Source organism: Saccostrea echinata, unplaced genomic scaffold (genome assembly GCF_033153115.1).
Source record: "Saccostrea echinata isolate AGI-Se365-2 ecotype Australia unplaced genomic scaffold, CSIRO_AGI_Sech_v1 ptg000009l, whole genome shotgun sequence".
Classification (NCBI taxonomy): Eukaryota; Metazoa; Mollusca; class Bivalvia; order Ostreida; family Ostreidae; genus Saccostrea; species Saccostrea echinata.
Genome location: NW_026889758.1, coordinates 33,019,183 through 33,163,361, shown reverse-complemented (window position 1 = coordinate 33,163,361; position 144,179 = coordinate 33,019,183). Strand labels below are relative to the sequence as shown.

At 32.8% G+C, this 144,179-nt stretch overlaps 3 protein-coding genes across 5 annotated transcripts; 2 read left to right on the top strand and 1 right to left on the bottom strand.

Annotated features, from left to right (window-relative positions):
- Positions 1 to 2,945: 2,945 nt before the first annotated feature.
- LOC133183604 (thioredoxin domain-containing protein 16-like) lies at positions 2,946 to 31,536 on the top strand. The gene is made up of 20 exons (XM_061318539.1): positions 2,946 to 3,156; positions 14,211 to 14,293; positions 17,896 to 18,050; positions 19,419 to 19,540; positions 19,643 to 19,733; positions 20,948 to 21,104; positions 21,389 to 21,552; positions 22,581 to 22,662; positions 23,236 to 23,431; positions 23,633 to 23,782; positions 24,148 to 24,376; positions 24,523 to 24,656; positions 24,763 to 24,847; positions 26,661 to 26,808; positions 27,048 to 27,208; positions 27,488 to 27,587; positions 27,728 to 27,827; positions 28,708 to 28,851; positions 29,432 to 29,511; positions 31,273 to 31,536. Exons 1-20 carry the CDS (start codon positions 2,985 to 2,987, stop codon positions 31,519 to 31,521), a joined length of 2,802 nt encoding a protein of 933 aa, XP_061174523.1. The 5' UTR covers positions 2,946 to 2,984; the 3' UTR covers positions 31,522 to 31,536.
- A 16,979-nt stretch (positions 31,537 to 48,515) lies between these two features.
- Positions 48,516 to 142,850, top strand: LOC133182233 (transient receptor potential cation channel subfamily M member 3-like). Of its 3 annotated transcripts, XM_061316990.1 has the most exons (28): positions 48,516 to 48,652; positions 61,356 to 61,472; positions 95,962 to 96,041; positions 96,281 to 96,446; positions 99,193 to 99,409; positions 100,215 to 100,339; positions 102,941 to 103,112; positions 109,358 to 109,541; positions 111,893 to 112,016; positions 117,590 to 117,659; positions 117,898 to 117,998; positions 118,520 to 118,654; positions 118,752 to 118,802; positions 119,017 to 119,148; positions 119,379 to 119,555; positions 119,730 to 119,827; positions 120,246 to 120,474; positions 120,636 to 120,809; positions 121,030 to 121,131; positions 121,717 to 121,911; positions 122,221 to 122,349; positions 136,086 to 136,334; positions 136,732 to 136,906; positions 137,138 to 137,264; positions 137,379 to 137,569; positions 137,990 to 138,122; positions 139,018 to 140,431; positions 140,734 to 142,850. In XM_061316990.1, exons 2-27 carry the CDS (start codon positions 61,374 to 61,376, stop codon positions 140,387 to 140,389), a joined length of 5,007 nt encoding a protein of 1,668 aa, XP_061172974.1. In that variant the 5' UTR covers positions 48,516 to 48,652; positions 61,356 to 61,373; the 3' UTR covers positions 140,390 to 140,431; positions 140,734 to 142,850. The 3 variants fall into 3 exon arrangements, with proteins under 3 accessions (XP_061172974.1, XP_061172973.1, XP_061172975.1); XM_061316989.1 differs by having other exon boundaries at positions 139,018 to 142,850; XM_061316991.1 differs by lacking the exon at positions 121,030 to 121,131 and having other exon boundaries at positions 139,018 to 142,850.
- Positions 126,897 to 127,916, bottom strand: LOC133182234 (growth hormone secretagogue receptor type 1-like). The gene has a single exon (XM_061316992.1). It carries the CDS (start codon positions 127,842 to 127,844, stop codon positions 126,897 to 126,899), a length of 948 nt encoding a protein of 315 aa, XP_061172976.1. The 5' UTR covers positions 127,845 to 127,916.
- Positions 142,851 to 144,179: the final 1,329 nt, after the last annotated feature.

Here is a 144,179-nt window from a genome sequence, read left to right as displayed (position 1 = left end):
ATTTCATAAAGAAGGAGAGATAAAAAACTTCAAAAACGAAGTAAAACTTGTCATGTGGTTTGTAGATGAGTAAAAAATATTTTCATAACACATGGAATTTTCATTGTACTAAATTAAATTTGTTTATATTAAATTATAAATTAAGAGATTACCTGTATACTTCCTGGTGGAATGAAAAAGGTGAAGATAACGAACAGTGATCGATCTAAAAAAAAAATCTACAAAAAAATACAAATCTATGAACACAGCATAAAACATAGACCCCCGGAAATCCCAGAGGTGGGATCAGGTGTCAAGGAGTGAGCTCGCCCTATTGACCAGTCACACCTGCCGTGAGCCCTATGTATTGATCAGGTAGACGGAATATCCGTAGTCAGTTTAAGTATAAAAAAAAGGTCTAACAATTGGTATGAAACAAGTCAGCCAAAAATACGACTCAATGAAAGGTTATATTTGCGAATAAGTTCATTATAAGTTCAACAAGTTCAACGAGGTTGTTGAAATCCCTGTAACATCAACTTATCTGTCAGTAATCTGCCTTGGTTTAAAAATTGATCATACTTAGAGCGAGCATGCTCTTGAGTATCGAATAAGTTGGGAGACATAAACACCATATGCAGGTGATAGAATATTACTACATGAATAAGGAAAGTTGACGTTAAAAAAGCCGAAGTCATCTCGTTTGTCATATTTAGTTGTTAATTGGCCATTATCGCCTATAGTCAGTAAAACATCCAAATATGAAACAGATGTGACAAAACCTGGGATGTCTTTAATTTCAAGTTCACTGGGATATATCGAGTCGACATATGAATGGAAGTAACTATTGTTAATTGATAAAACGCCATCGATATAGAGTCTATCCGAATGTCGAGTTGAAGGCAACAGCAAGTGTTTTTGTCTTCTCATGAAGAAGTTTTTGAATGAATTCTACTTCATGAAAATATAAAAACAGGTCGGCTTAAAATGGAGCACCATTTGTACCCATTGCAATTCCAACAGTGATTTTTAACAAAGTAATTTTGTTGATGACCAGTCACAATTAAGATATAAACAGTCATTCTACAAAACCATGACCAATTAAAAAATTTTCATGTCGCTTACAAATTTACCGTTGTAATATCTTAACTATAAATTTAAAGGTCGATTTCAACTCGAAGACTTAACAAACATACATGGTTTCGTGAATATTTACCGATATATATGCAGTTAAAGTTTTGATATGAACATAAGATAATGTTGAAAAACGCATTCCACTGCAAATCTTGGTGTCGCCTCATTTATTTACAAATTTCAACATGAAATGTTCAGCCGTAAAATTGTTCCGAATAGATTGCAATGAATGTTAAAAAAAAAGTTTTTTATCCTACATAAAAAGAAATCAAACCGCAAAGAAATGCATGGATCTCCTTTCATGCGAAATCATAGCATGTCGCTTAAAATCGATTAAGCTTAACTTCCGTAACGATTTTGTTTTAAATTTCACGCATAGAATGCAGATTTAAAAAAGAACTGAAACTTATCTGAAAGTGACCACGGAACTTTATATTATCGATTCTAGCTGCGAGTCAGCTATTTTAGACGGTTGCATTTTCGACATAACAAATTAAATGATTCATACTTTGTTTAATATCCTAAAAAAAAAAAACTTTAATTTTAACTATAATGAAGATAATTTTAACTTTTATTGCTGGGATTTAACTTCCGTAACGATATTTTTCCCGAAAATTTAATTTAAATTCGGATTCATGCGAGACTTCATGAATAAGACTTCATAGTTCTTTACTGAACATCAGAAACGAAAAATTGGTCAAATTCAACCTTATTTAAAAAATAATAAGGCTTGATCAAGCATTAACATTACCTTAAAATCAATGGTATCTTGAAATTGATGTAAAAAGTTAACGATACCAGATTTGTGGACAATTCTTTGTTTTCGAGTTCACTTTAGAGAATTACGGTATGATATTCATTTTGCTATTTGAAACTATTATTTTTTTCATGTATTATACTTTGAATTGGTCCATTTATCGTAGAATGACTGATAAAAATTTCCGAGTTCATTTTTTATTGAACTTAGAAATAGTTGTCTATGATATTAAAAAGCCTAGTTTTTTAATTTATCGTGAGTAATGGTTGTATAAAGTGTAGAAAAGTCGTATGTTTTGATGTAACTGACTCTTGAAAAAAATTGGTGATTTCTAAATTTTCTAAAAGTTCTTTGGAGTTTTTGAGAATCCCAGCACATCTGATTTACACCACTTCCAGAATATGCTGTAGCACAGTACGTCTGAAGTTTCTTACATCAGTAAAATATTTTTGTAAGGAGTAAAGGGGCCTGGGTCCATCTTCCGATGGATTCTCCTTCATTGGCTGTTTTCAGTTCTGTCCACTATGTACATGTACAGCCTCAGTTTGTCGACCAGAGTGAATCAAGTCCCAGCCCGAAACAACGCCGCTCTCCAATAGGATCATCATTACCATTATCTCAGTAACTGTCTTTCCACTTGTCTGACCTCCTTCACAGCTACATGGTCGCTACACAAACTTTCTGTCAGTCTCCTTTTTTCTGCTCTAAACAATTATCTTAACATGGACCCTCGGCCCTCCACAAAAATTCTACATCTCTCTAGTTTTCCATCGATGCAGTTGACATTAAAGTGGTATCGATTTTTTTAAAGAAAAAGTTTACTTAAAATAAAAACACCTTTTTAAGCATAGGTATTACTTTTTAAAAAGTATTTGCTTAAAACCGGTGTCTGTAGAAAAAAGCCAATCTTTGCATCGGGTTCGAAATTGCCTCTCAAAATGAAAGTAGTGACGTCAAAGTCCTGTAAGACGTGCAGCAACAACAGACGAGAGTCGCTTCAGTCGGAGAGGAAAATCCTAGTTTTACAACACTTCTGCGAATTGTTGTATATGAGGATTTATTGACAGCGTAAAAAAATTGGAATATTTCTTTTTGTTGAAATCCCTTAGTAAAAATGAGGATACGCAATAACTTTTTAACGGTACAGCTGTTGACATTAGTCTGTGAAAGCGTTGCTGTAGGTTTTACTGTCGATCAGTTTAATCATGCTAAATTAATAAAAAAGGAAGATCTTCCGGGATTTAAGCAAAGTAAAACAGTTAGCGTTTTATACTATTACAAGGAAGGTAAGTGTCAACAGTCTTGCTAGTTATATTTTTCGACTACGGTGAAGTCATTCTTGAGTTGACACAGGTGATTTAAAGATATCCCGATATGTGAATGAAAATCCATTTGAATGTTCTTTGTCATTGTATTTCTTAATGAATTTAACAGTCATGAGGTTATGAAATTTTGAATTTAAAACTAAAAACTAAAATTCAGATATAGTTAATCTGATAAATTGTTATACATACATTTTTTAAAGTAATCTTTATATGCATGAAATAAGGTAGTTTTTAAAGTAATTCAGCCAAAAAATAAATATGAAATAGTATCCTGTTTGTTTAATTGAAAGTGGGTGTTGGAGTAAATGCTTTTAAATCTTTAAAATATTTATATTTCTTCTTAAGCTTATTTGGCAGATTTAATATAATTATTTGAAATCAAAAGTGAAAGCCATGTGTGGACATCTTTACTTCTTGGTTGTAATTTGGTCGCCCAACCATATATGTCTGTGAAAATAATTAATGGGGAAATGCGTTTATTTATCAGCAATGCATTTTGTTAAGCCATTAAGCACTTTACCAGTTTTCCATTAATTTAAAACTGTATGCAATTTCTATTATGATAATATTAGAAACATGAGTATTTATACTCAGATTTCCTTGAGAGAGTTCAGAGGTGTTTTTCATCTCTATCTGTCCAACCATCCATCTTTGATACTTTCTTCATTCCCAATTATCTACAAATAGAGGTCACCAATGTTAACCAGTGATTGCATTTGTGGATGTATGTACCAGACTTGCTTGAGGTGCTGCCTGTGACTTTATTTACTGGATGATGGTAAGTAAGGAGAATAAGTTATGATTTCCAACATTGACAAGACTTGTTACAGCTTGGAATGGATATGGCTAATCAAGCTGCTGCAGATATCAGTTATCTAGATACATCTAGATATATGCTATTAAATGAGAAAGTTATTGGAGCAGGTCAATATATCCAAATTGATATTATGACCAATTTTGCATTGGTGATGCAGGTGCTATGATTTTTAGCTCACCTAACTCAGTGGCTCAATTTCAACAAAAAATGGTGCAAAGAATGCTATGTGCAGCTCAATAGCTAGGTTCACATTATGCATAAAATGGCCCTGTAGATAAATTAATTTATTGGCTAACACCTTATGTCCCATTTTTAACATCAATATATAGTAGAAGCCTGGTGTTTCCATTTCCTATCATAAAGTTTCCTGTAAGTGTCCAGGCATTAGAAAATGGGCTGGGAAATTGAATTTTCTTGAATTTTGAAGAAAAGGGTATTTGTGTACCGTACCTTCAGGAGAGAATTAAAATATGAGTACACCCCTCGATCCAAAAAATAAAAAAAAATGATTTATAATTTTCAAAAACATTTCTTTCTTTAAAGTGAACCTTGCTCTTTAAGGACATTGGCAAGGTTCCTGGTTATTGTATAGAATTTTTCAAGAACTTTTGAGTAGGTTTAAATGTACTAAATAGGCTATATTCTGAATCGTTTTACCTACTGATCCAGCATTCTTTTTTAGATTTTGTCAAATTAGTGTTTTTACAATTCTTAATGCATTTCCTATGTAAAATGTTGATAAAAGGGACCTACATAGTTTTTCACCATAATATTTCTTCAAAACCCATTTATTTCATACAGTTTTTGTATTATATACATTATTGTAACTTCATTTCCTATGACTTCTAGATATTTTGGTTGAAAATGTATATATAGAAAAAAGACATGGATATACCGGCACCGATCATCATTTTTGAGTTGCGTCCCTTAACGGCTAAAATTGGTCAAGTGACTGCAGCTTGTTGATTGTTTTTATCATGTAATTGACCGAATTGATTGAAATACATTGTCATAAAAATATTGGCATGGATTTATTTTTAACTTTTATTCGTAATTACTAAATGCTGATTCCTTCACACGACCTAAGAACTGTTCTCAGTAGGCATGGTCTACCTATACCTTTCAGCATATGTCACATCTTTGCCCTTCCCAGCATACTGAGCATAACTATGGTACAGTGCAGGAAACTAATTTTGTTACAGCATCGATGCTGATTTGAATGCTTCCTTTGCTTGCTGATTTGAATGCTTCCTTTGCTTGCTGATTTAATGCTAGTAATCCTTATCTTGATGCTGTTTTATAATTAGGTCAATGCTACCGGAAGTAGCATCATGCTACCGGAAGTAGATAATGAATTTCAGCATTGCCGTTTAAAGCAATAAAAGTGCCTTTTACAATTATTTGATCATAATATCTCACTGTGTATCAATAATGTGAATACTTTAACCAATATTCTTTCTTTCTTTTTTAATTTTTTACTGAATTAAAACTCATTGATTTTCTGATGCTAGTAGGATAATGCTGATTTTATGTAGGTCAATGCTGGTTTTATCCTTTGCTTGCTGATACTGATCCTGGTAATGCTGTTTTTTAAATGCTGATGCTGATGCTAGCTCGATCCTGATGCTACTAATGCTTATACTGATGCTGGTTTATGTAACAAAATTAGTTCCCTGCACTGTAAATGACGACCTGTTTGCTCTTTGTCTCTGAATACAATGTACAACAAAGCCATTACTACTTTTCTTTCTTGCTGTATAGAAGATTCTACCCGTTGAAGGAAGTACACTTGCTTTTGTTTACCTCTATAACATACGCTTTACTGGTTTTCACCGCTTAGAGAATTCTACACGGGAGATCACTCTCAATCACTATTTTACAAGTGAAAAAACCCATGTATTAAACCTTTTTTCTCCGGAAAGCCCTGACTTGCCAATTTCCTTAAGTGAAAGGGTTAGGCTATGGTCCTTTCCAGTGGGAGATAATAAATGAAAGGCAGAATAGTGGGTCTTTTAAAAGTATTCTTCTCAAGAACCAGTGTCTGTTTCTGTGTCAGAAAAGCAATTGGAAAATTGAAATTAGCCCAATAAGGTTCATATGTGTTCAAATCATGGCCCCTTTGGCTAGAGTGGAGCTAAAATAAGTATTCAAAAATTTTTATTGGAGTACTTAGGACATAAAAAAGTAGCTGGGCATTGCTAAGTCATTTTGATTTGCAACCATTGCCATAGCTGATTATTTGATTTTTTTTCAATTTGTGGACACCGGCCAATGCAAACTTATTTTGGATGGCAGGATTTTTAGAGTTATTAAAGGGGGAGTTTCGATAAGGCCGCTTATCGGCCCAATTATTTTCATAAAAATAAATTTCGTTTTATTTTTTCAAAATTGGTTTAGAATTCAAGATATATATGTTAATTTTTAGCTCTACTGGTCAGAGACCAGAAGAGCTTATGCGATAGTAAGGTGTCCGTCGTCCGTCCGTCTGTCTGTCTGTCTGTCTGTCTGTCTGTCTGTCCGTCTGTCTGTAAACAATTTTTCAAAACGCTACTCCTCCTACAGTTTTGGTCCGATTTCAATATAACTTGGCACACAAGTAGACTACACTAAGATACATAATTTAGTGCATCGGTTTTTGATTTCGATGGACGGTGTTGCCATGGTTACTAAAAATAGAAATTTCTGTGAAATTCCTTTAAAACGCTACTCCTCCTACAGTTTTGGTCCGATTTCAATATAACTTGGCACACAAGTAGACTACACTAAGATACATAATTTAGTGCATCGGTTTTTGATTTCGATAGACGGTGTTGCCATGGTTACTAAAATAGAAATTTCTGTGAAATTCCTTTAAAACGCTACTCCTCCTACAGTTTTGGTCCGATTTCAATATAACTTGGCACACAAGTAGACTACACTAAGATACATAATTTAGTGCATCGGTTTTTGATTTCGATGGACGGTGTTGCCATGGTTACTAAAAATAGAAATTTCTGTGAAATTCCTTTAAAACGCTACTCCTCCTACAGTTTTGGTCCGATTTCAATATAACTTGGCACACAAGTAGACTACACTAAGATACATAATTTAGTGCATCGGTTTTTGATTTCGATAGACGGTGTTGCCATGGTTACTAAAATAGAAATTTCTGTGAAATTCCTTTAAAACGCTACTCCTCCTACAGTTTTGGTCCGATTTCAATATAACTTGGCACACAAGTAGACTACACTAAGATACATAATTTAGTGCATCGGTTTTTGATTTCGATGGACGGTGTTGCCATGGTTACTAAAAATAGAAATTTCTGTGAAATTCCTTTAAAACGCTACTCCTCCTACAGTTTTGGTCCGATTTCAATATAACTTGGCACACAAGTAGACTACACTAAGATACATAATTTAGTGCATCGGTTTTTGATTTCGATGGACGGTGTTGCCATGGTTACTAAAAATAGAAATTTCTGTGAAATTCCTTTAAAACGCTACTCCTCCTACAGTTTTGGTCCGATTTCAATATAACTTGGCACACAAGTAGACTACACTAAGATACATAATTTAGTGCATCGGTTTTTGATTTCGATAGACGGTGTTGCCATGGTTACTAAAAATAGAAATTTCTGTGAAATTCCTTTAAAACGCTACTCCTCCTACAGTTTTGGTCCGATTTCAATATAACTTGGCACACAAGTAGACTACACTAAGATACATAATTTAGTGCATCGGTTTTTGATTTCGATGGACGGTGTTGCCATGGTTACTAAAAATAGAAATTTCTGTGAAATTCCTTTAAAACGCTACTCCTCCTACAGTTTTGGTCCGATTTCAATATAACTTGGCACACAAGTAGACTACACTAAGATACATAATTTAGTGCATCGGTTTTTGATTTCGATGGACGGTGTTGCCATGGTTACTAAAAATAGAAATTTCTGTGAAATTCCTTTAAAACGCTACTCCTCCTACAGTTTTGGTCCGATTTCAATATAACTTGGCACACAAGTAGACTACACTAAGATACATAATTTAGTGCATCGGTTTTTGATTTCGATGGACGGTGTTGCCATGGTTACTAAAAATAGAAATTTCTGTGAAATTCTTTTAAAACGCTACTCCTCCTACAGTTTTGGTCCGATTTCAATATAACTTGGCACACAAGTAGACTACACTAAGATACATAATTTAGTGCATCGGTTTTTGATTTCGATAGACGGTGTTGCCATGGTTACTAAAAATAGAAATTTCTGTGAAATTCCTTTAAAACGCTACTCCTCCTACAGTTTTGGTCCGATTTCAATATAACTTGGCACACAAGTAGACTACACTAAGATACATAATTTAGTGCATCGGTTTTTGATTTCGATGGACGGTGTTGCCATGGTTACTAAAAATAGAAATTTCTGTGAAATTCCTTTAAAACGCTACTCCTCCTACAGTTTTGGTCCGTTTTCAATATAACTTGGCACACAAGTAGACTACACTAAGATACATAATTTAGTGCATCGGTTTTTGATTTCGATGGACGGTGTTGCCATGGTTACTAAAAATAGAAATTTCTGTGAAATTCCTTTAAAACGCTACTCCTCCTAAAGTTTTGGTCCGATTTCAATATAACTTGGCACACAAGTAGACTACACTAAGATACATAATTTAGTGCATCGGTTTTTGATTTCGATAGACGGTGTTGCCATGGTTACTAAAAATAGAAATTTCTGTGAAATTCCTTTAAAACGCTACTCCTCCTACAGTTTTGGTCCGATTTCAATATAACTTGGCACACAAGTAGACTACACTAAGATACATAATTTATTGCATCGGTTTTTGATTTCGATGGACGGTGTTGCCATGGTTACTAAAAATAGAAATTTCTGTGAAATTCCTTTAAAACGCTACTCCTCCTACAGTTTTGGTCCGATTTCAATATAACTTGGCACACAAGTAGACTACACTAAGATACATAATTTAGTGCATCGGTTTTTGATTTCGATGGACGGTGTTGCCATGGTTACTAAAAATAGAAATTCTGTGAAATTCCTTTAAAACGCTACTCCTCCTACAGTTTTGGTCCGATTTCAATATAACTTGGCACACAAGTAGACTACACTAAGATACATAATTTATTGCATCGGTTTTTGATTTCGATGGACGGTGTTGCCATGGTTACTAAAAATAGAAATTTCTGTGAAATTCCTTTAAAACGCTACTCCTCCTACAGTTTTGGTCCGTTTTCAATATAACTTGGCACACAAGTACACTACACTAACTTAAAGATGCATAATTTATTGCATCGGTTTTTGAATTCAATGGACGGTGTTGCCATGGTTACTAAAAATAGAAATTTCTGTGAAATTCCTTTAAAACACTACTCCTGCTACAGTTTTAGTCTGCTTCTAATATAATTAGGCATACAAGAAGACTATACTAAGATACATAATTTATTGCATTGGTTTTTGAATTCGATGAACAGTGTTGCCATGGTTACTTAAAATAGAAATTTCTGTGAAATTCCTTTAAAACGTTACTCCTCCTACAATTTTGGTCTGATTTCAATCTAATTTGGCACACAGTTAGAATACACTACGATACATAATATGTATTTCTGTTTTTTTTATTTGGGTGAATGGTGTTGTCATGGTTACCGGTACTAAAAATAGAAATTTCCGTGAAATACTTTCAAAACGCTACTACTCCTAGTTTTCATTTGATTTCAATATAACTTGTCACAAAAGTAGATTACATTAAGATACATAATTCTATTTATTGTTGCATGTTGCAATTTTTCAAATCCAAGTGCTACTTTTCTTTTGTTATACAAACAGACCAGTAGAGCTACAGTCTCATCAGAGACTTCTGGTTGTTATTTATATTTCAAGAGTTTATATGAGATGAATTCACGCCGTAGTTGGCACATTCTTAGATGTACCCTCAAATGCTTTAACATTAGGCTAATGGGAAAATATAAGAGGGTGGCATTTATAAATCGATGGTTAGAATATGAAGTGCATGAGGGACACTCACCTAGTTTTGTTCAGTACATAGATATACTCTGCACACTAATATCTTAAAATATGATAAGTGTCGCGTGTGCACTTCATATCCAAAAATTGAAAATTGTCTAAAATTTGCATATCTAAAATTAGAAGCTCCTGGTTACTTGATCTGACGCCGTGTTAAAATACAAAGCCAAAAGTAGCATATTTTTTCTAAACCAAAGAGAACTCTCGAAAATATTGACATAAGAAAACATAATCGTATCCTATCGTTATTTCCATACTTATTTCGTATAACGTTAACATCATATATTTAGCTCACCTACACGAAGTTGGGAGAGCTTTTATAATACCATCGTTATAGGCGAATAGGTTATTAAAAGTTTTTAATCAATTTTTTCAAATCATCAGAGTCGCCTGATATAGTGTGTTTTTCATGTCATCTGTCGGGTTTCAGATGCTGCATTTTCAGTTAAAAGAATGTCCAGGTTAATGTTTTTAAAGCAGCTAGGTTAATGTTTATGGAACAGTGCAGCTATAAGCACTTGTTGAGAGGACGTGCTTCATGATGCATCTTCGGATGCACACTGTCAGACTTGCTTCAGATGCTAGATCTGACTTACATTTTCTTGATGAATGCTCAGGGTATATATTTTGGAGCATGTCTCATTTTCATGTAACTATAATCCCTATCTTGAAGAAATATGCACCGATGATGCATTTAGGGTTACACATTACCAGAAATGTAACAGATGCCGGATCTTACATTTTTCAATGACTGACTGAACTAAAGAGAAGTTTAAGAATCAGTCCATTCATTAACGTTCTTTATCATGGATATGGTTATAGCCATTCCTTTGAATAGAATCGCTTCAATCTGTTAGAGAAGGTTCGCATATATTTTCGTATGGTCTACATGTAGGGAACGTAGATTACTTTTAAGACTGGATGTTGATTTGTACGTTTCTGCAGGATATGATTTAACACATACATTTGGTATTTACAAATGTATTTTAAATTGCGACTATGGTCTTGCAAATAAAATAGTGAGTAGAGTTGATGAAACAACATACGTATCAAAAGGAGGTTGGGAAGCGCGAGGAATTACATGTAGGTCCTCGCTTGCCTGGATTGTCTCATTTTTGCTGAAAACATAATGCACCTCTTTATATGCGTAAATACTTTTAAGTTTAAAAATGAATAGTTTAAGTTCAAGAATGAATAGAAGACATGCACTCAATGTATTTTAGTTTTATTTTTTATCATTTGGCTATTTATTCACGCATTCTGTAAGCACTGCATTAGCAATAATAGTCCACTATCGGCACAGCAAGTATAACCTGGTTTCCATTAAAAATTGAAAATGCCCTATTTGAAAAGTCATTGAAGCGGAAGAAAATGCAAACTTGATCTATAACTCAAGTTTAACACATATACCATAACAAAAATCAGCTCAATACATGCAATTTTTTTTTTTAGAAAAACAAAACAAACAAAACAAACAAAAAAAAACGCCGACCCCCCCCCCTTTTTTGAATTTGTAATATTCCGTCATAAATCAATGAAGCAGAATTTAACGAAATTCAAACTTGAATTTCAAATTCTGTTTCTCTTCAGGATACACTATAAATACCAAAACCAGCTCAATATCTGCAAGCGTTTAGAGAAAAGTGCGAAAAACCAAGTGGAACAGACTGACAAATAGACAGCTAGACGGACGGACAAACAGTCGGACAGACGACAAGGAAACCTATAGACCCCTCCGGCTTCACCGGTATGGGACTAATAATTACTATCTTGATAAAATATTTGACTGGTAGTAATACGCTTGGTATTATTAAATACAATGTACATTGCAGTATGATTCTTTTAAATATACTTTAAAAATATAAATAGCTGCATTTTTTAATCGTACCGAATTCTGAAATCTGTTAACTTCAAGACTTTTTTTAAAATTCAATTTAAAGATATTACAGTACATTTTATTAATACTATATATTTAGTACAATAACTTTAGTTGATAAAAAATGTGTTGCAAACAGTGTCAAACACCTGTCAATGACAGTTTAATTTTATCTATCTCTTGTCTATATATCTTTACATTTGCTTTTCTACGTACGGGAAAATGTTATATATTGGTTATTAAGTCTAAGTATAAACTGTCGATTAATTCATTTTTTGAAAATTCCTGTCTTTATTATTCATATACGTTTTATATGTTACATTCATCCTCTTTGAAAGATAAGTTACAATTAAAACACAAGAAAAATCTTGCACCTTAAAACGCATTCAAATAAAATAAATATCATTAATTTTCTGTAAAGAAAAATATTGAAATTGGTTATTTGATGTCTTTATTCACATTTGTAATATTTCATTTATGATTTTGACGATAAATAAACTCCATTACCCCCTTTAAATATGATCCCTCCAACAATACAGGGAAGAGGGTATACTTAAATTTTTAATTATCACGTGACCAGATAATGTGCAGTATAATTTTTTTTCATATTTTTAGGAAGATAACACTTTAATCTACAACATATCACAATTTCATTATATTTCTTGAGGGGCCGAAAAACAGCCTTATTGAAACTCCCCCTTTGTACTATATAGTAAAGTAATCAAAAACTGACCTTGGACAATACCCCTAAGAAACATGAATCCCTCAGAAAATGATAAGGAGAGTCATAAATTTTAAGGACTAATTGACTAAGGAAGTAACTTTTCCTATGTGACCCCCTTGGGGCTGAGGTAGGGCCACAGTATTGGGTCAAAATTTTTCATGGAAATATAGAAGGAAAGTAATCTTTTGAAAACAATCTTCTGAAGAACAGTTGGGCCAAAGTGACTCATTTGAGCATTGTGGTCCTTGGGCCTCTTGTTTGAGAGTTTTAAAGTGTGGATGCATACTTCCTGAATGAGTGATGAGCTTTTTAAAAAATACATTCCAATGTGACTATTTTGCAAAAAATATTTTACAAAATTAGTTTTGCTAGGTTTTGAATAAATCTTTATTTCAAAAAAATTTAGACTTCAATCTCTATGAAGTTAAACTTTGTTATCTCAAACTCTGCCATCTCAAATACCATGGATATGTTAAAGTGAATTAAAAGTCTCAACCACTTATTGTTCATATATTTTAACCCTGATATCTTGCATTCAGATATATCAAAGTTTTATTCTTGGTCCCATTGGGTTCCAGATGACAAGGTCTGACTGTAGTAAGGTAAATAATACATACAGTGACATTTGTTGTTACAAGTTGTTACAGTAATAAACATATGTTGAGGAAGCATATAGGTACAGGTACTGATACATTGATTATTTGATCTTTTGATCTGTTAGCCATAGATGTACAAAGAGAGCTTCCCAGCATTTATACTTTTCAAAGTATGATTGAATGATGATAGCAACACCTTGCTACTATTGCTTGAAAATTAATGATATGACATACATGTACTTATAATGCAGTACATTGAAAAATGAAAGAAAATGGACAGTCAAAAGATTAATAACTTGTATTGTTATACCTTTAAAAGTAGTTTCCTACATAAATTTATGCTAAAAAAGTTTAACATTTCCAATGTTTTTCTAAATGGTCTACAAAAAAATCAATGTTTGACTGCTCAGTGAGATATTTGGACCTGTCCATGAGATATTGAGACATTGGACTGCTATGAAGATTTTTACGTCACACTGTAGGCAGGATCAGCTATATCTTATCAATTATCACAAACATGATCCAAGCCAGCGCAAGATACGACAAAAAAAATGTAAAAGGCATAACAAAAAAATTATTGATTGTGTTCTCAGGCAAAATGCATTTTGTTGACCCCTCGAACCAAACTGTTTGCCTTTGGCATAATGTTTTCAGGCAAAAACATTAATTCTCTGAACAAAATACATGTTGCCTTCGAACCCTGTCAATGAATGTATACTAGTGCATAGATCATGTATATTTGACCTTAACAACATCAAAGGCTCATAAGAAGACCTGCTTTTGTTTTTGTTTTGTTTTGTTTTTTTTTAAGACTAAAAGCAGAAGTCTCTGACAAGCTTGTAGCTCTTTTGGTTTGTACTTATAACAAAGGAAGAGAAAAGTACCACTTGGACTTGAAACTATGGCAACAACAATAAATAGAATAAATAGAGATATACATTTGTAAATGATATACAAAAATATTTACATCTTTTTTTTATTTATTTCAGATAATCCCAGACACAGAAGTTTCTATCGTGAATATGATAAATCTGCTGAATATTTAGGACTGTATGACTTAAAGCTAGGAGTGGTAAGATGTAATAAGAAATACTTTCTCACCAAGCTTTAATTGTTACTTGAGCTTACATCATGAAGTAATAGTTACAGTGTAAAAATAAAGGTAAACTCTTTGACTTACAATTATTGTGCTGATATATCAAAGCTATGTAGTAAATCATTAACTTGAATTTACCATCATATTGATTTATTACTCATAATTTCATTCTTTGAAAATACAGTAAACCTCATTAACTCAAACTCAATGGTGCTAAGGGAAAAAAAATTTAGATATCCAAGGGTCAAGATATTGAGGTTGAAAAATACTTAAAGAAAAAAAATTTAAATTAATGAATAAAAATAAATAAGAAAGAAAGAAATTCAAAGAAAAAGTGGTTTGGAATTCAAACTCACTTTGAGTCTTTGATATATCTATGAAATTCAAGATCATGCTAAGTTCAGCTGTTGTTCATATTTTCTACAGAGAGTGAAATCAGGAAATTTGTCAAGTTAATTCTGGGAAGACAAACAAAAAAAAATTTAATTATAATGGTACTTCTGTCAGTAAGAATGTGATTGGTTGTTTCTAAAGCTCACTTAAATATTGTGAGAGAGTAAATTGAGGAAAGTGGACATTTATTAACTATATAAAGTAGTATTAATAACAGTAGCTTTTACACAGTCAATTCCTGAGTAACCATGTAAAGAGATGAACTTCCTGGGTCTTTGTCTTCAGTTCAGCTGTCTACCAGAATTTACATACCTTGGTGTGCCTTTGAATTCCTGTTATGGATGTAAATCTAATTCATAAATTATAATCTATTAAATTACTATAAAGTATATTTGATTATTTCCAGCATCAAAAAAGTACTTGAGAAAACATGAAGTACTAAGAACCAGGAAGAAGACAATTTTAAGACATGGAATATTATATTAGGTAGATTTTCATATTAAAGACACAAGTTAAAATTCCTTATATATCTTAAACATTTATCTAATAACTTATTTTATCATGAACACCTACCATGTGTAAGGATAGGGTAAAGCAGCTCAGTGGTAAGTGGTCTTGGGTTTGAGTCCTAGTCTTACCAACACTTTTCCCCACCTGTTACACCTGTTATATTTGGTGCCCAACATCAAACCCTTGGGTGATTTAGAAGAGCCTCAATGAGGTTTCCAGTTAGAAAATCTCAAGAAAAAGGAGGGGAAGAGTGTAAACAGGAATTGGTACATCAGCCAAGTACATGTAGTTCAGTGATAGAGTAGCAGCAGAGCTAGCGAGAAATCTTGGTTTGAGTTAGGGATGCACAATTTTATCAGTCTACCAGTGTTTCTTGATTTTTTTATTATGTAATAGGTATTGTGATATGGATTCTAAAATACTGGTGTATTTTATACATGATTATAAATTCAAGAAATTTTTCATTTTTTTTGTTAAAACTTTGGAATTACAATTACCTAAAGCACAAAGAGCATTGTAAAACAGTAAAACAATGGCATTCTAGCATCCAGACATGCTTTAAAATTATTACAACCAAACACTCTTCATAAAGCGTATAATCAATAATGCTTGGATATCTCAATAGTGGTATCAACAGCACATGTCATACATTGTAAGGCGCACCTGATGCACACTTAAAATCAATGTTATGAATGTTAACTGAATTCCATCTGATATTAAGCTTGATTTAAGCTCATAGTATGTAATTGCAATATTGTAAGTTGTTTCTTTAACCCGTTTACATGTACAAGGGTTAAATGTTAAATGCCCAGTAGTTCAATGCTAGAGCACCTGCATGGTTAGCAGGAATTCCAGTGTCCAAGTCCTGGTCTTGCCAACATCTTTACCTGTCTCCAATACAATATACATGTACATGTATAAGCTATGAAGGATACTTTTGGTCAGTTTCACACTGTGCCACTTAAAAAATTCAAATACATATTACTGTACAATGTCCAGGAGTTCTTCACATCAGAGACCTACATCATAGGCTTCCTCTAATCAGATACTTGGAATAGACATTAACTTTTATTCCTACTTCCCACTGGGCATAAAAATAGACACCAAAACCTGTTTGCCCAATTAAGATTTTGATTTGCCAGAATCCAGTGAAGTGCCATTTAACTGAAATAAATGTTTATAAATTTTGTGTACATTATTTGATGGGAAAATGAACAGAAAACTAACTGTGTCTTCCATCTCCCCCTTTTTTTTGGCTGTGGTTTTCATTGCCTGCATGGACACCACTTACACTTGACAACTGTTACCACCTATTGCTGGAGACGTACTGGGGTTTCTAGGATCAGAAACATTTACATGTGTATCAAAGATGTCTTTATATCAGATATGTCATGTATCAAAGACTTCTTTGTATAGAGAGATACAGAGTGAACTAGTACAGTCAGACCTTGTTATCTTGAACTTGATGGACCAAGAAAAAACTTTGAGATATCCAAGGATTCAAGACATCCAGGGGAAGTACTTAAAGAATAAGGGGTCGGGACTTCCAAATCACTTCAACATATCCAGGGAACTCAAGATATCAGTGTTCGAGATACCGAAGTTCAACTGTATATGAATTTATACTTTTTATGGAGACCAGCACATAATAAATGTCTCAAGCTTCTTTATTTCAAAGGAATAAATTGAGACTTCTTTATATCTTTTGCATGTTTACATTCTACAATTCATACCAATGATATGAGACATACAGATTTTTATGACGTCGAGCTCTTGGAGCTCGAACGTCATCTAGCGATCGGCCAAGTGAAATCGCCAAGGGATGTACGCGACCGAATGTGTCAGTGGATGCATCCGCAATAGAAAATAGCAATAGCTATAAACCAATTTCTTTTAAAACGCTCACAATGAATAATTATAGCTTGAAAATGAAATTGCATCAATTGTATCTACAATTAATTCTTTTACAAAACAACGATATTATGTTTTATTTTCACACAATAAAAACGTGATGGTTGTTGCGGATGAATTTCTACAGAAAGGTGCGTCGAATGACATGAATAACATTTTGGAACGATAACCGTGGAACACAAACAACCCAACAGGCGGTAAAATAATTTACAAAATTACATAAACACGAATACTATAAGACTGAAAAGATTGAATTTGTAAATCTTAGCTTTACTTTTACAATCTTCTGACCAACTTTATCCTAAAAACCGATGATGTTGACCAGTATTACTGTATTTCTCTATTTCCTCCATTTCCCAGTATACCGTATACCACACCCGATCGTAACTCGATCGTAATTGTAACAGAACAGTCTTGGTTGTAGTTTAGATGCAATCACTAATACAACGCTTTGACATTGGCAATTAGAAAAAATATTATATAAATTTATGAAATCCTTCATAGTTCTCCAACTGACTGAAAAGAATTTAGCATGAAACATGTTCGACGGTGTCTGGTCAATTCGAACCCTGCTCCATTCGGACCATGACATAAGGCCCCAGACTGTAATTGTGATATTTTGTTTAAAACTATTTTTTTTTATTATTTCTCCTGAGTCACTCACTTGACTTATTGCTATCTTCAAATTCAAAATGATCTTTTGAAATTGTTTTTCTTCTTCGACGTCATTGAAGCCTTTCAGGCTTTTGATTTTTCTTTCCTAGGTAAATTGTAAAGATCCAGCAAACTTTGATGTTGACAGATGTACAGAAGGTGGGACAGAAGCATCTGTTTACACATATAGTAATGGAAACGAACTGTTGGCCCTGGAAATTGAAACCATGTTTGATGTTAATTCAATGATGTCAAATATATTACAGTAGGTTTGAACTTCTATTATCTATTCAGATGCTAACCAGATTAAATTTTTACCATGTTTACATTAATAGATTCTGAATGTAAATAGTTTTGAGTACCTCTATTCATTAAGGCATCAATCTGCAGGTGCCCAATATAGTGACAAGTATGTCCATTTGTCACTCCTTTTGTCCATCTAATACTTGTCTGCAATATACTGTAAACCTACATTAATAACTGCACTAAAAATTTAGCACAATCTTCTTCTTAAACTGGTTAGTGTAATCATAAAATAGTGCATTTGAGTCTTATGACTGTCAGTTATAAGTTAAAATCATGTATTAGCATGTACATTAATAAGTAGACATGAAGCAATGTAAGGGGAACTGAAATATGACTAGCACTAAAATAGGTACATTTACAGTATTTTATCTCCCCTTAGCATAGTCTGGATTATGCTTACCCTAAAAGGGTCTTTCAGTAAAGGGTATGCAGTGATGGAACAAAATCAAAGATTAATGTCAGAACAGATTTTTTTGTGGAAACTCTATGCAAAAAGTTCCCATATAATGTCAGTCCTTTACAAATCATTTTACCAGACATGTGACTTTTACATTTATGATAAAGTATCAAAGTAAAACTCTGAGTAGTCTATTAATTATCATAACTCCTCATTCAAATAATGATTATACATACTTCATAACATACTACATAATTCAGATCTGAACCTGCACTGAGGAATCTCTGTTTAGTCAATTGCAAGTACCTGTACAGTCAAACCTGTATTAAGTGACCTATCAAGGGAAATGTCAAAAAGTTCACATATGGCAGGTAGCCTCTTAATTAAGGGAGTCATATTTTTTAAGCAGTGTTGTAAGTACATGTACATGTTTAACAACTTATACTTGTTTTCCAATTGTTCTACACATTAGTTTTGAAGTATTTTCTAGCTTATTGTTAGCTAAAATATACTTCATAACACTCTGATTACACTTTTGTACAAATATTTCGGGCGGGTTATTAACTAATGCACATTTTATTAGATTTGTTTGTGAAAAGTAGAGCTAGAAGTTGCTGATTTTTGGGGCTTAAACCACTGTAGAAGGGAAAGTGACAGTCAAAATGCATGATGCATTAAGAAGGGAGTTACTGAATGCATGTAAAATTATAATGAATGGAAAGTTCTTGAAGGAAATTTAATGGTCACAAAATATATGATAGAAAGTCTCTTGATCAATTGGTGGCTATGGCAGGTTTGACTGTATGTCTAAAGTGGGAAAATTTTAAAAAGACCTGACCTAGAACCAAATAGTGGAAAACATCTAATATAATAGTCTTTCCTGATAGTAGCTTATATTTAATTGAATTAAAATGTTTTTAATTTTAAAAGACTTGCTCTACTTCGAGAAGTTCCAATACTACAATCCCAAGAAGAGAGGGAGAACTTTATAAACAAACACAAAGGAACACGTGATATTGTCTTCTCATTCCAGAAAGCCATTGGAACATATGGTTAGAAATCATTTTTTAAAAGCCTATTTGAAAACTGATGTAAATATTTCTGGTTGAACTGTTTGTAAGCTACCCCATATTTGACTAAATATCTATTTTCAGAACATAGAATTTTCATGGAAGTGGCCTATGCATTCCATCACAAATTTCAGTTTGCTATAAGTACAGCCACAAAAGCAGTGACAGGACTTGTGTAAGTCTTATGTGTAATTCTGAAGTTTGTATATCTTTAAGGAGTTCAATACTAGGAGTTTGACTTGAGAAAAAGAATTTTGATGAGTAGTCGACTATCGTTCAACTAAAGCCCTGGATTATTGGACTAGGCACAGGGGCCTGAAAGAGCCATAGCGCATTTGATAGGCATTTTCGCCTACTGTAGTAGTGATTTCTCAAATACATTTTTTAGCCAATATTTTGTTATACAATCTTAGTTTATACATTAGTGAACTCAAATTACACCATAGTAGTATTTAAATATTAATAGTTCCCTTATACAATTAATATGGAAATTATTCAGTTTGTATGGATTATATAGTAAATATTAAGGTAGCTACCTAAACTATGACAAACTGTTGCCAAAGACCACCCTTAACCAGAAAAACAACTTCTGAATAATTTTTTGGGGGTATGACTGCACCTTATTACATTTAGATTTTGGGTTAAAGATGGTCTTAATATTGAAAATGATAAAAATATATTTTCAATTTTCTTTATCATATTTCGAAAAATTTACTAATCTGAGGCCTGTTCAACAGAGCGAACATCCGCGAGCGCTCGCGAACATTTCTGTTGGAGGGATAAGGAAATTTAGCGAGCGCTCGCGGACGTTCGCTCTGTTGAACAGGCCTCTGGCTAAAATTTATCATTTGGACATCAATGACTTTGTGGTGCATTGGTATAATCGCTGGACTGAAAATCTCATGATTCTGAGATCGAGACTAGTATTTTCCATTCATGTGCTTTTTTAAATTTTTTTTTTTGAATTGAACAGGAATGTCAATAAATAGAAACGAGTGATTTCCTTTTAAATTCTCGAGTCAGCCGTGTCGTCGGCAAGGCAGCTATGGCTCTTTGTATTGTTAAAAAAAATCCCAGAAAAAAATACTAGATGTGTTTTTTAGTAGAAGGTGGAAATTTTATTTCAGGTATTATTTTTTTATTTGGATAAAAAACTTCAGACTCCTGTGGACTAGGCTATCCAAGAGAATCTGATACATGTATCCTTAGTTATTATACAAGTATAATTTTGTCAAATTTTAATTCATTTGCATTTATAGACAGATTCTGTTACTTAATTCTATTGAAGCAAATGTTTCTTTATTGGTAATAATTATTAAAACTGTTAATTGAAACATGAGATTTTAAGTGTTTTGTTAAGAAAAATAATTATATTTTGTTTCCTTTCAGACCCTCCCCAGAAACATTAGATGATGCAAGAGTTTGGTTCTTGATGTGTAGTCAGGTTACCAACAAAGAAGATGACTGCTTTATCAAGTTTTATGATGATAAGATGGATTTGTCTTCCCTTGCCAGTTTTATGAGAAGACTTGACACACCACCAAATGTTGGTCAAATACCTCTTCTGAATGTTCCAACAAATAATCTTTTCATGTTACTGAAAATCTTATTTAAACTTGCAAGATTTTTTTTTAATGGGCATGGCTCTTTCATTTGACCATATAAACTTAATCATCCAGTCAACCATATATTTGAAAAGTAAATCTTACAGGCGTGGATTTCATAAAAAAGTTTTACTGATCTCATTAAATTAAAGACAAATTTATCATTTGAATAAAATTTGAAGAAAAAATAGATACATGTAGCATAGCCTGAGTGTGTAAATTTCAGTTTGACATCCCTGGTGATGGCACCACTCATCCATACACCCCTGACCTGGGTCTCCATTTGGTGTACCTGTTCTACCGGGAATCTACCAAGGATACGGTTGATGAGCTGATCCGCTTGATTGGGAATCAGTTTCATGGAACAGCTGCCTTCATTACCATTAACGTGTAAGTGTAGCAAGTTGGCACAAAGTAATGAATTCTAGGTGTCCTTTAATCTATCCTTTTTAAAACGTCCCTCGGCAGTGATATTCAGTATAACAAAGTTTATGAGGATCTCTGTTTTAAAGAATTCTCTCCTTTAAAAATAAGTTGATAACGCCTGCCATTTTGCTACGCAAAATTTGAAGGAAAAATTGAATTTTCAAAAAACTTGGTTGTAAAGAATTCTTATTTATATAGAAGTGAAAAATTCTCTTCCATTGTTATTATTTCTTTTTTTTTTTGAGAATTTCTTTCTTTATAGCCAAATCTAATCAGAGTGATTTTTTAAAATCATTATATGTTCTTTATTTCATTTGAACGAAGCTCTTCGTAATGATGCAGAGTATAAATAAACAATTTTTTAGGGAAGATACACTTACCATAATATATAAAAAATCTAGATATTTTAATCGAACTACATCAACAAACTTCATAATACAGATATGATAAAACCTCATTCAAAAGGAATAAAAGCTGGTAGATTCCTTATTCTTAATATGCATTTAACCTTCCTTAAATAACAAAATCTGATTATCTTAAGGAATTCCTTATCCCTAATGAGGATTATATGGATTTTTTGCTCATAAGAAACTAAAACTTTGTGTTTCAAGGAACTCCTTGTTTCTAATAAGAATTATTTTCTTTTAAGGAACTAAATGTAGGTATCCCAAGGAATTCCTAATACCCAGTGTATTAAAGATAAATGGACTCTTGCTTATAAGAACTAAAATTTGGTGTTCCAATGAATTCCTTACTCCAAATTAGGATACATTGTACCTTCTCAAAAGGAACTAAAACTGATTATAATAAGGAATTCCTGATTAGCAGATTTTACCACGGTACTTTGTGTTTGAATGTATTTGTAGACAGTTCTTATTAATGATTTTGAAGGTAATTCCTTCTTTAAACTATTTTGAGATGCTGCATTACAGTTTAGTAATCACAATTTAGATTTTGGTAAATTTTTGTTAACTCAATTTTTGTCATTTAAGGGAGACCACTCTTCCTGAGGTTGTTGGATTAGATGCTTTTCCACCAAGTACACCAGAAGTTGCTGTGCAATTAAAATCGGAGGTGAAAAAATTTCCTATTAATTTTTCCTTTTAAAAAACAGACTTTTGAGATACTTTAATTATTTTTTATCTTAAACGAATAACTTCCTTGGTACCTATAAAACTCACAAGGTAGACAATGCCACCATCTCAATTTTTTCTAGTTCAATCACATCAATTATGTTACATGTAATTGCCTGTGCTTTTAACAGTATAGGTAGAACAACAATATATGAGAGAATAAAAGTACAGTGAAAACTGTTAAAGCTGACATCTGTGCAATCTGTTTCACTGTGAATTCCTACCCTTGCATAAATCTCAATTTACTTTTTTCTATGTTCTTTACACTGTGTAATCTAACACCCTGTCTATTCCAACACAAAATTTGTCTCCCAGTGGATGTCAGATTAGACGGTTACACTGTACCTGTGTTACCTCCTCACAAACCCTCAGGTATTCACATTTTTGTAGGCTTCACATAAAATCATTGGAGTTCAGAGTCTATGAATGTATGAAGAGTATAACAATTTTACATAGAAAGAATTCATTTTCTCAAAAACGGAGAACAGATAACATCAAACGTGTTCTATTTCAGAAAAATCTGGTTCACATGACCGAGGCCTGGTCACTAGATAGTGCATTTGAGTTTTTTGCCAGTAGACTACATGAATATGAGGTCAGACCAAAGGAGCAGGATAGACAGGGTGTTAGTGATGTGACGGGGAGGGACATGGAGGGTCAAACGTATCCTGAGGGGGAGGTGGAGGAAAAGGACAGATACAGTGAGGAAAGTATGTAGATAAAAAATTGCGATGTTTGCAGGCCCCCTAAAAGCTCTGAATTAGTTGACAATTTGCCAGTACTAACTTTTAAGAGATTTCTTCCGTTGATCCCTGTAATTAGCATATTTTCATTTTAATTTTATATTGTTTGAAGATATTTTTATACTCTGACAAACATATTTTTTAAAAGCTGATTCTCATGTTTTTTAGTTGAGACTGAAGACGACCAAGTAGCAGAGGCAATACAAAGAGCCAGGAGAATTCAGATAGACTTAGAGCTGGCAGAAAGACTAACTGACAAAACATTTTCTACCACCATCAAGGAGAGGGACATTGTCTTCACTCTCTTTTTTCTGCCATGTAAGTGCATTCAATCTTCTGTTGGAACAGAAACATCTCAAAATGAACACACCATTAGAAAGTTTGTTTGAATTGTTGATTTGTTTGACTCATGGTTTCGCTTTGACAATCTAGAAGGTTTAAAAATTTGTAATAAAATTAAATTGGTGCAAATATACCATTGTGAAAGTGGTAGAATATGGAGAATAAAATTGTAAAGAGAATACTCGATAAAGTTCCTTGGTAAAGAGAGTAGACAGCTAGATCACATTTTACATGTAGGTGGGGCAACATTAAGGGAAATATTAAAAATACAAAATTAGGCAGGATTTGGTAAATATATTTTATTTTATTGATTATTACAAGCTGATTTTACTTTCTGACAGTTGATCACAGAAGTTTGGCATTTTTGCGAGCATATGGAGAAGCTGCGAGAAAATTTGAGAATCAAACAGATAGACCATTTACTTTTGTCAACTGTCATGACTGGACAGATGTATGTGCTAAAGAAAACATAACTCATTACCCAATACTGAAAATCTACAGACAAGGGAAATTCCTCAAAGACTATGACAGCATGCTGAGCATTGAAGATGTTGTGAATGCTTATAAATTGTAAGTATTGGTAGCTTCAGATTATTTTTAAATTCAATTTTTTTTTTAATTGACAGTTTTTTTTTGTTTTTTTTTTAATAATTTGTTAATTATCTGAATCTTTATACAGTTGTACATGAAAACTGCTTATGGGTGATTTTTAACAGCTTGAAACAAGAGAAACCTGTTTCTCTAGCTGATAAAGAAGAAATTGAGAAATTCTTCAATGGGGTCCTTCCAGATGGATCCAACATCACAGGGAGTGTGTCTGTAGTAGCCCTCTTTGCTGATCAGAAAAAAGGTTTCTTACTTGGTTTGTTGATGAAATTGGAAATTTGTATTTTTAATTTGATGTAATTTTTTTGGCAGCATTTATTGTTTTAAATGTGTTTTTTGTGATTTTCTAGGTGTACAGACTTTTGAGGAAATGGCCAGGAGCTTGGGAGATAAATTTACTTTTGGAATTAACAGTAATGGACAAGGGAAAGATTTGTAAGTAGTCAGTAACCCCTGGATGGAAAGAAAACCACATGATATGTTATGCTTTATTAAATGTAATGTACTGTAATGGAGTTTAAATTTGCAGGTGTATAATTTCGCTTATTTTTAGCTCACCTGAGCTGAAAGCTCAAGGGAGCTTTTCTGATCACTCATTGTCCGTCATCCATCACATTTTCACATTTTCAACTTCTTCTCAAGAACCACTGGGCCAATTTTAACCAAACTTGCTACAAAGCATCCATGCACAGTTTTGCATAGCGCGTAATTCTACAAGTTGTACACAACGTGTAGATTCATATGTACTCGTAGTAAAGAACGTGTAACTTCTTAATCTCATATTATAGAATATATATTTTTCAGGCGGTGTTTGATGTGATTTTGAGAGTTTATTACGTACATCTATGTATCTTTATTAATCAAAGTCATAGAATTAATTGATAAAAATGGATTGTAAAGTGACTTGTTGAAATGATGTTTTACACGTACTGCTACACGTACAGTTTGTTTAACAGAACACGATGTTAGTTACACGTACTTGTAAAAACACTTCTAGGTTTACACGTAGATGCACACGGTCAAATGCTTAACCTCTCTATTATTAAAATGAAGGGCCAAGCACCCTTCCAAGGGGAGATAATCAAGAAAAGAGAAAAATAGGGTGGGGTCATTAAAAAATCTTCTTCTCAAGAACCACTGCCAGAAAAGCTGAAACTTATGTAGAAGCATCCTTGGGTAGTGTAGATTTTAAATTGTTCAAATCATGACCCCTGGGGGTAGGGCAGGGCCACAATAGGGAATCCAAGTCTTACATTGAAATATTTAGTAAAAAATCTTTAGAAATCTTCTTCTCAAGAACCAAGAACCACTAGGCCAGAAAAGCTGAAACTTAAATGGAAGCATGCTGGGGTAGTGTAGATTCTAAATTGATTAAATCAAGACCCCTGGGGGTAGGGCAGGGCCACAATAGGGAATCCAAGTCTTACATTGAAATATTTAGTAAAAAATCTTTAAAAATCTTCTTCTCAAAAACCACTGGGCCAGAAAAGCTGAAACTTATGTGGAAGCATCCTGGGGTAGTGTAGATTCTAAATTGTTTGAAACATGACCCCTGGGAGTAGGGCGGGGCCACAACAGGGAATCCAATTTTCACATTGAATTATATAGGAACAATCTTTGAAAATCTTCTTCTCAAGAACCACTGGGCCAGAAAAGCTGAAACTTATGTGGAACCATCCTGGAGTAGTGTAGATTCTAAATTGTTTAAATCATGACCCCAGGGGTAGGGTGGGGCCACAATAGGGAATCCAAGTTTTTCATTGAAATATGTAGAAAAAATCTTTAAAAATCTTCTCAAGAACCACTGGGCCAGAAAAGCTGAAACTTAAGTGGAACCATCCTGGGGTAGTGTAGATTCTAAATTGTTCAAATCATGACCCCCAGGGGTAGGGTGGGGCCACAATAAGTACTACAAGCGGGGAAATCAGGTGAAAAACAGCAAGGCCAAAGTTACTCAGGTGTATTGTGGCCCATGGGCCTCTTGTTTTTCCTTCAGCACCTAATTGTTGGTGGGTGAATTTACACAAATGACAATATAAATTATTTTTCAATGGTATATAATGTATTTTTAATGTTGAACTTATTCACCATTTCTTGCATTTGCAATTTTATGGAAATATAGTTAAAACCAAAAGTTATTCACAACCCCCAACCTCCATGCAGTATAGAGGACAGTGATTATCTTTTAAGTTTATATAAAAATGCAGTATTTTTGATATATGACTGTAAATCTATTTTATCATCACAGTGCAAAGAAATATGGCTGTAGTGACCTCCCTTGTGTGGTTATCCTCAGGAGGAATGACCTTGTCCAGCCCTATGTCACCTACAGAGGAGATCTAGCCTCTACTGAGGAGCTGTTCAAATTCATGGAAAAATCCCTTACTCCTTCACTGGTAAATGAATTTCAAAGAAGATAGGGCATGCTGCATACTATTTTCTCTTTGTGGCTTTCAAGAAGCCACATTTTTTTCACTGTGTTAATTCTCATTCACACATTCATGTATTTACTGAAACTTCCTTTTATGAAAATATGTAAACTATACAGAGCCTAGCGGTGTTTAAACAAACATTCATGATTCTAATTTGAAAGCAGTCTCTATGAGTCCTTAACATGTATTATATCTTTCTTTAGGCTGAATTGACACCCTCCATCTTTCCCAGACTATACAAGCAGAACAAGCCATTTGTGATCAGCTTTGTAGATGACACGGAATCATCCAAACAGCTGTTAGAACCCATTCAGAGCCTTGTTAAAGCTGGCACTTACCCAGATGTCATTTTTTGTTTATTGCAGTGAGTGAACATTTTTCAAATTCATTAGCATAAATAATAATAAAACTTTTAGTTTTTCAAAATCCTAAGGAAGTTGATCTTTTCTGTATAATTTTGAAAGAAAATGTACATGATATGTAAGTAATATAGGATATGTAGATATTTATATTTCTAAAAATTAACTTTTCAACATCTGATGTAAGCAATGGTTTTACATGGATATGATTACATGTACATAAATCTTTAATTTTGAAGCATCAGCTTAATGCATAACTCAATGACTATACATATTTTTGGCAGATCTGGTGATATCAATAGCTTTGGGAGGCAGATTTTACAGACCTATCAAAATTCCACCTCTTCCTCTGTACCAGCTTTGTCTTATGCACATCTTAAAGAGGTCAGTTACATTAAAAGATGTATTTAAATCTTTCTTTAATATCTGGATTTCAATTAGGATAATTTCACCTGATGTTTACTGTTAAAGTTTTATTTGCACAAGACCAATGATATTAATACAGATGTATTATTTCTTATTAGGGGAAAGTGTACAATTACTTAGACAAATCCTTTACAAAGGAGCAGATAGAGGCCTGGCTGAAAGACATCCAGACCCAGAGCATTGACGATAAAACACTGTGTATGTCACCTAAGGCTCTTACAACACTTCCATATTCAATTACCCAATGGCTAAGTGAAATTTTACTGCTGTAAAATATAATGTTTTACAATATCATTTAAATGAACTCTTCACCTTTACCCATCCTCCTTGTGTCTGATGGCATATAGGGCCTCAAATTGATTAAAGGATAATATAAACATTACCCACTTATTGTTTTTTAATGAAATTAAAATTCTTCAATATTATAAAGTATGTACCCATTGACTGATTTTTAAATGGAATATATAACAAGGATTTCAATTAGTGTTGTACTGATAATCAGAAAACATCGATTGTCGACAAGAAATGCTACCGATTCTGATGATCGATTATAATTTTTCATAATCAATCATCGGAAACATACCTCTAATACAATACATTCCAGAATTATACATTTCTGGTTTAAAATTTATTTCTTCTTAATGAAAGAAAATGGCATCTGCATCTGATACTAGCCAACTAGCATGAAGCAGAGGTGATTAAGAACCGAGAGGTGCATATATAAAAAGTGTAAAAAAAGCAAAACAACAAAGAAAATAATATATTATCTATTTTATATATTCATGTTAAAAAAATTATATGAAATACTTGTAATAGTCTGTTTTTTTTATATACAAAACTATGACAACCGATTATAATCAGTAAAATCGCATCAAAAGCAGTAACCGATTCCAACCGATGATCGATTATGAAAATTAACCGATGTCCCATCACTAATTTCAATCTTTGATTTGTTTGAAGCAATCATAATTTCAGTTATCATTTTTATAAATTTGATCTTAGGAAATCAGTATTGTCTTTTAATGAAAAAAAATTACTTTAACATTTATTTTTAAAATTTTTAACCCTAATATTTTAGTTTTGCTGAAGGATGGCATGTTTAAACCAAGGCTACAAGGCTATCATTTCCTTGAATTCATAAAGGAAAGTGAAGAAGAGAAGAAAAGAAGTCGAGCCAGAAAAGAGGATCCAGATGTACTGACTGCAAATGTACATGGAATAGGTAAGATCAAGAAAAGGAATCCAGACAGGCTTGCCTGTAAACACAGAATAGGTAAGACAACAAGGAATCCAGACATGCTGGCTGCAAACAAACATGGAATAGGTAACTAAAAAGGAATCCAGACAGCAGGTTACCAAGTTACATGGAATAGTAAGACCAACAAAAGGAATCTAGATAGGCTGGCTGCTTACAAACAGAGAGTAGGTTAGACAAAAAAGGGACACAGACAGGCTGGCTGCAAACATACATGGAGTAAGTAAGACTAAAAAGGGGATCCAGACAGGCTGGCCATCAACAAACACGGAATAGGTAAGACCAAAATAGATCCAGACATGCTAGCTTCCAGTGCACATCGAATGGTTAAGACCAAATAAGAGATCCAGATTTGCTGATTGCCAGCACACATGGAAAAGGTCAGACAAAGCCATCCAGGTGTCTGTTTTTACATCAGAATTTGAATTTTCATTCCCCATGGATCAATAAGTATTAAAAAAATGTTACCTTTACTTGTTTTATTATCATCTTTAATAGCATTATGTCAGTTTCTGAGCTTGTCTTATGTGTGGCATTTTATTGATAGGATTTGACAGTGAGGGAAATGAAGTAGATCCAAGAAAAAATGAAGACAATAAGAGGGAGGAAACAGTGGATGACTCAGAGGTTTGCACAGAGACCTTCTATTATTAGCTCACCTGGCTCAAGTGAGCTTTTCTGATCAAAATTTGTCTGTTGTTGTTGTTGTTGTTATCTTTGTCATAAACTGTTCACATTTTCATCTTCTTCTCAAAAACCACCGGGCCTATTTCAACTAAACTTGACTCAGAGTACTCTTGAGTAAATGGGATTCATGTTTGATTAAATAAGGGCTATATCTTCTTCCAAGGGGAGATAATAAAGAAATATTGAAAATTGGGTGGGGTCATTTAAAAATTTTCTTCTCAAGAACTACTGGGCCAGAAAAGATGAAACTTGCATGAAAGCTTCCTGACATAAAGTAGATTCAAGGATTGGCCACTATGGGTGATAAAAGTTTTACATGGGAATAGATTGGAAAAATCTTTAAAAATATTTTTTAAAGGATGGCAAAGCAATGATCATTCATATTTACCTATATGGAAAACTCCTCAGATTCAATGTTTAGATTCAAGTTTGTTCAAATCATGACCCCTGGGGATAGGAAGGGGCCACAGTGGTAGTCAAAATTTTACATAGGAATACAGTCAAACCTGTTTTAAGAGGCCACCTTTGGGAAATTTGGAAACTGGCCACTTAAGACAGGTGGTCTCTTATTCCAGTTTCCCCTTGAAATAGCCAGTCAGTCAATAAATGAACAACATTTAACATTACAGTTAAAATATTTAATAATCAGAGAATAAAACAGAGACATTAGTCTCCGTTTATTCCAGTTAAAATATATAGGAAAAATGGTCGGGGGGACCTGAAAGTGGCCGCTGACCACGAGTGGCCGTTGATTTCGAGTGGCCGCTAAGACATTTTTAACTGTACATAGGAAAAATCTTTAAAAATCTTTTTCCCAGGAACAGCAAAGCCATGATTAGTTATATTTATGTAAAAGAATCCTCAGATAGTGTAGATTGAAGTTTGTTCAAATCATGACCCCCCAAGGGTAGGCTGGGGCCACAATGGGCAATCAAAGTTTTGCATAGGAATACATAGGAAATATCTTTAAATATCTTTTTCTCAAGAACAGCAAACCCATGATGAGTCATATTGATATGGAAGCATCCTCAGGTAGTGTAGATTTACACTTGTTCAAATCATGTCCCCAGGGGGTAGGGTGGGACCAGAATTGGTGGTCAAAGTTTTACTTGTGAATATATAGGAAATCAATCTTTTAAAATTTTCTATTCATGAACAGCAAAGCAATGATTAGCCATATAAATGTAGAAGCATCTTCAGGCATTGTAGATTGAAAATTAGTCAAATCATATTCCCCTACGGTGGGATGGGCCACAATATATGATCTAAGAATACATGTGTATAGGGAAAATAATCTGCTGATGAAGAACAGAAAGGCCAAAGTTCAGTGATAGGGATAAGAAAAAGGCTTAATGCAACTTTCTCTAGACAAGGATTTTTTTCAGCGGAATATCTTCAACTTCATGCGCATTAATGTCAAATTACGGAATTAACCAATTGGAAAACATTTAACTGTTTGATAAGATACTGAAGAATTGCATCAGAATGAAAATGGCATTCTTCTCATTTGGAATTTGCGACCGTTAATGCTGATTTAATGGTCATAAACATCCATTTTACCGGCTCCTCTTACATGTTGCTGGTAAAATTCATTTTGTGACCGTTAAATAGGCATTTTTAAGGATTGCAAATACCAAATGAGAAAAAATTGTTATTCCCTAATTCCTCATAGTTACAAAGCTTCTGGTAATGTTATTTTAGATAAGGAGAGAGCTGATTGAACTTCAGAAATCACGGCTTTATCATCATGCAGAAGGGAAACACAAACCCCCACACAGGAAGTCTGACGACCACTCAGATACCTCCAAATACACATCTGAGGCTCTACATGTACCTCATACCTCAGAGGCTGGAGGGTCTGGATATCCAGCTCCAGAGGACACTAAACCCACCTCTGATGGATCCACCGCTAGTCCTTCAAAGAAGACAATCATCCATGATGATCTATGATGAGTGTATGCTGATTCATAGCAATACTTGTTTAATAATTTTGGGTGTGGTAGCTTGCATATATATATATATACTATGTATAAAAGCAATCCCATATTTTAAGTTATTTGTTCAAAAAAGGTATACTTTAACAATCTTTTGTAGGGTTGTAATGAATAAAGTAAGCACTTTTTGTTTTTTAAATCAAAACACAAATTTGTCAAGTTAATGCTTAATATTTCTTTAGTCATGTAGAGAATTATTTTTGTCTTCTTTTTTTCCAACAGGAAGTAATTTTTTTTAAGATATTCATGTAATATATTGTATTTTTTTTCAACTTTAATAATTTTTATGTTTCTGTATATGAAGTTGTTATTCATGAAAAATATATATAGTTAGTATATATTTGTAATAATATATGAAATGCAGACTTTCTAATTAGTATATGGTCTGTAATTTAACAATGAACATAAAAGATTTTCATGGAAATTAGTAGGAGAAAGTAAAATAATACCAGTATAGAATAAAATGCTTTATCACATGTTTAGTCCTTTATATAGTGGATATAGCTCATAGGATCTCGTTTTCATATCCACGGTTGTGACATCACAGTGGCTGTTGCATGGATTTTATCAAGTCAAAGTATTATGGATTTACATCTATAAAACAGTATAAAACATGAAATAGCTATGTGTAAAACATGTGACAAAAAGAAACTCCCATGATTTGTGGTTGGATATGATTTTTATATGAGGAGTTGTGTGTTTTTATCCCCTTACAAAGGCTCAGGGATAAAAACACACAACTTGTTGGATAAAAAATCCAACCACAAACCAAGGGGGATCCTATATTTATAATATATTTGATATAGAGTAGTACATATTATTTTTTCATCTTTAGTTATTTTTGAAATTGCTCAAAAGAATTCATATTCTTTTATATATTTTTTTTTTCTTGGTAGGCTATGAGCCAGCTAACAGTAAAAATAAGCAATTAAGAATGTATTGTACATGAATTGTTTTAAATCGATAAATGTGGAACTTAGTGGATCCAAGCAGAAGTTTGGGGTATGTAAGAGGGCTGTTTGGAAATTATTGAGACATTTATGGTTACTCCATAAAGGAAAGAAAGAAATGAAAATTTGTAAATATTTTTAAAAAAACTAATGTGCAAAATTTCTAATTAATAGGCTAATTAGATAATTCCTTGTGAAATTATAAACTTGCATATGTCTTGATCTTGAGCAGCATCTATATGGCATGATAACTTCACCCAGCCATAGATTTTTCTTGTTAAAACGATTGGGAAGCATTAATTCCTCTTTCTCTGTCATCACTTGTAATGTTCTAGAAATCAATCTCTCTCTATTCTGAAAGGATTCTTTAAAAAAACAAAATGAAATGAAATTTGTGTTGTTTCTACCTCAATGTAAAATTAAATGGAAGTGTAATATACAGGTTGACTTGAATTTTGCATTGCGGGTCAACATTATTTATAACTTATAACTGATGGTCATCCAGGGCCTTTGTTTTTACTCTGAATTATTTGTAAGAAAAAACTATACCAATGAAAAAACAATTGTTATTGTTTAAGCAGGTAGTTTTTTTTTATGATTTCCATATTTCTGCTCGAAATTCTAACAAACTTGCACAAAATGAAGTCAAAATAAAACTGAAAAATTATATAACATAATTTGAATTATTATTTGGTTTTACTATGGGTGCATCAGTAGTTTGAGTGTGGTTGTTACATTTTTTCAATGTGTGTTCTTTGTGACTGCGTCGGGTACCCCTACCATTGACACATTAATATACCATTGAAAAGAAGAAATAAAACATTTGTAATATATTTATTGCTTTTTATTAATTCTTAGTGTGTGTCAAACACATATGCCAATTTTATCAAAAGGCGTTGATTAGAAAGAAGAATAAACACAATGTCTCAATAATTTCCAAACAGCCTTCAAAAGGTGCAAGATTTCAAATTTGAGATTCATTTTATTATATAGCTATAATCATTGACATCTACTTATTCTAGATGTTCAGCTTCTTAGTATATATAGTAAATATATATATGATATGTACAAGTAGTTTTCTTTCAACCATAATGATACATGAATATATATTTTTTGCAACATTTCTGGTACATGTATTATACATGCATAGAGTGACAGAAGTTAGTGCCATAGATCAAAACAAATCTTTTTACTGCAAAACATTTTTCGATTGTGTTTTTTTTTTAAAGATATATTTTTGTTACATCTGTTTTCTGTTTAATATTATATATTATTTACTAATTATGATACAAATATTGTTTATAAAATGCATACTTCGTCTTTTTTTACCATTTGCATTTTTCTTTTTCTTTTCTTTTCTTTTTTTTTTTTTGGGGGGGGGTCACTATGCTTTTTTTTTTTATTTATAAAACTATCTATTTAGCTTACCTGAAGCACATCCTCAAGAGATTATCAGGTTTCATTCCATTTTTTAGCTGTTATGTCATCTTCCTGTAAACCTTTTACAATTTCGATTTTTTTTTAAACTTGGACCAATTCCAACCAAACTTGCCAAAAGTCATCCTTAGGTGTTCAAATGAAGGGCCAGTTCCTTCACTGGGGGATGGAAGGAGGTTAAGAAATACAGATAGTAAAAATAGGATATGATCATTTAAAAGTCTTCTTCAGAATTTCTGAACCAGGATATTTTGGGACTTTGGTGGGAGCTTCCTTATTTGATGTGTAGATATACATTTGTTCAAATCTTGAACACAGGGAATAGGATGATGCTTCTAATTTTTACATTTGAATTTTCAGTAAAAAAAATCTTTAAAGAATTTCATGTAAAGAACAGCAGAGATGCATTTTGTCAAATTAATGTGATATTGTAAAAATTAAATATATCATCATGCATGTAGGTTTATGTAGATCAAAATCTTATGAAGTCTTTAGTGAAACAAAAAGCTTAGCAATATAATATTTATATATTAATTAATCTTCGAACATCCTTATGCAGTGTGCTTTTCAATTTGTTGAGGTAATGGTACCAACACCATGGTAATACGTGTATGTAGGGTGGAGCCATAATAGGAATTTATTTTTTATTTTAATGAATGGTGTTGCTATGGTTACTAAAAATAGAAATTTAGAAATCTTTTTGTGAATGGTGGTGTCTTGGTTACAAAAAATGGATTTTTCTTTTAATTTCTTTCAAAATGCTATTCTCCTCCTACAGTTTTGTTTTCTGGTTTCAAAAAATCTTTTTACTCAAGCAAACTACACTAAGATACTTAATTCTGTGTATTGTTTTTTTGACTTAGAGTTGCCATGGTTACTAAAAATAGGAATTTCTGTGAAATCCTTTCTAAAGGTTATTCCTACTACACTTTTAGTTTGATTTTAAACTTGCCTCAAACAGAGACTAAACCAAGTCATTATTCTATTTATTGTTGTTGCCGTAGTTTCAAGTCAAAGTGGCTGCCTTTCTCATACTTTGTTATTAAGTACAAACCAGTAGAGCTACAGTCTTGTCAGAGACTTCTGTTTTACAAAATTGTCCTCTGAAAAACAACTAGTATGCAATGTCAATTTAATATGCAATTGGTCATTTCAAATTTGTAAAAGTCATACATGTAGCCTCCCCATCTCTTTAATTAGCCAGTCTGTAAGGTCCAATGATTCAAACAGAAGTGGATTTCCTTGAGAAATAAGACTATAAGTTGTTAATTGTTAATATGCAAGCATCTGCATATCTTTTTCAACTAAATCTATTGAATGTATGACCTTTTAGGCATAGTTTTGGCCCAGAATAATGAGTTTCATTTTTGTGGGAATTCCATGCTCAGAAAAAGGTGTCTCGTGTGAGCAACGTAGCCCATGGACCTGTTGTGTTTGTTTTCAGGATTCATTTGGCTTCTAGTTTAGGGCCTGAATCAGAGCCTATCATTATTTAACATGCTTTTTATATACTCTCAGTATATATATTTTACTGAGCAGCTGGGCTCTAAATGCATCCAATAGTTGAACATAAAATTGCTTTCTGTCTTTTGCTTTCTGTATGTTCAAACTATTACCAGTATATTTTTGTTGATGTTGATATATTATTTTAACTAATTGCTGATATGGTTAGTTTGTTCCCAGAAATCAACAATTAAATTGTATTTAATGGTTTTTTTTTTCTAATAGTCAAATACTAAAGCTCTTATTGAATCAAATGGAACAAAAGTATGTACATGTTGAACACAGAGAATCTGATTTTCCAGCATTATCTTGTACTCCTAGTCAAATGCAATTATGTGAATTCTATTTTTCTCTATATAAAAACAATCCAAGTTGCATTTCATTAAGTTCTATAGCAGCAATTTTGTAAGGTTTTTGTTTACATTTTTCAGTTACAAATAAAAAAAAATCTCAAAAATACTAGATAATGATTATTTTGACTAAAAATTTTGTGATCCAGCTGGAGATTGTGTATTTATGTAACAGAAATATGAAGGCATTATACATTGAACAAATATATATATATATAGAGAGAGAGGGGGGGGGGAGAGAGAGAGAGAGAGATAGATATATAGCTTTTCAAATAATCAGTATTTAAGATTAATTCCTTTTTTTGCATTACTGTGTAATTTTGGATTGGGGTATTATGATAAAAATTTCTTGTTCTTTTATTTTAATAACTTATTTATTTGCAATAAAATACAATTTGGAAATCAGAATATGTTTTAGGTGGGTCTTGATGGTTTGCTGAAAATTTGATTATAATAAATTGTATAAGAAGTTAAGAGATAAAAAGAACTTTAAGTTGAGGAAGGGGCTGATGTAGTAATATTGGTTATAAACTGGTTATCCAACTGCAGGTGCTTGCAATAACCAGTGCTAAGCAAACACGCATATATGTACACACACCAGACCCGTCGGAAGCAATTTGACTTGGAGAGGGGGGGGACAACCAAACATTTTCTTTTTGGGGGGGGGGGGGCAAAAATTCCTTTACGAGCTAAAAAAGGTCATCAGACCTTATTATGGAGGGTATAGTATATTATGTATTATGTATCGGCAAAGGTATTCCCGTGCCCCCCCCCCCTTCCCCCCGGTTCCTATGGCCATGCACACATAGAAAAAATATTATATATGTTTACTGTCTTGAAGTGTCAGTTTTGTTATGAAAAGAATAGGTAAAAGCTGCGTTCATGGTGTGTTTACATGTAGAACTCCAAATTAATAATATACATGTGGTAAATAATGAAAGATTCATGAAGAAATTAATTATGTCACAAAATAACATGACAGTTCATTAAGAGAAAGGAAAATAAATTCAATTTTATAGAGGAAAATTTAAATCAGTAAGGAATAATTAAGTCCTTTGTTGAATAAATGATGTCTAGATTCATATAACCTTTGCTCACATTTAAACAATTGCGGTGTTTTCTATGTTAATTTGGCATTTCTAAAATTATTACATAAGAGAGCTAAGGTAGTATCTATATTAAACATAGTAACACACACATGATATGCAAGCACGTACATATAAGTGTTGGGGGGGGATTATTGACACCCCCCCCCCCTAAGAAAAACTTCCTCAAAAAACGCTAGGCGAAAAAAAGGAAAAAGCTCAAACTCGAAAAACCGCAAAGGAAAGAAAGATCTCAGCGATACTGCAACAGAAGGCTTGACGTCAAACAACTTTTCAATAACATTTTCCAAACTACATCAGCAGCAAAAGACTCTTCTCGGAAAGCTGAAGGGGAGGGGTATACTAACTAAGACTAATTCCAAGTCATATTGTGACCATATTGTCCTTTTTGATAGATTTCTATTGTCATTTCTCATAGATTTTATTTATCAAATTAACTCCATCTGTGTAATACATGTATGACTATCCGCTCACGACAGATTAAAGTTACTGTTTTATAAAGTTTTTACGTAACGTAAATTTGTAAAGATGTGATCCATCAAAATTTTTGAAAATTTTTTAATTAAAAAAAAAAAAGTTAATTTTAATTCAAATATGACTGATAATTTTCACAAATTACAACTATTTTAAGAGCGTAATTTAGTAATTACAATAGAATTCGCATCAACGTATTGAAAAAACAAAACAAACAAAAACAGACAAAAAACACCATTTTATTAACTTGTACGCACTGTCATTATGTCTTCAAGAAACCAATTCAATCTTTATATCCAAACACCGTTAACTGTATTGAACAAATAGATGCATTGTGATCTTAATCATGTTGTAAATTTTGTATTTACCTTCACCCAGTTCATCAAAATGTACAACATGATAACATCATCTTCAAGGCTTCAAGCTTATAATCCAAAAATTGTTATATCTGCAAACGAAACAAAATATATTTCAAGTCGTACATTAGTTTTACAGAATTTTTAAATGGAGGTAGGGGTGGGTAGGTTTAATGGATTTGCCACATCTGCAAATTTGGCATTTAGGAGGCAAAATGAAAACAAGAACTAATTCCGAGTTTACACTTTCTAATTCACTTGTGGTCAGTGACTTCGACTAAAATTCTAATTTTTTCTATCGGAAAAAAATAATGTTACCACTAGTGGAGAGATGGAACGCCTTAGCTGCCTTATTGGAGAATATTCAATATATGCTGATACATGTATTTTAACATAATATGCTGATATTTTAACATTATATGCTGATACTTTGTCGTTATATGCTGACAGTTTGTCATTATATGCTCATCAGCATATAATGTCAAAGTATCGGCATATAACGATGAAGGTCAAAGTATCAGCATATAATGTCAAAGTATCAGCGGATAATTTTAAAGTATCAGCATATAATGTTGAAATATCAGCATATAATGACAACATATCAGCATATAATGACAACGTATCGGCTTATAATATTAAAGTATCATGTATAATGAATGTTCTCCACATAAGGCAGCTGAGGCGTTCCATAGGAGAGGAAGGTGGGTCCATTATGGGGTGCCTCAGTGTGACATGTAACCTTTTCCAGCTTTCTGTAAAACAATGATAAAGGAGTCTTGCGTGTTTTATGTATGTTTGATGAGGATGGATTCAGCTGGGAGTAGGGGGTCTGGTTGATCACGACCCCCCCCCCCCCCCTCCGAGTTGACAAAAGAATCCCCATGAACTGTGTGCCTCTCACAAGACATAAGGGAATGTTATGTATTTTGGAGATCCGACCAGCCCACATCGATCGAATGTCTTCCTATCAGGAAAGATTGGAGCAGGATTTTTCTTTTCTTCTAAATGCCCCCGAAGATGGGGACATATGTTTTTGTCCTATCTGCCTCAGACTCGGAGAATACTTTAATATTTTATTTTGGCTTTAAGATTTTTAATTAAAAACATATCTTTCTGTCCACTAAAATCTCGTGTAATCTTGATATTCGATCGTCACATAAAAAGAAATGATTGTCATAAAATCACTCGTGGTCCCATTTTTGTGCATTGATCGAAGTCCCTCTACGTGAGAATAATTACATCCATTACGAGTTCTTGCGATTTTTATACCATTTTAATTGTATGGTCGATCATCTGGTAACAGAAGTGTGTGTTTTCAGTCAAATCGTAAATTCTTTTGTATATATCAAAAGTAAATTGTATCCGCTAGGTCCCCATTCACTTAAAAAGATACAGTTCTACACTACTCCCTAAATATTTAGAACCCACTTTTTTGAAAAAAGAGTACAAAATAATTCTGCACAATCTGGTCTTTTTGAAGGAAATGTCATGCATAAACAAAATGCCATCTAGAAAATATAAAGAGCTCGGGTTAACCAAACTCCTTATTAATTAAGGAACGGTATAAACCCAACAGTATAATGAGAACGATAATAAAGATGTGTGGTTTGCGTAATGTAGAGCTTCAGTGCAAAGGAAAATTCTTCATAGAAGATTATAAAGGTAAGCCTGCTCATTTTGAAAAGAGGTCTACAGTAGGTGAGGTGGGATGCCATATCGGCGGGGGGGGGGGGGGGGGTAGACAACGGAGAGCATTCGGGGATCATGGCATAGATTGTACCGCTTTATATAATAGGGATGTTTAAGAATAAGGGGAAAATGCACCAAGCAATGGTACAGTCATTGTCAAATATGATTCAGACAATATACTGTGCGTTCCAGAGCAAAGCAAAACTTCCCCCAAATAGCAAAAAAACAAAACAAAACAAACAAACAACACAAAACTGGATGAATTGCTATATAGCAAGATCAAATCTAAAATCAGAAACGACAACGTTAATGTACGATGGTATGCCATCAAATAGGTATAGCCACGATTTATACGATTTTTTTCAAAAGCAAAACCAAAAGTCTCAATTTCAATTCTCAATTCTCTTCGTGCCCGCTAACACATTAGACCCCCATTACATTGCTGTCATCTGCCTCTGTCTCTGGCTGCTACCCTTGCTTGCATCCAGCTTTTCCACCCCAGCTGTAACAGTCCCTGTTCTGTAGTTTTCCCCCACGCTGTTCTTGGTCGCCCTACTTTCCTCCCTCCTTCTAGATGCCACGTCAGTGCAGATTTACAATGTCCGGTGTTCTCCATTCTCAGTACATGGCCAATCCACTTCGGTAGAGTCTATTACCTAACCAGTCAGGCAGTTCGGGAAAATAAATACACTTCGACATCCTAGTTTGTATTGTTTCACTTGCTCTTGCCGGTTTTGTTAGCTCACCTGAGCTGAAAGCTCAAATGAGCTTTTCTGATCGCATTTTGTCCGGCATGTCTGCATGTCTGTAAACTTATCATGTTTTCGACTTGTCTTCTTCGCAAGAATCAATGGGCCAATGTTAACCACACTTGTTACGAAGCTTCCTTGGATGAAGGGGATTTAAGATTGTACAAATGAAGGGACATATCCCTTTTCAAGGGGAGATAATTAAGAATTAGTGAAAAATTGAACGGCATCTTTTAAAAGACTTCTCAAGAACCACGAGGTCAGAAAGGATGAAACATATATGAATGCTTCATTACATAGTGTAGATTTAAGTTTAATCAAATCATGACCCTCGAGGGTAGAGTGGAACCACAATGGGCCCTCAAAGTTTTACGTAAGAGCATTTGATAAAATTCTTTTAAAATCTTCTTTTCAAGAACAGCGATGCCATGATTAGTCATATTTATATGGAAGCATCCTCAGATAGTGTAGAGTAAAATTTGTTCAGATCATGAACCCCGGAGGTAGCGTGGGGCGGCAATGGGCAATCAAAGTTTTACATGAAATGTATTGAGAAAACGAACAGTATTCAAGCTCAAACGTCCATTAAACATTACAAATTTTGGATCAGAGCAAAAACGGACCTCTAAAACATCAGAGGTGGGATCAGGTGCCATGGAGGAGTGAGCATCCCTTGCCGACCGGTCACACCCGCCGTGTGCTCCTTGTCATGATCGGGAAATAACGGAAAAATCCGTCGACAATCAAGTGTGTAAATAATGGCCTAACAATTAGTATGAAAAACATCAGTCAGCATTTGTCTTAATGATAAATTGTATTTGCTGACAAGGTCATTGTATCGACCATAGAACGTACGAAATGATGACTTTAAACGAGACTGCTGATATTCTTGTTTCATCAACTTGTTTGTCAATAACTTACCTCGTTTTATAAATTTTATACGTAGAGCATGCTCTTGCGTATCGAATCAACTGAGAGATATAAACCCCGTATGCAGGTGATGAAGGTATATTGCTGCATAAGTAAGAGAAGTTGACGATTGAAAAGTTAAAGTCATCACGTTTGTAATAAAGCTAGGTTGTTAGATTACCATTAATGTCTTTTTCTAGTAAAATAGGAATATAGAAAACAAAAAATTAAAAATCTTCTTGTCAGGAACAGCAAAGCCATGAATAGTTACATATTAAATCAGCAATGAATGAGAAATGACCACATTGCTATAGAAATATATAACTATGACAAAGGTGAAGACAAGGAACAGTGATTGATATCGGGAAAAAACAACCCATACAAATATAGGAACAGGGCATCAAACACAGATTCCCGGAAATTCCAAGGTGGGAACAGGTGCCTAGGAGGAGTATGCTTCCCCTGTCGACGGTAACAACTGTCGGGAGCCATAAATATTGATCAGGTAGACGGAATATTCCGCAGTCAAATTTAGTACAAAAAAAGGCCTAACAATGGGTTTGAAAAACGTAAGCCAAAATACGACCCATGTATTCTTGCTCGAAACCTATATACAGAATTGTTAATATCGGCTGAGATTGGGCTGGGCTGGATATTTGGATTGACGCTTTTCTCGAATGAATGCGTCAGTTCAAATATTCAGCTAAACCGAATCTCAGCCAAGATAAACAGAAATAAAGGTTCTCTACAACAATTAACAGTTTTGTTCAAAAATCTTAGTTCTATGCCCCCGTTTTCATGAGATCTGCACAAAAAATGTAAATGAACTCCTAAAAGATTGCAAGAAAGTAAAGGGACATCTGGTTTCGGGTCAATACCTTTGAGAGGTCAAATTCCTAGTTCAAAAACAATGGAAAACGACCAAAAATTCTGGGATACAATGATACATCCCACAGTACCGAAACTGACGCAGGACACAGCCCAAGAATAGCATGGTCATTTTTTTTAAATGTCCACTTTAGTCCTATCAACAGAGGGGCGCATGTAATGTATTGATACTTTTTTATAACCTTTATTGGTTTTATACAATAATTCTTCTCCACATACTATATATTTATAATCTTAGGTTGTGCACAACACCTGTGAAATTAATCTATAACATGAGGTGTTCTGAACAATAAATTATTGACAAACAAGTTGATGAAACAAGAATATCAGCAGTCTCGTTTAAAGTCATCATTTCGTAAGTTCTAAGGTCGATACAATGACCTTGTCAGCAAATACAGTCTATCATTAAGTCAAATGCTGACTGACTTTTATCATACTATTTGTTAGGCCATTATTTACACACTGAATTGTCGACGGATTTTTCCGTTATTTCCCGATCATGACAAGGAGCACACGGCGGGTGTGACCGGTCGGCAGGGGATGCTCACTCCTCCATGGCACCTGGTCCCACCTCTGAAGTTTTAGAGGTCCGTGTTTACTCTGCTCTTATTTTGTAATGTTTAATGGACTTTTGAGCTCGAATACCGTTCGTTATCTCCACGTATATCATTATAAACTATTCTGGAAAAAATAGAGACTTTTGATAGCTATTGGAATGATTGGTAGCCTACATCTAGCCTTGCGACGGTGCATATTGTCGTCATGTACATGCATATTGTCGTTGGCGACAATATGTACCTACCATCACTGTACATATTTTCGTTCATCGGTACATAGTTTTGTGAATGTAGTTGGTGTGTAAATCACACAGACGTGTATCTTAGGTTACTTCATGCAGCGCAATTGTGACAGTGTATATTGTCGTCCTATACATATTGTCGCTGGCTACATTGTGTACCTCCCATACATGTAACTGCACATATTGTCATCCGTCGGTATATATTGTAGCAGGATGTATATATTGTCGCCGTTGACAAGATTTGCATTCCCTTATTGTACATTTTGAAATGATGATGATGATGATAATGACGAGGACAGTTAAGGAGGCTAGGTTGCACAAATCTAAAAAAAAAACAAAAAAACAAAACAAAAAAAAAACAAACAAACAAACAAACAAAAAAAAAAAAACAAAAAAAAAAAAACCACTTGTACCCAATGCACTAAAAGTTTTAAACAATTTCAAATAATTTCTATGGAAGCAGGTGTAATGAAAAGACTTTTAAACTATAGAAGCTCATGGGCCACAACGCCTGAGACACTTTGGCTCTGCTGTTCTGCATAATATTTTTTTTCCAATATACATGCATTCGTATTAAAAACAAATTGATCGCCTTTTGTGAACCCACCCTAGACACAGGGTCGTGATTTGAACAAAAATGAATATTCTTTTCAAGAACCCCTGGGCCAGAAAATATGAAACTTAGGAAGTTTACTGAGGTAGTCTAGGATTAATATTGTTCATATAATGGTCCTTAATGGTGGGGTGGGTTCACAATAGGGTTTACATAGGGTAACATCTTTAAAACTACTCTTAAGAAGAACAGCAAAGCCAGGACAAATCATATGACAGTGGAAGCATCCTCTGATAGAGAAGATTGTAAAAGTTTTTTTTTCTTATGTATTTCAATGTAAAATTTTGATCCTCTATTGTAGCCCACTCTTCCCTCGGGAATTATGATCTGAACAATTTACTGTCTACACTACCTAAGGAAGCTTCCTTATAAATTTCAGCTTTTTTGGCCGAGTGGTTTTTGAGAACATTTTAAAGATGTTTTCCTATATATTTCAAAAAACTTTAATCCCCTGTTATGACCCCATCCTAACCCCTGGTGTCTTGATCTGAGCAATTTACTTTCTAGACTAGAAGAAAGCTTTCTTCTAAATTTCATCATTCCTGGTCAAGTAGTTCTTCAGATTTTAAAATATTTCTCCTATACACTTTAACATAAAACTTTGATTCACTATTGTGGTCCAAACCTACCCCCAGGGACATGAACAATTTAGAATCAACATTAAAATCAATACTACTTTAGGAAGCTTTCACCTAAATGTCATCTTTTCTGGTCCAGTGGTTCTTTAGAAGAAGATTGTAAAAGAATTTTCTTATATATTTCAATGGTTAATTTTGATTCCCTATTGTGGCCGAATCCTTCCCCAGGTGCCATGACTTGAACAATTTAAAAAGTGCACTACCTAAGGTAGCTTCCACATATGTTTCAGTTTTTCTGGCGCAGTGGTTCTTGAGAAGAAGAATTTTTAATTACCCTACCCTATTTTTGCCTTTTCTTTATTATCTCCTTTTGGAAAGGGCCTAAGCTATTTAATTCTACAATTTGGGATATTTACCCAACGAGGGAGGCCTTGTTCCAGCTTTGGTTAAAATTTGCCCAGTGGTTTTTGAGAAGTTGAAAATGTGAAAAGTTGCCAGACGGACAGACAGCTGGACGGACGTCAGACAATGGGGGGTCAAAAAAGCTTATTTGAGCTTTCAGCTCATGTGAGCTTAAATGTGGACCCCCAACCACAGTTACAACGGTACATGTATAGGAATAAAACAAAAATATTATCTAGATAATTGCTACTACTGAATACACAAAGTAACATCCCAATATATGTAATTAAAAAAGAGTATTCTAATTTATTAGTTAAATAAAATTGTATATCATAGTCGTGTACACCGATCCTGGACACAATTTTCTGACCAAAAAGTTTTCTCCCTGCAGTATTGCGAGTAATGCTGTCTGTCTCTCTGTCTCCATCCGTGTGTGCGTATGTTTATTTGTCAATCTCTCTCTCTCTCTCTGTTCACGACCCTAGTAAATATTCGTCAAAACAATATATCGATGACGATATGTGCCGATGCTTGCCTGTATATACATTTATAACTTTGTCGCCCATTATGCAGGAGGAAAATCGGCACATATTGTCGCGATGGACGACAAAATGTGCAGTGAGGTCAGGTACATATTGTCGCCGACGACAATATGTAGAGAACAACAATATGTACCGTCACAAGCCTACACCCCGAATGTGTTTAATTTGTCTACATGTGAGTTAACTTTTATTAATGAATGGGTCACCTGAGTCACTCAGATGAACTATTGCTATATATCTGTTTTTGTCCGTCTTAGTCAAGATGTTGGTTCAGGCATTCAAGAGAGGAAGCTGAAAATGTTCAAACTTCACGACGACGCACGACGGACGATAAACGGCGAAAGTTTCTAATTTAATGTCGCAAATGGCATAGATTTCCCTTGTTTTATGACAAAAAGATGAGAACAGTCGATTCATTAATTTGAACATTCTACCTAATAAAAATACACCGGGATCTGCTTAAAAATGTAACGCGTTATACATACGTAAAATATGGTTAATTTGCGCTTTAAAATATCACATTTCGCATTAAAATCTGTTAGAATATATTTTGTGACTAGAGTCGGGTAGATCTATGTTAAAGCTATTAATTATAACATCTCCCATATTACAAGCATTATTTTAGGAATGACTCTAATTCTTGACCAAATTATTCGAGTATAACCTGGTTTGGGTCAGTTTACGCTTTATAATCCGCGAAGCGGATTATAAAACAGCGTAAACTGACCCAAACCAGGTTATACTCGAATAATTTGGCCAAGAATTAGAGTCATTCCTTATAATTTAATTCTAAAATCATTAAACAACTGTGGGTGTAAAATTTCGTTGCTTTTTATTAGTTCAAATTTGCCGCTCAATAACACAACCCTAGTAAAGGAAGTGATGGGAAGCAAGGGGAGGTAAAAACTGATACATAGTCCTAGCAGCCATGTTTTTTGTTTGCATGTGGTAAGATCCGAGTTACTGTTTGAAGCTAAAGGTACATTTATTAAATCTGGAATTTTCCATGAATCCCGAGGACTGGAAATGAGAGCATTGCATGGATACAGACGATTCAGCTGGTTGTCAGGGGGGTGTGTCCCCATACCAAACCAGGTTATACAGAAATAATTTGTGTTCCTTTTTGGATATTAACCAATCAGAGGCTAGAATACAAACAAAATTAAATTATATTGAAATAACCGATGGGTTAACAGGTCTGGTACGTAAAATCAAAATGACAACAACATCGCGCGCAACGTCACTATATATATAGTTTAAATAATATTAATGCATTGATAACGATCAGATTAATTTCACACTAAATAAAGGAAAAATATAGGGGATATGATATTACATTAATCACTGTAATAATGTACTTATTGATAGGTCAAACAAACAAAAAATTACAAGACACATAAAGGCAATTGTATGTCCCAGAAGGACTATTGTGTTGACCTCTGATCACCCTATTTCTCTTGTTTAGGGCAACATATCTTTATTGTCATTCTGTGGATCCTTTACAGTATTGTATTATACGCAGGTGACCGTTAAGGTCCTTGGGCCTCTCGTTTAGAGATCAGGGCCCCATTTCACAAAAGAACTTACGGCTAGGACCAAAATTTAGTTTTGTAAATAACTTTCTAATTTACATTTATTTGAAGAAGGTTTTAATCTTTTAAAAAAGAAATTTAGAAATATTTTAATATTTTTATGCAAGCAGTTTTTAACAGAATCATATTTTGCAAGATTTTACAATCAACTTAACTAGTTGGTCTTAGTCGTAAATTCTTTTGTAAAACGGGTCCCTGATATTTGGACACAAGTTTAAGATATTTTTTAGCATTTTAAGAAAATTGAATAATATAAAATTTTCTTAAAATGCCCAAAATATCTGAAACTCTCTGGTTAATTCTTTTCATTCTGAAATATTACAATTCCTGTATCATTTCAATTTGTCTGTTAAAGTTTTCTAAAAGGAGACAGGCGAACAAGGCGAGCGAAATGCCTATAGCTTCAAACGTGTAAAAAATAATAAAAATCAAATGAAATTTGTGAACTAAGTATTTGAATTAAAGTTCTAATTATTGAAAGGCATGACGTGGCAAACAAATTAAACTTTTCTGCGGAAAAATTCTCTCAGCAAAAATTATTCTATGGTTAAATAAAAAATAAGAATTTCTTGGGAATTGAACCCAAACCATATAAAAAGTCTGAATATTAGTTTCTGTTCCTAGAGACTGACAATCTATCCACTACACCAAACAGCTTATAGCAGGTAGTGCATTAAAATCTGGCTTGTTATACCCTCGAATAACTGGACTTCCAACTATTTCTCGTAAAGATACGAATTTAGTGTATCTTCAAGGTGGAGTGGATCCTTGCTCCCTGTTTTTGTTAAACAAAAATGTATATTTTTAAACATATTTTGAAGATGTACTTAAAAAAAAAGGACCTGTCTAATTAAACAGAAAAATTTTATTTTGTATGAAGAAATTATCATTTTTATCCTATCTGATGTGTGCATGCTATTTCATATATCAAATAAACTCTGCAGTATGACTTAGTAAAGTATGCATTAATGTTAACGAAAATATATCAAAGAAATTGTGTTATAACTGAAAATTAATTTTCACTTCTTTATTTGTAAAACTATAGACATTTATTCTCGAATTTTTCACCCATCATTTTTTGAATTATTAACATTCTCCGGGGAACCTTGAAGTGTATAGCATGTTTATGCCGTTCACAAAGCTAATGAATAAACTCCATTTTTACACCATAGTGTATATAGATATATCAATAACAATAGTTTTAGTAACAAACGGATCTCCTTTATAAATAGTATCACAAATATTTGTAATATCTCAGTTTCAAACACACGATAATGATAAATCATGTTTGCTTCCACACCCTTCTTATTGAGCCCTGAGTGATAATCTATTTTGATACTTTCTGAGCCAAAAAAAATGGGAGGTTTCATACATGGATAAGGGCTGTGTTTCCTAGAATAAAATTAAAAAAAAAATTGAATGTGAGGAATAATTTGGTATATCTGTTCTGAACTATCTTAATAATGCACATACGAGATATGATTAATTAAGTTCTATAGGTTGCATGTGTGAATGCGCGTACACGTATTACCTTCTGAGAAGAATAAGATATCACTGAAATTCTCTGATTAAGCTGAAATTGCCCCCCCCCCCCATTCAATTCTTATTGTCGCAGCAATTTCATTCAAAAGTTTAAACTGAATGCAAAGAAATCTGAAGGGATTGAAGAAAATCACATACGGATTTTTTAAAAATATAAATTGCATATGTAGCAAACCCTTCTAAAATTCGTGGGAATACCCTTGCGGCTGTGACCACCCTCCACATCCCCCAAGTCAAGGACATATTCATGATATTGTATCATCGGTATCATGTGAATCAGTGGAAATTTATGCGTGGTTATCTTGTATACAGAGAATTGGAAATTTGCCCTATTTGCTTTTTCCCATTTTTTCTTTCTTTTTATATATATATTTTTAAAAAATATTACATCCGTTTTCCGCTCAAAAACTACTTGAACATTTCAGGGGCAGACAATGCAAGGAGGATGAGAACGATCACGTGACCTTCACCTTTTGCAGAGAAAACGTGGAAGAAACTGGTAGAAAGTGTAAAACTAAAAAGCTGGATATCGATGGCGGCAATCTTGGGGGAAATTTATGAGTACGATTTCTGTCAAAGACAATACATTTTAAGTGAGATTTTATGTGGTAAGTACCAGTATTAAATATTTTTCATTCATGAATCGGATCTTTTTTCTACGTTGTAACGTATTATTGTTCATTTAAAAGTCATGTGATGGTCATTTTTTGTTGCCCTGCCTCTTTGTCATACTAAAACATTAAATATTTATCATTAGCACATTGACACGATCAGCGACTACTTCTAATTAACGCCCAGTTAATGAGATTCAAGTTGTTCTTTGTTTTAATTTCCTGCTCGACTGCATTGTTAACAACTGTGCATTACGTTGTCCATGTGTTTGCTTAAAATATTTTAAAGAAGCTTGACCGATGAAAGACTGGAAATTATGTAAGCTTTTAAAGAAAGTTGTTTTATTTCATTATTGATAATTTTCTGTCAGTTGAATTATTTATCTTATTTATCATGTGTATACAGGTATGTAGACTTGGATTCTTTTGACATAACTATTCCAGCCCATCTATTACTTGTATTTAAGATGACCCCCCCCCCCTTTCCGATTTTCAAAATTTGCTGGAAGTGGCTTACACTCTAGGATTAAATCATTATAAAGTATCTTCATGTATGCATTGTATATATAGAATTAAAGTCTTAATCCTAGTATAATGTGTGATATTTCAATTGTAAATTTTTAACCAAATTGTAAAAAAAACAAAAACAAACAAACAAAAAAACCACCAACCAATATTTCTGGCAGATAAGATGTCACTCTAAGTAAAATATACAGCCACCCCCTTCTCTTTTTTTAAATTGTTCAGACAGATAAGCTTCTGCAATGACATTAAATCCCTGTTGAAAATATACAGAAAGATGTTTATTACTTATGAAAAATCCCAGTACTACATTTTTACTGAAATGTGCCAAAATATGAACAAAATACATGTGTTTAAGAGACTGAAAATAGCAGCTTTACAGTTTGATAAAACAAACAAAGGTCTCTTTTCCAAAATCAATAAGAAAACCATGATCTTTCATGGGTGTAAAGGTAATCCATGACACTTTGAGGGTCCAATGTTAATTAATGTCCCATTAGCATAAGCATGATGCACTCAATGCCCATCCCAATCTTTCAATTGTTTGTAAATAATTGAATAATTTTACCATATAATTAGACACTTATCATTTAATAGTACATGAAATTAATGAATAATATATAAGCAAAAAGGTTCTGTTGGTATTTTTGATTCAGGTGGGTTATATTTTTCCTTCTACGTCTTTTATTAAAAATTTGTCTACTCTTTTAATCTGATAAACAATAATTTTTTGTTATAGAAATATTTTTCTTTTCTAATGGTTATGTTCACAATTAAGAACTGCATGGATTAAAATTTGAATGTTCTTGTTCAATTTCAAAGATTCAGTCAAGATTAATGAATTAATCCATCATGTGTGTATTTGAATATCATAGCCCTTGTATCTTGAACTAGGAAATCAGTGTTTGATCTGAAAAAAAAAATGTATGTTTTTATCAGACCTTGGTCTTTTTAGGCTCTCATGTAGACTGTATATATGTGAATTTGGTAGGAATCAATTCAAATCATTGGTTACTTCATTCTTTCATTTTTTTTTTTTACTCCTGAGTAATGTGTGGCGTACGTGTGGTGAAGGCCAGAGAGAGAGAGTTGTGGTAATGGTGGTGGGGGTTATATTATGATTATTACTAGAAGTCCTTTGATCTCTCTGAAAACCAGAGTCTATGACTTTTTGAAATATCTGTAAATTGTTAAATGGACAAAAATATGAAACAGATACAGTAAAGTTTCATTATCTTGAACTCAGTGGGACAGAGAACAAAGTTCGAGATTCTTAGAATTCGAGATATTGAGAGGGGAAAATACTTATGAAAGAAAAAGTGCTAGGAACTTCCAAATCAGTTAGACTTATCCATTTTATTCAAGACATTGATATTCTAGATACTGCATGAAGTTCAGTTGTACTGGCCATAAAGGTAACATAATATGTTGAGGGGGTAAGTTATAGGTCAAGGTTGCATTGATTAAAAAAAATGCATGTAGACAACAAATTTGTAATGCAGGGCATGAAAAAAGCCCATACTTGATTCAAACATTGCCACTGACAGGATAGTATATAACAAAGATGACCAGATTACAAGGTCCCTAGAGCAAGGTCAAGGTCACAGGTTCTATAACACTTGTCAGGGCAATAACTCTGTAAACTCAAAAATTGTGAAGGTTGCTTAAAAGACGAACAGAGAGTATCATGAAATGACTGAACAATCATGAAATTTTTCAAGACTATGGAGTTTCCATCTGCTTGGGTTTCAGTGTTTTCTACAAGGATTATTAGTTTAGTTATAGAATATTTGATGCTGTGATGTATGTCAGAAGGAATGTTTAATATGAAGCCATAGTTTGTTATTGAATAATAACTAGGCACCTACAGATAAAAGGCTAGAAATTACTAAGCAACTTTAAGCCTTGTATGGTTTATACAACCAGGAACTAAAGTTGTTTTGTTTATTGTACTCTATTTTTAACATATTTAAAAACACACATTAGCTCTTTTCTATGAAAATTATGCATGGCAAAATCTTCCAGAAGCTGTTATGTCAGTGGGGTATGTTATCTTACAGTGTATACTTCTAGAGGTTGGTAAGTATATTACTCCAAATATTTGGCATGGAGAGATTTCTATTTTAGAATATATTTTGTAATTTATGTGTACATATTTAGCTTCATAGCGGCCACAAAAGGAATTCATTTTGAGTAAGAGGGGATGAAAATCGTGACTGCTTGTCAAGGTTTGTCTATATGTGATGTAGAAAAGTGTTGCAGCAAAACTGAAATATGCATATCACCAAAGGTATTTAGTGAATGATATGTATGTATCCTACCTTATACCTGAGTTGGAGATTTTTTTTACAAGATAATGTACAAAACACCAGGAGAAAAACCTGTTTGAACTGGTCGCATAGATTTCTTTATTAAGTAATTTGAGCCAAATGAGATATTGACCCCCTCTTTGTACTTGTGACTGGGACACAGGTAGAGAATAATGAGTTAACAAGGAGGAATTTTGCGTGGGGCATCAGTGAAAATATAGGTGTGTTGAACTTTAACCTTTACTTAGGACAGGTGGGTAGAGAGAGAATTTTGGTCTTTAAAAGTTGGACAGCATGCAGGTGTTAATTTTTCAATAGCAGTGGAGAATATAGTTTGTAAGATTTTGTGTTTGAGTTATAGGGAATTATTTGTCAATACTTATTGATTTAAGGATATCAAACCCAGGCCCTTTAAGTTACATGAAATTTTTCAAATTGGTGATTTTCTGAGACGGAAAGTTCACATCATCTAGACTTTGATTCAGGTAATGAGATTGCTTACACTTTTTAGTTTTAGAAACCTTATTGTGCATTTAAATTAAGAATGTAAAATCAACAGCCTGTGACCTGTTTGACTGGTTAAAAAGGTTATTGATCTGTGTACCTGTACAGTGTACCTTGCTGTGGGTAAACTTTTTGAACTCGAAATCAAATTGAAAGTAGACTAGATGGGCATGCCTACTGTCCTACTGTATGTCAATGTCAAAGGAATTGTATACCCACTAACATGAATGAAATGGATTAATCTCTATTGATTTCTGGTAACAGCTTAGAAAGGCACTGTTGATTGCTTGACAATTCTCTCTACTTGTTATTTGTATTGAAATAAATTCTGTCTGTACATTTGCATTTTTGAAATGCATTAAATGATCACAATCTCAGAAACAGCTTTATTAAGGTATCCCATATCATCTTATCTATTATGAATGTTTATAGATGCAACATCAGTGTTTTCAATAAGGTTTTGAATAGAAGGAAATAAATTTGAAGTAGTGGATAGCCCCCCCCCCTACCCCCACCCCCCTCGCTTGACCAAAAACGGAAATAAGCATTTTTGAATAATTTTTTTTGTGCCTTTTAGGCCAACAAAAGTACCTATGGCATGTTAAAAGTCTGTCACTATCAATTTTAATGATAAAGCCATTTAGAAAATAATTTTTATTCTTACCTTGATTTGTTAGATGTACTTTAGAGAGAGGTTTTTTTCTGAAAACTTGATGTTTTTAAAAACATATAGACAACCTTTCATACTGAAAATACCGGTACTACTACAAAAAGACCTTCTTAAATGTGAACAATAATTGTATTTCAATTAAAAGATTTAAAACAAATAAACAAGAAACAGGTTTCCTATTTTTCATTTTGAGGAAATTCTGGTAGCTTGTAAGAATTACTATGTCTCTCGACTACAAAAAATCAGACTTTTACTCCTAAGGTCTTATTTAAATTATATCAGTCTAGATATAAATATTTGCTATTGTGTTTGATATTTTAATCTTGACCTGGCTTGAAGACTGGCTGTGGATATTAAAAAAAACATGTTTATTTTCCTCTTTGACATTGTAAGCTGTAGATACCTGATACTGGTGCCTATGAAGCCAGCAGTTCTTAATATAACCATGTGCCAATCTGTGCCATTTCCTCTAAAGCTAAATTGATACTCACGATTTTCGAGTTGTGAATTTTATAGGTGGTTGAAATTAACTATTTAAATAATTATGTACTCTTTTAATACTCTTACAAGTTGTATGCAACAATCTGGATCACATCAACTTCTATGAAAAAAAGGGAACGCAAGGGAAGTTACTCTAGATAATATAGATAGTTATTATAAAACCTGCCAATTCGGATTTCAGGTGCCAACCCCAGCAAAAATGAACATTTTTTATCGAACATCAAGCTAAAATCCAAAACAGAAAATTTTATTTTAAAGTACTTTTTTTCAGAAGTAATAAGTGGGGTGGTTTAGATTTGTTAACCTGTCATTTGAATCTTCAAAACCTTGCATTTTATACCTATATAGTAATTTAAAAGTATGTTTTGGTGTTTTCATACATGTTAACTCTACCACTTTAGAAATATTCTAGAATCTGGATGAAAATTTTTGACTCCATTATAAAAGTAAAAAAGGGAATTGGTATTCATTTTATACTACTGGTATTTTGCAACTCTACTTTCGCTCGTGGCTGTTGTGGGAAGTACAAATCTTGTTTTAAAGGAATACAGACTGGTTTTAGATCTAAATTGTCTTATGACATCATTTTCTCTGTTTGGCAGCTAAATGAACAATGACAATTATTGCTTCCAGGCTATACTAACAAAGATCACTCTTCAAAAGGTTATAAGCAACCACTGAAAGCTTTTGAGATGAGCATGAAAACAAAAAAAATTACATGGTACTTTGCAATATTTATATATTTATTAAATGTTGTTTGAAGACAAACCACAATGTAAGCACAAGAGTGAGAATTCAAGACCATGAAAGGGTAATACTGATCTTACTCAATGCATTTCACTCATTTGCATTGTTATTCTTGCTTCCATGTGTTGTCACTTCCTTACATTGTGGACTCACTCTCCCTAGATGTAACTCTAAGTGAGTTATAGTGAAAGTTTCTATGCCTTTGCATGCTTAATCCTACTTGTTGTCAATCTTGCTCCCATATGTGTTGTCTTTTCATAAGCAGACTACTTAGAATCTCCCTTAACCCCATTATTCAGTATCTTTTGAAGATACTGTCCTTTCTAATCCTAATGTGCCTTTTGCAGAATCTTCAAAGGCTTTGATGTTAATGAAGATAAGATGATAATAGGCTTTGATAAGAAGAAGGTAGTCTACTGCAATTTGTTCCCATTTAATTGAAGAATTAATTTGTATTGCACATGTAGCATAGCATGACTCGTTGGATAAAGGGAATCATAAAAATTATGAATTTATTTCTTGTTGTACTGATTTATTGATTTTCATTGACTCGATCTGGAACTTTTGTCCCAAATAAATGAATCAATTGTTCTGTAAATTCAATTATTGATCTTGAAATGATTGATAAATAAATTGGTTTGGTTTCACTTTTGTCTTTTGTTTTGTCAAACCTTATTTGTAAAACTTTAATTGCTATAACTTCTCATAATGCCCATATAAAATCAGGATTTTCCTCTGGTAACCATTATAATTGTATACAATAACAGTGACATCAAAGTTTAAGAGATATTATTTAAAGGTGCTTGGACACAGATTTGAAGTTAATATTTTCTCAAATTTTCAGTATAATATCATGACTTATATGTTTTTATAGCATTTCACATGGAAATAAAATAAAAAAAACTTATTTTATCTGGAAATTATTAAAACTACAAATTTTGGGAGGCATTTGATTGACACATCTATGTACTTTCACAAAGTAAACTTTTTCCTTAATACTTAAGAAAAATTGAAATTTTGTTGTGCATTAATGAAAAATATTAAACTATAATCCAGAAAAAGAGCAGAAATATGAGAAGGCAAAACCAACTCACCAGTATTGTCAGTCCGTGCTCAGTGATGTGTGCAGAGTTTAACAAATTGAACACACCCGTGAAGTGTAAATTGTTTTTGTAAACAGGGCACAAGCTCTGTTATTGTTAATGTCTACATTTTACCAGATGTGTTCAGTTTGTTAAATTTGTAAAACTCTGCACACGGATTGACAATACTGGTGAGTTGGTTTTGCTTTCTTGTATTTCTGGATTATAGTTTGAATATGTTTCATTAATACACAACAGAAATTTTACTTTTCTTAAGTATTAAGGATAAAGTTTGCTTTATGAAAGTGCTAGGATGTATCAATCAAACACGTCCCGAAATTTGTAGTTTCAATAATTTCCAGATAAAATAAGTTTTTTATTTTATTTCCGTTTGAAATGCTATAGCAACATATAAGTCATGATATTATACTGAAAACTTGAGAAAATATTAACTTCAAATCTGTGTCCAAGCACCTTTCAAGATTAATCACAAAATTGAAAGTGATTCCCAATGCTAATTTTATTATGCCCCCTCTCTTTTACCTTAGTCCACCCTAGAGACCTTCATCCCTCATGTCCAAAGCAGGGGATGGGATGGGGATCTTATCAACCTGTTTGCATGATGAATAAGCCCTCTTTCAAAATTCTGAAAATTTTGTTCCATTAATATTGATTAGGTTGTTCATGCTTTGTATCTTTTTGAAAGTGTATTGTATCCTTTAAAATCTTAATTCTTGGGCAATTAAAAAACAAAGTGATTATATGGAGTATAGACTCTTCTATCAAATAACCAGATTTGTATTCCTCTGATTGAGGTACATGTAGTCTTTTATGCCAGGAGAATTTTGTTGAATATCCCAGAATCAGATCTGAATTAAAACAAATTGCTTGCCTGAGCCTTAAATTCTGTGTGGATTACTACATTATTGATGATACCCTACCTCCTCTGTTCTGCACAAGCCTTTCTAGATCCTGCTAATCGTAGCCTGTCCTTTCTATTTTAGCCATTGTAATCCTTGTACATGGTATTTCTGAGTTTCCTTGTTATGTTAACTCTGAGGGCTACAATGCAGAGCCTTACACTCTGTTACTCTGTTGATTGTGTGTCCAGTCCACCTCCATTTTTACTTTTATTTTAGTAAATGGGGCCTGTTGTTGCCCAAATTTCTCAGTCTTTATAATTCCCTTGCCTACTGATTTTGAGAATTCAAAAACCAATAGGAAAGTGTAAGACATGGTGTAAACTTGAGGTGTCCTAATAATTTCTTGTTTTCAATAGGAAACAAGATGTGTTTGTGAAACACTGATGCCCCTGTATGGCAACTTATAGCAAAGGTTAAACTTTCTCAAATGCAAATAAAATATATTGGTACCCAAAGTAAGGTCTTGTCTCGAGGAATAAACCTGTGAAATATGAAAGTCCTAGCAGCAACCATTGAATAGATATTGAAAAGGTTAATGTTTTTTTCAGAAGTATGTCAAACATCAAGGTCAAGGTCAAATGGTCAGAATTAATAGTGCCCAAGGAAAGGCCTTCTCCAAAGAAATACACAGGTGAAATGTGAAAGCCGAAGCACCAATTGTTCAAAAGTTATCGCCAAGGTTAAAGTTTTCCAAAAGTAGGTCAAATGCCAAGGTCAAGGACAAAGGGTAAAAGCTGTTGGTTTCTAAAGAAAGGTCTTGTCACAAGGATTACATATGTGAAGTTGTGTAAGCCCTAGCACCAAATGTTCAAAAGTTATGGCCAAGATTAAAGTTTTCCAAAAGTAGATCAAACTCCAAGGTCAAGGTCAAAGGGTCAAAGTTGTTGGTTTCCAAAGAAAGGTCTTGTCACAAGGATTACATATGTGAAGTATGAAAGCCCTAGCACCAAACGTTCAAAAGTTGTGGCCAAGGTTAAAGTTTTCCAAAAGTAGATCAAACTCCAAGGTCAAGGTCAAAGGGTCAAAGTTGTTGGTATCCAAAGGAAGATCTTGTCACAAGGATTACATATGTGAAGTATGAAAGCCCTAGCACCAATTGTTCAAAAGTTATGGCCAAGGTTAAAGTTTGGTAAAATTTTGCAAAACTGGGTCAAACTCCAAGGTCAAGGTCAAATATGGTGTTACCAAAGAAAGGTCGTGTCCCAAGGAATACACATGTGTTATATGAAAGCCATAGCTCCAATCAATCAAAAGTTATGGGCAAGGTTAAATTTTTTTGCGGACAAACAGACTAAAAGACAAACAGATGGATGGACAGGGCAAAAGCTATATACCCCCAAATCTTTGGTAAGAGGGCATAAAAACTTTTTTTGAGATGGTAGGGCAAAATTCACTATGCCTCTTTACTTCTGATCACTTTTTGGACAAAATTAATTGTCATAGTTATAAAAAGTGATGAAACCTTTCTATATTACATCAAATATAAACCTGATTTTCCAGATTCCATGCCACATGGCTGAAGTTTATCATAAATCCTTCCTAAGGCTGGAGATTTCAAGAAATGTTCCCCTGAAGATGAGTTGTAGGGGAAAAAATCATTAAAGATATGAACCACTGTATCAATACATGCTCTACATCAAAAAAAGTAACTATATAATCTTTAATGTGCTACAATGAGCATTGGGATTGGTCCTCCAGTGTCTAAAGATTATGGGGGAGGGGTCACCTCACCAAGAAATATGCACAAAAGACCTTTTTTTTGCTTTGATAATTAAGGGTGCAATTTTTTTGGCCTTTCTTCCCTCTTTTTCTTTTGTTACCTTTTCTTGACTTGATGCCTAGATTGTGTGCAGCCTATTAAGTGCAACCTATATCATCTTTAATAAGTTTTGGAAGTCTGGGAAAATGCTTTCAAGAAACACCAATGCTTGTCACATGTATTTGAGGATCTATGACATCAGACAGAATAAATCAGAACTTTGTATTTTAAGGTGTAATGACCCTCTGCTCTAAACTTCACAAATTTTGTTAAACTTCCCAACATTGATTTTCATCAACAACTATAGCATTAGATTCAAATGGAATGAACTGGTGCTTATTTTTTCAGAAATGAGAATGGGAGGAGCAATAATTTATTATCAGAACATAAATTTAAAAATACTAATGTATATGAAAATAATGATTAGTCCCATATTAAATTCATGTAAGAAAACAATAAAGTGTGCTGCTTCCTAAATCAGAATATCACAATGTAAGAAAATAATACATCCATCAGCAAGAGTTATCTTTCTTAAATTTTTTTTTCTATGAAAAATATGTAATACTAATAAAAATTCTACATTTGGTACAAAAATGATACATTAATGCATTTTTAAAAGTCTTTATAAAAAGATTGGACTGCAAGGATTAAAAATCTGGATGTAAATTTTTTATTTTATTTTTTTTTTTTCATTACAGCGTAATAAAACATTATGAAAAATATAGGCAAAAGGAAATAAAAGTCAATGTTTCTGTCTTATTGGGGGTCTGAATGAATTGACTACTCAAAGGTCTCAACTGGTCATGTAGCCTAGTTGTAGGGCATTAGCTTCCTGATTGGAAGGCCCAGGTTTGATTCTTGTTTGCCACACCACTTCAAACTTAAGAGGTAAACCTAGGAAGTGACTGTTCTTTTGCCAAGCGCCCAGCATTAGAAGTGAAAGTCATGGGTCTTTCAGATGAGACCTTAAAAACCCATGTTATGGTAGGCATTGGCACAATAAAGAACCCTCATTGCTCAGTGACCCTGACTGAGTGCTGAGTAAATGTATAAATTTGAAGCCCTTTACCAGGATACTGTGATGTCTCTATGTGAGTGAAAAATTCTTGAATGGGACGTTAAACAACATGCAATCAACCAATCAGTCAATCAAAGGTCTCCATTACTATAAACTTCGGTAAGATAAACTCTAGGTGTTTTTTACTTGGAAAGTTATCTCTCTTATCAGTTGGTTGGTCCCCCTTAACAACCGATAGAATACAACTTCCCCTTATGATCTATCCTTATATGCTATATCTTACCCAGGGGTCCAGCGAGGGGATTTGTGGCCATTTTGCATTCTTATATGCTATGGCTGTGCAAAGGATATACTATATTGATAATGTAATACTGTGTAACAGGTATTTCAATTGTGGTTGTCCAATTATTGTAGAACACATTTCTTTGTAGTTCAGTAAAAAGTACAAAAATGAAATTTTAAAATGTTCAGATCCGTACTAACATGTGAATTCTGAGTCCTGTCAGTTAGATTTTTGCACTTCATGACCGAAGAATCAAGTTTGACCTGGGTCAGTCTAATGAACTATTTATAATACTCCATAATTAATTCAATAACCTGGAAAACTATCATTGCTGTAATGTTTTATTAATTTTGCAGAGTATAGTGTTATTTGTATTTCTCATTAATAGTCAATATTGATGAATATTACTTCTGCGCAATTTCATGTTACACCTATACTACAAAGGCTGTAAAATACATTGTCCCAGGTCACATCAATCTTCAGTTTTAAATTGATTAATTCCATGCTGGTGTTTGATGTGTGGGATGATCTCCTCCTTGAAACTCTACTGTGTAAAACTGTACATTCCAGAAAATTAATGAAATCAATAATGTACAGTGTATTACCCAAAAACTGATAATACTGCATGCATGCTTCAATTGAGTCTATGAAGATATACAGATAAATGACAGTCATATTGTTTTATCTAGTACATACCACATATAACAAAATTACAAGAAAAAAAACCAAGATGTGGGGCAGTCTTGGAGAACAGAGTAGTTGGCTTGATTTCCATTGGGAGGAATTGTCCTATAAAACTTGTGGGTTGATCTCTCAGGAAATTTGGAATATTTAATTATCTTGCAGACATTTGGTGACTGCATTATATTGTCTTATTTGGTGATGATTAGCAGACGAATTAGGAAGTTATGTAGATCTGTAAGTTAGTTTGTGTTAATTATTTTGACATTTGCTTCATGCAATTTTTGTAGTCATTGGATGAATATATTGTCTGTAAGATGTAAACTGCCTGTAGTACTTATTCATGCTTTTCATGTTATATGAACTCTAGCTATCTTACTCTTTCTTGTGAGGCAATGATTTATTTGAAATTTTGGAATTGTTGAGTCCTCTAGTTGACCAACCCATTCCAAATGTTTTACATAGCTTTTATCTAATTCTTCTTATCGTGTTTAGTTTCCTTTGTAAAGCCCAGTAAAGAAGACTGCAATTGTTTTATATGAGTTCACTAAGAATATTGATGTTGCATGAATTTTTGATGACATAGTAAACTTTTAAAACATGGCTTAAATTTAATTTTAAAATAAAATGGCCTTGAACATTTTTGGCTCACTGTTACCAGTCATTGAAACCATGTGACATTGGTATGAGAGAACAATTTAAATGTATGATGATTTTTTTGTCATACTAGTGCATTTTGTGAGGGATATAGGTTCTAGTACACATTGTACTTAATTTTTTTCTTTTTATATTGAAAAAGATTTTAAAGATTCGGAAGTGTTCCTCCATGACTTAAAAGTTCATCAAAAACTGACAACTGTTTTCAAGATCTTACATACAGTACTAAATTTGTATTTAAACCAAAGGTCCTCATTTTTTAGTTTACTTGTCAATCGTATCTATAGGCACAGGTTAGTGGTACCAGGAAGTGATCGAAATTACGCAAGATAAAAATACATGTAAACCCAAATTTTTCCTTATGTTTCTACTTGCATATTATTATTATTAATTTTTTTGATGGCTAAGTCTACAGCTGATACCCTTTGAGCTTTTTTTATTTAAGAAATAGAGTTGTTTGATTAAAATTACTTGAAAATCAGATGAAATAATTTTTATTAAATGGTAATCATGGTGTGAAATTCAGAAGAAAAAAAAACTGCAGCTGGAGTTACTCCCCTTTCCACACTGTTTTCGTAGCAATTGCATGTTTATTACAGTTTCAGGAGACTGTTTGATTACATGAGAATATCATCCTAATTAGATAGTAAATTAACTTGACACTAATAGTTGTCATATATTTGTTTTCCCTTCCAGACATTCTGCATCACTGGTACCAAGGAAAATGTATCGTTGGATGTTTTAACAAACATAAAAAAAGTTACAAATGCAATATGAATGCTGTACATTAAACTTTTGATAATATACAAGAAAAATGTTCTGGATAGTTTTGTTGTAAATGAATGTTTCTTATTTGATTTATTAATTTAATTACAGCACTTGGCAGTGGTTGACTATTATGCAAGTTTATGTACACAACAGATACAGTGTCACTGTGTACATCATATAAGATTATTGTTATTCTGGGAGGAAGTGATAAGTTCATTATTTGAGGTAAGGTAACTACAATAAAATGTAAAAGTTTAGATATTTTTTTATTGGTAGATATGGTAGTGGGGAGAGATGGAGTTCCGCAGGCGACTGGCTGCCCTTAGAGTCAGCAGGGGTGGTGACCAAGAGGAGAGTGAGTCCTTGTCCCTGGGGAGACAAATCAGTAACCCAGTAAGTAACCAGTTAGCTCCCCCTGATATTCAAATGTACCATGTGTTTCAATATCAACAATTTTGTCCTCAATCTGTTAGAGTGTAGATTCATTTTGGACATGTAAGGTAGTACAAAAGACCTGTGAAATTACTTTTTTTCCCACTCTGATGTCAATAATCAATGATCTTTTTAAGAAACAAATATAAACTATGGCAGATATTTACCCTATTCTGTAAAAAATTGGAGACATCCCATATCATGGACATTCTTGAGCCTTCTTTACTTAGAATGTGTTTATGTCCTCGACATTCAATTTAAATCTCTGTTATTCATAAAATATAACTTTTGACTCATTCATTGTAAAGACCTGATATTTGGACATAATGTATAAGGAATATCCATGCTTTATGTACCTTAAAGGTCAAGGTCATATTTAGAGGTAAAAGGTAAATATTATGCCATCATCTTCTGATTCTTTTAATCTAATTATTTTTGCACTGAAATTTTTTTAATCTACAAAAATATTTCCGAACTATGGATGTTCTATTTTTACATCACAGTGTACTCAAATATACTCTTATCAGTATATTTTACAGAATTATAGTAACAGAAAGGTTACCTTTATAAACAGCTTCACACACATTTGTAATATATATCAAATGGTAATCTTTAAACAATGTGCATTCTAAATGTTGAATGTCTGATTCCACCCTTTTCTTATAGGGGTGTGATGGGCTATATATTAAAAACTATGTGGATGAAAATTGTGAGGCTGAATTTCTTTTACATTACACATAAAGAGATGTTTTGCATCTTAGAACAAAGTTTTGTAGTTTTAAAAAAAAATTTAATTTGAAGAAAATTTTGGCCTATCTGTTTTGTACTACCTTAACTAGAACATTTTGTCAGATGAGAACTCTTAAATAGATTAGAATGATAATTCGTCTTTAATTGGATTGTTCGTGTTAGACCATTTACCACTCCAAACATAATGTGTGAAGTGCCATGAAAATCAATGAAACATTTTAGAGGCGAAACAAAAAAATTGTTAAATCATTCAAATCTCTGAAGAAATCTATATTTTATATTGATAGAACAGAGGACTTTCAATATTCTGAAGATTGATTATCTATTTAGCATCTCATTCTCCATTAGAAATTAAATTGACTCTTTCATCACTCCAAGTTTCCCAGATTGAAAATTTGAGGAGAAACACATTGCATCTAACTCAGCAAGATCAAGGTATCTACGAAGAGTTTTGTCTCTTTACATGTATTTTTAACTAAGGGTGTGTGTATAAGTGGCATTAATGGTATTAGTTTGATTTCACCTGCTTCACTAATCAGCAACTTTGTCTGCAATCCAGGTCAAATGAGGTTGGCATTCTGTAGAACTGCCAAAATTCCTTTTTTTATGGAGTATGATAAAGTATGATTAATAATATTATAATCTTGATTATGAATGATTAGTCCTCATTCCTTCACGTAGATGGTATTATCTGAAACAAATATAAAGATAGAATCTTGTTAGCAGTATAGGCATACTATATTATTACTTATCCAACATGTGTTGGGATTACCTGCCGATAGTCTCAGTACATCTGTGATTATGATGTGTTAGTGCACCAACCTTCTCTCCATATCTCTGTATTAACATCTGAAGAGGGTTATAGATTCTTTATTCTGAGACACTGGACATGAAATTTTTTTGGGATAGTGTTTTACAGGCACCAATACATGTAAGTCATATGTGAATTTTTTTCTCAAGTACTCAAAGCCTAACTTCAGTACTTATTTGTTGTTTGTATTTATAGGTCAAGGACATTCTGTAAATGAAATAATTCTATAATTGTCTCAGGTGTGTCTGACATATTAATATTTGAATAGTACTGATCACACTGATAACATTTTCAGATGTTTTTAATTTTCAAGTTTTCCTTAATAAACAATAAAAGTACACTTGCTAGTTGTTCTTTTTTTTTTTCTAATGGTACTATTTTCTACACAGAATTTATATCTCTAATGTAAGATTATCTAATAGAAGTGATGAGCAGTAAGCAGAAAATATATAACTATTATGTGATGGTCAGTATATAGGTATTGTAATAATTTAGAGCCTGTCTGTTTTAAATGTTAATAATTCTAACACATATATATGAGTGATTTTTTTCCATGTCACCTTCCTTTTGTGCTGTATTTTATTGTAAGTTCAAGTACATCTAGTTGTCACTTTCCTATATGACAGCCCTCAGAGGGTCCCCCATCTCTCTCTCTCTCTATACATACATATATATATATATATATATATATATATATATATATATATATATATATATATATATATATATATATATATATAATTTAATTTTGTTTGTATTCTAGCCTCTGATTGGTTAATATCCAAAAAGGAACACAAATTATTTCTGTATAACCTGGTTTGGTATGGGGACACCCCCCCCCCCCCCCCCCCCCCCCCCGACAACCAGCTGAATCATCTGTATCCATACAGTCCTCTCATTTCCAGTTCTCGGGATTCGTGGAAAATTCCAGATTTAATAAATGTACCTTTAACTTCAAACAATAATTCGATCTTACCACATGTAAACAAGCTGCTAGGCCTATGTATCAGTTTTTACATCCCCTCGCTTCCCATCACTTCCGTTACTTCCGTTACTACGGTTGTATTATTGAGCGGCAAATTTGAACTAATAAAAAGCAAAGAAATTTTACACCCATAGTTATTTAATGATTTTAAAATTAAATTATAAGGAATGACTCTAATTCTTGGCCAAATTATTCGAGTATAACCTGGTTTGGGTCAGTTTACGCTGTTTTATAATCCGCTTCGCAGATTATAAAGCGTAAACTGACCCAAACCAGGTTATACTCGAATAATTTGGCCAAGAATTAGAGTCATTCCTCAATATATATATATATATATATATATATATATATATATATATATATATATATATATATATATATATATATATATATATATATATACACAGTCATACTTATATTAAGGGACCTATCAAGGCTTAATATATTTTTTACAAGTGAAATTTACCTTCTACTTCTTTCATCTTACAAAATCAACATTTTTATTCATTTCAGGGTAGGTTTTTATACCCTTCATTTTCAATATTCAAAGAATGTGCAGAAATTCAATATTTATATACTTTACACAGACTTTTCTTTGTATGTCAATCGCTTCTCAAGATATCTTTTTGAATCTAATGTATCAATTATTTCTTTATACAAAATACATTTTGATGAACTTTCACTATAACTTTGAGTACAACATGGTGTTTTAACAGTAAGTTACAATTAACACTTCTCAATCTGACAAAAACAAATAAAATATCTCGAAGCAAAATTACCCCGGCAATCTCAATCTGGAGAGCCTTAATTACTCCGAATCAGCTTAAATAGATCTGTGAAAAACTTATCAATGTTTAGATTTTTATGCCCCGCCATGAATATGGCCGGGGCATATAGTGTTTGTCATGTCCATCTTCCATCCTTCTGTCCTTCCGTCCTTCCGTCTGTCCTTCCATCACACTTTGCGTTTAGCTCTGTTCAAAGCTCAGTTTCAAAGAAACTATCCAAAATATTTTTATCAAACTTCATATGCTGATAGATATTGATGAGAGCTATGCAACTGCATCAACATTTTTTGACCTTGACCTTTCCTTTGACCTTGACCTCACTTTTCTTAAATTAATGTTTAGCTCAGTTTTAAAGATACCATTCAAGATAGTGTAATCAAACTTCATACGTTGATACATATTGATGTAAGTTATTCAACTGCATCAACATTTTTTGACCTTGACCTTCCTTTTGACCTTGACCTCACTTTTCTTAAATTAGTGTTTAGCTCAGTTTTAATGAAACCATTCAAGATATTTTTAACAAACTTCATATGCTGTTACATACTGATGAGAGCTATTCAACTGCGTCAACATTTTTTGACCTTGACCTTTCCTTTGACCTTGACCTCACTTTTCTTAAATTAGTGTTTAGCTCAGTTTTAAAGATACCATTCAAGATAGTGTTATCAAACTTCATATGCTGATACATACTGATGAGAGCTATTCAACTGCATCAACATTTTTTGACCTTGACCTTCCTTTTGACCTTGACCTCACTTTTCTTAAATTAGTGTTTAGCTCAGTTTTAATGAAACCATTCAAGATATTTTTAACAAACTTCATATGCTGTTACATACTGATGAGAGCTATTCAACTGCATCAGTATTTTTTACCTTGACCTTTCCTTTGACCTTGACTTTACTTTTCTTAAATAAGTTTTTAGCTCAGTTTTAAAGATACCATTCAAGATAGTGCTATCAAACTTCATATGCTGATACATACTGATGAGAGCTATTCAACTGCATCAACATTTTTTGACCTTGACCTTTCCTTTGACCTTGACCTCACTTTTCTTAAATTAGTGTCAAACTTTATATGCTGATACATACTGATGAGAGCTATTCAACTGCATCAATATTTTTTGACTTTGACCTTTCCTTTGACCTTGACCTCACTTTTCTTTAATAAGTGTTTAGCTTAGTTTTAAAACCATTCATAATATTTTTATCAAACTTCATATGCTAATACATACCAATGTAACCTTTCAACTGCATAAACAATTTTTTTTTTTGACCTTGACCTTTCATTTGACCTTGACCTCACTTTTCTTAAATTTGTGTCAAAATTCATATGCTGATACATACTAATGTAAGCTATTCAACTGCATCAATATTTTTTCACCTTGACATTTCCTTTTACCTTGACCTCACTTTTCTCAATTTGTGTTAAAATGTTGCATTACTAATATACCCTCGGCAGGGCATTCATGTCCTATGGACATATTTCTAGTTTATTTTGATTTTTAAGGAAATTGCAGTCAAATTTTACTTTTTTTTTGTTGCTAAATTGATTTAAGATTTTCTAACAGATTACCATCATTCCAACCAAGTTACCAGTTAACCAGTCCTTATATATATATATATATATATATATATATATATATATATATATATATATATATATATATATATATATATATATATATATATATATATATATATATATATATATATGAGAGTTCATAATGCATATTTATTATATTTATATTTAGGAGATACCAATTTTAACAATTTAAATTTTTAGATAATTTAAGTAAATTGTGGTAAAATATCAGTAAAAAGTTTTTGAGATCATATATTTCAAAAGTTTTAGTTTTGTGTATAAAAGATATATACCTTTTATACACAGGATCAGTTACAAATTACAGGTGACTTTTGATGGCTCAAACTTTGACCTCTCAAAGTTCTCAATCTTCAGTGGAGGTAAGAACCATTCCTGGTTTTTCCTCTTATTAAATCAAGCAGATTTTTGCTTCAAGGTTCTTGATCTCTCAAAATGTTTTCCAAGTCTTTTTATGTAAAATCCTACATCATTTATTTACTTTTGAATTGTTTGCAGAGGTTATTGAACTTTGGTGTTGTCAATGCATGTAAGTCCTACAAGTCCTACAGTGAGTAATGTTTGAATCCCTACCTGGATGTTGAATAATGATGTGGTTTGGTAATTGGATGCTTTCATAAGCCACTCTTTTATACTTGTAGGAAGCACAAATTTATTGATAATTAATAGACTTTGCTGATCAAATTAAATGTTTAATACAGCTAACAGAGTGAAATTTAGATAAAAATCATATTTTGAATTTTAAATGATAATTTTCAGGCAGATTTTTCCTTGGTATTGTTAGCTCACCTGAGCTGTTAGTTTAAGTGACCTTTTCTGATTACATGTTGTCAAGCTTTCATCCATCTGTCCACCTTTCTGTCTGTCCATCTGTAAATTTGTTACATTTTTTACTTCTTCTCCAGATCGAACTTACCAATTGTAACCAAAGTTGGCACAAAGCATTGTTGGGTAAATGTGACTCAAAATTAGTCAAATGAAGGACCAAGCTCTATTCCAATCGGGAGATTTTCAACAAAAGACAAAGGGTCAGGTTGTTAAAAAAAAAGAACCATGTAGCCAGAAAAGAAATTGAAATTTAGTGTAAAAGCTTCCTAGGTGACATTATGTAGATTCTAAATTGTCAGATCATGGTCCCTGGGGGTAGGTGGAGCCACAATAGGGGGTCAAAGATTACATAGGAATATACAAGAAAAATCTTCTCAAGAACCATTGGGCTAGAAAAAATGAACTTGTATGTAAGCTTCTGAACATAGTGTAGATTCTGAATTGTTTGAATCATCGCAAACTGGGATAGGGTGGAGCTACAATGGGAGATCAAAGTTTTACATGGGAAAACATGGGAACAAATCTTGTAACATCTTCTCAAGAACAGCAGGGCCATGATTAGTGATATTAATATACTGTGAAGTATCCTCAGATAGTGCATATTCAAATCTGTTTAGAAAAAATGTTTATAAATCTCTACGAGAGTCACAGTAGAATCATTAATATTTTCAAGCATTCCAAAATTGTATGGATTCATTTTTTTCTTCAAATTATGAACCCTGCAGAATTAAGGATCAGATTTTACATAATGAATGTCTATAGGAGGAAAACAAAACTTCTTCTCCATAACAGCAAGGCCAAATTAGTAAATATTAAGCATCTCCATGTGTGTGGATTCAGTGACCCCTCAGATCCCTTCATAGTTTGTTTGGGCCAAAATACGGGGTCACAATTTTTCATGGAATAAAGAGGGGGGAAATCTTTAAAATCTTCTGAAAAACAGCAGAGCTAAAGTTACTAAAGTGAGTAATCTTAAATATCTTAATATTTACTCAGTTATGTGAGCAATGTGACCCATGAGCCTCTTGTTTTTATATCGGTCACACATGTATAAGCAGGAAATATTATTTGAAACATGCATCATTTGTTAAATAAATACCAATAAATAAGTAAACAAAAAATTTTTCAAATTATGTGCAGTCATGCTTTTGTTTTTGTTTCTGGTTCAATGGTGTTTTTTTATTTGAAAAATGTTTGTTTCATGTAAACAGTTACGTTGTTTCAAGAAATTAAAAATATGTGGGGTGTCCCATTCAGTACTGTGTAAGTTCATCTGAAAAGACTTAAAGAATTATTTTTTATCATGATATTATCATTAGTCCAATTTCCCATTTAAGATATCAAACTTGTTTAGTTATGATTAAGAATTAATCAGAAATGGAACATTCTTGTTATTATGATCATCAAAAAGGGCTGTTTTTCTACCATTGTCAGAAAAATTTTCAGCAATATTTTATCTCTTGTCAATTTTGAAAATCTTCTCAAGAACACAATCTCACCATTCATTTGCAAACATTCCCAAGTTGAGTGGTTTCATTTTTTTTCTTCTTCAGATTATGCACACTGGGTTAGACACCACATTGAGCTAAAATAAGAATCAAATTTTACATAATGCATATAAACAGGAAAAGAATTTTCTTCTCCATTATTTCAAGGCCATGTTAGTCATAATGATATTGAAGCATATCCCATGTTGTGTGGATTCAGAAACCCTCAGAGTAAGAGTGGGGATATAAGATGGGATCACAATTTTTCATGGAAATATAAATTTATAGAAATCTGATGAAGAACAGCAGGGCTAAAGTTACTCAGGTGAGGGTTGTGGCCCATGGGCTTCTTGTTTGAATTTAGGTCCAAAAGTTCAGTTATCATATCATGCAAGTATAAGAATTGAAATTAGTTTATATACAATTTTATCAATTTTGCCAAGTGACAATTCTCAAAGGCTCTGATATGCATTGGTAATGTTAACACAATATTAATTCCACTACTTCAGAAGTTGTGTTCTATATAGAAATCACTTTACAAGCAAATGCTCTGGCAGCATTTTGGTGTCTAGCTAGTTGTTAGATGGAAATTTTCATTATTGAATTAAAAGTGATATGTAGCCTTCCATATTGAAGGCTGTAATGTAGGGTTGAGTTTTCTAGGAAATGTCAATTACAGGCTTGATCAGCAGTCTTTGATTGATCTCCACACCTTCTCTATCTGTTGTTTATCTACTATGATTATTTAATTTTCAAATATTCTGCAAAATAGCTTCATGTGAAGTCATTAAGATTGATCTGGTTCTGATGGTCTAAAGCTGTGTTTTTGCTGTTGAGAGCTGTACATATTTATGTCCAATTTATAATTGATGCAGATATTCATCTATTGGAACAGAGGAGGTGATGCTAGTGTTTGGTGTCATCTTGGTTATGAGTTATAAAATGATTGGAATATCTTCTGATTAGTTGAACTGTTTCAGTCTTGGCTTTCTCTTTTCACCATATGCTCTTTGAAAGCAGTGCATCGTTCTTATGATTTTCATGGTCTTTATCCTACCGTTGACAGAATCAGTAAATTTCTGGTGAGAGCTGTAGTGATTCTTCAGATTTGAAAATATATAGGATAAAGAAGCTGATGAATCTTGATGTGATTCAGGTGAGTTCTGTGGACCACTGGCCTCTTGTTATTGATTTCTGATCATTTGATATCATTGGGAGTACCTAGTTAATTTCATTGTATGCCTTTGATGAATACAAGTCTTGCACATCATTGTCATCATTAGCGTATTCTTCCTTGTCAGTGTTTGATCGTCAATTGTGAATTGTCATGAATGCCAATGAACTTCCAAGATATTTTCCTCCCAGAATGTCAAATTCTTAACACAAGGAATTAATGATTTTCCCAGGAATTCATACTTTAGGTGACAAATGGAATCAAGTGAAGTTGTAGGATAAGATGCTGTCCATCTGTGTTGTAATTAGTTAGTAAAAGTCCATTGTCCTCAGGTTCAGTTTTCAAGACCCCAAGATCAATGATCTGGCCATAACTTTCAAATACTTGTCAGAAACTTTTTACCATATATTACTTCTTTTTATGCAAGGAACTAATATTTACAATTACGAGGGGTGATCAAAAAGTTCGCGAACTATCTCTATATTTACAAGACTACAATTTGAATTGTAGATCAGATCAGAATAAAATTTGGCACACATGTAGTCATACACATGTTCTATAAATAGCAGATGTTATATAATGTTTTGCTCCACGTTTGTTTAACATATATCTCAGAAATTCCTTTGCAGTAGAATATGATAATTTGTACAAGGTTTATGAAGACAAAAGACTTTCAGAAGTTCAATCATTAATTGGATTGATTGTTTTAGTGAAGGCATGGAGATGGTTAAAAATGATGTTTGTTCTGTTGCACAGCGAAAGCAAGCTGGTAAAAAGATGTGTCCTTAGTTGAGTAATTTGTTTTGAAAGATCACCAAGTTACAATTAGAAAAATAGTTGAATGTCTGAACTATAATATAATTATTAAATCCCTAAAATATTGTTTACTTTAGACTTTAAACATTTGAGATATGAAAAAAAGAAGGCGCCCATACATTTTATGCCCCCGGATCAAAAGATCCCAGGGGTATATTGTTTTTGTCCTGTCTGTCTGTTTGTCTGTTGTCAACTTTAACCTAGCCCATAACTATTGCGCTGTCAAGGGTAAGGCTTTAATATTTGACATGAGTGTTCATTATGACAAGAACTTTCCTTGGGTACCACCATATATGACCTTTTGACCTTGACCTTGGAGTTTGACCCAGGTTTGCAAAATTTTACCCAACTTTAAAGATATACATGCTATAACTTGTGTCAGTTGAAAATAAAGTTGGAAATTTATTTATTTTGTTTACCACATAAAGTTACGAAAATATTGTAAATTACACAATTGGAAATGAACGCATTATGAAGATCTCAAATTATAATTAATTATTATCCTACTAGGAAAGTAATGCCTCTATTTAAATTCATACATCATGTGACACCGTCGCTACTTTTAGTTTGATAAACAAAAATGGCGTCCAGAAAACGAGGTAGGCCGTTTGGTATACAAAATCACTTTTGACATGGATGGCATACATTTTATGCTTAAAGATACTTATATATCTTTGAAAACAACCAGTATTAACCATCTACTCTGTTATGACAGATATTAACTTTTATTCAAAATTGTAGTCAAAATGCAACGTACATAGTTGTCTATGATTTCCTGCGGACATACGTGTCTATATACTTTTTACGCACTTCCTTCATCAATATTCATGAACAGTGATTGGGAAGGGCTTGGGCCATGCGCCATAGTCACATTGAAGTGAAAAATGGCACATTAAATCAATCAATGGGGGCGCCAAGGTGCACATTCAATTTTTAGTGATGTTATTTGTAAATATTTTGCGTACGACTTTCTAACTTGTTTTACTTTTGTTTTAAATGCAGTCGAATTTAAAACAACAAATCTCATTGGTTAAATCCTATTCAAAACTGCTTCCAGTTAAACAAAGCACTTACATTAAGTGCATTACTTCATTCATTTGTAGGATAGGGTGGTGCTTAATCCAACTTTTTGTGTAATTTAACACAAAATACAGGCAAATTATATTCTATGCGGGTTCCTCTAAATTTGCTGCATTGCATATCTTAAAAGTTAGATTCGGTTAATTAAAAACGTGTTTTCTTTCGTATTTCATGTTTGTTTGTTATTTTGTTTTTTCTGAAAATGGCCCTTCAGAATATATTGATGGCCCATTCATTTTTAAAATGGCCCATTAAAAATGTTGACAGTTGTGCCATAGTCCCATTGACCTTTTTGGCCTTCCCAATCACTGATGAATAGGCGGATTTCTTAATTGCAGATCTTGCTTAATTGTTTTGTAATTACAACGACTTATTTAGTAGAACTTTGTGGAAAGTAGTTATTTTTTTTATTACACATCATGTTTCTCAAATCATTTAATCATTTTGTTTCACATATAAAATCGCGTTTATATAGCATATCTTTAACCTTGGCTATAACTTTTGAACATTGGTACTAGGGCTTTCATACTTCACATATGTAATCCTTGTGACAAGACCTTTCTTTGGATACCAACAGCTTTGACCCTTTGACCTTGACCTTGGAGTTTGACCTACTTTTGGAAAACTTTCACCTTGGCCATGACTTTTGAACGATTGGTGCTTTGGCTTTCATATGTCACCCGTGTATTTCTTGGGAGAACGCCTTTCCTTTGGCACCAATAATTTTGACTTGACCTTAATGTTTGACATTTTTGACCTTGACCTTGATGTTTGACATACTTCTGAAAAAAAAACCTTTTCCATATCTATTCAATTGTTGCTGCTAGGCCTTTCATATTTCACAGGTTTATTCCTCGAGACAAGACCTTACTCTGGGTATCAACATATTTGATTTGCATTTGAAAAAGTTTAACCTTTGCTATAAGTTGCCATACAGGGGCATCAGTGTTTCACAGACACATCTTGTTCTGCATTGGATAAACGATGCTCTTGAGACAGAGGACTGGGATTGTGATGGTCACCATGCTAATTCTGGGAAGGGATATCCTTCTCCACCCATCCTATTGCCGAGATTTGGCCATTTCTGACAGATGGTCTTTTCTTGTTATAAAAAATAACTTGCATGGTAAGAAATATAAGGCTCGGAAAAATTTCTTAGCTTCCGTGAACAGACTGCTATGGAGCATGTCACGTGACCGCCTGGATCATGTGATTCACGCATGGGCAGAACAATGGCAGATGTGCATTAAAATCAGAGAGGACTACTTTAAAAAATAATGAACACTTAAACCTCATTTTATTTCTTTTAAGGAAGTAATTCAATTAGTTCGTGAACTTTTTGATCACCCCTCATACATTTTTTTGTAATCATTTGTGAATTGCAAAAATATACATGCCAAAATAAAAGTAATAACAAAATTGTAGGCTTGGTTTGGGTAGGTATCAAGACCATAAACTTAGAACCTAATGACCCACTCACTATACACTTATGTTTTATTTCAGGCATTGAAAAAATTATATAAACTAGTGAATTTATGTTTATCTTTTTCATTTTCATCAAAAGGTACCAGGTATTTATCACCTGGAAAAATGTTCAAAGACAAAGTTTGATGAACAGATATCACTGTACCTTGAAATATGTGCAAATGAATTAAGTGTTCGATAAATTTATCAAGGCTTAATGAAATGTTACGGATGCTTGAATTGATTACTGGTAATACTCAAAAGATTTAAATTTATTTTACATCTGTAAAGACAGATCACTCTAATTGCATAAAATTACAATGAAACTCTTTAGTGTGCAGTGTTATGTAAAGGTCCTAAAATCAATATTTCAAATTAAAGTAATTTTTCAAATACTTTTAAAAATAAAATTAAATTGGCATAAATTTTTATCATGTGTTTATCATAATTATATTTGAATTCTTAACAATTTTGCAACATTTTAAATGTGTATCTTAAATCAATACATTCAAAATCAAAATTTAGACTTAACTAAGTCTGTTCTTAGTTATGGTCTATTGGCCTGGAATATGATTGATCACTTGTTATTGTAGACTCTTTGACAGAATGATAATATTAGCTTCACTAATGACAGATAAGTTAAAGTATATCATTAAGAAATTATATGTATTGTTCAAGTTTATAGATTTTTTTGGGTCCATTTGAATTTTTGCAATGTCAGACAGTTCACCATGTATAAATCCAAGATTCAAATCATGGTCTTGTTGATTTCAATATAATTTGGCACACAATTAGACTACACAAAGATACATAATTCTATTAATCGGTTTTTGATTTCGATGAACAGTGTTGCCATGATTATTAAAAATAGAAATTTCTGTGAAATACTTTCAAAATGCCACACCTCCTACAGTTTTGGACTGATTTCAATATAATTTGGCACACAAGTAGACTACACAAAGATATACCTATAAATTCTTTGAATCAATTTTTGATTTGAATTTTTTTTATTTGAATACTTTCAAACCACTACTCCTCCTATAGTTTGGTCTGATTTCAATATAACTTGGCATGTAAGTAGACTACACTGAGATACATAATTGTCTTTATCATTTCTTGATTTTGATCAAAACCAGTTGTTGCCATGGTTACGAACATTAAAATTTCTGTAAAATCTTTTTAAACAAATCTTTCTCCTCCTACAGTTTTAGTCTGATAGCAATAAATCTTGCCACAAAAAGAGACTAAACCAAGGATCATTATTTGTATTTATTGCTGTTGCAGTTTTTAAGTCCAGGTGCTAGTTTCTTCTTCCTCTGTTATAAATACAAACCTGTGAAGCTACAGTCTCATCAGAGACTTCTGGTTACATGTATTTTGGCAATTTGAAAGGAAAAGTGAACAATTTTATTTTGTAATTGGTGCTTAATTCTCATGAAATTATGATTAAATTCCTTGTGTTTATTTATAAATCTACAGTATCTGAAAGGATTGTTCCATAAAACTAGATGGTAGATTGGTAGAAGACTTATTAGAGTACAGGTTTCCTAGGTTTGATTACTTATTGAACCCTATCAATATCTATATTAATATTTTATTTTCTGTTACAGAATATTATAGAAGTAAATCATATTGAATTCCCCCCTCCCCCCATCTTCTAGAATTAAGATAAATAAGGACTAGGAATGAAATGCAGTATACAAGATTTAAAAGAGATGTTGATCCATTCAGTTAAAGAACTTCAAGGCACAGTGGTGGGAAAAAAGTTTCCTGCTAGCAAAATCTCCTCTGATATTACTTTGTTCAATTCGAAGACTTAAAGATTTTAATTTTAGAATTGATATTATGCATGTACATGTAAATCTGTCTAGGCTAATGTTATTTTAGTCTCAAAATTTACTGAAGGAAATGCTGTATATATGGCATCATAAATTTTCATTGAACATCAATTTTCTTTGTTTTTGTGGCTGAGCCAGACCATGAAATTAAGTGATTCAAGAATTACAAATTTTACTAATGATTGAATAGGATGTGGTAGAACTAGCTGTCAAAATAACCCAAACCATAGAATATAATCCCCCATGAGAATTAATGGAATCACAGTAGTCAGTCTCCTTAAGTGACTAGGATTCTACTGCATATATGAAAAAAGAGTAAGAATCCTCTGATAATCGATTTTTAGGGGTAATTACCTCAGGAGATTAATGACTCATCAAGAACTTGAAAAATGGTAGTGTTAGAATGTCAAGAACATAAGGTTTAATTTGATTTTATCTGTTTATTGTTTGAGCAGTTCAGAAGCAAATTGGCCAAGTATGAAAATTGTCTTTTAGAAATCAATTAAAAAAAGGTTTTAATGATAAAACAATCTGTTGAAATATTGCATATCAATTTTACATGATTTTCAAAGTCCATATAGGGATCAAGTATATTTATTAAAACCTGTAATTTCAAAAGGAATGGTATTTCAGAGGTCAGGTTTTATATATTGTAAGCTCACCTGAGCCGAAAGCTCAAGTGATCTTTTCTGATCAAAATTTGTCCTTTGTTGTTATTGTCATTGTGGTAAACTTTTTACATTTCAACTTCCTCTTCAGAACCACTGGACCAATTTCAACCAGACTTGCCACAAAGCATCCTTGGGTGAAGGGAATTCAAGTTTGTTCAAATGAAGGGCCACACCATCTTTCAAGGGGAGATAATTAAGAATTGGTGAAAAGTAAATGGAATCTTTCAAAAATCTTCTCAAAAAACTACTGGGCCAGAAAAGTTGAAACTTATGCGAAAGTTTCATTGCATTCAAGTTTGTTCAAATCTGATCCCCAGGGGTAGGGTGGGGTCACAGCAGGGGATCAAAATTATACAGAGGAACATATAGGAAATATCTTTAAAAATCTTCTTCTCAAGAACAGCAAAGCTGTGATTAGTAATATTAGTAAAGAAGCATCCTCAACAGGTCTCTAAGTGACCTCTAAAATTTAGGAGCCAATTGGCTCCTAATAAAAAAAAAATTAGTTGCCAAAGCAAATTTTTATTTGCCAGGCAAATTTTCGTAGGCACCAATATTAAGAGCTGTAATGAGTCAATATAGAGACTGATCGAATTAGACATGGGAGAGGGTGTCTAGTGAGATTATCTTTGCTCCCCCCCCCCCCCAAGTTATACGTAGAAATATATAGGAAATATCTTAAAAATCATCTTAACATGATGACCAATAAAGTCATGATTAGTAATATTAATACAGAAGCATCATCAAGTAATATAGATTTGAGTTTGCTCAAATCATGATCCCTGAGGTAGGTTGGGCCCACAACAGGGGATCAAAATTGTACATAGGAATATATAAAAAATATCTTTAAAAATCATCATAATACATAAGAAATATCTTAAAAATCATCATCTCAAGAACAGCAAAGCCAGGAGTAGCCATATGAATACAGAAGTATCCTCAGGTAGTGTTGATTCAAAGTTGTTCAAATCATCATCCCAGGGAGGCTTCGGGTGGGACCACTTACATATTTAAACTGTTTAGTACTGAACTGATTATTGCTTATAACCAAAGTGCTCAGGTGAACATAGTGGCCCATGGACCCCTTGTTTCTCAATTTAAGAATGGGAAGTAGGTAGAATCGTTTGTAAGGACCATGGTCATACATTATCTATGAAAAGACCTTTCCAAACATACTATTGTTTTTGACTCTGTGACTTTGACCTTAAAGTTTGACCTTTTTTTCAAAAATTTTAACATTGGTGACATATTTTGAATGAGAGAAGGCAGGGTGTTCATATTTAACATATTCATTACCTGTGACAAGACCTTTCCAAATATACTACAATTTTTGACCCATGACATTGACCTTGAAGAATGACCTACTTTTTCAAAAAAGTTAATATTGGTGATATATTTTAAATGAGGGAAGACAGGGTGTTCTTATTTAAATGTTCATTACATGTGACAAGACCTTTTTAAATACATTTGTTTTTTTTTTACCCTGACCTTGAGTTTGGCTTACCTTTGAAAAATTTTAACATTGGTGATAACTTTGAATGAGAGAAGTTAGGACATACATATTTGGTGTGTGCATTACCTGTTACAATACATTTCCAAATGTACTATGGTTTTTGACCTGATGACATTAACGTTAAAGTTTAACCTAAAGTACTTTCAAAAATTTCAACATTCATTTGATGATAACTTTTGAATGAGTCTCAGAGAAGATAGTACTTGTACATTACCTGTGACAAAACCTTTCAGAAAGAACTATAGTCTTTGACTTTATGACCTTGACCTAAAACTTTGACCTACTTATCAAAAATTTTGGTATTGGCCATAAAAGACAGGGCTTTCATATTTTTTTTCACATGTGCATTACTTGTGACAAACCTACCAGATTTTCTTATGATATTTGACCTCATGACCTTGTTCTTGAAGTTTGATGCAGTTTTGAAAAGCTTTAATATTTGCCATAACTTTTGTTAGGGCCCCGCAAGGATTTGCGGGTGCCCTATAGTAATTGCTCTGTCTGTCTGTCTGTTGGTCTGTCTGTCTGTCCATCTGTCATTCTTCCGTCCACAAATTTTCTTTTCTAATAACTTTTTTTGTAGTTGACCAATTAAGTTCAAATTTGGTATGTTGGTTGAAGAGGCAGTAAGACATATTTTGATGCTAAGTTTGGTTCTCTATGTCATCCAGTTTGGAGCTGGGGTGGTGGGGTAGATTCCTTAACTTTACATTAGAATGAATGCCAGGGCAAAGAGAGATAACTGCTGAGAATGTTCCTATTGTAAACTATGAAAGCTGCAACTAGTCCCATGGGATTAATTAACTTTCCTCTTGAAGAAAATGCAAAGCATTATCTGTTTCTGTCAAATTGAGATTAATTAACACGTCTGTCTGCAGATGAAGTTTGTTTTGAAGTTAAGGTCAATTCTGAATGATGTTTACATTCTCTGAAATGTGGATTTAAATAATGTTCATACTTTATTTTTGGTAAAATATACAATGAGTTATGATTTTATTGAATTCTGAAAACAAGATAAACATAAAGATATGTTATTTTTATTTTTTTGTTTTTATTTATTTATTTTATTTATTTATTCATTTTTATTTGGCTGCCGTATGTAAATTCAAGAAATCTATTAATTTTAATGGGTAGTCCAATAATAATCTCATTCTATCATTACTGAAAGAGTTCTGATTGTAAACTTGGAAGAAAAGGATAAGAGAGCAGTACAATTAATCCCTTGGGATTAATTATCTTGTCTGGGGCAGAAAATTTTCCAGGCTTATCTTTAATTGTCACTATAAGATAAATTAACCTTTGTCTGCAACTGTTGTTTGTTTTGAAGTTAAGGTCAAGCCTGGGTGATATTTGAAAACACATGCTTTATTCTTGTTTAAATATACATGTACATTTAATTGAGTTATTATAGATGTGATGTTTTTTACTGCCTTATGTAAATACAGGGATACTCTTTACAGGTTGTTGGATATTTAGGAATTATCTTGAAATTTTATAAATACAGTTGTTATTGCATATTCTTCTTCATATATTTTTAAATTTTTGGAATCAATTAAAATTCTCATTCTGTAAGCTGCACCCTTATATTTCTACCCCTCGGCGGGGCCCTTGCTGACTGGTAAGTTTTCTAGTTAATTCAAAAATTTAAATGTGTTTTTGATGGACAGACAAGTGAGAATACACAGACAATTCAGTTACAATATGCCAAAAATAATTGCATCCCAAAAAATAAGACACTAAAAGCAGGGGACCACAATCTTTGAATTTGCTTATTTTTCCTGAATCTTCAGTTTCATTGGGCTAATGGCATCATTTTCATGAGTTCTAGTTCCTAAACTGAAAATAGTTCACCGCCAAAAAAATATCATTCAAAGAGGAATTTATTCCTTGGCAGAATTTTGATTGCCCACTATTCTGTGTTAATGTTAGTAGGGAAAGCTTATCAGCAACAAGAAATATTATATGAAATGATCTGAAGATCAAGATTTTTAAATATGCAACTGTGACAGTCATTGGCTGATGAAATCTGTAGTTGCGGAAAGTAGTAAAGTGAAGTAATCAGATGTGAATGAAAATAAAACTGGCTGTTAGGTACAGAATTTAATCGACCATTATATCTGGTCAGGTTTAAACTTACAGACCATTTTGGCTGTTTAATTTCATTTTCTTAGACCATTTTGAATTTTAATTGGCAAATGGCCGATGGCAACCTGAAACCTTGGTAGATAGCACTGGCATGTACAGACAAGTTTCCGAGTTGTTGCTGATTAACAGACTATCTATTTTGTTGATCCCTGATCATCCTATTTCTCTTGTTTTGCAAGTTTCAGTTTATTTTGTGTTCCTTCACAGGGTTGTACTATCAGTGCTCCCAAGTCACACTTGCTATCAGATCGCTAAATGGTGACCCAAATTTTTTTGGTCGCCATTTCAGAATTTCAGTATGTTACAAAAGCAAAGGACAAACACTCATATATGTACATGTATAATGTCTTTTTTAAATCAAAGATTACTTAATCATTACTGTGACTAAACAATTTGCTAGGCTGAAGGAACCAATTATGAAATATTTTTATCACTGGTACATAGAACCACCTGTATGGTTGTACACTGAAAAACACAAGTGATTTTATCCTAGAATTAAAGCTAAATCCAATGAAATTGCTCGAAGTTTGACTGATGTGTGCATCAGGTGGAAACTTTGAGATAGGACTTTGTCAGCTGTTTGTCACTATGTACCTAACCTATTAAACAATATTGTTAATATTGCCAAAACATGATGATAAGTAAGCAATATTGACCAAATGCTCCATTAACAGGGTTGGGTTTTTAAAAGTCTACGACATTTGGCAGCCGTTCTATACAGCATGCTGTCATATAACATTACGTAATCTCAGTCTTTGCCACGCTCTACAAAGTTTTAGGAATGTCTTCAAATATTTTCTTGATAGAGAATCTTGGGAAAAAAGTAATCTCAATTCCGATCATAAGAATGGACCATCGCTGGCCCAAATTTTCTAGGCTGTGAAAATGTGAGTTATTTTTAATTTCTAGTCGCAAAATTAATTTTTTATTCACAAATGGGACCATTTTAGTCACAATTTGGAGCAGTGATTATACTCGGATGATCATGAAAGCCTTTGAGCCTCGTTTATTATCTAATATTATTTGGGAATCTTAAGTCATAAGCAATCCGTAACTTAAGAGACACCATACTTTCCCAGTGCAATTGATGAATTTATTCAAGAATTGATTCTATGACACAAAACAGTGAGATTGAACCTTTTCAAGTACCGGTAATTGATGCCAGTCATGGTTAACCTCTAATTTTCAAACTCCAAATTAAATACTATGTTTCAAACATTTTAAACATTTACCAGACATACAACTGGCTCAGAGGCATTTTTATGCTCAAAATATTTACCCAAGATTAACATTAGAATGTTGAAATTCTTTTGTGTATATATGTGAAGGATTGTAAAAACTAAAATTCAAAGTCATGATGAGGTATACAAAATTTTGTGCACTGATCATCAAATTACAGAGGAATTCTTACAGAATTTATAAAGGACAAAATAATATACACTCATGTGTTAATATCTACATTCTTTGGAGTAATTCCCATGTAGATTTCGGAAGCCATTGGTTTTAAGAAAACAAGCCAATGAGGAAGGACTCTTCATCGTGTATAATTTTCCAGGATGATCAGCTTGCTTTTTATTGGATGAATATATGCTACATACGTCTCATCATGTCTATAACCTCATTTAGGCTCATTTGGTTAAGACAGAGTTTGGGCAAGGCTGTTGTGTGTCATGGAGCTTGTCACAGCATCACTGGGGACTGTTTTATAAGATTTGGTAAATATGGTATTGAACGTAACTACGAGCCTTCATTTGAGAAATACAGGATAAGCAAATTTGATAAATGGAATACCATTCCCTATGGTGACTGTCAACTTTCTGTGATTCTTTGAACTTTGCCTACAGCTGTACTGATGCTATTAGTTGCGTAGTAAATGTGGAGCAAGTAAAGCCCAATCATTTTGCACGATTTTTTTTTTTTTATCAGAACTTGAAGAAAAGTCTTATATGGTAGGCAATGGATAGAAATACAATTGCTTGAGGAGAAAGAACTCTCACTGGACTAATTTGTATGTCACAATTCAAAATGAATTCACAGTACTTTCATGTAATTGAATTTCAACTGTAAATTGTTACTTCATCATGGAGTAAAGTAACATTGATTTTGAAAATTCGTTGGAGAGTTTTGGAGCCAATTTGATAGATTTAATTGTCATGGAGTGGAAAACTTACACAGAGAATTAATAATTCACTTGAAATATTCTCAGAACAGAAATATGTCATATTGAACCATTTTCAGGCATTCTAGAATACCATTAGGCTTTGAAAAGCTAGCATGCCTCTTTTAATTACTTCGATGGAAAACAATATCGAGGATATTATAGGGAAGTTTTGCTGACCATAGCCATAGAATATTAGCTAAATTGTGGTTCCATGGAATCTGTGCGCAAATTTTCAGTAACAATTAAAACGCAGTTGGAAGGTATGCTAAAAGTTGACAATGATTATGAGACACGATCTAGGAGTAGCATTGTCTCCATTTTAGAAGATCTTGTTCAAATCCGCAGAGCTTTCCTTCGAAAACAGAGTGATTCAGCAGTAAGTTTATTTAATACATTCTATTTTAAAGAGGATGTTTATATAATATTAGTTAAATGTTTACAGTTGCTGGGATAATTGCATTGCATGTGTTTTCTTTTATGATTATATTCGTCAAAATTTCATTGAATCGATATCACTAAGAGAAAGTTTCGATTATAGGTAATGCAATTACTAAAGCATTTCAAAAATTAGTTCATTATTTAATGTTATAGAAACAAATGCAAATTTAATCTGATAAGTTTACATTATTATGTAATTCAAAACTACTTTGTTGAAATATTGTAAAGAATACATGCTGAAAAAAAAAAAAAATCAACGATCTGCACATATGCAGTCTTGATTCAAACTACGGTAAAAAAAAAAAAAGAGGTTGCATGATACAGTGCATGTACATCTGAACAATTTTTATTGTTTTCTTCAACTTGTTAATTTTCTTATATATATTTATATATGTAAACAAACAGAGTAGCCCTATCTAAATTCAACACTGATAACTCCAGTAATATATACAATATATATACTCTAAATTTTTTAAATATGTCAGCTCTTTAAATTTGCTCTGGATCCTGAAATGCACAGCCATCTACACTGGCAATTGAATACAATTCTGTATGTTAGAGTAGAGTGGTTTCAACTTTATTTTGATTAATTCAAACATTTTCACAAAAATTACATATGTTAAAAGGCAAATGGTTGATTAATGTTCTCTTTGAAGAATTATTAGCTCACCTTAGCCAAGGGCTCAAGTGAGCTTTTCTGATAAAAATTTGTATAATAGGCCAGCATTTTTTTTTATTTTTAGGTTAATGAACCTCAGAATGATAAAGTCTCATAGGAGGAGGAAATAAAAAATAGAATAAAATCAATATTTTTTTTTAAAATAAAAAATCATTATTCTGTCATCTACATTCATTTTCGCTTCTTTTTTGATGCTCTCCTAACAGGCTCCTTGACACTGGCTAACCGATGGTTACAAATAGAACACACTAGATAGTTGGACCTTAAATTGTTAATTTCATCATCGTTTGCCAGTTGGGACCAGTGATGTAAATTTTGAGATGCTGGTCAATATGTATGATTTTCAAACAACATAAATTTTCTTCACTCCTTCAATATATCTTGAATTTTAGCTCTACTGATCAGAGACCAGAAGAGCTTATGCGCTAGTAAGGTATATTCCGCCGTCCATCTGTCTGTCTGTAAACAATTTTTCAAAATGCTACTCCTCCTACAGTTTTTGTCTGATTTTAATATAACTTGGCACATAAGTAGACTATACTAAGATACATAATTCTATGTATTGGCTTTTGATTTTGATGAACAGTGTTGCCATGGTAACTAAAAATAGAAATTTCTGTGAAATACTTTTAAAACGCTACTCCTACAGTCAATATTACTTGGCACACAAGTAGACTACACTAAGATACATAATTCTGAATGTTGGTTTTTTATTTTGATGAAGATGTTGCCAAAGTTACTAAAAATAGAAATTTCTGTGAAATACTTTCAAAATGCTACTCCTCCTACAGTTTTGGTTTGATTTCATTATAACTTGGCACACAAGTAGACTACACTAAGATATATAATTCTGTATATCGGTTTTTTGATTTCAATGAAAGGTGTTGCCATATTGGTTATTAAAAATAGACATTTCTGTGAAATACTTTCAAACCACTACTCCTCCTACAGTTTGGTTTGATTTTAATGTAACATGGCATGCAAGTAGACATAATTGAGATGCATCATTGTCTTTATCGTTTATTGATTTTGATGAATGATGTTGCCATGGTAACTAAAATCGAAATTTCTGTAAAATTCTTTTAAAAGGCTACTCCTCCTACAGTTTTAGTCTGAACGCAATCTTGCCACAAAAAGAGACTGAATCAAGGATCATTATTCTATTTATTGCTGTTGTAAAGTTTCAAGTTCAACTGCTACTTTTCTCTTCCTTTGATATAAGTACAAACCAGTAGAGCTAGAGTCTCGACAGAGACTTCTGGTTTGAAAATATATATGTGTAAAATTTGTTCTGAAAATATTAATTGAAACCTAATAAGCTATAACCTATTAGCTATAGCAGACATAAATAATGTCTCTGGCTATAGCCACCATGGGCAGTTAATTTAACCTGTGAGAGGAATTTAATTTACAGGCAGATACTTTTGATTACAGATACATAATTATCTCACCTGAACATGCCTTTGAACAAAAAAGTCGCCAGCATGTTGTTTGAATGGGCGAAAAACCATCAATAAATTTTACACTAAACCAGCCATGCAGATCTACCCTCATATATGCATCATGTTTATCATAAACCAGAAGTACGAGTTCCTAAATTTGAAATCTCGATCCTGATACAAATTTCACGTCAGAAAGAAAAAAAATCTCTATTTCACCTAAAAATTAAAAAAAAACGATGAGCGGCAGGATTGTAAACCTAAAAATAAAAAAGTGCTGGACTTGTTGTTGTTGTTGGCATTGTGGTTTAAACAATATTTATTCAGAATACTAAATAGAATGGGCAACAGGCATACAGTGCCTATAGATACCCTCTCTATACAAGAAGAGGGTGCTTAATTGTCATTACTGGTAACTTTTCAAATTTTCATCCTCTCCAAAACTACTAGGCCAGACTATTGGGTGGGGTTATATAAAATTCTGATGAAGATCCACTGCTTCAGAAAAAATGAAATTTATACAAGTATGAGAGCTTCCTGACATAGTGTAGATTCAAATTTGTTCAAATCATGTTCCCCCAAGGGTAAGATGGGCCACAAGGGGCAATCAAATTTTTTCATAGGAATATATAGAAAAAAAAACCCTTAAAAATCTTCTCAAGAAAAGTAAAGTGATGAATATTCATATTTATATGAAAGCATCCTCAAGTAGTGTCAATTTTAATTGTGGCCACAATAGACGGTTGAGGGTTTACATAGGAATATATAGGAAAACTCTTAAAAATCTTCTGCACAAGAACAACAAAGCCATGATTAGTCATATTTATATGGAAGCATCCTCAGGTAGTGTAGATTCGAATTGGTTCAAATCATAACCCTTGGGGCTCAGGGGGTAGGGTGGGGATACAATTGAGGATCAAAGTTTTACATAGGAATTAAATATAGAAAAAAGAATTTGCTGATGAAGAACAAGCCTGGCCATAAGTTACTCAGGTGAGTATTGTGGCTCATGGGCTTCTTGTTTTAATTAGAGGCAGGCCTGCCCTAAAGGACTTCAAGGCCATTAAATACATGCAAAAATTGGTGATAATCTGATTTGAACTTTATATCCCTTTCAGTAAATTCTTTTGTCGTAATTAAATATTGTCTAATCTGGAATGTTGTTTTATGCGACCAATGGATGGAACCATTGGTGTCTGGATTAGACAAGTTTTACTGTAATCATTTGGAATTCTGTAGAGCATTCCTTCAAGCAACTTATACACTGACAAATCTCGGAGAGAGTATTTCTACCTTACTTACGAGATCATATAATTAAGTTTTCCTACATAATACATGTATAGGGAATGAACTTAAAACAATGAGACATCATTTAGCTGTTAGATAGATAGGATGAATCAACACTACAATACCATGCTAACAACTGTAGGAAATGTATCAGTTTTATATATGAAAAAAAAAGAAAATTATTCCTTTTTTCATCATATTTTACTATTTACTATATTAATCTTAGCTCAGATCAAAGAAATAAGGTACCTTTTTTTTATTTTGCAGTGCAGATATACCATTGTGCAGGGCATTCATGTGCTATGGACATATTTCTTAGTATGTGTTGTTCACTTTGACAAAACATACAGGTGTCATTGGTATAATTTTTTGAAGAAAAAAAATCATAAATCCAGAAGAAATTTAATAGAAGATTTATTTTGATGTAATCTAGAAAGATTGAAACATCACTTAAGTTTTATTTAACTTTATGCTTAGTTCTTGATGGGCATATAAAAAGTCCTGAACCTTTGATTAAAAAATTTGGTCATTTAACAAAATTAAGTTATCATTGAAAAGGTTTCAAAAAATTTGTAAGTTGGTAATGGCAGGGGTTGAATTTAAAATTATTCCATATGACTGGTTAAAATCCTGGTGGACTAACTGACTTTTGCCCCAATCAGCAGTCTGATGGGATATTGGTTAATTTTTTTTAAACTTTTCATTTGGAAATCTTTATCTTCTCTGTTATAAATTTGACTCGATTCCCCCCTTTTCAAAATTAATCTAATTAATATGATATCAATGAGAAATATGTAACATATGGCATACTATTTCAAATTTAAATGCATAAAATGTTAAACAATAATCTGACAGGGGTCTTGGGTATTCTGTGGTAATAATAGCAATCTTCTGGGTAGTATTCTTGAATTATTGCCAAGATTTGAAGTGTTTATGAATTTTGAATAGGAGAGACCCCATGACATGATAATTCCTCTGTTTACTTTGATTTCTCGGTGGTTATTCCATAAAAAACTTCTGGAAATGTGTTTATTAAATGTGGGCATTGTTGGAATGTTTGAAGCAGGTTATGGAATACACTGTGCTGGTCAGATTGATGACAGTCATCCTATTGTTTATAGTTTAGATCTTCCCCCAAAATGTGAATAGAATATATGATGAGAGGAAGTGTGGAAAACTCAACATCCGATTTCTGCAGCCAACCTGTTCCCCATCTCTTGATATGGGAAAAATTAGATACTGGGAAATGAGGGTATAAAATAACTACTAATTAAATGATGTGTTGGATAAGGACAGGATTTCTGTTCTGCTTAACATTGATAAGTATTTGGAATAAAAATGATGCCTTCTGATGAATAATAGAGCTGAAAAAGGAAATAGAATTAGTGGGAACTTGACAAGAGGACATAAGTTATTGTGATATTGTCCGATCACAATTCTGAGTGGAAAAGGCCTACTCCAGAGTCATGCTGAAAGTGGACAAGGAAATATCTCGCTCCCGTGTGAGTCTGACTTCATTTCTTGAGGATGTTCAGAATGTCTTTAATAGGAAAAAGTCGATAGCTGTTTCGGTAAGAAAATGCACCATGCACAATTCTGCATTTCCTACAATTAATGCTAATGCTTAAGAAGGCGCAATCATGATCAATTTATTGACTGATAGCCTTTTTGTGTGTTTAGTTCATGTATTTTGTCTGTGAAGAAGTATTTATTGGTTCTAGAAATAAATTGGTCTGATTTTGTTTCAAAATGAACATAAATAATTGCTATGAAAAGAAAAAAGTTAAAATGAATTAATAAAAATTAATGTGTTGTTAAATTGAAGTAACATAAAGTACATTGTACATGTAATAGTAATGCACATTAAGTACTGCAAATTGCACTTACATTGTATTTTTGATTTAACACTTAAGAACTGTATATATAAAGTAAGTACTGATGAGTGACTTTCCTTCAGTATGAATAGGTGTCAAAATGGATAAATTCACCATGCTCAAAGTATCCTTTCAAAATTTTGATAAAATTTTTTTTTGCAAAAATGATAATATGATTACTGTGATTTCATTAATTTTCATGGGGATCAAATTTTTTTGTTCTAGGAAAAAAGAACAGTTTTGTGTAAATTCATGGAGAGCTACCTCCTATTTTATTGGTCTGGAGAAAAAGAACAGTTTTGTTGATGTTTAAATTCATGGACACCTACCTCCTATTTTATCATTAGTAAAATTTGTAGTTTGTAATTACCTTAATTTGAGGCCTGACTCGATCACGAAATAATATTATAGTGATATATATTATATATATATATAATATAGGAGATAATATTGAAAATACACTTTAATATCCTGTGGAGGTTATGAAATGAAATTGGTGTTCAATTAAACAATAAAATGTTTTCATTGGTTGTTAGTACATTGCAGAAAAAAATGCATAACCCGCGTAAGCAGGTTATGTAAATTTTTTCTGCAATAGTTGCAGTGTTAATTCCCGTACATGTACTAACAAAGAAAGAAAGACATTTTATTGTTTACATTTATATCTATATAAAAAAAAACATTTAAACTAAAATCAAATAAGTTAAATATTGTATTATTGAAGTGTATGTCATTGTATGCATAATTGATGGAAGAACTGTTGCTCAAGAAATCTATGCAGTTTACCGACTGATAAACGACAATGGTTTTCGTAAGAAATAAAGGAAATAAAATTCAGTGGATGTAAATATAGAAAAATGATGGAACTATTGTGTTCTTGATATATATGGAGAGTAGTATGTATTCTGAGAAGAAGTTTCCATTTCAACATTTGGTATGTTTGTCTAATAATGAGAAATACATGTATACTGACAATCGAAATTTCTCGGGCCTTTCCGTCAAGTGGAAAAACAACCTCGAATGTGTTACATAGGTGTCCATGACATCCCCCCTATTCATAAACTTTGAAACAAATGTAGGGAGACTTCTTATCTGTAGAGTTTGGAGCTCAACTTTATTGAATGTAAAGATATTACCTAAAATATACTAAACGAGTGACTTTTAACTCTGTCTTTCCAATGCTTTAATAAATAGGAAGCGACTCCATCTTGTACAAATTTTTAACATCCCGTGATGTTAATACATTCGAGGTTGTTTTTCTCACCTCCGAAGGAAAGACCCGAGATGATGCGATTGTGTATATTGAGTCAAAAAAGTTGAGGAACATTCTGACTAGTGCATGTACGTTTTATTCAACATTGAGATTTTTGATTCAAAAGCAGAAAAATAAATGTGTAAGTATTGTTTTTAAAAAAAAAATAAATAAATTATTACTCATCAATAACAACTTTATTATGAATTTTATGGTGAGGAATTGGGACATAATTCACAGCTGTCTAGAGAATGGCAAAATTTTAGTATCTTGTTCATCCCCTACATGCACTTCAGGAGTGATTGTGGATGGTTCTGATGAAATGAAATCTCTGTTGAGGTAGAAATCTGTTGGAACTTGATGCTAGGTATACAAAAATTTCCTGTTTGTCAGTTTCTATGGTCTCCCTCCCTCTTTGATGGTCCTAAATTGACCCAGTTTCCTTATAGTGCTAACCAATCAGTATACAGTTGTTTTGTGGGCATAAAATTGGCACGCTACAACAGAAACTGTGTTAAACAAAATGTGTTCTGTATAAAACTGAAGTGTAACAATGCAGTTCTCTATAAATGGATCTTGAGTAACAGGACTCTTAACATTTATAAAGAGAGACATCCAAAAGTATTCCTCCAAACAATTGTTTCTGAGTGTATATTATCACATTATTTCAACTTTGGCAATCCAAAATTCATGATTGCATTTGACTTTTGACTTAAAAAAAAAAATAAAATTTGAGTTTCATTGCCAATTACAAATATATTTCTTTTTGATGAGTTGAAATTTGCAAACATATCTAGTTACAGTGAATGAGATTAAAACGACATGGACACCAATTTTGTTTTTAAGAGAAAATGTGGATCTGCCCTAGCAAAACCTCTCCTGAGCTTTCTTGTTCCTGCATGTTGATTAAAAACACCTGATGAATTAATGCCAGTTCTCCAGTACCATCCACTGTTTTCCAGTCATTATGTAACTTTGTCATTGTCTAACAGTAATGACTTTTTTACCCAATATTTAGCACAAATTTTGACAAAAACATGCCAGGTTTGACATTTGACACACTTTCAGACCACTTCAAAACTCTTGAAGCTCCTAATTATAGCTGTTTATGATAAATGTTGTCTATATAAACTTTTTCCCAACAGGCAATTGTGTCCATAGCATGCTTCCAAGTAATGAACAAGATGTTGACTTTTAAAATTCTACTTCGATTACTAAAATTTTGTCTCTTGTTACTTCATTTTTATGGTCAGTATATTAAACACACAATATTCTGACATTAATTTCATAGTTATTACATAACAAAAAAATTTTAATTGACGTCACAATATATGCATATTTTCTTATTCTTTCCAATGATATAATTAAGTTCCTCTAAACGGTTAATATTTCATCAAACCATTCTTAAAATTTTCAACATGCCCATCATATTTTTCTTTCTACTTTAATGAACATTGCTTAAAATTTTTTTATTAAAAGTCTACAAATCAAACAAAGAAAAGTTCAGAACTAAAAAACAATATTCTCCCATCTTATTATGAATTAATTAATTCCTGTACATGTGCAACAAAACATTTGTAAAAACCCTTGTATGTCTGATGTCAGAAGTTAGTAAGACAGTGTTAGGCCTGGAGCACCATTTAACAGCCTGTATTGTCGACCACTTGTCTGTGCACTTCTGCGTCAATGGAGATGTTACAACACCTAGAATTTCATTACCAACAACAACTGCCCCTTTTTTGTACAGGACCCTGTACCCTTTCAATTGAGAATTTTAAATTTATTAAAAAAAAGAAAAAGCAAAATTTAGAAATTTTGATGACATAATTTTTACTTTAGAATAAAGACAGTTTGTTGGCTTCTGTATACATCAAATCTGTATAATCGCAAAAGTCAAAATTGTTTATGAAAATCTTTGAGAATTTCAATCTGCTTGTCATTTGGGAATTTTTGCCTTAATTTTGAATAAAATAGAGTCAATTTTCAATAGAGACTAGGTCCTTTCACTGGACCTGTATGCAACAGATATTAAGCCCAGAGCAAATTCACATAGTCCAATTTTTAGTTCCCTGAATGATGTTTAATTCAAGAAAGGAAAAAAAAATTCTGTGAGTTACCTGAATAATGAATAAAGATGTTGTTGTTTAGGAAAATTGATGAATGTAACAAAAGGTTTTTTTTTTAAATTTAAAATCAGTCAGTGGTATCAGAGGTTTAAAATATTTTATAATGCTATGGGATATGTGTCCTACAGAAATTAATTGTCACCAAAAAAGGACATAAAATGTTTGATATATAGCAATTAAGTAATTGCTCATTAAGGGAAGGGGTGAATCATGTAGAAACCAAAGGATGTAACATGTTAAACAGCAGAGTGACTAACTTAAAATGGTTTTTTTCTCAATGTTACTGTCAGACATTGTGTTACATCTGTATGTCATAGTAATTGTCCCTTGTCAGACAGTGATCAAAAAGTTGTCATCCCAAAAATAAGATGGTTTTTTTTTTATTTCCATTTAGAAAAGATTTATTTTAGACATGTACATTAATTCAAGTATTTTATTAGAAAACTTTCCAATAAACTATTGAATGTATTAGATAAAGCTTAATTATGATTGTTGAAATTGGTAAAAATTGTGAACTTGAGGATCAATCAACTTGAAGTTCAATCACGTGCAGGAAAACTGTGATTTCTCTGTATTTGGAATGTATAATTAATATCAAGGACAGCTTATTGATAAAATAATGAGTACTTCTTGAATACCGGTAGTTACTATTTTATTAATGAATGGGACATATGTCTTACAGGTAAATTTTATTTTCCTTATTGTATTAATAAGAACTGTTATGTATCTCCATTTTAGATTTGAATTTATTAAGAAGTAAATTAACATTTAAAAAAAAATTAAAATAATGAAAAAATAATCCTTTTGAAATTAATTAATGTGGTGAAAAATAGGAGGTGATTAATTGAAATTCCGATATGAAACTCATTGTTTGCTAGGAAAATAATGTCTATATCTTGACAGCTAAAGTTCTTTGAAAGAGTTTGTAAGTTAAGGACTTCTACAGGAGTCATCTGTCAAGTTCTTTGAACAGTTTATCCATTGATCAAGAATCTTGACCAGTAATATAGGAAGTAATAATGCAGATATAATGCAGATCAGATGAAAATATGAAAGAACTCCTGTTTTAGGCCTGTCTGGCCACTGACTGATTTATGGCTCCAGGGGTTGAATGCAGACCGTGGTGTGAGATACAGCAAAAGGGGCCACTAGTTGGTGCAGTAGGTCACCATGTTCAAGGTGGAGCAGGGATATCAGAATCGTTCCCGATCTCGGAATAGTCTTGTAAACCTGTGGGATGATTTCTCCAAGTTCCGACGCTCACTGCAGCTTAGAAAACCCAAGGTGTGATAAGTGAATTTTAATCATTATTTCTTTTGAAAAAAAATTATTTTGAAGGTTGGTAATCATTTTGAATATGTTTTCATGTGGATTTAAAATTTTACCTTAAATTGCCCTGGATATGAGCCGGAAATATAGTGAACTTAGGTGCTTTTGTAAAACTGACTGGCACTTAATTAGTTCATTTGCTTTTGTGGTTTTGGTGACTGAGGTTTATTCCATGTTTGGAGCCTTTCATTTTCTTCAATCACATGTATTGCACCTGTCACTTAAATCCATGTGTATTTATAGTCCAAGGTGTTTAATTTCCTGAAGATTTAATCTTTTGACATGAATGAAGCTGCGTAAAAAAAAAACTTAATTGTTTTAAATTTATGAAAATAAGCATTGTTTCAGAATTTTAATAGGGGGGAATTTTAAGTAATGTGCTGCGCATATTTTTGTATTTGGGAATATATTCTATGATTTGTTCTGGTATTGTTATCTGTCAGATTTTTTTATTTATCTAATTAATCTGAAAACTTGTTTAAATGTAAATATTAAGGTGAATTAGAGAAGAGTAATTGTATTGAGGATATATGGTATCTTGAGCTTTTGAAAAGTCCTTGACAATTAACAGCTAGCATATTAGGTAATAGTCCCACAACTAAAAATTTTGTATACATTATATTTGGTGAGGATTATATAAAGCTTAATTTAAAAGAGTACTATTTGTATTTTTGGACTGTAGTGCATGTTTTAATTTCAATAGGCTGTGTATCTTTTCAGTCTTGAACAGTTTAATAAGCAAAGGTAATGGTGATCAAGACATTAAAGTTGAACTATTATAGTTTATACTGTGAATCTGTAAAGAGAAGTAAACATTCTATCAAGAATTTTTGACTGTTTCTTCTCAGAAAGACTTTCACTCTATGTTATATTTGAGATGTTTAGTGTGTAGACAAGGTGTAAGGTAGAACCTGTAACTATGTATATTTTCTATACCTTCTATATATATCTTCAAGGCTACTTAGGAAAAGCAAATCCTTGTGCTTTGACAGCATTATCTCCATTTAATACCTGGGAACAAATGCTTACTCAGCAGTATATATGCAGTTAGTAAGTGTCCCTTTACATGTTGATGTTGATTGATGGCTACTTGGTGACTCACAGTTATATTGAAACTTTTGGATTACTGAAAGTTCATTTGGCTCGATTTTCTTATAGTTTGATAAGAAACAAAAATCCAGTCTATGAATTTATATTTTTTTCTTTATTATTATTGTTGAATACAACAATATGTGGATATTTAAAAAAAAATGAAACTGTTTGATGTCTATTAACATGGTAGAAAATTTTGACATTCACATACAGATAACAACACCCCCCCCCCCCCTTTTCTAGAACCATAGAATTTTTATGTTTGCAAAAATTTGATTCATGTCATGATTTATATAAAAGACTATAATCAGAGAAAAAATAAAATTACTTTAAGTAGGACTTTTCTGAGGGAAGTAAGTTACCACCCCCCTACACCCCCCCCCCCCTTTTTTTTTTGGAAGACCAAAATAATACCTTAAAATAAAAGATTTTTTTTTTTTTTACTAATTTCACAAAACAAAAAACAAAACAAAAAACAAAAAAAAAAATTAACATTAAAAAATGACAAAAATCAGAAAAGAACAACAACCAATCTTATTTTTGATTTTTTTTTTAACAAGTATGATCTTCCTTATGGTATAAAAATAACCCCCCCCCCCACGTTTATTCAACTTAAGCATTTTATAGTAAGAAAAGATCAGTTTATTTAGTCCGATTTGCATTATCAGGTAATCTGACTAAATATGATGAGAAGTTATATTGTTTTCAGCATTGTTTCCTTAAATTCTGGTCATGAACTCTGGTTGGTTAGTTGTCACAAAGAACAAATGATACTGAGGATTTTACAGGTGTTCGCGATCTCTGATAGAGGGGGCTGCAGTCATTTTTCGAAGTGACAGCCTCATTAGCTGCTGCCTGGTGAAAGTTCATTACCATTTTTAATACGCAGGGGACATTTTATAAAGTTTGCATAAGACTTTAATAAACCAGTAGAGGTACAGAGAGAAATAATGTGTATATTAATAAACTTCCTAAGATTACAAAGACCTAAGAGATGTACTTCTATATAATTATGTGGAACATTGGAGAGTACTAGAGAAAGTAGGACTGTATTAGATGGAGCTTCTTTGATGTTTGTAACTAATTATCCAGTGTAGATTTGTTAAAAGTGAGTGAGGCCTTTCAGTATGGGAAAAAAGGTGATAGATCCGTTTTCAGCCTCAGAATATCGGAAGCGCAATAAGAAGCAACCCATTGGAAGGACCCAAAGCTCAACAAGTCTGGCCTCCCTGTGGGAAGGCATTTCAATTATTCGGCGCTCATTTTTGCCCAAAGAACAGGTTTGAGTTTAAGGTGTATAATAAATCATTGAAGAGAATATAGAACACCATATTAATTTCTGCATGTAATAGAATATACATAGAAAAGTTGTGATGTTAATTGTAAAAATATTTCTCAGAAACTGATACCTTCTAGAAAGTTTTCCAGAAGTCTTATAATTTTGTCTGTGTAAGTAGACTTTGTCTCTGAAAATTTGAGTGGTGACAAGCTTTATAAGATAGGTCTTAACTTGATAGTTGACCCTTAGCCCTTGGCTAAGCATATTCTTTGTTGATGGACAGATGTCTTGATCATGAATGTCAGTTTTGTTGTTAACATTAATTGTTTTGTCTATACATGTACCCAACACCTTTGCTCCATTTAACATTGTAATAACAAATTCACAGGCAAATTGATAGTATTTTCCCCCCATTTGCATGATAATTGATAATAGATTTGTGTAATATGTAAAAAAAAATTTGTACAGAAAGGATAAATCTATAATAGTAACTGACATACTTGACTTAATTTATAAGACATTGCTCTTATGTAAGTCCCTAAATAAATATGAGCATTGAAACTTGATAAAATTTAGATCCATTGAAAAAAATCTTAAAAAATTAAAAGAGCACCAGTTAAAATGCTCTTTTCTTATTTTGTTAACCCCCATTTATAAGCAGAGTGTAAATACATTTGTAACAAAAAAGTTCTAGTTGATTTCACTACAGTTTGGCAACATAATGCAAGCATACAACAGAAACCTTTACCGTTTGGTACTGTTTGGCACGATTGAAAATGTTTCTGACATCTTAAATTTCATGTTTTACTTCATATATCTAAAGCCCAATCATTTTGCCATTATATCGGTACTGGAAAAATGTATCGCAATACGATATTTTTTTGTTAATGAATCGCAATATACCGGATTATCAATATTCTTGCGCAGCCCTATTATTTATTTTGCCTGTGACAATACATTTGTGTGCATTGCTTAAAGTACTGTTCTTGGATTGTTTGTGTTTAATTTTGATTTTTATTTACTTATTGTTTTACCCAGCAGATAATAACAGTTAGAGAACAAATGGCACTTATCCTTAACCCCCCCCTTTTCCCCAATTTCTATCCAACAATGTTCTGTTTATTGTCACTTTTAAACAATTCTGGAGATATTTACACAATAAGGAAATAGAGGGTCTTGCAAGAGATTTGGCAAGAGATCTCATTTTCAAGAAAAGCTGAGTAATCAATGAAAAAAACATGATATTGAAACACAGTGGTACAAGATGTTAATGCTTTAAGCCCTAGTCATATGTATTCATGAAACCATGCAACAAAATTAATTAAGCATCATATTAATATCTTACTGTAATTGATGACCAGAGTTGACAATAGTTTCCAGTACTTATAGTGACTAACAAATCTGAAAGCCGTATAAGATTATTTATGTACAGTTTGTATGTTATTTGACTTTTTTTTTTGGCAGTATGTATCTTTACAAATTTATTATGATTTTGTGATGTGAAACATGTTTTTGATGTTTTCCTTTTTTTTTTTTTTAAAGAATCAGAAATCATGGATTGAAAAGACTTTCTTCAAAAGAGATTGTATCAAATTCATTAAGAGTTCAAGAGACTCAGGAAGGCAAGTGTCTAAAACAGATGGTAGTTGAAAAGATATATAATTATGTACTTATGTTGTCATTTGTAAATTATTAAAATATTTGAACAAATCTAGAAAACAAACATACTTCTTTTTACATTCAGAACTTGCATTTAAAGGTTATAAGACTAAATAATTATAGTTTTTGTCCAAATTAGTTTTTATGTATTTGTAAGAATTTTGCTAAAGAGAGAAAATTAATGCATTAGTTAATTGTACAGGTGCTCCTGTGGCAGACCTGCAAGTTGGCATGCAACAGAGATCAAATCAACAGACAGTCCCAGCCACATAGAAAGGTGGCATCCCTATTCCCACACAGAGAGCAAACCCACTGATGCTTATGGCACCCTAGAATTCCAGGGGGCACCCCATCCCAGCAAAGCTCAGGTTAGCCAATACAAAGTATATACATTCAACAGGTAGGTAACTTTAAAACGTTTATCACTGGGGGTCAGTGTTCTTGGACTTTCAAAATTTTACAACTGCAGAAGATTCAGTGAACTGATACAAAGACAGAGTTAACATTCATTCGGATGTGAATTCGTCGGTAAGGGTAGCCCACAAAATCAACAAACCTTGTTTCCCCCAGACTATAATGATTCAACAGTAACTGATCAACAAAAGAAAATTTGTCTTGAGAATAGAAAATAATACAGTTTATATTTGTGACAGCTAGCAGTTTAATTCACTTTTTATGCACCTGTAATCGAAAAACTGGGGGCATGTAGTTTTTAGTTTGTCCATCAATCTGTCTGTCTGTCTGTTTGCAAAAATTTTAATCTTGCCCATAATTTTGAATTGGTTGAAGTTAGGACTTTCATATTTCATTTGTGTATTCCTTGTTACAAGACCTTTCTTGAGGTACCAATATATTTGACCTTTTGACCTTGGAGTTTGGTCCACTTTTTGCAAAATTTTATCTACCTGGTAACTGCCAATAACCTTTGATTAGTTGCAGCTAAGGCTTTCATATTTCACATATATTCCTCTTGACAAGACCTTTCCCTTAATTGGGTACCAGCATTTATGATCTTTTGACATTGACCTTTGAGTTTGACCTACTTTTGAAAAACTTAACCTTTGCCATAAATTTTGAATGGTTGGTACTAGGACCTTCATATTTCATATATATATTCCTTCTGACAAAGATCTTCCTTTTGGTATCAATATTTTTTACCTTGACCTGTGAGTTTGGCCTACTTTTAGAAAACTTTAACATAATCAACAGTTTATGCTAGGGCTCTTGTATTTCTTTTGTGTATTTCTTGTGACAAGACTTAGCTTCCCTAGGGTAACAGCATTTTTTTACCACAACCTTGAGCTTGAAGAGTGACCTACTTTTAAAAAAACTTCAACTTTGATGATAATTTTAAAATGGTTGGTGCAATATGGTTCAATATTTCGCGGTATCAAAATATTATGCTACACAGGGACACATCAAAACATGGACACTGCCATTCTTTCCATAATATGAAGGGTACCCATTTATTATCTGCAAATTCTCCTATACCACTGAATAAATTTAATGATACGTTCACAGAATCTTTTTTACACAGTGCCGTTGAGCACCTCCTACTTTATGATTTGATTGGACAGACATTTGGGCTTTCCCATAGCAAAGAATGGACTTTGCCATTATACTCATATGGGAGAGGGGGATAAAACTTTGCCATTATACTCGTATGGGAGAGGGGGATATCAATTTGTGAGCTCAGTGCTCACAGTACTTCTAGTTTAAAAACAGATGGTTAAATCATATGTGACAAGAACACACTCTTAATGTAGGCTCCCAAATGTCCAATATATTTTTTAGAAAATAGGGCAAATACATGCCATAATTTATGTCTTTTCTTACAAAGATTATACAATTATGGACTCTTTCAGTGGTGAATATGGTTTGTTATTCACCAGAAAAATATCAATATTGACCGAGGCGAAGCCGAGGTCAATATTGATATTTTTCTGGTGAATAACAAACCATATTCACCACTGAAAGAGTCCATAATTGTTTTATTATATTGTCCGGATTTGAATAAATAAGACATTGAAGGATGCATGATGATACCACTTCCATTTATGAACTTCTGTCGTAGAAAAATTTTTAAAAAATTATAACTTCCGTGTTTTCCTTTTGCTGTTTGTAAGACATCGTAATGTTTAGAAAATAACCCTCCGATAGGCTTGGCTAATATTTTTCCTGCTCATTAACACAGCTGGCTCCGTCCGTTGCTACCATTGTTTACAACGTTGTTTGAGGTGTTGATTGTGACGTCACAATGCCGCTGCACGCGCATTGACCCTCTGGTGAATACGGCTTCAAAACCAGTGAATATGTAGTGTTATGAACTGTTTGCGTTTGTATAGATTATATAGGGACTATTAATAGACTATATAATAAAAGTATTTAATATTGACATTATAATATTTTTGTTATTTTTTTCTGGTGTATTTTACATGAAATAAGCTAAAACTGATTTCACAATTGTTTTATACTACCTTAAATGCATATTTTACTAAAACAAAAAAGAGTTCTAGATTTAAACACTTGCATTTGAAATATTCACTATAGCTTAGTGTGATATGAACTTATTTACTCTTTATCTGGCAGTTTAAGTCAACAACATTAATGTTCTGTAACAGCAGGATTCATTAGGATAGTGACCCTTCTTCTAAGATAATTACGTAAATGTTAACCACAAATTGATGTCACAGAATATTTTAAAAGTTGTGGATTAATAAACTCAGAGCAAATAGATTCGATAGAAGCAAGTAGAATAAAAAGTACCAGAATTATTCAGTTCATCACAAAGTAATATGATGAAGAAAATTAGGACTAGGCCTTTATGATTGAATAAGAGACAATTTTTGGGCGGGTTGTCAATGGAGGGGGTTTGTTTGTTAGATTGTATGGGGTATACTGTAGTGAACAATTAGGAATTGCAGGATTTTTGCTTTTTGGTCTCTTCACTTTATGAAAACATCATTTCAACAGTATTAATTTTGAAAAAAAAAATTTTGTATTTAGTTCAATAAACATTGTAATTTGATCTTTTCAGAGAGAAGTTATATGGTATGTCTTTCCTTGAAAACCTCTAATTCTCAAAATAATTCTTTTGCCCTTTTGTCATTTCAGTATGTGAGGTTGAGCAGTTTTGACACAAAAGCTGAGAATGTGTTGCAGCTTCTAACCAAACACTGGGGATTAGAACTCCCCAAGCTCCTTATTACTGTGCAGGGAGGAATCTTAAACTTTGATCTCCAGCCCAAATTAAAACGGGTGTTCCGAAAAGGACTTCTGAAGGCAGCCAAGACTACAGGGGCATGGATAATAACAGGAGGAACTAATACAGGTATAAATGTCATAGCACTCACAGATTGTCTTATTTATCTCAAACTTTATGTTAGAAGATAAGAGTGTTCCTGTTAATCAAAATTGTATATCACATTAACATGAATATCAGATTAAGTGGAAGTCTATTTTATATTGTGTGAAATTGAAAATCAATAAAACAGAGAACCTTTAATGATTGTGAGAAAGCTTTGCACTGGACAACCAGTTTTGTTTATTCTGTCATTTTTTTCTCTTAATCACATTCAATTTTTCGGGCACACAGACTTCACTGAAGTCCTGACTTTTGCAACTTTACCCAAACTCCCAATACAGTGAAAACCTAAACTGAACAAAGTGCTCATACCCTATCATTCTGAGATGAACCAACTTGAGATGTTTTTAGGTTCTTAGTGTAGTGATGTCTTTGAATAGATTAAAGTAATTATTTTGTTTGTCTGTGTGCATGTCTACAAATGAAACCTCAGACTATTAACAATACAGTATAATAAAACCTCAAGCAGCAGAAAAAGAAATATTTTGCAGATATTTTCTGTATAAACCCTATTTTTGTTTACCCATTAAATAACTATAGCTTAAAAAGTGAGAACACATGTAACGAAAACACCTTTTATATTTTAGCACTTACTTGATCAGGAAAGGAAATGTAATGAATTTTTCATCAGTCACTCTATTTCAATTTTTCCATAGTGTCAAAGAAAGAAAACTGATTTTGTTGCATTAATGTAATTGTTGTAATTTTATTTCCACTTTTGAATGTTTCTTGCTTGATTTAGGTGTTTTTTAATGTTTCTTGCTTGATTTAGGTGTGACTAGACACGTTGGGGATGCTATCAGTGACCGTACTACCAAGCTGAAAAACAAAGTAGTGGCAATAGGCATAGCACCATGGGGAATTGTAGAAAACAAAGAAGAGCTGATTGGAAAAGATGTAAATTCTTCTTTATTCACGTTCTTTCTCATTTACTGACCTTCTTTTTTTTCTGCTGAAATGTTGAGTCCTAGGCACTTTACTGCAAACACATTTTGCATTATTTGCACAACATTAAAAAAATGAAGGTCACTTTTGCAAGAAAATTACCACTTAAATGGCAAGGTAATTAGACATTAAAATGCATGTATTCATACCATGTCAAGCATGTTGGATAAATACAGTATGACAGGTATTTTTTGTGGTACAAAATTTTGATGGCTTTATCCATCAAAAATAAGCATTTTAAATTTTGGTCAGATTGCAAAGGAAGAAATGGTTTGTGGATTAAGGATGTCTGTCAACCCCTTTGTGTTGACATTTCAACTAACTGTTGCATTTAGCTCTGTTGTAGGTTATAGTCCTTTAACTTAATAAATAAGGAAATCAGGATAAGGTATTTAAAGACATCATCAGTGTTTACTTGGCCTTGACCTTTGACCATGATTTTACACATATCTTGGTTGAGGATGACATCATTATCTCCTAATATGTATGTTTTATGGTTGAGTAAATCAGGATGATGGTTTTATGCTCCTGTAATTAATGATTCAGGGGCATATAGTTTTTGCTCTGTCCGTCCGTCTGTGTCCACAAAAACTTTAGCCTTTCCCATAAATTTTGATTGGTTGAAGCTATGGCTTTCATTTTCACATGTGTATTTCTTGTGACAAGACCTTTCTTTCAGTACAATCATATTTGACCTCTTAACCTTGACTGTGGAGTTTGATCTGACCCACTTTTGCAAAATTTTACCAAACTTTAACCTTTGCCATAACTCTTAAACATTTGGTGTTAGAGGTTTCATACTTCACTTGTGTATTCCTTGTGATAAGACCTTTCCATGGGTACAAATATTTTTGACCTCATGACCTTGACCTAGGAGTTTGATCCACTTTTTAATAACTTTTAACTTTGACCATAAATTGTGAATGGTTGGAAGCAGGGCTCTGTTATTATACAAGTCTATTCCTTGTTTTAAGACCTTCCCTTGAGTACCAAAAATTTGACCCTTTGACCTTTACATTAGAGTTTGGCCCACTCTTGAAAAACTTCAACTTTGGTCATAACTTTTGAATGGTTACTGTTAGGGCTTTCATATTTCACAGGTGTATTCTGTGTGATAAGACATTCCCTTTGGTACCAACAATTTCGACCCTTTGACCTTTGAGTTTGATTTACTTCTGAAAAACTTTAACCTTGGCTATAACTTTTGAATGGTTTGTGTTTGGCTTTCATATTTCACACATATTTCTTGTGACAACACCTTACCTTGGGTATTAACAATTTTGAATTTTTTCCCTTTACCTTGGAATTTGACCTTCTTTTGAAAAACTTTGACCTTGGCCATAACTTTTGAATAGTTGGTGCTAGGGCTTTCATATTTCACAGGTGTATTCCTTGTGACAAGACCTTTATTAAGGTACCAACAATTTTGATCTCTGACCTTGGAGATTGACTTGGATTTGAGAAACTTTAACTTTGCCATGAACTGTCATACATAGGCATCAGTGTTTCACAAACACATCTTGTTTTATTACACTACTAGAGTTGACCTTGGCCTTGAGCTTTGGCAAGTGGCAAAAAAGCTGATGAGCATGCCCCATTCTGATTATCATTTTACCTTATTATTACATATTAATTCAAGATAATGCATTTCGAATACCACTTGGAATTGACCAGGACTTTGACCTTTGACCTTGAAGTTGTGAATTGGTAAAATCTCTATTTTAGAATTACCCATTTTGATCATAATGATTGGTTGGTGTTAAGCTTTCCTGTGGTTACCCTAACTTTCATCCTCAATTTTTGGATCTAAATTATTTAAGATGCAGTATCTTAAATACCATATTGTTTGTTGATTTTCACCTTAATCTTTTCGTTGGGTAAATGATTTTCATGGTATCTGTATCTCAACTCCTTATTTTATGAGCTGATAAGTTAAGACTGATCACAACAATTTATATTTCACTTTTTAAAATTTAGAAAATGAAAAAATTACATATTACATTTATATAAATATTAAACAATTTTTGACTTTGATGGAGAGTAACATATAGATTTTCAATCCAAAAAAAACAAAACAAAACATATGATATCAACTGAAGAGAAGTCTAGGTCAGTATTGTGTTTCTTTGGATTCAAGTATCCTGACATTAGAAGTCAGAAATTGTTTAATTATATGACATTTTCATTAATAAATGTCTCTTGAGTTTTTGTACATTGTACATGTATGTACCTCTGACATAAACAATATACCTTTCCCTCATTTTAAAATGTCTTCAAAACATGTGAAGAAGGCATTCCAAAGGATAAATATAAATGGAAACCTGATTGGTTGTTAGAAATTGTTTCGAATCAAATTCCACCATACAAGGAGCTGAGAAGTACAGAAACATGTAAGGGTAATAAAACAATCTAGAGTCCTTTGGACAACTTGTTCATTGTCTATTTGGAATCATCACCACAAATAACCATGAATACAACCATTCATTTCAGTCATATAATAAAATATTTATCAATGTACAATTAGTGTATTTTCATCAGCCCTTTTAATTTTAGGTTGTTGTGCCATATCACTGTGTTTCCTCACCTAAAAGTAACTATGCAGTTTTGAACAGCAACCATTCATACTTCCTGTTGGTAGACAATGGAACGGTTGGAAAATATGGAGGGGAAATTATATTCAGGAAAAGACTAGAGAGATTCATTGCACAACAAAAAATTTCCATAAGTAAGTTTTGTATTTCAGATTGATTGCCAAATTAGTATGCAAAGATTTTTTATAGGATAAACTAAGTTCAAGTGTGCTCTGGAAGAGATAGATAACTGGTGAGCATCATAACCTATGGTCCTTGGATTTTTTAAATCCTAATTTAAGTTTTCTTCTTCTTTTTTATGTTTTTTCCTAGCTTTGAAATTCAAAGGGTACAATACCTAGTATGACCATAAAGAATACAGTGCTTTTTGTTGACAGCAGTCATTGGTATGAACAATTTCAAAGGGATTATAACTATAGATCTTAAGTTCAATAAAAGCTATTTCCATTTTTTTCTTTGTTAGATTTTATGGGACAGTCTTGGAGTTTTTATGATTAAGAAGTGAAACTGTTTTTTTATGACTCCCTCAGGGTATAAATACCGATTTACTCTGCCAGACACTCACATTTCCTTCATTCATAAAAAATATTAAATCTTTATAGTGCATAGAACATGTGCTGAAGACATTTTTAGGAGCAATGGATATAGATTTATTTCTTTCCTATTGGCCTAATAAATTATTAATGTTTTTTATATTGCTAGAAAATGGATTAACATTGAATATTTTCCAATTATCAGTAGTAGAAAGAAAAACAGGAAATAATTTTTATTGGTAATGACAGTTCCCATTGAAATAAACAGAATATGTTTAAGATTACAGTGACTATATAATCTCATGGATTTAAATTTAGATTTGATTATTCATGTATCTTTTATTAAAGGGCCAAAATTTAAAGGAAATTATTTCTTAGATTTATTGTACATTGTCTTTAAAACATCAACACATATGTTTTTGAATTTATTTTGCAGTAGATCAGAGACACTGCACGTGACAAGTCTTTAGTTTATGCTGGTAATATATGTTGATGGCAGTGTTTCTAACTTTGTCTGAAGGCCATAGGGTTTTTCGTCTCTTGTTAATGATCTTTCTTTCTGAAATGCAAAAAACACCATTGATTTTTTTGAGGGGTTTCCATGGGGATGCTGAGAAGTCAAGTAAAATAAACAAATAATTTATTCATGGTCAGTCTCTCACTTTTCAAATTATTAGGTTATGAAAAGTGTATTTTCCATTATGATAATTGAATGTCTTCATATGTTTGTATGAAAATAATAGTGTTGTTTTTTTTTAAGGAAATGTGGGCGTATGTCCATTCAGTGGCTACAGGCATCTGCCTGTCATATTGGCTAAAGTTCACTGATCTCTTGAAGCTTCAAAGCAGGGAAATTAAACGAGAAAAAAAAAAGATTTCAGGGTTTATGAGAATGAAATAAGTTTACTTGATACATTACAACCCAAAAAAATGAATAAGAATAGGCAGTGAAATAATTTATTTTTACAACATGCACTTGATGCTCATCTTATATTTGAATGCATTGACGTAGTTAGTGTCAAATATGTCACTTGATAAGGAAGATGTCTTTGATATGAAATGTTCATAAATAATACTTCATGCAGTGATGTATGACTTAATGCATTTTTTTTTATTGAGAAATCAGATTACATCATTCTCTACAGAACATTGGCCTGTCTGTTTGTTTGCAAAAACTTTAGCCTTGCCCATAATTTATAAATAGTTTGTTTTAGGGCTCACATTTCTTATGTGTATTCCTTGTGACAAGACCTTCCCTTGGGTAACAACAAGTTTGACTTCTTGATCTTGGAGTATGACCTATTTTTGAAAAATATAACCTTGACCATTACTTCTGAATGGTTGGTGCTAGGGCTTTAATATTTCACAAGTGTATTCCATGTAAGAAGACCTTTCCTTAAGTACCAATATTTTTGACTTCATGATCATGACCTTCAGCTTGAGTATGACCTATTTTTGAAAACCTTAACCTTGGCCATAAATTTTGAATGGTGTTGGGACTTTCATACTTCACATGTGCATTCCTTGTGACAAGACATTCCCTTGACCTTGGGTACGTACCAGGGGCATTGGCAAGTATTTGACAATGGGGAGGCGAACTGGGTGGAAAGGGGGAGGGGTCCTAACCAACTTTTTATGACATATGACATATACTAAACAATTAAAATTTCCGCCAAAATCTTGATACTTTTCCCATTAAGTTAATAACCTAGAGGTATTTTCTGATTAAAAAAGATCAATTAAACATGCAACCCAAAACAAATGTTTTATAATAATGTACTATGAATAAAACAAAACTGGAATATTTTTAATTAGCCATAGGAGCTGGGTTTTTTCCGAAACAGCATAGAAAGAATTTTGAAGAGTTTATTTCTACATGTAGGTAAATATTAAGATACATATAATTTTCCATTATTGCATAATATTTATTGTTACTTGCCGAAAGAATGCATAAGTATGAAATTTAAAATGAACAGGGTGATTAATCCTTCATAATCCCTCCATTTTTGAAATGCAGAAATATGTATGACAGTATAAAAAAAATCAACTAAGTTGTTTTAAATAGTAATTTTTACACAGTATTTTGCTTTTAATTAATTTAATAAATTACAACGTTGATTCAATCATTCATCAAAGATTTCCAAACATCGATCAACCAATTCATTAGACAATGAACAGGCCTGTTATACCAGGGGAAAGGGGATATGAGGAAGGGAGGGTGCTCCAATTTTTCCACGTTTTCTGAAAATAGTTTTTTCTTCAGTTTTTTTTTCTGGGAAATTTTTTTTTTGCTTACGTTTCGACTTGTAAAAATTCATTCATTTACACGCTGCTTGCCACCCCTCTTTCATACACACTTTCTGTTGCTTTTAGGTCGAACTCGGGCAAAGTCCAGAAAAGAAAAAAAAAATTCCGAAAACTTAAAGAATCCCCAGCCCACTCCCCCCCCCCCCCCCCCAAAAAAAAAAAATGTGGGCCTGATGAAGAATTGGTAGCAAACTTGCATGTAGAGTCATGCTTATTGTTAATACATGCCAGGTATAGGTATATAAACATGCACATCCCGTGTAAACAATAGCTTTCACACTTTGCCGCTCCATTGACCACAGATTGCCGTGATTCTTGCCGCTCCATTGACCACAGATTTTGACACACAAATTTTGTATTTACTCATTTAGAATTCATTTTTCTTTGATTTTTTTCCCCAAAATTATTGGGGCGGCAACCACTGCCTCTGCCGCCCCTTTGCCAATGCCCCTGGGTACCAAGCGGAATTCTGCTATTCAAATTTGCTCAATCCGCTTTAAAATTTGTATTCTGCTTTTTTTAAGTCTCTCAATATTTTCCGATTATACAGTTTTTGTTTGATAAATGTTTTGGCTTCACATTTCTTAATTCTTCAGTGTTTAAGTTTAATTATACAAAAATTTGTATTCTGCTTTTTTTAAGTCTCTCAATATTTTTCAATTATTCAGTTTTTGTTTGATAAATGTGTTGGCTTCACTATTTTCCTACTTTATTGATAAATGTAACATGCAATTTCAAAAATTCAACTGATATATAAGGCATTTCCATTAGAATTAGCAAGTTTTAATTTTTCAAAATTTTATAGGGCTAAATAGCACCCTTAATGAACCTTGTTCTTTGGTTACCATTTAGCTGATTTCAAAACTGGCAAAGGTCACTTAGGTGTGTCAATTAAGTTACAGTTTTGCAGATAACAAACTGAAAAGAACAGTGCTATCTGGGGTATATTTTCTGTCATGGAATTAGGTTTACTTTGACTGAAATTTACAATTACTTTTAAACAATATGGTAATTTCCACTGCAACATTGCAGGAAAATAAATTGGTTTACCACATGCCTTATGACATGTATGTCCACCCATAATCAATCTTGTGTGTCAGAAGAATGCAATTGACAAGATGCATCATTTCATATTGTATACCATGGGAATATGGCTCAGGCAAATCTTACTGTAGCTGTGAGAGCTCTAGAAATTTGGTTTTGGAAATCTCATTTACCAGTCACCAGATTTAATGACCAAAACTGGGATGACTCTTGAAGTGATGATTACTTGTATGGATGGAAATTTGCCAGTTTTCTCAATCTCCAAATGTCTATTATTGATAGTTTGACAAACTCCTAGTCTTATTTCCAATTTTATGGCCTTGTTATGGTATGTGGATGACTTCTGATCTTTTGTGACAGTTACTTTATTTGAAGCCGTCATCTGTGGCCTGATCGAAATAAAAAGACTCTCCATTCTTAGGATTTGACACCTACTCTTATGCAGTGAAAATGTCCATCTGAATGCAGCCGCTTTCTAACGTTTTTAATTGACATATTTTATAGTTTGTTTTAAAGCACACCATTTTTTTTTTAAATCTCAAAATTACTGTAAACATAATACATTTGACTGTGTATTCTTTTTACTGTTTTGGTGGAAAACAGCATCCGCTAAATCATGTACATAACTAGATTTCTTTAATATATCTAGCACTTTCAGAAATGTGCTAAATCAAATCTTCACCAACTTGTTGAAAAATAAATTTCTGCCAAATGTTATGCTAAATATGATACATTAATTCAATTAATTTTAGGGGAATGTTGAGTATATTGTTTGGAATTTGTAGAATAAAACAACTTGTAATTGATTTTCTAGGCCTTAATTATCTTGAAAGTGTTGGACTTCATTGTTCAAGGAAGACATTGTGCAATTCTCTAAAAGGCCTCATAAATCTGTTTTAAAGCTAATTTTCATGTTATTGATATCATAACTGCACATCAAGTAATAGTTTGTGTGGATTGAATATCATGAGAGCATCCTTATCAGCTGTTATATTGAACTGTTAGCCCATTCCATTAAAGGAGGATAGCCTTAGTGATGCAGTAATAGCTGTTGCGATTAGTTTACACACTGTCTGTCAGCGAGGTGGGGGAAATCAGGCCTATGATTTCTTGGCGTAAACATTTCTATCCTTCTCTTAAAATAATGAATCTGTGAATGGATGAGGCCATTTTGCATGTAATCAGAACCGTGTGTTGTCAACAAATCCTTCAGATGCCCACATAAGTAGGATGAATGGGGGGTAGACGTGTAACTTATAGGCCTTTTGGCAGTCTTGAATATTGAAAGGGTTCATCATGGTGCCATTTGTATTTGATAGGTACGGAATTAAGGTATATTGATTCCACACCCAAGTTTATATCCATTTTTTATCATCTATTGACTTAATTGCTAAAATATCATTAGTACACAGCGAATTTTCTTGAACCTAGGGAATTATTAAGAGCAGCATATTGTTTAGAAATTACAAATGTATTGGTTGTCAACCATCAAAAAAGAGCATGTGTAATTTGCATAATTCCACATGACTAAAGATTGGCATTTACTGCACATGAAATATTTGCAGATATGAATAATTTGATCAACAAATTATTATGACACATATTTTGGGATAGTACAGGTAATTTGGTATTTATAAGCAAGAAAATTTTTCCACAAATTTCAGTTTTTGTTGTACATTTTCTTTATAAAAAAAAATACAAATGTACCCAAGAATGAAATTTTCCAGTGCAGACTGTCTCACTGAATTGTGCAGAAATAAAGTTCTTACAAATAAAAAGTGTAGTGTACAAGAAAGAGTAATGAAAGAAAATGGTTTTTCGATATTAATATGTTACTTTCGATTTTTATTTCATTTATAACATAGTTAGGCCAAGCTTAAAGAGGCTGGGGGGTTGTGGCCATTTTTATACTATATTGATCTCCTTTAGAAGAAGAGCTCCATATGAAGATATAGAAAATGAACAAATTTTAAACTAAAATTTTTGAAATTTTTCTTTGCCAAATGATAGTTGACAGCTTAAGATATCATATCTAAAAAATTAAATTAAAATTAAAAATTAAAAAAGTTAAATCTGGTGGTTAATTTGTGGTTAATTTATTGACCCCCCAGCCTCCTTAAAAAATTCTTCGTTTGCATTTGCCGATCTATAAATTTTAGAGTGGGTAGGTAGGTAGTTTTTTTCTTTTTTTTGAAGAAAAGATATTAGTTTTCAGATTTTGTTAGATAACAAAAATAGGCTTAGTAAACATAAATAAGCTCCACTTGTTGTAAGACACTGACTGATAAAGACAAAATACAAAAATAGAAAATGAAACGGTTTCAATATACAAAGTAACTGAAAAAAAGTTTGGGTCGGGTGCATTTTCAATGGGTCGGTAGGCAACTGCAAACAAATAATTTTTTTATTTTAGTCCCCAGTAATGCGAAAAAATTAGCTGTACATATTACCTATGAAGTACATGATCTACAGCCACAGTTGTAATATCGTTACAGCCAGTGGCGTGAAGGGGCGTGGAGTACCAGTGATCTGTGTGGTCCTAGAGGGTGGTGCCAACACCATCCGCTCTGTATTGGAGTATGTGACAGACAAACCACCTGTGCCTGTGGTGGTCTGTGATGGAAGTGGTAGAGCTGCAGATCTCCTGGCGTTTACACACAAATATGCTCAAGAAGATGGGTAGGTGAACTATAAGTTTCAGAAACTGCATGACCTTACATAAATGGAAACTATAGTTGTAGGTTCCTGTGGATGTAACGGAAATTTGAAGTAGTTTTACACAGATAAATAGTAGAGTGCCAATAAGTAAAAAAAGGATTTCAAATTCTGCCTTAATAGTTAAGGCAAAATTGCAAAAATAGAATTGTGAAATACATTCGAACCCATCCTCTGATGATGCAAATTGGAATGAATTAATTTGCAAAGATTTCAGACAGAGAGATTGTATAAACTTTGAAATCTTCAATTACAGAAATTTCTTGTCATAATTCTACAATATGTATCATAATTTATCAAATGCTAATTATTAGTGGCCATTTCTTTTTTCTTCTGTAAAATGAAAAGAAATAGCTAGAAATAGGCTTTCAGACTTATAACAACAACAACAACAAAATAGAGTTAGTAATTAATGATTTATCATTATCTTCTTTTTATTAGAAAGTAACAAGATTTTCAAAGACATTGCACAAACAAAAGCCACAAATTCTAAGAAAAGAAGATAAATCAATGCCTGAAAACAGGAAAATGTAAAATCAATGATTTCTGAAATGAAAGCATGGAGAATAGCACCTGATCTTGTGCCATTGTTTAAGGAAACAAACCTTAAACATGGAAGTTTCTGCACTCTGTGTTTCTTGTCAGATGATTAACATAAATCGAAAGTACCGGTAAACACACACCGACTAACATTTTCTTTGAAAGTGTTAGGTGACCTTTATAGATATCTGTGATATGAAAAGTCCTGGCGGCTTATTTACTAGGAACGTGTTGAGAATTTTTTTTCAGTGTGATGACTGGTTAATGATTATCTTATAAGTCTTAGAGACATTTCTAATTTGCAAAAAATAATTATCTATCTCTTAATTGACAATATGCTTTCTTGTTTGATATTTTGCTTATAATCTATTGATATTTTCTGGAATAACAAAAATTTTAGTAAAGATAGAACATTTATATGTGACATTGTGTATTGTTTACAATATTTATTGCAGTAGGGCATGTGTTGCAAAAAACACAAATTTATCTTTCCATATTTAGGACATCTTAAAAACATTCTGTTGGCGAATTTCACAGGTTTTTCATTTCATGTCGAGAAAGTTTTTGGCAAAAGTAAAAAGGTCATTTTATGCTGCTTATCTCTGCACTTTCTGTTAAAATGACTGGGGTTTTATGTAGTTAATTGACTTGTATTTTTTAATGGTCCATTAAGAGTGACAGTAAACTAAATTCATTGTTCATCTCTTGACAGTATTGCAAATGAGAGAACAAAATGTTTGGAGGATAATTGTGTGACATTAAAAAAAAATCTCCACTTCCTGAAAAATTGGACATAAAATTCTGAGTGTAATATTTTATGTGTAAATGAAAACTTTTCAGCTTAAATTGCCATTTTTCATGCATAAATCTTTAAAAGAAGCCATTTATTTCTGCAGTTGAAATGTATATTTTATGTAGCACAACATGCAATTCTCCAATTTTAAGCTTGTTTAAGAGCTAAATAAGAATTAAAAGTCGGAAAAGCAAAAATGACATATTATATACTTAGTCAAAGCTCAGTCCTTGTAATATTGTATGACTGACAAATATTGGAGATATCCAAGGGTTAAGATATCATAGTTGAAACTGGAAAGTTGTAATTATTTTACCTCTGTGAATTTTTTCTATGTAAAAATATGACGAATAAACATGCTATTTTTTCCAAACAGCCCCTACCGTGGAATAGTTTTTGTGCTATTTGCCCGAAATAGTCATTAAACTATTCACCGGCAGCATTATGTTTCCCTCGCTTTTCATCTCGGAACTCTTCTGGTTTTATCCAGATTGTGACGTAACACAGGTAAAAACTGCCTATGTAAAACACCTATTTACTGATCGTCCCCCTCGACGGCAACTATTTCCCTGGGCTGCACCTCAGGAAATAGTTGCTGTCTTGGGGAACGATAGACTTGCTTTTGTCCTCATAGCCAGTAAATAGGTGTATACTGTTGTCTGGCTTCAGCACATTCCAGTATTCAAGACTTGAAATACCAAATTTAAACTATGATTTAAGTTTCATAATTTCATACAAATAACATATGATTGAAATGAGGAGTTTTATAGTGAGGATTGACTAAAGTCTAGTAATACTGATATAGTATGTGTTAACTGTTTCCCTAACTCATTTGTATTTTCCTTATGGTTTCAAAACTATAGCCATGATTTGGGTGTCCTACTTGATGATGTTGCTTAAGTACTAGAGGGTATATAATATTGTTTTTACGACTTGTAGGCTTGAGCTGGTTTCTCTTGTTAAATACAGGCCTTTTTTTCAGGACAATGGTAGAGAGTTTGAGAGACCAGCTCATTCTCACAATTCAGAAAACCTTCCAGTATTCACCGGAGCAAGCTGAAAAATTGTTTTTGGAACTCATGCTTTGTGTGAAGAAAAGAGAATTGGTAAGTAATACAGGGAAATAGTCATTTCTAACACTGCAGAACTAGAGGTCACCTGGGTTTATTGTGAACTTGCTTGTAAATATGTTGTCTGTTTTTGTTGTCATTGTGAAATATTCTTTTTTTTTACTGATGGGTTTGGTACTGAAAGTTCATAATGAAAATGCTGTCTTGTTTGACTGATGCTATTATTATACATATTTTTGTGTGACACACCAGGCATTTTGTTTTGACATTATTTCCGATGCTTCATATATTTACTGGTCATTTTAGGGAAAGTTTGAAAAATGTGAATTTTTTATAAATGATTTTGAATAAGGGGATATTATTGTGGCAAGCAATTAAAAAGGAATCAGCATTGTTTTAATGAACTCAACTATGATGCATTATAACAATTAAGATGTAAATAAACACTTTATTAATTTCTTAGATCATGTGGTGCCATGAGGCAATTTAAGCTATTTTTTACCTTTTGCGATTTTTTATTATGTGTGTGTTTTTTTTAAGATGGAATTATTATGGTATATTGCTCTCAGGTTGTCTGTCTAAGCATCTGCCTGTCCCTCTGTGTACAATTCAGTTTTCTGGACTTTTAATCATGACTTTTGTCCTTTGAAAATATTAACAAGTCAATTTTTGGGACTTTTTTTGATCAGGCTCTGATATTATGATTTGATACTTGGTTAAAATTTAAGTGATAGAACATGTTTGAGTTTTACGGAATTCTGTCTGATTTTCAGAGAGATACATCCTTAGATATGAACATTGCAAAGGGAGATTAAAAAAAATATCATAAAATATAGTTTATTTACGTACAGATACAAATGATTAAGGTATTGCTAAAAAGAATTTACAGTGTTTTGTCTTTATAAAAAATTTTCTATCCTAAATGTTGCTGATTTTGGTATAGAACAGGTGACCAAGTAATTTTAGAGGCAGAAAAAAAGAAACTTGCATTATTCTGCAAATGCAGAGAAGTGCAATTTGGGTGAATGTTCTGTTAATTTCAGCTGCTATGGGGATTAACTTCAAAAGATATAAACAGGAATTGTTAGTGAGGTATGGTGGAACTTCAGTATCTAATACTGATTTCTCAAATATTATGAATATGTCAAAGTCCCTTGGAACTCCCAGCTACATTTTAGCTCATCTGACCCCGAAGGCTCAAGTGAGCTCTTCTGATTGAAGTGTGTCTGCAGGGGTGTGCAATTACCATCGCCCGACGCCCGGGGCTACCAATTTTTGAGGTCGGGCTATCATAAATCTATACTGCATTAGCCCGTCGGGCTAGTAAATCTAAAACGAAAGTATACATATATTTACATCGACTGAATTGATGTACGAATTAACTTTGTTGTAAAATCATAATCTTTAATTCGTTTTAACCTATATATATATATTGTGTTGCTATCGCCAGTCGTTTCTGTGACAGTTATAGTCGAAGTACCTGACAATAACAAAGCGCAAACCATTATTTGTTTTATTTATTTCAACTTAAATGGTTTTTTTTTTTACCTTTTTGTTATACTTATACATGTATTGTTTTCGATACTTAATGGGCTAGTGACTGACAACCTCGGGCTAGTAACTTTGTTACTGCCACTAGCCCGACGGGCTATTAACTAATTTTTGTAATTGCACACCCCTGGTCTGGCATCTGTTTGTCATGTGTTGTCTTTAAACTTTTCACATTTTTGACTTCTCCTCAAGAACCACTGGGCTAATTTTAATCAAACTTGCCAATAAGCATTCCTGGGTGAAGGAGATTTAGGTTCATTCAAATGAAGTGCCATGACCTCTTTCGAGAGGAGAGAATTAAGAATTATAGGAAAATTAATATCATCTTTCAAGGATCTTCTCAATAACCACAAGGCCAGAAAATATATTAAAGCTTATTATATAGTGTAGATTCAAGTTTGTTCAAATTATGAGCCTCAGAAGTAGGGTGGGGCCATGGTAGGGGAATAAAGATACATAGGAATATATAGGAAAAAATTAAAATTCTTCTTCTCAAAAACAGGAAAGTCATGATTAATCATATTTATACTGAAGCAACTTCAGGTAGTGCAGATTCAAGTATGTTCAAATCAGGACCCCCAGGGGGTAAGGTGGGGTCACAATGGGGGATCAAAGTTTTACATAGGAATATATAAGGAAAATCTTTAAATATCTTCTTCTCAAGTACAGCAAATCCATGATCAGTCAAATTTATTTGAAAGCATCCTCAGTTAGTGTATATTCAAGTTTGTTCAAATCATGACTTCTGGGGATAGGGTGGAACCACATTGAGAAATCAAAGTTTGAAATGGAATATACAGAAAGAATCTTTAAAAATCTTTTCCTGAAGAACAGCAAAGCCATGATTGGTCATATTTGTATGAAAGCATCCTCAGGTAGTTTAGATTCAAGCTTGTTCTAATCATGACCCCTGGTGGTAGGGTGGGGCCACAATAGAAGATGAAACTTTTATACAGGAATATAGAGGGAAAAATCTTTAAAATTGTTTTAAAGCCATGATTAGCCATGTAAATAAGGGAGCATCTTCAGTTAGTGTAGATTCAAGTTTGTTCAAATCATGACTCCCTCCCCTGTCCCTCTTGGGGTAGAATGGGACCACTTATATATTTAAACTTTTCAATACTGAACCGATTTCTGATTTTCTCTAACTAAAGTGTTCAGGTGAGTGATGTGGCCCAAGAGCCTCTTCTTCTTCATGTATTTCAACCTTGGTTTCTTGAATCTTAAAATATTTTGAAGTTTTTTCTTCCATTGAGTTCCAAGATAAAGAGGTTTGACTGTATATTGTTATATATACATTAATAAATTACTTTTGTGAAGAAAAGTAGAAAATTGATGATGTTCACGTACAGCTTTTCAAGTGAAAAATAGAATCACCTAAATTTAGCAACTTAATTGTTAGAGGGGAAAAAAATGGTAGTATTTTAAAAACACCTGCAGGATTGTCAGAATGAAAAGTGACATAATGAGCTTGCACTGTTGTTAATGTCAAATGTTTTTCACTATTTGTTTAAATTTTTGTACAATTTTGGGTGTGATTTTACTTATCAACAAATAAAAGATATTGATCAACATAACCAATACATGATGAATTTTTATTTCATAGTTTTTTTTTAATACATGCATGTACTATATTTACTGTATATGATTGTCTTTTTTTCATAGATAGAGATGAAATAATCTAAGACTTTTTTTTTGTCAAAGATTATTATAATAACTTTTAAAGTTGTTTTAAAAACTAGAAAAAAAAAAAATTAAATTAGGCCAGCGATACATAGTTTTAATCTTGAGTTTCTCAGGCCAAAAATGCAGCACAGGTTCTTTTTTTTTTTTTTTCTTTTTTTTTACTTTAAACAAATCTTTGTTCTTTATACATCATTGAACTGTAAGAAGAGAGTTTGACAGACTGCATTTAGCATTTACATTTACATAATTTTATTCATTAAAATTTTCTTCTTAATTAGCTTACTGGTAAATGAAACAAAATGTACAGAAAATTACATTTAAAAACCACACAATCTCTTTAGAACTAAATAAAAATACAGTACATTGTATACTGGTACTTAATATATTAATCTAGGGTCATAACATCATATTTGAAAGATGTGAATTCAAAAATGTATTTTTATCAGTTTTGAATTTTCAAGAGTTAAAGGGCAAGGTTTACTTGGGGCCTTTGAAAAATCAAAACTGCTCAATTATAGTTGACAATGCATCGAATATCACTTGGACTTAAAAAATGACATGATTTTCTCGCTAGCCATTAATGTGTTATGAAGTCATGAATTGTATCATTATACCCATATTCTGAAAATTCCTTCAAAAATGGTAAAAAATTTAAGCTATTTTTCAATATTTTGTATATAGCACAGCCTCTGATTTAAAATGTGCAGGCCGGTATATAATGATAGAACTGTTTCTGGAGAATATAAACATTTTATTTTTTGGATTGAGGAGTATGTGTGCTCTTATTTTAATTCTTTGCTTAAGGTGCTCAAATACACCTGTTTTCTGCAAAATACAAGAACATTGCTATTTCACAAAGCCTGTTCCAATAATAGAAAATTAAAGGGACAGGGCCATTTTATGCATATATAAAGTAAATGTAGCTCTTTAGAGTAAAGTCTTCAATTTTCCTCTGTTTCCTCAGAGGTTTTTAATTTTATGATTTAGGTAGTTCAAGTGTAATTAGAAATACAAAAAAATGGTCTTCCAATATTTTTGTGGCGAAAATTATTGTTAAACAATTGACGAATGTTTGTACTAATTTCGTTGAATATGTCATATATTTGTCAGGGAGAAATGGCAACTGTGTGAGCATTGTGGCCAATGAACCTCTTTTGTTTTGTGTTTTATTAGTTGCTCTGCCTCAAGCTCCCATTTGCCAACTTTTTTAATGTTTTAAACTTGCAAAGAATGAACAGGAACGTGCTTGTTAGAAGCATGATCTTACAGGGTCAAGGTCAGAACATTAGTGTCACTTTGAAGACTTTCAAATAATTTATACAAGACATGCAGGGGACATGGTACGAAGTGAAATAAAACCTGTTGTTAAACTATTTCAGGAATAAAGGCTGAATAATAATTCATGTACGAAGATGATGATATGAATTTGCATCTTAAAGAAACTTAATTTCCCATTTGATATTGCTGTAGCCTTTTTTCAAGGATGATTTTTTAAAATTTATATATGCTTATAAATATCTTCAATTTATTTATGACATATTTATGCCTAGTGAGTAAGGACACTGAGGAGGCAGCTCCAAAACCTGTGTGCAAAATTGTTTAAAAGAGCTTCCTCAACTACTTAAGTTTTTGTTTTATTTATTCTAGTTGCAACATCATAAAGGAAAGGAAAAAAAACCATATAGAATGTCTTTAGGTATCTGATTGATTGATTGTATGTTGTTTTATGTTCTGATCAAGAATATTTCACTCATATAGAATGTCACAATATACTAGTGAAGGGCTTCAAATTTAGACCCCCACTTGGCACTCAGGGCCATTGAGCAGTAAGGGTTCTTTATGGTGCCAACACCTACCGTGACATGAGGCCTCAGTTTTTAAGGTATCATCCAAAGGACCAGCAATTTTCACTTTAGAGTGCCATGCGCTTGGCGAAGGAACAGTTGCTACCTATTTTTCATCAACGTAGGTCAGTCGTGACCATGATTCAAACACATGACCCTCCAAACACGGAGTAAACGCTCTACTGACTGAGCTACCATTATGGCTCTTTAGATATCTAATAAACATTAAAAATAAGTCATATACCCACATCAAATGTCATCAAAGAAATGGGTAAAAATACTTCATTTTTGTCATCTGACTTTAATCTTGGGTTGGCTATGAAAAGCAAATGATGCTATTGATTTTTAGGTCAAGGTCAAAGCAGGTTTTCTACAACATCAAATGTTTTAAGAACACTTTGCTTGATGGTCATCAGATTTCTTGTAGAGTTTTAGAAGTTGTTTATGACAGGTAGATAAAACCTTATTTAAAGAATTAGGTAAAGAGGATATATATATTTTAAAACGTTTCTTGTCTTTTTGTTACAGATCACAGTATTCCGAATGGGAGAGGGAGCTCAAGACATTGACCTGGCTATATTAACAGCTCTCCTCAAAGGTTTGTAAACCTTGATCTCAACTAACCTATTTTTTAAGATTATTAGAAATTTTTGTAACTTTTTGAATATGATTTCAGGATACATGTATATGTAGAGATTAAATTCCATGTCACACAGATTCTGCAAAATAGAATATGCAATCAACTTACAGTTCTGCTTAAGAATTTCCTCAATATCACATTCTCATCTAATTTTGCTTATTAATTAAAAATATAGAAGTATAATACTTACTTGTAGGAACGAACGCCAGTGCCCCAGATCAGCTAAGTTTGGCCTTGACCTGGGACAGAGTTGACATTGCCCGTAGTCACATCTTTACTTATGGACAGGAATGGCCGGTAAGTAAAATTATCATTATCAACATGAATGTCAACACTCAATTCTCAACATGAATGTCAGCATTCTCATTATGAATGTCAACACTTAATTCTCAACATGAATGTCAACATTTTCAACATGAATGTCAACACTTTAATTCTCAACATTAATATCAATACATGTACTTAAATCAGAATCTTCAAAAGCTGAAGATATATCTTTGAAAAGATGGCAAGATTTGACAATTTGGAAACCAAAAATCCTGCAGTAAAACAGTAAATATATGAATGATGGAATAAGCATATAAAATGACTAAAAAAACAATTGTGTAGAATGATGAAATCTCATGAAGTTCAGTTTTAGTGGATTTCATAGGTACCCCTCATGAATTTATGATTGAGATTGATGTATAGGTCCTATCTTTTATAAGGAGACATTCACCCACAAAATAGCTCTTTAACAATCCATGGAATTTGACCTGCATGAATTACAGTACATGTAAAAGATAAGCCAGTTTAGACAGTCTTGATCTGTGTTATAGGAGGGATCTCTGGAACAAGCTATGATGGATGCACTCATTAATGACAGGGTAGACTTTGTTAAGTTGTTGTTGGAGAATGGAGTCAGTATGCATACCTTTCTCACCATTCCTAGGCTGGAGGAACTCTATAACACAGTAAGTACTCAGAAACAGTTAAGTGTTTAAAAAGTCTTAATCTGTATCATCACCAACAATGCATCAACAGAGGACTAATTTTTCTCCCTACTTGTAGAGACAGGGTCCAGCAAACACACTGCGATACTTAATCAGGGATGTCAAAAAGGTTAGTACCAAACTAAGATTATTAAATGGAAAAAAAAACTTAATAAGATTATAATAACAAATTTAAAACTTAATAATTTGAAGAGACTTGCATAAATAGGGTTTTAATTTTTAAGTATGTTTTTAATTATCATGTGGAGAGAACTGAACACTAATTTAGTGGAAATTTTATGAAGTATAAGACTACAAACTGACCTGAGATTTTTTTAACACAGCATGTTTTGTCGAGCTATAACTACACACTGATAGATATAGGGATGGTGATGGAACATTTGATGGGAGGAGCCTTCAGGTCAACCTACTGCAGAAAGCGATTCCGACAAAAGTACAATGCTATCAAGAGAAATGTAAGTAAGAGGAGGAGGTCTACCTGAAAAGGAAAGAAAAGTTTATACATTACAATTCTCTCTTGTTGGAGCAAATCATACTGTAGAAAGGAAGTGCTTTTTATTACTTTTAAAGATCTTGCATGCAGTGTTTTCAGTTAAAAGCAAAATTTATGAATTGTTCAATTGAAAAAAAAGATGTATTTGGCATTACTGTGATAAACTATCAGTTTTCATGGCTATAATTCCAGAATACTGCAGGCAATCTTCACAGCATTGTGACAGAACTACCTCTGATGATCGACACAAAGGAAGCACAGGAGCTTTTCCCTTACCCCTTCCATGATCTCATGATTTGGGCAGTACTGATGAAGCGTCAGAAGATGGCGCTGTTTATGTGGCAGCATGGAGAAGAGGCCATGGCTAAGGTAAACATCTTATTAGATTTATCACTTTGGAGATGTTTTACTTAAATGATTATGAGACTTGTTTATTGAAGTTTATACAGATATTAATTATGTTATAGCTCTCAAAGGATAATGTTTTTGGGAATTTTATATATATATGTATAGAAGTATAGGAATTGGCCTTCTCTCTAACAGGCTTTGGTAGCATGTAAGCTGTACAAGGCCATGGCTCATGAAGCAGATGAAGATAACCTAGAAGTGGACATTTCAGAGCAGTTCTTAAATGATGGAAAGTAAGTTGGAAAAAAGTGAGATCATCACACAACATTGTAGATCATCAAATTTTCACAACACCTTATTTTTTGTGAGAAAATCATATGGTATTTATTTAGCATGACAAAAATTTCACAAATTCTGATCATTGTTAAATATAATCCTTAATAATTAAAACATATGCAAGAATGAAAGTTTAGTGAGCAGACTGTCTCTTGTAATTACGCAAAAATATAGTTTTCATGAATAAAAAGTGATTACAGTAGTCAGAGTTCTATCTCTTGCAGATATTAGTAATATGTATAATGACTTTCTGTAAAAACAAAAACAGTTTATGCACTAATACCCAATGCTGTGCTCGAATAATATTTCATCAGTTGCTGTGACAGGTTTAATGTCAATTAATTCCAACTCAAGTGACATCCATATCATAAATAGGGAATTTGAAAAATTGGCACTGGAGATGTTGGAACACTGCTATAAGATAGATGACGACTACACACAGCAATTGTTGACCTACGAACTAAAGAACTTCTCAGATCAGACGTGTCTCAGTCTGGCTGTGGATGCCATGCATCAGGATTTTGTGGCTCATACTTGCTGCCAGACCCTGATAAATGACCTCTGGATGGGGGGTCTTAGAATGAGAAAGAACAGCAGTCTTAAGGTAAGGACAGTTATGATGTTGTGTAATTGTATTTCCCAAATTATTCTATTATATTAAAAAAAAAAGACCTATCTACAAGAAATTGGATTTTTTTTTCATATTAATGCCTTGGTCAGAGTTAATTTACAAATACAAATGAATTTTTGAAATTTGTATTGTAGGTGATTCTTGGGATCCTGATTCCCCCCTATGCAATGGCCCTTGAATTCAAGTCAAAGGAGGAGCTTCAACTGATGCCCCAGACTATGGAGGAGCACTTGGAGGAGCTGGAGGATGATGACAGTGATACAGAGGATCTCTCCTTCAGCTCCCTGGATGATGACAATGTGAATGAGGTACACCAAAGGGATAACTCTAATGCTCATCTACAAAACATCTCTAATATTTCTGATTGCATTTTCTTCATAAGCCTGTATTTTTTTTCTTCACTTGATTCATAGTCTACTGATTTTTTTTCTGCTAAATTTTATTTCATGCACTTTTTTAAAGTATAAAACTTTCCTTTTTTGTTGCATAGAGTTTTATTTCAGTTCATCCAATCTCCTATTTTCTTAGTACTCTGGTGTATACACCATTCCTACCTCCCACTCTGTGCCCCGCCTTAGTGTAAATGGACAGTCTAATGGCCAACTCAAACAGTCCTTAAGCAAATCAAAGGTGCCACACATAATATACAGAATTTTTATACAGCTTGACAGAAGGGGCAGGGAAATGTACATTTGTTATAAATGGAATTGGTTATGGTTGAATGTATTGTAACAGAAAACATATATTCAGTAATAGCATGAGATGAGAATACATCATTGTAAAGGCTGATAAAGGGAGCTAACTGCAATGATTTTAAGCTGAATGCATGTTGACCATACATGATCATGAGAAGCTTTTAATGTACAACAACTTGTGATTCATTTCTTCTTTAAACTTCCCTGGCAATGGTATTTTAACTATTTCAAAATTGATAAATCAATTATTTATCATTTAAATGCATTGACTTAGTATTTTACAGTGGTATACATAGCTTTCAAATTTTAAAATTAACATTGGTTAGATTAATGCATGTTTATATAAACAAATCTGAATATATTTCTTTCATTAATCATAATATCTTCAGTTCAGAATTTAAATTAAATGTTTCAACACTACTTTAAGTTAATATTTGATTCATATGAAGTACATATCTTTATGATGTGGAATGACAAGTTTTCAATCCTGATGGTTTAACCAGGTTTCATTATTTGACAGAGTATGTTTTGTGATGATATGAATGTGGAGACAGCTCAAATTAAGGTTCAAGAGAATGGAAGCTGCCCTGTGGACAACAACAGCACGCTGGAGTACTCTCAATTACAGAGCAAGAAAAAGAAGAGTCCACTCAGACTCGGAAAGAAAATCTACGAGTTCTACAACTCACCCATCACCAAGTTCTGGTTCTACACAGTGAGTACAGAATCTGCTTTGACATAGGCCTAGTTGCAATAAAAGATTAGCAATTCTGATTCTCCTTCAGATATCAAAAATAAAATTATCTGAAGTTGTATTAGTATTTTATAACTATGTAAGACAGATTTTTTTCTAAAAATATTTTTATATTATCACTTTCCAGTTCAACATATTAAAGAACAAGTTCCTTAATATAAAAAAAGTGGTGAAATATTTGAATAACTTAATAATTGTTCATTTATTTAAACAATTATGTTGAGGTAACAAAATGGGGCATTTCTTTTTCATCCATTGTCTCTGTTATAGATGACCTACTTTGCATTCCTGGCCGCCTACACATATGTGGTGCTAGTGAAGACCTACCCAGAGCCCCACTGGCCCGAGATCTTTTTAATGACCTATGTGTTCTCCTTGGCTACTGAAAAGTTTAGACAAGTAAGCATTTTTTTCTCTACATGGTCATACTATTCACACGTACTGGAATGTTTCAGAATCAAAACAAAACCATCATCTGTGTTGGATATGTGATGCAGTATAAAATAATTTCTTTCTTAAAAAGCATACAATTAACAGCTAGCTTATGAGCAGTAAGTCAATGAATTTATACTGCTTTATGACAGTCAATGCATTTGCTTTTCATTAAGTCTCCTGTGAGGTCATTATATATATATATCTTAGTTCTGATATTTTCTTTGTAGGATAAAATAGCAAGCTTTCTGCAGTAATATTTTAATTCAAGTTATTTTGATTAGATTTTCATTAAGGAGAGGGTATATATGGGCTTTGCCTGCTTCCCAATCTTTATTGAATTTACTAAATAAAATATTTTTGAATTAAAGTTATTTTGATCTTTCGACGCTAATAGAACTTATCCCAGTAAAAGCTACATTCATTTTGCCTTTTCCTTACTGTAATTAATTATTTCTAAATTAAATATCAATGAAATTGTCACTTACCACATTTTCCTCTCCTCCTCCAGAACCACTTGATCAATTTTAACCAAACTTGCCTCAAACCATTCTCTGGTGATGGGAATTCATGTTGAAATCAGAAGCTGCCTCCTTTTCAAGGGGAGATAATCAAAAAATAAAGATAGGGTGGGTTCTTACAAACCACCGGGTCACAAAAGACAAAAGTTCTATGCAAGTTTCCTGATAGAGTAAGAAAAAAAAAACTTTAAAAATCTTCCTCTCAAGAAAAACATGGCCACAACTAGTCATGTAAACCTTAATTCTTTTAAAACAAGATTTTCATCAACCCTTTTTAGTGTGGATTGAGTAAAAGCTTGTGGATCAGTGATTGTAGGTGTTTGGCTAGTAACTGAAAGATTGCTAGTTCAAATTCCACTGTGAGCACTTGATGTGTGTTGTGTAAACTTCCAAGTTTTATATACAGTACATGTATTTTAGTAGGAGATTGCTTATATAACACATCTTTCTAATTTAAGAGCACCCAAGATTAAGTACATATTAATCTGCATTAAGGATGCTTATTAGAGACTCTCACTAACAGTAGTGCTTACTGGGGCAAGAATGATTATTTTGTTGAATAAAATGTTTGTCATAAAATAGGAAAGGGGCAGTATGAATGTATGAGTACAAAATACTCAAAATTCAGAAAGCTTGTGGTTCATGTTTTGTGACTAGGCTGTTCAGTTCATCAGGTTTAGATTTCTACTTTCCAAAGATGACCAGAATCAGCCCATGTCAGATTGTGTAAAAGATTGTACTAGTATCTAAAAATCAATAATGGTATTTAAGAAGTATTAGGGATGCCATTTGTGGATAATAAAAGAGTGTTCTTTTCCGTTAACCATCTATTAATACTGGTAGAAACTACACAAGGGAAAGAAAAGAGCGGGGGGAATGCACTAAATCAGCTGTCCAATTCTGTTTTTTTATTCAATAAAATCTAGTTTGAATTATAATTAGAAAATTGATCATTATATTGAGTGCACAAAAAATTAAAAGAAATCCTAGTAATGTAGGTCAGTATTGATTTCTTTTTTCACAAATCAAAATAATTCATTTAGGAAATTTTAAGATGTCCTTTTACTTAATCAAGTAATAAAACCAAAGGGTGTAGATAGCATGTATGCATTCTATTTATGCTCAGAACAAAAACTGAAATTGTGAAAGCTTGATGTAGTAAAAAGCTCAACAGCTTTCAAGAAACTGGCATAAAATTACATATAGATGTTCTTCCCAACAATTGCTCATTTCCTATCAAGCACCCGGCCACTCCCATAATTTTTCTGTGTTTATAAGCGTTCCGCCTTTGGCTTAAGATAACTTTTCAGATTATTAAAATTTAAAAAGGATTTTTTCATGCGTAATACAGAGGGGGATGAAACTTAATCTGTGCTACTTGTATATGACTCAGTGATCTTAATGTATTACTCACCTCTTTTTGCGACATATAGGCAGCTATGAAAAGTGCCCAATTTTGTTACTTTTTTTAAGCACCATGGAAACAATTTTGTCCAAACTTGGCATATTTCTTCATTAATATCTTTACCATCTAACACTTAATATTGAAATCATAATTATTTGAGTAAAAAAAAATGATAATAATTTCATAAATAAGTAACTCTAATGAATTTCAAATTACTGTGGAATATCATTTCAATTGGTGGGGTTGACTCATCATGGGCAACCAAAATTTTAGTGGTTCTTGGATACACAATTTTTGGAGTAACTTGTATATACAGAAAACTTGAATAGATACATTAACAAAGCTTATATAGTATTGTTCATGGGGATGTAAATTCATGCTCTTTGGATAAGGGTGGCCCACAAAATCCACAAACATTGGTCCCCCACAAACAATGATGATTCCACAGTTTTTAAAAAAAATTATCAAATTTTTATACCCCCACTCTGAAGGAGAGGGGGGGGGGGGTATAGTGTTTTACCCTTGTGCATCTGTCTGTGTGTCTGTAACAAATTTTCATCACAGTTTTCTCAGCAACTACTCATCGCAGATGCTTGAAATTTTAGCACAATCTTTGTCTAGGCATGCCATATGGTGGGATTCATTTTTGTACAAATCTAATTCCAACTGCCTGTTTATCTGTGCATCTGTCCATACCAAATTTTAGTGTCTCTCCGTAACAAATTTTCGTCACTGTGAGTTTTCTCAGCAACTGCTCATTGCAAATGCTTGAAATTTTAGCACAATCTAACACACTCTTTCAGTTTAGGCATGCCATATGGTGGGATTCATGAGAGCATATATTAACATCAGAGTGGGAGTATTACTAGTGAGCATTGGCTCACAGACTTCTTGTTTTTTTTTTTTTTTATTGTGGATTTTCTCTAAAAGAACCTTTTATATCCTTTGTTTATGAAAATATCTTTAAGTTAAGCAATTGACAGCTTAGTCAAACATTAGTTTTGAAATTCAACAAGTATTTGATAAAACATTGTTAAAGCATGTCTTTTACAAAATATTGATCTGTTGATGGGGTCATTTGGTGGAGAGTTTCTTAATGTAATGAAACCTCAGATGTCATATCCATTGAAGAAGCTATTGGAGTGCTAACATCATCCCTGTATTCTCTATGAAGGATTATCGTAATTAAGATACAACACATCAGACTTATTGAACTTTAGGTTACACTCCCATCAAATTAGAGCCTGACAATGACTGGTGTGTGTGTGTGTTTATATATATATATATATACCGGTATATATATATATATATATATATATATATATATATATATATATATATATATATATATATATATATATATATATATAAGCATGTTTTAAATATATTTCAGAGGGTTTTTTCCCATTTACAAAAAAAAAAATAAACATAACAACAGGTTTGTCAGTCTGGTATTGCACACATCTCAAAATCATCATTAAAATTTCAAAAGTGAAATCAGTAAGCTTCCAGTTTAATAATTAATTCAATTTATAATGAGCATTAATTTTTGAAAGAAGAACTAAATGGTTATAAACAATCCTTTCAAGCAAAAACAGTCATCAAACAATCCAGGAGGGATTGCATTCATGTATCACTAATTATGACCCACAAGCCTTGATGATGGCTTGTCAAGTATAAATTTGCTTGATTTATTAAAGGACAAAAAATTATTGGGACCAATGCGGAACTTTGACAGATAACAGAAAATTCAGAAGATTGAAGTTTGTGCCATCTTGAGTCACCAGTATATATGAATCTCGATGTTATTTCATTTGCCTTACTACTGTATATAATCCATAATTCTAAGCTGGAAGGAGTCGTAATTCTTGACAAGTTGTCAAGAAGGCTATTTATATATTATGGTCATTCTATGAATATTCATTTTGATTACCTGTTACATAACCTAGCTTGCATTATACACTTGCTGTAATTTTGAGAGAGAACACTGTATAAAAATCTTACTGTAGGAACAGAAACATTTTAACAGAGATAAGTTGTCTAAAACTTTTGGACAGATGTAAAGATCAAAAGAATTCCAGAATGATTTTTTTGTCCAGACCATATCTATAAGTAATATAGGAAATTCGGGTGTTTTTTAGCTGAGGGTATTTAATCATAGAGTAGACAAGCTTGACTTTACTCTGATTATTAAAGAGATTTTATTGAATGTTCAGTATGCTTTATTGAATGATTTCACAACAAAATGCACTCTAATAAAACACTTTTTAATCAATATAATGTATCACTTTTTAATCAATATAAAGTATCAGTAATGTCAAAAACTTCCGGATTGAAGCAGTAAAATTTGTAATTTCTCTAAGGCTTTTATCGTTCTTGTACATGCTATATATATAAGTACATTAATCAGAAACTTTTGGACTTTTGTTTATAAAGAAATTTATAGTGGAGAATTTAGAATGTTCAAACAATAAGTTGTTACAGTAGCTTAAATTACCACGTATGATTGAAAAATGAAGATAAAATTGCATATTGATATCCACACTTAAAATGCATTGCATCTTAAGAAAAAATACTAGAAATGTATTTCATGCAAAGGTGGCCATCTCAGTTTGAGGTGTGCTGACGAGAGGAAAAGAACTTTCCTGGCCAGAACCACTCCCACTGGATTTAAAGGTCAGTCTTGGTTTGGGCTGTTGTTTTCTAAGGTGAACACGACAAAGAAAACGCCTCAGTTCCATCCTGAATCTCTGCCCTGTAAGTCCGTAGATGAAGAAATTCACAGCATGGTTAATGTACATTAGCATAAAGCAGAGGGTTCGGACAAAGACTGCTTCTGCTTGTTTTTCTATATTTTTTGGTTTCTCCATAAAGAATCGGTAAAGCGGTCGAGGCATAGTTGTGACGATCCAAGTGAAGGAAATGACAAGTAAACAGATAGCTAGTTTTTGGTGATCATAGCGCATCTGTTGGTCAGTTTTAGTCATGGCTTGAAACAAGGGTTTGTTCTTGACAAGGCTTACAATAATCAAAGTGTTGAATAAAAACAATACTAACACAGGGAGGAAGGAGTACAAAATAAGATATATCCAAGGAAAGACTTTACAGACAAGGTTCTCATAAGCATAGGACATACATCTAACCTGACCACTAGGTAATGAGTAAAGTTCAGCTGTCCAGAATATATGACTGTTGATTAAGATGAAGATCATAGCAATTATGACTGTGACAAATTTTGCCCTAGCCAAACTGCACATTGTTGTGGCTCGGAGGGGAAACCACACTGCCAAAAAGCGCTCTACTGTAACGGCAACAATCAGCCAGGCAGAGAAGTGGACAAAGAAATGGGTTAGAAAAATCAAGATCTTGCAGGCAGCATCACTCTGGTGAAGTAGCTCATATCCAGTTAGTACTGTTATCCATGTTTTGAATGCGCTGATGTATAAAACTCCAGTGTCAGCCACAGCTAGAGTGGCCAAGTAGAAAAATGTAGATGTCTGTCTCATTTCTCTTTGTACCATGATCAAAAAACTCATTACATTTCCAAATGTTCCAACAAATATGATGATGGGCAGCACATACCTTATCAAATCTATGGCCAGAGCATAGAAAGGCTCAGATTCCAAGTCCCCTGGAAAGTAAGGTTTGGTTCCATTTAATTTTCCTGTCAGGTTTGCTGTGAATGATACTGTGTCATTCAAAATGGTCTCCATAATGGCAGAGTAGACTTTTCTTTCAACAATCTATTTGTTGATGCTGCATTAAGTCTTTGAAATAATTTGTGCAAAAAATCGTTCCTCATTAAATACTGAAGTTCTGATAATAATTTCAATCTTTAGAATCCATATTTTCATATAAGGTAGATCCATTTCTTCCAGATCAACAGTTTTCAGATACTTCAAACAAAGTCATTACGAAAAACAACACTCCAAACACTTAAAAAATTTTCGAAAGTGAGAATTTGACTAACAATTCCTGTCAACTCCTACGACTGTGTTAAATGCACTGGTGGTCTTAGAATATTGGTAAAGATTAGCTTTCCAAGTCCACTGCAAATACAGTGGATAGTTGCTGATTTGTCTTTGTTTATCTTCAATATCCAGGCTTTTAAGTCATTTCAGTTTCCAATAGCAGTTGGCAGCGGCACAGTATAAATCTTCAAACAAATTTTAATTTTATAGTACTGATCATTAAATTGATAATAATACAGAAAAACTTACTATTGTCCTGTTATCTATTCATAACTTTCTCTATAAATTTATTTTCAATAAAAGTAATTTAGAAATGGAAGTTATTGATTCCAGATTGTACTGTAGTATATGAAATTTAGATGGATATTTATTGAATCTGACCTTTGTACTTGTGTTAATTGTAGATATTTATTATGGATTTGCTCTGTTTTTACGCCCCCGTATCGAAGATTCGGGGGTATATAGTTTTTGCCCTGTCCATCCGTCTGTCTGTCTGTTTGTGAGCAAAAGCTTTTAACCTTGCCCATAACTTTTGATTGGTTGGAGCTATGGCTTTCATATTTCACATGTGTATTCCTTGTGACAAGACCTTTCTTTGGGTTCCACCATATTTGACCTTTTGACCTTGACCTTGGAGTTTGACCCAGTTTTGCAAAATTTTACTAAAGTTTAACCTTGGCCATAACTTTTGAATGATTAGAGCTTGGGCTTTCTTACTTCACATGTGTATTCCTTGTGACAAGACCTTTCTTTTGGTACCACCATATTTGACCTTTTGACCTTGACCTTGGAGTTTGACCCAGTTTTGCAAAATTTTACTGAAGTTTAACCTTGGCCATAACTTTTGAATGGTTAGAGCTTGGGCTTTCATACTTCACATGTGTAATCCTTGTGACAAAACCTTCCTTTGGATACCAACAACTTTGACCCTTTGACCTTGACCTAGGAGTTGGACTTACTTTTGAAAAAAAATTAACTTTGGCCATAACTTCTTAATGGTTGGTGCTAGGGCTTTCATATTTCACAGGTGTAATCCTTGTGATAAGACTTTCCTTTGAATACCAACAACTTTGACCCTTTGATCTTGACCTAGGAGTTTGACCTACCTTTGAAAAACTTGAACCTTGGTCATTACTTTTGAATGATTGGTGCTTCGGCTTTCATATTTCACCTGTGCATTTCTTGGGAAAAGGCCTTTCCTTGGGCACCAATAATTTTGACCATTTGACCTTGACCTTGATGTTTGACATACTTTTGAAAAAACGTTAACCTTCACCATATCTATTCAATGGTTGCTGCTGGGGCTTTCATATTTCACAGGTATATTTCTCGAGACAAGACCTTACTTTTGTTACCAACATATTTGATTTGCATTTGAGAAAGTTTAGACTTTGATATAAGTTGCCATACAGGGGCATCAGTGTTTCACAAACACATCTTGTACTTTTTTGCATTTTAAATTGTCAAAATTTACCCATTTTTTATTCCCCACCATAAATATGACATATAGTGGTTGCCATGTCCATCTTCTGTCCTGTCCTTCTGTCCTTCCATCTATCCATATATACTTTCATCACACTTTGTGTTTTTTTCAGTTTTAAAGAAACTATTCAAAATATTTTCATCAATTTTCATATGCTGATACATATACTGATATAAACTATTCAACTGCATTAATATTTTGTTACCTTGACCTTTCCTTTGAACTTGACCTTACTTTTCTTAAATTAGTGTTAACTTCAAAGAAACTATTCAAGGTATTCTTATCAAACCCTCTATGATGATACATATTGATAAGAGCAATTCAACTGCAGCAACATTTTTTGACCTTGACATTTCCTTTGACGTTGACCTAACTTTTTTAAATTAGTGTTAAGCTCAGTTTTGAAGAAACCATTCAAGATATTGTTATCAAACTTCATTTGCTGATACATAGTGAGAGCTATTTAACTGCATCAAACACCTTTGACCTTGAACTTTCCTGTGACTTTGACCACATTTTTCTTAAATTTGCAATTTGCTTTATTTCAAAGAAACTATTCAAGATAATTTTTATGTAAGTGTATTCACTGATACATAATTTGGTGAGAATTTTTCAACTATATCCTTTTTGTTTCCTTGACCTACCCATTGACCTTTGACTTTATTTTTTATTGTCTATAAAACTCAGTTTTAAAGAAACTATCCATTGGCAAGATATTTTCATCAAACTTCATACACTAATACACATTTTATGTTGCATTACTAACCCTTGGCAGGGTATTCATGTCCTATGGACATTTTTCTAGTTCTTTTATCTCCTTTTAGGTGTATATTATTTTTGGTTGGGATGTTTGAGTGTCTTTCTTTTAAAACTTTGATGTTGACCATTTAGATATGTGAAAAATATAATATTTCATGAGGATCATTTAGAATTTAGGTCTTAGCCAAGAGTCAACTGGAATGCTGACATCATAAGATTTTGCCATGGCAGCCTGACAGTGTGTTTCCAATACACATTTTGTTTAAATGTTGCATTTGTATCAAAGACATTTCAGGATTTTTATAAAATTGCAAGATTCAGAAAGAAGTGTACACTAACAGAAATTTTGACCAAAGTATTTTGTTAGGGTTAACAGCATGACCTAAAGATTTTCCATAGAAAAAAAATACCTTCGTTGAAACAATCATTTTAGAGTTAATCAATTATGATTGTTGGGGAACCATTTTCACAGGCAAAAATCTAAATCTGTTGAATTCATATGAAAACAATAAATATTGACTATTCCTGAGCAGATGTCTAGATGAAGTGGTGTAAATCACATTAATCCTAATTTCAACAGTTTTAAATAGAGTTCCTTCCATTACAGGTTTTCTTAATGATTCCACCAAAATAGTAGGAGTTGTAGGGGTTGGTCCATCTGCGTGTATGTCACAAATTTTTTCCAAGGTATGATGTAACACTTGAAATGGAATGAAATCCTCCAGGGAGTGCAGATTCATTGTTCAAATCACAGCTCCAGGGATTGGTCGAGCCATACTAGGGAATCAAATTTTACATGGAATATATATAGAAAAAGAACTTAAAAATCACTGGGACTCAGGGTTAGGGTAGGGCTTTAATCAGGGATCAAATTTTACATATGGCATGTATACAGAAAAAAAAAATCATTGAAGAATCTTCTTCTCCAGAACTACAATGCCATGTTAGCAATATTAATACCATATAATGGGTATTTTCTGCAGTTGGAAATTTTTGTGACTAAACCCCTGAAAGGTAGCAAATTTATTTCTGCTTTTTTGATTTCTGTGATTACATTATGCCACAAAAATTTATTTAGAATACCGTGTAGAGTAAGAAGGTATGAAATAACATTAAAACAGGTTGATTGACATACGCACCACTTTACAGACTTGCATGTACTGAGGATCTAAATTTTTATGAAAGCATCCTCAAGTAGTGTAGAATCAAGTTTGTAAAATCATATCCCCTGGTGGTAGGGTGGGACCACAGATGAGGATCAAAGTACACCTGGAAATATATAGGAAGAAATTTTTCAAAATCTGATGATGAAGAACAGCAGGTCTATACTTACAGTCATATTGATATGGAAGCATTCTCAGCTGGTAATGCCAGTTTAATTTTTTTTTTAATCATTCCCCTGGGGATAGGGTGGGACCACAGTAAGAGATCAATGTTTTAAAGGAAATATATAGGAACATTTTTTAAAAATCTCTTTCTCAGTTACAGCAGGGCCATGATTAGTCATATAAATATGAAAGCATCCTCAGGTAAGACAGATTCAAATTTTTTCCAATCATGCTCACCTTTGGAAAATGGGTTCACAATTAGGGATAAAAATTTTATGCAGGAGTACATAGGGAAAAGAAAAATCATTAAAAATTTTCTCAAGAACAGCAGATCCAGGTTGGTCTTATTGACATGGAAGCATCTTCCTGTAGTGCAGATTCAAGTTTGTTTAAATCATGACCCCCATGGATAGGTTGGGGCCATAAGAGGAAGGGATAAAAATTTTACTTGGAAATATGTCGGGAAAATATTTGAAATTCTTCTTGAGAATAGCTTGGTCATGATATGTGCTAGCATCCTCAGGTAATGCAGATTCAAGTTTGTTCAAACATGGTCCTGAGGGAGAGTGGGGCCACAATTGGGGATAAATAAAGGAATGGGGGGGGAATCTTTAAATTGTTTGCATGAGGGTTGGAAGTGTCATATACACTGTAACTGTATTGAAATTTATTATTATCAGCTGCAGGAGCAGGCCGGACAATATATTTTAGGTTGTGTTAGAATGTGCACATGGGGAAATGAGTCATTAATTTTTTAGTGGTTTGATGGAATAATTTCTTTTTGATAACTTGCATAAAAATTATGAATAAAACTGAGAGAATTTTTTTTTAATGCTAAGTCTAAATGGTTGTAATTACATTTCAATTTATTTTTTGATTTTTATGAAAAGTTGTTACATGAACTGCTCCCCAACATGGGGAGTGTGTATAAGAAATAAATACGAAACATAATGAGTTTCCAGATATTAATTACAGTGACAAAATGATTAATAAATATTGAAAAATTTTAGATGTAAATACACTACAGTTGCAAATGTCACAATGATATTTTTTTCTGCACTTCACATTTATTGTGATACATGTCTATTACAATGAAAAAATTGGCATTAAATTATCACATGACAAAGATCTGGGGTAACAGCAGTTGAAAAATCTGTACTTAATTCCTTTTTGTCAGAAATCAATGAAACATTCATCATTATAATTTTAGATATATTTTCAGTTCTACTTGTCTTCTTCATCTTGTAACAACTGATTTGATGATGATTTTATCCAATCTTTTATCTCCAATTTCAATATTCATGACTTAATTTAGTTTTGATTAATAGTTACTTAGCCATTCATTGAAAATTAAAGTATTTTAATAAAGTATAGAAAAGTAAACTAAGTGAGCAGTTTTGCAGTTTTGTCGTAAACCTCCTTTACTTAAAATTTATTTTCCTTGGACTTTCATTTGGAAATACAGTTGAACTTTGGTATCTTGAACACTGATATCTTGAGTACCATGGATATGTCAGTGATTTGGAAATCCGAAGCCATATATTCTCTCAAGTATTTTACACCTGATATTTTGAATCCTCAGATATCTTAAAGTTTTTCTCAGGTCCATCGAGTTCAAGATAATGAGGTTTGACTGTACTTTGAAATGCAAAACATTTTTGCAGCTGATTTGATGTTTGGTGCATCAACTTGTACAATGTTCTCTATTTGATTTACTTATGAGTTTATAGGAGCATGCTGCATAAATATGATAATGTTATCAAACTGTAAAATGTATGTAAGACTAGTCTTATAGCCAGTATCAGATTGGCCCAAAGTGAACTCACAATAATCAGGTGCTTGTTAAGGCCCATGGGCCTGTTTTTATTGGGAGGGGGTGTTTTTTTGTTTTGTTTTTTTAAATAAATGAATGGTTTTTATACATGAAACTTGGATGTAGTTTTTTTGCTGTTGAATTTATTATTTCCCAAATACTTCTTCACTCCAAAGTAAGACTTCAAGGGGGATATCTATGTATATAAATATGATAAATATTTATATATATATTGGCAGGTATTTGATTGACTTTGTTTATGAGATGCTGCTTGCTGCTCTATCTCTCTGTCAGCTTGATATTGAGGTTAGATATTAGTCAGTTAGATATTGAGGTTGATGGATGAACCCTGAGAGTATTATACTTTCGTTCAGTATCAAATAACATCATTTAAATTAATTGATTTTTACTTCTATTATAATTCCTATATATTGGTTTTTAAGATAAACATTGAAGAAGTGTCAAACAAACTTAGGTAATAATAAAAAACCAAAAAAGGGCCACTTTTATGATGATTCATGTACAAGTATCTTATATGTTTTGTGTAAGAGTATGATGTCAGAATAAAGGGGAGTAGGTGTAGAGAATTCGATCCCTTGATGGACCCTAAAAGCATACTGTTTGTATAAGAAGTTATCCTGTGTATTTTAGCTGATGCACTATTGTCCAGATGGGAGAAAATGAATGTTTTGGAACATTCCCATATAAAAGGTTTACAGACAAGTAATCCATACTTGACCAATATCTTACTAGCGAGAGGTTGTTTTTCTGTGTGAAGATGTCTATGATGTCACCAAACTATTTTCCATGATGTATCTTATGTCAAAATATTTGATTTTATAAGTTTGTGAAACTTATCCATATTCTCCAAAATGAAATATACATTTTGAATTATGTACTAGTAATGAATATTGATTTATAAAGTTGTATTTGGTGGTTGAGAAAAAAAGCTCCTATTGCATAAAAGGATTGCTTAATTTTGTCTGCATGATTGTTGTAGGATATCATATATGTATAACTTCTTTGAAAAAAAATTGTATCTGCTATTTACTGAAAGAATTATTGATCAAGTTATATATATAATTAAAAAAAAGCCCTTCATGAAAATTGTGGATTTCCTGAGCCCTGAGTGTGACTAAAATGGGTAGTAAAAGCCGGGCTTGGCTGGGAATTTGGAAGCTGAAAACTGGGTTTTTGCTAATTACTCAAAAAATACTTATTTATTTGTCATGAAACTTACAGATTTAGTTCATTACAACAAAATATACCTTCACTGAGAATTTCAGATCCAAATTTTACGTTATTTAATGATTATCACCATTCATCATTTTCCCAGTGACTAAAATGGGTAGTAAACCCAGTTTACATATTTTGATGTTTTTTACTTAATATTGATGAAATAATTGCAGTTTTGTGTAATGGATCGATGAAAATTGGCTTAAAATACCAACAAATTATGACCATTTTATAAAAATTTACCGATTGTTGAAAATAAATGCATTTATGCAGTCATCTGACAGCAATATTTTGGAATATTCCTGTTTGGCTTGGGCAAACACATCCAGTTTTGACCTGTCCTGGCTTTTAAAAATTGCCGATTATTTTAACTATTGATATTTATTTTCGCATAGTCATAAAATTTAAGTTCTTAAAGTTAATAAACAATGATAAATCACAAAGGAATCCCATTTTCTGCGTGCAACTTGCATTAAATCACTAAAATGAATAAACCAGGTTTACTACCCATTTCAGTCACCAGGAAAATGACAGTCGTTAATAATCACTGAAAAACATGACTCAGGTGAGTATTGTTACCAATGGACCTCTTGTTGTAATATACCTTGGAATTTTTTACAGAATTGAACATAAAATAAGAAATTGTTAGGGTAATTAAATTATAGCAAAGAAACTTGTGGAACTTGTACATGACATCCTAGAAACATTATTGAACCAGGCTCCGTGTGACTGATAAAGTTGAAGTATTTGTAAGAGCTTTCCTCATTCTTTGAGGAATTGTCTTCTGTTATATAGAGAAGTGTGTTATAAATGATTAAATGATTGTCAGCTATGGATGTAAAGATACGTCATATATGACTAAACAGCGTATTTGTTATTTTCAAAATCGTTCGAGTCATGAAAATAAACAATTTAGTGTGTTATTGAGAACATCCTGTCAGTGTTAATATGATACATGTACTAGTATTGATTTGTTCAGTATCTCAACCTGTTCTTACTTGTACCTGAATTTTAGTAAAAGAAGAAAATAAAGTGATTAAAAATTCTCCAGAAAGCTTGGTTTATTAGGGAGTGCATGTGGGCATTTTGATTTTAATTACATAGGAAAAAAGCATTTTAAAATTCTCCAGGTTTAGTTTAGTACATAAAAATTATTTTAATTAAATTTGCAATAATATTTTTTTTAGATTGTGGCATCTGAACCTGTTAAGTGCAGTCTGAAGTTACGTGTGTTCTTTAGTCAGTACTGGAATATCTGGGACATGGTGGCCATTTTGATGTTTTCTACAGCAGTTGGTCTTCGAATGTTTGATGAAACAAGAAAAGCAGCTCGCATTATCTACACATTAAACATAGTGTTCTTCTACATACGAATACTAGAAATTCTGTCAGTTAACCAGTACCTGGGACCATATGTCAAGATCATTGGCAAGCTGGTGAGTATTCACTAAGTCACTTAAACAAGAAATAGTCAAATAGTCTTAATGCATTTTGATGCATTGAGATGCATTTTAGGGGGAAGGTGTGTCAAAACCCAAAAGTAGACACTGGGGGCTGGCGGATATTTGAATATTATGGTTGTACATAGTCAAATAGTTATAGACATCCATAGCATGCACACCAATCATTCACTTTATTTTATTTTTGAACAACAAATAAAATCTCATTCTTTATATCTATTTTAAATTCTTAGAAAAAGAAATCGTACCAGTACATGTACCATATATTTATTTTTTTTAAAAAAGTGTATCTCCTCCTTAATGAATTTAATTACTGCTTGGTGTGTACTCGTAATTTCTCTTCATTGCTCCAACACTAATTCTTGTCTTTCAGCTGAGGGACATGTCCTATTTCCTGATCATCATGTTGTTGGTCGTGATGAGTTTTGGAATCATCCGTCAGGCAGTACATTTCCAGAACGAGGAACCATCTTGGTTCCTTGTCAGAAACATGTTCTTTTACCCTTATTGGATGATCTATGGAGAATTGTTTGCAGATGAAATAGATAGTAAGTCTTGGTTTTGACTTTACATCAAGTGTAACATTTGTTGTTTTATAAAACCTCTTGTCTCAAATTGTTAATCTTTATACATACTAGGTTATTTAAAATATATGTCTTACAGATTTTTTTTTCAAGCAATATTTAAGGTGATTTCTTTCAGAAATTAAAAAAAAATCCATATAGATTATGGAAGAGGCCAAACAAATATTGTACACTAAAACCACTGAATTGTTTCAGCCTGTACAGATCCTGAACGTCACCCCAATGGCTGTGTATATGGGTCTTGGGTTGCCCCTGCCTGTATGTTTGTTTTCCTCCTCATGTCCAATGTACTTTTGGTTAACCTACTTATTGCCAGATTCAAGTAAGTTCCAAACTGTACTTTGACTTATTGGTTCACTTATTTTTTAACCCAAAAAAGTTCACTTACAAAATAATTGTTTCAAATTGTGATAAAATTTTAAAATTGTATTTTCAGTGCCACTTTCATAAGAAACAATGCCAAATCTCGGGAAATTTGGAAATTCCAACGATATCAGTTGATTGTGAAATATGAAATGCGCCCAATCTTGCCTCCACCTTTCACAATTATCAGCCACATTTACCTCACATTCAAGTACATCATTCGTCGCTGCAAAGGAAAGAGGGATTTTTTTGACAACGGGCTGAGTATGTATTTTTTTTATTCGGGGGGGGGGGGGGGGGGGGGGGGCATAGGGTTGGCTAGATATGTATGTGTAAAGTAGGTCTGTTGTACCAGATTTTAAAATTACACCAATAAAGTTTAAAAAGTATGGATACATACTAAATATGAAAATTAAAAATATTACATGCTAGACCAAATTGTTTATCTCTTGTATTATTCTCTAGGAATGTGATCTTTGGATCTATAAAAATGGCAGCTAAAGATGGCATGTAGTAGGGGCATTCATGTTTAAAACTTCATGAAGCTACTAGATGTTGTCTTAAAAGGAAAGAATAAGCTGAGGGTTTTGTTGTTTGTGTTGGAAATATACATGTAAGTTGTTAAAAAGGACTAATAACTAAGTGAATGCAGTGTATAGCCAGATATTTTTTTCTTTCTTGCAGAGCTGTTCCTGTCTCCTGATGATAAGGAGAAACTTCACGATTTCGAGGAAGAGTGTGTAGAAGACTACTTCCGTTACAAGGATTACAAGTTCCAGTCTTCCTCAGATGAACGAATCAGGGTCATTAATGAGAGGTAATGTTTTATGATTTTAACAAATTTTGTCAATTTAGAGTCATCACATTTGCTTAAAAAGTAATGTTTTATAATATACATATATTAATAAATAGTTTGTCACTGATTCTAGATACTAGGTATTTACTTGTAATTTACCCTCTTTAACAAATGGTTTTTGTCACATTTTTTGGTTGGTATTACCTGTTGGTTGAGAATTTAATTAGGGATTAGTTTCTTGATATGAATATGATAAACAGCTTGATTGCTAAAGAGAAGTGTTTATATTGGAGATAATTTATTTTACCGAGACACATCTGTTTCATATTTGGATATTTTACTAGAGAAGACATTAATGGCAAACTAACAATAAACTTAATGATAATTGCGATGTCTTCAAGTTTTCCATTGTCAAACTTCCCTTATTATGTAGCCATACACCATTATCACCTGCAGTATGGAGTATATGTCTCCCAGTTAATTTGATATGCTGAAGCATGTTCTACATACAAATAATTTCTAAAAGGAGGCAAGCTATTGACAAATAAGTTGATGATACAAGGATATCAGTAGTCTCATTAAAAGTTGATATTTTGCAAATTCTATGGTCGATATGACCTTGTTAGCAAATCTAATCTAGCATTAAGTTGAGTGTTGATTGACATTTTTCATACGAATTGTTAGACCATTTTTTCACACTGAATTGTCTACGGATTTTTCCATTTACCCGATCATAAAAAAGGAGCATGCGGTGGGTGTGACCAGTTGACAGGGGATGACTCCTCCATGGAACCTGATCCCACCTATGATGTTTTTAGGGGTTCTTGTTTGCCCAATTTGTATTGTTCTAATCAACCTCTAAGCTTGATTACTGTTTGTTTTCTTCATATTTCATCAGATTAAATGTATTTTGCAGAGTTGAAAACATGGCAATGAGAATGGACGATGTCAACCAGAAGGAGAACTCCATCAAGCTTTCTCTACAGACTGTAGATTACAGAATGTCTAAGCTGGAGGAGGTAGCTCTGCAAACAAATGAAACACTGGCCCTGCTGAAAAACTACCTCTCTAGAAACGTCAGACATTTCAGCGGCGGATCTGTCGGGAGTCAGGTTCATGAGCCTAGCTTGGTGAGCCAGGATTCCTTCATGGAAAATGATATTGTAATGTACGAGTCAGATTCCCCAGCAAAAATTGATCCTGATCAGGACACGGTACCACTGACAACTCCTGTTTTCACTTTGGGCAAGGATTCTCCTAGTCCCACCATGCACAATGAATCTAATTCCACTATGAGAAGCATTCCATCACCATTATTAGTTCATACTAAAAATCCAGTCAAGGAAGAACAGTTGAAAAAGTTTACAGACTACTCCAAACAACAGGCCAACCCAGCCAGAAGGAAGTCACTGGAATACAATCTGAGCATAAAAGGCAAGAAATTGCTTCCTCAATTACAGGAATCAAGTCCTATTATTGAATATGAAGAAGGCCTTCCATTAACCCAGCGCAGACATGTTCCTTCAGAATTAAATGTTAACATAGAGCTGGCTAATGCAGGTGTCCATGCTTCTGCTGCCACACATGTTCCTGATGCTGAAAAGAACAAAAATCAGTCAGCAGTGTACTCCACAGCAATCATTGCAGCAGAGACACACATGACCACTGGGATACCTGAGAACATCTCATACAATGATGCTGAGATGCAGATGAAGACAAATATTTCCCGTGCTCCCACTTCTCCCAGAATCTCCATTACATCTGCTGTTTATGGCAGTAGTAAAACAAATCTGCTAACACCTGCCTCAGTTTCTCAGATGACACCTATTCTCACTTCCATCAGTTCTGAATACACTACCATTACAGATGAAATAGACACTTCCTGTGTGGTGGATACAAGTCCTCCAGCAAGTCCCACATCTGCTGGGACATTTTTCGGGGAGGGAACAACTGATGGGGAGAAAAACAGGAAACAGTCTGAAGTAGTGATTGTGGAAAACGTAAGATTAAAAAATGCAGAGGAACTTCAGCATAAAAAGATGGAACGCATTATACAGCACCGTCTTCGTCAAATTTCTTTAGATGAAAGTGACAGGATCAGTGATATTGCGAAACTTGTGGTCAGTGAAATGGACACAGAAGGGGGGAGCACTTCAGGACAGGAAGAGGAAGAGGACTCTGAGGATATCCATGGATCAGTTGAGAGCCTGGTACCCAATCAAGTCATGTCAGACGTCATCGAGATCAAGATCAGAAGACCATCACAGGAAACAGAACCTAGAGTATAATGATGGCTCTGATTAGCTCCCAACTGCATTGCACTAATTCATGTATATAATCTAGTTTCTGTTTATACATGTAAAATGTGAATTCAGTTTATGCCAAGTATATACGTATATTTCAATTGTTTAGTAGTTCACAGATGAATAAGGGGGGAAAAATAATAGAACTAGAAATACCCCCCCCCCCCCCCAATTAAAAATTTGAAAATTTTGCATGTTGAAGCCATAGAAGACATACTTGTCATCATAAAAAAGAATACTGCATTCATATTATAAAATCAGTATTGAAATTTTTTTTTAAGAATTGCTTAGTAAGTTTATTTTCTATCTTATTTTCCATTTTATTTTAGTGAAATGACACCCCTTGTTCATTTTGAGGTCATCAGAATAGATGATGTGACATACTGCTATCCATGGCTGGTTGTAAACAGAAACATTTAAGCTTCTATTATGAAACTGTCGAGCCAATTCTTGTCATATTTGTAGTATTTAAGTATTATTCATGGATAAAGGGAAACAAAAAGTCCCTGTCCCCAAGGGGTCAGAGCAGGGGCATCATCTCAATTCCTTGACACCTTGCAGGCAAAATGAGCGACAAGCTCTCTATACCACAGTTATAAAATTCGTAGGTCTAGGGTCAGAATTGTGGGAGGGACTTGCAACAATGCAAATGAAATAAGGGGTTCACAGTTTTTTATGATGCATGACATCTACTAGATTATACTTCAAAGCTTCTGGGTTGAGCTGCAAGGGTCTTACAGCAATGTTCCATTGTCAGATTATTGTAGAAGAGAGTATGAAATACCGGTAATTCCTAGTGACAAGGAAACATTAGAGACTCCTTGTGAATGAAACATTTACTCCTGAAGAAAATTCATTGAGAATATCAATCCCATTAAGGTCACTGGAAGAAAAAACGTAAATTTTGTGTGGGCCAATTTTTTTTAACAGAGATGCATGAAAAACATGACTTTAAGGGGGCTCATGTCTTAGAGAGTACGTAGAAATATTCATGATATATTCAAGCGACCATCAAATCCTATGGGCTAAAATTGTAGAGAGGTGATGCTGTTTGTTTACACAGAATAAGTTTGTACAGTTTTTTCTTTTGATCAGGAGAGCTGCTGGCTACTGTATATTGGTTTTATGGGTGTGTATAGTGCATCTAAATTATATTGTTTTTAACCATCTGACTGTGATAATAATATCTTTGTCATGAAATAATATATGTATACACTACTGATTTTTACCTCTGTATTGTAAATTATTGTCCTGAAATATTTATTCTAATTAATACCATAACTTGTTCATTTATTATTTAAATAAATTCCAGATCACTTTTCTAAAAAATATTTCTTCATGTTGAAAATGATTCATTCTTGCTTATAATACAATTGCTTTAAAAAAATTTGCTCTACTTCATAAAATATTTTGTAGTAGACCTAGTATTCTGTTGGTCAATATAATCTGTTGTGGCTTATAATATAGAATTTTAAGGTCTTCATGCACTGCTGTGTGTCACTGTGACTTGCTGGACATATTTTCTTAAGGAATGCAACTTTTTAAACTGCTTTATGGCATATTTTTACAGATATGAATAATATGTATTTGCATTCAATACAATAATTGTAAATAGAGTGTATGTCTGTTTTTATTCTTGTTTTTATTATTTTGTTATGAGGATGTGTTCTTGTTATATTATATATATATTTGTATATGAATCAGATAAATGCCAAATACTTGTCTTTTCTGGTCAGAAATGTACGTTAATATTTGCGTACAATGAGTGCTTCATTTGATGCTAATTTGGAGTTTTGCATATTGAGTCAGATTGAATCTCTGCTTAAATAGCATAATAGATTTTAACTACCCTGCAAACAAAACAGATGTCAGCATTGGTGCCAAATTATTGTATAGTTTTTATGAACACTGCGGAAACAATGATGACTTGTTAGCATTTCAGAAATGAACAAGGTATTTTTTTCAATATTTTATTATTTACATTGTATTTGCAGTACTGAAATCTGGGAATATACAGTGTTCAGTGTATCATATAAAGGGTCATTTTGATAGTGCAGCATTTTGTCACCTTCTGTGGAATTTGCCATGAAACTTTGGGGGAATTTAATATGACTTAACAAGACTAAATATTTTGAATATGGATGATTTTAATTTGTGGATTCAGAATCACCCAAAGTATGCATCCCATCAAATTAACCCCATATAGAACTTTATTCATGACACCACAATAAAATTCAGGAAGAAATTAGCCTGCTGTATTCCTGTATGGTTCATGTTCATACAGATTTATTTTCATGTTATTGTGCTAAATATGTGATACACATGTATACACTAAGTGTTCAGCTTAACAACACAGTTGCTCTCGTAAAGTCAATGTTTTGGAAGAACCCAGATTGTTAGAATAAAATGATTATTACAAAAGCAGTAATAAAAATTTTAAAAGCAACTACTTTCTTCTCTTTTAAATTTGCAGGTTCATTTGTCTTATGACCTGTAATGTATTAACAAAAGAAAAGTACTCTGTAAAGTGGTGTTTACAGAAAAAGAACATTATTGTTGGATCGGATATGCCTGCAGTAGTTGCAAAGGCCCCAGGGGTGCATTCAAGATCATAGCATTTATGTAGCTCTAAGTAGATCTGTGATCTTGAATAATATGCTCTCATAGCCACTAAGTAGGGAAAACTAGCTTAGATATATATGCTAGGTACCAATTAAAACCAATATTGGCACCTTTATTAAATACTGCTTTGCTTCACAGGAGGTGAAAGCACAAACAGGGGCTTTTTTGCCATATATGAGCAAATTAAATGTATATGTATTTTCACTTAAGTTTGGCTCATTTTGTTGCAAAAATCGGAAGCTTCAAGGCTAATTGTATAAAAAATCTGATACTTAGTGAGCTGTTGATTTTTTTGATAGAGCTATATATCTAGCATCTAGGTTACATGTAGCTGGTACAATCTTGAATGCAGTTCAGATGTGACATTTTGTTTGTAACGTGCAATCATGCCAGATAATTATGTTAAACATGAACTTTAATTATATAGACATGTCAACATTTAAGCATCGAATTATTATTTTTTGAAAGATGTTGTCTAATAACTCGTAGCTATTTAGATATAGCCTTGAAATTCCAAAAGTAGGTCACCATGACCTACTTTCTAGTCAACACACTCTGAGAACCCAAGATGCATAAACTGACAAAATGTGATGATTCTTATTATCCAAAATATTTAGATATAACATTGAAATTCAAAACTTGGTCACGGTGACCTATCTTTTAGTTAATACATTCCGAGAATCCAAGATATCAACAAAGTTTTATGATTCTAAACCTCTTAAGGTGTAATATCCCTCTGATAAGAGAGATAACTTTCCAAGGAAATTATTCCAAGAAATCCAATGAATTGTCTTACCAGAGTTTAATAATGAGGACCATTATATAGTCAACTCATTCAAATACAAATCCAGTTACAAATATTGATTTTTATTTTCTATTGCTTATATTTTTATGCCCTGCCATGAATATGGTCAGGGCATATAGTGTTGGTCATGTCCATCTTCCGTCCTTCCACCTGTCTTTCCATCACGCCTTGTGTTTAGCTCTGTTCAAAGCTCAGTTTCAAAGAAACTATCCAAGATATTTTTATCAAACTTCATATGCTGATAGATATTGATGAGAGCTATGCAACTGCATCAACATTTTTTGACCTTGACCTTTCCTTTGACCTTGACCTCACTTTTCTTAATTTAGTTTTTAGCTCAGTTTTAAA

Excerpts from the sequence above, each read along its gene's own strand:
- LOC133183604 (XM_061318539.1), top strand. The coding sequence starts at position 2,985 with ATGAGGATACGCAATAACTTTTTAACGGTACAGCTGTTGACATTAGTC. Across the intron at positions 23,432-23,632 it reads GGACAGATACAGTGAGGAAA|TTGAGACTGAAGACGACCAA; the intron begins GTATGTAGATAA and ends CATGTTTTTTAG. Across the intron at positions 23,783-24,147 it reads CACTCTCTTTTTTCTGCCAT|TTGATCACAGAAGTTTGGCA; the intron begins GTAAGTGCATTC and ends ACTTTCTGACAG.
- LOC133182233 (XM_061316990.1), top strand. The coding sequence starts at position 61,374 with ATGGAGTTCCGCAGGCGACTGGCTGCCCTTAGAGTCAGCAGGGGTGGT. Across the intron at positions 96,042-96,280 it reads AGTTCAAGAGACTCAGGAAG|GTGCTCCTGTGGCAGACCTG; the intron begins GCAAGTGTCTAA and ends TTAATTGTACAG. Across the intron at positions 137,570-137,989 it reads TTTTTTTGACAACGGGCTGA|AGCTGTTCCTGTCTCCTGAT; the intron begins GTATGTATTTTT and ends TCTTTCTTGCAG.
- LOC133182234 (XM_061316992.1), bottom strand. The coding sequence starts at position 127,844 with ATGAGTTTTTTGATCATGGTACAAAGAGAAATGAGACAGACATCTACA.